This window comes from Pempheris klunzingeri, chromosome 24, assembly GCF_042242105.1.
Source record: "Pempheris klunzingeri isolate RE-2024b chromosome 24, fPemKlu1.hap1, whole genome shotgun sequence".
Lineage (NCBI taxonomy): Eukaryota > Metazoa > Chordata > Actinopteri > Acropomatiformes > Pempheridae > Pempheris > Pempheris klunzingeri.
Genome location: NC_092035.1, coordinates 7022641 through 7166819, shown reverse-complemented (window position 1 = coordinate 7166819; position 144179 = coordinate 7022641). Strand labels below are relative to the sequence as shown.

The 144179-nt window shown below is 41.5% G+C and overlaps 1 protein-coding gene and 4 long non-coding RNA genes across 6 annotated transcripts in view; 3 read left to right on the top strand and 2 right to left on the bottom strand.

Moving 5' to 3' along the window:
- Positions 1 to 2978, top strand: part of LOC139223826 (uncharacterized) — a 3359-nt gene extending 381 nt beyond the window's left edge. Inside the window, exons 2-6 of one of the 2 annotated variants that reach the window (XR_011586029.1) lie at positions 673 to 859; positions 1499 to 1542; positions 1671 to 1758; positions 1918 to 2065; positions 2852 to 2978. This is a non-coding gene — a long non-coding RNA (uncharacterized lncRNA). The remainder of the gene's footprint in view (positions 1 to 672; positions 860 to 1498; positions 1543 to 1670; positions 1759 to 1917; positions 2066 to 2851) is intronic. The other variant, XR_011586030.1, reaches the window with a different exon arrangement.
- Positions 2659 to 4046, bottom strand: LOC139223828 (uncharacterized). The gene is made up of 4 exons (XR_011586031.1): positions 3915 to 4046; positions 3273 to 3323; positions 2829 to 2898; positions 2659 to 2736 (listed from the first exon to the last, which is right to left on the bottom strand). It is a non-coding gene; the product is annotated as an uncharacterized lncRNA (long non-coding RNA).
- A 1896-nt stretch (positions 4047 to 5942) lies between these two features.
- On the top strand, positions 5943 to 6977 carry LOC139223896 (uncharacterized). The gene is made up of 4 exons (XR_011586050.1): positions 5943 to 6047; positions 6090 to 6188; positions 6464 to 6514; positions 6959 to 6977. It is a non-coding gene; the product is annotated as an uncharacterized lncRNA (long non-coding RNA).
- A 975-nt stretch (positions 6978 to 7952) lies between these two features.
- Positions 7953 to 8377, bottom strand: LOC139223433 (uncharacterized). The gene is made up of 2 exons (XR_011585992.1): positions 8343 to 8377; positions 7953 to 8197 (listed from the first exon to the last, which is right to left on the bottom strand). It is a non-coding gene; the product is annotated as an uncharacterized lncRNA (long non-coding RNA).
- Positions 8378 to 58232: 49855 nt separating this feature from the next.
- Positions 58233 to 125635, top strand: nlgn4xa (neuroligin 4 X-linked a). The gene is made up of 5 exons (XM_070855461.1): positions 58233 to 58683; positions 78676 to 78828; positions 112727 to 112912; positions 116612 to 117401; positions 124690 to 125635. Exons 1-5 carry the CDS (start codon positions 58233 to 58235, stop codon positions 125582 to 125584), a joined length of 2475 nt encoding a protein of 824 aa, XP_070711562.1. The 3' UTR covers positions 125585 to 125635.
- Positions 125636 to 144179: the final 18544 nt, after the last annotated feature.

The window sequence follows — 144179 nt, the reverse complement described above, 5'->3', positions numbered from 1 at the left end:
CTATTGATTAGCTTCGCTACAGTGACAGACAATCAACACCAGGAAAGAAAAGCCAGCAACAGACACTAAACACTAAACTCACTATGATTTCAAGTTTGTAACTCGGTGGATGATGTTCATTTAAATAACCAAGCTGCTTGCGGTTAAATAGCAGCAGTGTTTCTAGTTTTGGCTACAACTGTCCAGTCTGGCTGTTATAAGATAAGATATTCCTTTATTTATCCCACAATGGGGAAATTTCAAGTCAGCAGCAGTTCTGATTCACACATACAAGATACAGTTCACACATACAAAGAAAGGGAATAAAAAATATAAAATATATATGTTTACATGTACAGTATATACAAACAATAATGTATGGTGAAAGAATGATAGAATGAGGTGAGATAGAAAGGCTATTGCACATGGGGAAAATATAAAATATATATGAAATATTGCACTTGTTACTATTTTCTTGGTCTTTGGTTTACTGGGAGCAGATTTGGTTGTAAAGTCTGATGGCAGCAGGGAGGAAGGACCTGCGATGCCTTTCTTTGGAGCATCGTGGGTGACGAAGCCTGTCACTGATGGAGCTTTCCAGGGCTCTTACAGTCTCATGTAGGGGGTGGGAGACATTGTCCATGATTGATGACAGCTTCGCTACCATCCTCCTGTCACCCACCACCTCCACAGGATCGAGGCTGCAGCCCAGGACAGAGCTGGCTTTGTCCACCAGTTTGTTCAGTCTCTTCTTCTCTGCTGCCGTGATGCTGCTGCTCCAGCAGACCACACCGTAGAAGATGGCTGATGCCACCACAGAGTCATAGAAAGTCCTCAGGAGGCCCTCCGCCACTCCGAAAGACCTCAGTCTACGCAGCAGGTGGAGTCTGCTTTGGCCTTTCTTGAAGAGTGCCTGAGTATTAACAGTCCAGTCCAGCTTCTTGTTGAGGTGAACACCCAGGTACTTGTAAGAGTCCACAATCTCTATGTCCGTTCCCTGGATGTTCACCGGAGAGGGAGGGTCTTTGTGCCGACGAAAGTCCACTACCAGCTCTTTGGTTTTTCCGGCATTAATCCGGAGGCAGTTCTGCTGGCACCAGTCCACAAAGTTTTTGTTCAGCTCTCTGTACTCCCCCTCGTCTCTGTTGTTGATGAGACCGACGATGGCTGAGTCGTCAGAGAATTATTATTATTTCTGTAATTGTAGGCAGATTTCTGATGATGATCACCTTTAGGATCAGAAATAGATCACTCAGTGCTTCCTTAAGCACATTGCATTCAAATGTCAGTGATCACCATTAATGTCCAAGTATTTAGTTACTGAAGTTTAACAGCAAGTTTCAAAATGTATCTCAGCAATGTAAATGTAAAGAGAATGAAATGAGAGAAAAGTCATCAGTGCAAATATCCACTTTTTTATTTCCTACATCAGATGTGTGCAGCCTTGTTCAACATGAAGGTGATACAGCTGTAACTTCTGATCACTTATTGATTGATTCTTTTCCCTTTCATGCTTCAGGTGGGCTGGTGTTCACTGCTGAGGAGCTGAGGAAGAGTCTTCAGGTTCGTCCAAATCCTCCTCACTTTTTATTCATCGGCATCCTGCAGTTCTCCACTTTCCAGCGCTGCTGCTGACTGTAAACACCACTTGTATGAAGTGTAATTGTTGTACCATTTTCTCCCTCTTGCAGATGTGCGGACTGAAGCGACAGCACGTTTGAAGAAGAGGAGCGTTCTGCAGCCACTGAGGGAACATGTGCTCTGTGCCGAAGCTCTCAGGTAGGTTTATAATCTAGAAATTAGAAATATAAATTCTTGTTGGAGCTAGTTTGTGATTCCATGATGCGATTAGCATCTTTCACTTTTAAAATGTTGTGCTTTTTTTGAGATGGTTTTCCCAAACGAAGATGACAAAATCACCCCGTGATCTTCTTCTAGTGTGACAGGTGTCTGTGGTGCAGTGGGTTAAGTCGCAGTCAGAAGAGGCACTGAAGATCAGAGGTGCTGGGTTCAATCCCGGTGTGTGGCAAGAGTGCAAAAGAAGGTGTTTTGCGAGGGCTGATTTATTTCCCCAAGGTGAAGTCAGGTATGCAGCTCATTTTATTGAAAAAGCACGTTAAAAAAAAAGCAGCCATTTTGCTCATTATGCACTTTTTACATTTATAGGAAAAAAATACGTTCAGGCTCCAACCAGTTATTTTTCTACCTGCTTCCAAATTGGCATTTTATTTACCCTTAAACTCACCATTGCTGGGTTCAAAAATTAGCACTCTCACATTACATTCAATCCAGGACCAGTAAAATATTCTGGATTGATTCAGGATTCTGCTCCAAAATAAAATGGGGCCAGCTGTGGGTCATTCCTCAGGCAGGAGGTCATGGAAAGGTGCTATATAAATGCTGACCATAGGTGGATCCACAGCTTTGCCTTTTCAGTGTAGTTAAACCAAGGCAAAAATCACTCAATAGAAAACAAGATTTAGACAACTTTTTTTTTTATTTAAAATACAAGACACAGTGAAGGTGCTGCTTGGCTCACTGGACATCCAGCAGGAACATGGAGGCAGATCCTGTCAGAGGAAGACTGAAGAGGAGCTGCTGGTCTACTTTCACCTCAAACCAGTTTCTGACAATTAGCTAGTAACTCTTGCAGCAGCAAAAAAGTAAACACAACAACTTGCACTTCATTTTACATGTCTTTATTTAGAAATCAGTGCCGTTTGGATCCACGGTTGATTCAGGTTCTCCTGGTGCATCCTGGGAACACACAAAAAAAAAAAACAAGTTTTCTCTTTTGCTGATACATGAAGATGCTGCAGAGGAGTCATGTTGAATGCATTAATACTTACTACAGTCTGCTACTTTTCCACAGGACCTTCTGTTTGGATCCACGGCTGATTCAGGTTCTCCTGCTGCATCCTGGAAGACACAAAAACAGCATTACTTTGATCAAAGAGTGTCCAGACAGAAGGTTAAACGTGTTCTCTTCATTTTAAATAAAGTTTAACGTGACAACATCCTGTGTTCAGATTTACTGATTCCTCATCTCTTCCCACCAGACACCTGGAAACTTTTAGATTCTACCTTTACAAACTAGCACCAATAGAGAGAATTATCTACTGCAAGAATTTACAAATCTTCAATGTTTGTGCTCCAATTCCAACATTTAGTGCCATTAACATCAGTTTGATGTGGATGAAAGTTATTAGTTTGCTCTGAGGAGAAAATAAAAGCTCACATTTCCTGTCTAAACACATTTATGTGATGTTCTAGGTAAAGTTGAGCGTTTTTACCACAAGCTGTTCCTGTCACAGGTTCTTCAGCCCAGACTCAGGACACGCCACCTGCAACGGAAGAGGTTTTCACAATAAAACTACAGCTCTTTACCAAAGTAAAAAGGAAATAAATGACATTATGTGATGAAGCTGCACCTGATCTCAGCCACAATAAACCACCAATTTGATGCTTAGCTTTTGGTCTTTAAACTAATTTAATCTGTTCCAAACAGCCCACATGCTAATGCTACATGCTAACACTAGCCAGCATGTTAGCCACTGATTAGCCACAAGGTGAAACTGATCAGTGATTATTGACCCTGCAGTCCGGTCATTAGCAGCAAACCCACTGCAGATGCTCACCAATTAAACAGGACTATAATGAACGGGACACTGAGCCTGAGCTTTAACTCTCCTGCTGCTGCAGCTGCTGAGTTACAGAAAACAGCTGAGAGGCCTGATGAGGAACTTCTAGATGTTCTAGTGCAAACACAGAACATTAGAACCATCAGTGTTTATTACAACAGTAATCTGGTACTTTGGTTCTCAAACAGGTTCATCGGCCACAATGAAACCACCAATATAGAAAAATGTATCAGCTGTGCACCTTAGCATGGTTAGCTAATTAGCTAGCTACTGAACACCCATTTGTTTGCATACCAAAACCAACTCCGCGATGTTTTCTTCCTCTGGACCTCCGAAGGACTGCATGAAGCACAAAACGAGCCCAAGCAAAGCGTCCGGGTGTTTGCAGCAGAAGGAGAAGAGCCGACTGGCGCCGGGTGAGTCAAACCTTCAGACTTTTATAGTGATGGACACACCATGCGGCAAATCACGTGGGAGGACACATTAGGATCATACCATTATGTAGTAGGGGAGACGCTCTGAAGACAGGAAGTGAGGTGGTACAGTCCAGGTACAGAGGACATAGTGATGGCTGATCGAGGCTTTGTTGAAGTTCGACACTTAATTGAAAAATGGTTAATTACTCGAGGCTTCAATGACACCGCGCTCCAGTAGGACATCTAGTGGTCAATAAGATGAAGTGCACTGGTGACGTGTCATTTCTTGGTTCATGGACTGTTTGGGCTTTGATTCTCCATCCTCATTCCTGTTCACTACACTACATGGCTGTATGGTTTCAAGCTGACACAATGAAATAGAAAATAAGCATGAACTCATGTTGTTGTCTTGTTTGACACGTCTGGTTGCAGGAATGAATGAATGAATGTCTTGTCACTGCAACGGGTTTAATGAAATTGAAAAGTAGTGGGCTGTAGCTGTATACCTGACATCAAGTCTGAATAGCCCATAGCTGAAAAGATGTAGAATAGTGGGCGTTCAGTAGGCTAGCTGGCAAATGTGATCTCATTTCAAATGTTTAATTAGTTTCAGTAAAGTGGGGGTGCTTGTGTAACTGTTTCTGAGTTTTCCTGAAGAGAGAGTCCTCGTCTGCTGCCCCCTTTGTGCCAGTAAACTCCAACACCACAAATCTGCTCCCCCCTGCAGGAGAACTGCAGCACCCAGCTGTGCAGGGACAAGTGGCTCCGACCGCCGGGGTCAAAGTCACTCTGTTTCACCGGCAAATACAGCAAGAGGTGAAGAGAGTCGGAGGAGTTTCCCCTGAGCTGCTGACCACGCAAGATGGAGATGGTGACACGTATGTACAGGTAGGTGCATCTCAAAACATTCAATTCAAAAAGTGAAACTCATATACTATACAAGACCAAAGTCAACGCAGCCGTCTACCAGCACATTTTAGAGCACTTCATGCTTCCATCGGCTGACCAGCTCGACGGAGATGCCGAGTTTCTTTTGCAGCAGGACTTGGCACCTGCCCACACTGCCAAAACTACCAAAACCTGGTTTATTGAGCACGGCATTACTGTGATCGATTGGCCAGCAAACTCCCCCGACCTGAACCCCATAGAGAATCTATGGGGTGAGAGAATAGAGACCCCAGACCCAACAATGCAGACGAGCTGAAGGCCGCTCTCAAAGCAACCTGGGCTTCCATAACACCTCAGCAGTGCCACAGACTGATGGCCTCCATGCCACGCCGCATTGATGCAGTAATTCAAGCACCACACGCGAATGCAGTACAACAGGATGATGTTAGCAGGCTAAAGAGCACCGCGACGGGTGAGTTAAATGGGACAAGCTGTGTGGAGGTACAGACTATTTCAAGCTTCCCTCTCTGATGCTGATGCTGCTTCTTTTACGGTTTTCGCTCATTTCTTGAACTCAAAGTCAAGTGCTATGTATTTAAATCCGTCTCTCTGTGGCTCGGTACCTGGACTGTACCACCTCACTTCCTGTCTCCCTTCCTACTTTCACATAATGGTATGATCCTACTCTGTTCTCGCATGTGATTGGCCGCATGGTGGCCCATCACAATAAAAGTCTGAAGATGTGGCTCTCCCGACGCCATTCGGCTCTTCTCTTTCAGCTACAAAGAATCAGACACTTTGCTTCTGCTTCATAAAGTCTTTGGAGGACCAGAGGAGGAAACAGCATGGAGATGAGGAGTTGGCTTTTGTTAATGAGGTCAGTCTGAGGCTGAATGACCGAACAATCACAAACAAATCAGTAGTCAGTTGTTAGCTAATTAGCTAATGCTAGCTAGCATGTTACTACTACATTTTACTGCTGCTTGAGGAGGATATATGCTAATATATATATATATATGCTAATAAGGGCACAACAGTTTCTCTGTGATTTTTGGGTATGTTGGTGGTTTCATTGTGGCTGATGGTTCTGATGTTCTCTGTGTTTGCACTAGAACCTCCAGAAGTTCCTCATGGATCCTGCAGCTGCTTCAGAGGGAGAAAGAAGACCAGTGAACACAGACACTCTGCAGCAGCAGGAGAGTTAAAGCTCAGACTCAGTGTCACGTTAATTTAAAGTCCTGTTTAATTAGTAAGAGTGTCTGCGGTGAGTTTGCTGCTAATGAGTGGACTGCAGGGTCAATAATCACTGATCAGTTTCACCTTGTGGCTAATCAGTGGCTAACATGCTGGCTAGTGTTAGCATGTAGCATTAGCATGTAGCCTGTTTATATTAATAAATCAGTGGTTTATTGTGGCTGAGATCAGGGGAACCACAACCAGCAGCTTTGAAGTGAGAAATCACAAACTTTATTGTCACATTTAGTTCCTTTTTACTTGGGTAAAGAGCTGTAGTTTTATTGTAACTCTCTTCCGTTGCAGGTGGTGTGTCCTGAGTCTGGGCTGAAGAACCTGCGACAGGAACAGCTTGTGGTAAAAACTCAACTTTACCTAGAATATCAGATGAATGTGTTTAGACAGGAAATGTGAGCTTTTATTTTCTCATCACAAAGCAAACAATCATTTTCAAACTGATTTCTTCCTGAACTACTTATTCCACTTTTCTAATGATGATTTCCAGGTAGACAACAGTTCTATAATGTTAATGTTGGAATTGGAGCCAATAAACATTGAAGATTTGTGAATTCTTGCAGTAGATAATTCTCTCTCTTGGTGCTTGTTTGTAAAGGGAGAATCTAAAAGTATCCAGGTGTCTGCTGGGAAGAGATGAGGAGTCAGTAAATATGAACACAGGATGTTGTCACGTCAAACTTTATTTAAAATGAAGAGAACAATTTCCAAATGAACAGATCACAAGTTTAACCTTATGTCTGGTCACTCTTTAATAAAACTTGTGCTGTTTCTGTGTTTTCCCAGGATGCAGCAGGAGAACCTGAATCCAAACAGAACTGTGTTTGTATGAGAGCCTCAGTTTAGCACTGATTTCTACATAAAATGAAGTGCAAGTTGTGTTTTGTTACTTTTATGCTGCTGCTCTTTATGGAAAGAGTTCATAGACAAACTGATGTGAGGTAAAAGTAGAGCAGCAGCTCCTCTGACATGTTTGTATTGGTCTTAATCATTGTCTTCTTCTGTCTCACAGGATCTGCCTCCATGTTCCTGCTGGATGTCCAGTGAGCCAAGTAGCACCTTCACTTTTCTTAAATAAAAAGAGGTTTTGTCTTAATATTGTTTCCTATGTCTTTGATATTGTGAGTGATTTTGCATCAGCTTAACTGCTGTGAATCCACCTCTGGTCAGTATTTGTGTAGTGCCTTTTACATGACCTCCTCATTCACACTGACCCAATTTTGGAGCAGAATCCTGTGTTTTACTGGTCATGGATTCAGTTTAATGTGAAATTGATCATTTGTGAACCCTAAAAAAAAACCTCACTTTAGGACTGTAAGCAGGTAGAAATTTTTTTCAGTGATTTTTGTACTGGATTTAGAGGCAAAAAACACTTTGTAATTTTTTTATTCCCCCCTCTGCCACAATAGGAAATATTTAGCCAAAATATTTTTTCCCTGCATTTTTGTACTACTTTAGGGTCAAAAAACACTTGGTGTATATTTTTTCTTTCTCGCTATTACAATAGAAAATACTTGGTAAAATTTTTACTAAGTATTTACTTAGTAATATTTTCTCCTCTTCAAATTAACCCTCTTTTTCCCCCTCTAAATCAAGTGCACGATAGCTGCCACTTTGGAAGAAAATACTTAGCAAGTTTACTCTGGAGTTAGAGGCAAAAAACACTTAGTATATTTTTTTTTTTTTTAAATTTTTCCCCTCTTTAGATGAACTCCCTAAAAATGAGGGAAATCCCTGCCTAAAAATTTTTCTAAGTGTTTTTTGGGGTTTTCAAATAAAAAAGCTGCATAACCCTTTACTTGAGCCTTTGGAAACGCTGGGGAGATAGACCGCCCCCCCCAGTCTTGCCCTCGCAAGTCCCTTCTCGTACGCGACAGGCACTCATGCCGACAGCGGGGATCGAACCTGGCACCTCTGATTCTTCAGTGCCTTGTATGGCAGCGACTTATCCCACCGCACCACAAGCCCTGTCGCACTAGAAGAAGTGCTCAGGTTGTATTTGACATCTTCATTTGGGAAAACCAGCTGAAAAAAAAGAGGGCTCAACACTTTAGAGGTGAAAGATGTTAATCAGGTCATGGAATCACAAGTTAGCTCCAACAATACTTTATATTTTTAATTTATATATTATAAATATATCAACTCGTACAAAGACTGAAAAATAGCTCACCTGTACGCAGCACTTTGTTCTGCACATCACTACAGTCAAACTCTACTAATTAACTAGAGAAATTGCAATTCCTGAAGAAATTGCAGTGTAAATGCTGCTGCTGCTGGTCTGGTGGCTCAAACGTCACTAATGAGCTGCTGCTCATCTGCTGTCACTCTGCTCACATGCAGCTCTTTTCATGGAGATTTGTGCTGCGACACCTGCGAGGAAGAAGAAGAATAAATAAATAAATCAGATAACAGTTACTAATGGCGCTTTTCCACTAGTACCTACTCGACTCGACCTTTTGGGTTTTCCACTAGACAGTATCTGGTACCAGGTACTATTTTAGGACCTACTTGGTTCCAAGCGAGCTGAGTCGAGCCCAAAATGTGACGTCACCAGCCAGTGAGTGACGCCACTGGATGAGTCATGAGAGCGACTCGTTCACAAGAATCAAACCCGCCATTTTTAAACCGCTGGAAACAGACGGGGCGTTTTTATTATTTCTGGGAACGAGGTAAACGGCTACACGCAAACCAAATGCTCAATGTCCTTAGTTGTGTTTGTGCCGCATACAAATTACACCACCGGAGTTTCGGGCCGCCTTGCTATGACGACCCCGCCCACTTTGAGGTGGTACGCTACTGTAATGGAAAACAAACCAACCAAACCGAGTCGAGCTAAAACTGTTTAATAGAAAAGCGCCATAACAATTGTGCTTCTTTCCCAACACGTACTGGCGGGAAAGGAGGGACGATGTCCCAGCCGGGGTTCAGACCTCTCTCCTTAGGGTGCTGAGTCAGCACCTGATCTCACTGAGCTACAGGTGAAGTCATGTGACTGTGCTCCTGAGCTGTTCCTCACTTCTTGGTACTTGTTCTCACCGCTCAGTCCTGACAAGAAACGTGTGGAAAGAAACAGTCAGGATTTCATCTCTTCACCTCAGACTTCTCGCCATCAGTTGTGAAAACTCCTGGTCTTCATCCGGTTGTGGGTTCAATATTTCATCTGTTAGTGAATTGTTGAAAGCCGTCGCCTGTGGGATGGATTCTGTCTCCATCATCATTTGCTTTTGGTAGCGGATGATAAGAAGCAACATTTAAGACCTGAAACCCGCAGGTAGATCAAAGTATTAGAGTATTGTATTAGTATTGTACATTAGTATTGTGCATGTTCTAATGTGCCTCTTATCATCTGCTACCAGAAGCAAATCTGCTCTTCTTACTGATGATGGAGACAGAATCCATCCCACAGGCGACAGCTTTCAACAATCCACAACAGATGAGATATTGAACCCACAACTGGATGAAGAACAGGAGTTTTCACAAGAGCAGCTTTTCAATCATCAGCTGACTTTTAAAATGTCACGTAACCAGAGCAAACTACCTGAGGAGTTAGAGTGATCAGACTGTGCATGTTACCACCTCCCCTGGTAAAAGACTTAAGCTGGGACAGGCATGTAGTTCAGGCTAAAAGTCTGAGGTGAAGAGATTAAATCCTGACTGTTGACTGTTTCTTGTCAGGACTGAGCAGTGAGAACAAGAAACAGGGTTAAAAGAACAAGTACAAACTCCAGCCTGAGGAACAGCTCAGCAAGAAAACAGCTGATGAGGAGGATGGTTTGGAAACGCTTAAACGCTTAAATAACAAAGTAATTGATCTTAATCAGGTAATGGGATCACAAACTAGCTCCAACAATAACTAATTATATATATCAAGTCAGTATTAGTAGAAATAAACAATGAACAAGATGCTAAAATAGCTCCCTGTGGGCCCCACCTTGTTCTGCACGTCATCAGTTTCACATTGAAACTCCAGCTGGAGGACACGGTGCTCTCCTCATCCACTCTCATGGGAATGTGCTGGAGGTGTCGGGGTACTATGGACATCCAACCGGGGGCGGCGGCGGCGGCGGCGGCTGCTGCTGCTGCTGCTGCTGCTGCTGCTGCTGCTGCTGCTGCTGCTGCTGCTGCTGCTACTGCTGCTCTACAAGGCGTGAACCATGGCGCTGCTCCACTGACGGCTTTTCAGCTTTAAAACACAACACAGCTGATGGGGAGAGGGTCCAGGCAGCAACCGCACTCAGGAAATAAACTACACAACCATTTGAGCCATTAAGTCTTTTTCTTAAGCAAGAAATCAATACGTTGAAAATATCCTGCGTGTTTTCAATGTTCCATCTGCATTTAACAGAGCTGCTGGTAACACTGAGAACAAATCTCCTACCTGAGAGCTTCAGCAGAGCACATGTTCCCTCAGTGGGTGCAGAACGCTCCTCTTCTTCAAACGTGTTGTCGCTTCAGTCCGTGCATCTGCAAGAGGGAGAAAATCGTACAACAATTACATTTTATACAAGTTGTGTTTACAGTCAGCAGTCAGATGAATAAAAAGTGAGGAGGATTTGGACGAACCTGAAGACTCTTCCTCAGCTCCTCAGCAGTGAACACCAGCCAACCTGAAGCATGAAAGGAAAAAGAATCAATCAATAAGTGATCAGAAGTTACAGCTGTATCACCTTCATGTTGAACAAGGCTGCACACATCTGATGTATGAAATAAAAAAGTGGATATTTGCACTGATGACTTTTCTCTCATTTCATTCCCTTTACATTTACATTGTTGAGATTCATTCTTAAACTTCAGTAACTATTTGGACGACAAATAAAATATTTTGACATTTATGGTGATTACTGACATTTCAATGATCAGAGAACTTTGTCATACCGACACACGTTTACACATGGGGAGGTACGAAATTACGTTCTCAGGTCCCGTTTTAAGCCAAGATAAATATCAAATAAATAAAATATAGAAAATAGAGGTCCTATATAAAACAAAATAGAAGTACTTGGTGCAGGTAGGTGTGTGGGCATGGGGGAGTTCAGCAGTCTAACAGCTTCTGGAAAGAAGTTCCTCAGCCTGGTGGTCTGGAGGGTGTGCGGGGTGGGTGGAGTCTTTTCTTGCATCTGCTAGTGTAAATGTCTGTGGTGGTGAGAAGGCCGCTCCCCACAGTCCTCTGTGCAGCCTTCACCACCCTCTGCAGAGCCTCCCTGTCTGCAGCAGAGCAGCTGCCGTGCCACACAGGGATGCTGGTGCAGAGGATGCTCTCCACCTCACGTCGGTAGAAGCTCCTCAGGGCTGAGCTCCCCAGTCCGGTGCGCCGCAGCTTCCTGAGGAAGTAGAGATGCTGGTGGACCTTCCTGACCAGGCGGGAGGTGTTGCAGCTCCGGGTGAGGTCCTCGGTCAGATGTACCCCCAGGTACCTGAAGCTGGACACCACTTCCACAGCTGCTCCTCTGAAGTGCAGGGGAGGGAGGGGTCGTCTGTTGAATGATCTATTTCTGTTCCTGAAGGTGATCATCATCAGAAATCTGCCTACAATTACAGAAATAACAGCCAGACTGGAGTCAGATCCGACAGAAATCGATGCTCTGACACTAGCTGTAGCCTGTGAAATGTTTCATGAGTAAAGACAAATACACAACTATTTCTCCATCTACTCTGATTAATGGCTGATTGATTGACTTATTCCCCCACTGTGCCAGGCAGTGGGGGAAGTGGATGTGGATAAACTCTGGAATATTTGGACACTCAGACCTCTCCAATATGCACACAGATGGCCTAAATAATGACCAAACAGGTTCACCAGCCACAATGAAAGCACCTAATACCCAAAAATCACAGAGTAAAACTGATGTGCCGTTATTAGCATATTTCCACCTGCTAAAATCTCATCATTCAGCTCAACAAGAGAAACGTTACAGTATTAAAACAATCAAGTGAAACAGGACATTGATATTTAACACAGACACAAACAACATGCGCTAAGAGGCCAAATAAAACTGCACCAAAACTAGAAACACTGCTGCTATTTAACCGCAAGAAGCTTCGTTATTTAATCATACATCATACAACATCATCCACCGAGTTACAAACTTAATAGTAAGTTTCTTTCCTCATGTTGTTCACTAGCTTGTTTGTTTGTCACTGTAGCAAAGCTGATCCATAGGTGGCACTGATTTCCTCTGATAGTAACAGTGTGAAAACTATAACAGATGAAATATAAAGCATGCTCCTTCTCATAATAAGCTACATGAAACCTTCCTTTCTGACAAAGCATATATTTAAGGGCTGGCTCAGGCCTTAGACAAGCCCCTAGTTATGCTGCTATAGGCTTAGACTGCCGGGGGACTCCAATGGTGCACTGAGCTCCTCTATTCTCTCTCCTCCTCTTCCGCTCCATCGTTATGTCTCATGTCAGCCAAATGTCTGCTACTAACTTGCTATCTTCCCCGGAGCGTTTCTGTGCTTTCTCATCTCTCAGGTTCCTGTGGATCCTGGTCCTGGCCCTGCTGATGTGGTTCTCTGGTTCCTGTGGGTCCTGGTCCCGGTCCCGCTGATGTGGTTCTCTGGTTCCTGTGGATACTGGTCCTGGTTCTGCTGATGTGGTTCCCCGGTTCCTATGGATCCTGGTCCTGCTGATGTGGTTCTCCATCAGCCAATGGATGTGCGTCTGTCCAAGGCTACAGCCTGTCCGTCCTTGGGAGCTGGATCTCTCCTTCACTGTGGTGCTCCTGGAGGTTTCTCTTTTCCCACTGGGTTTTTTTTTAGTTTTTCCTTCCCGAAGAAGGAGGGTCATAAAGGGCAGGTGATGCCTCGGACTGATCCACCGGACTGATCCATTTGCCTCATCGACTGCTGGACTCTCTATTAGATTGTTTGTTCGCTTACACTTGTTTATTTCAGTGAAATTTGTAAAGCACTATGAGACACTCTGTTGTGATATTGGGCTATACAAATAAAATTGAAAAAATTGAAATTGAATTGAACTGAACATTTAGTCATCATTCTGGTGAATTTGACTTACCCGCCTCAAAAAGCAGTAAAATAACTTAACTTCCAGGTCGGCAGCCTGTTGCAGCAGCTTCCTTTCTACCTCTCCTTTTTTTTCTTTTTGTACCTCATGTTTATTTATTTCTATTTTTCTTTTGGTGTGATACTTTGTGTTTTGTAGCAACGTTTTAGTTGCTGTTGTTTTTCTCAGTTGTTTCAGATCGAAAATGCTCATTTACACCCGCAAAGAACTTCTGAGCACACCTGCCGTGGAAGAAGAGCCGGTGCAAAGATACGGGAGAGAGACCGGAGAGTTACACCGTTCCTGCCTTCACTCATTATGGGGAACGTGAGGTCGCTCGCCAACAAAGTGGATGAGTTAGTGGCTTTTGTCAACAACCAACAGGTCTACAGGGAGTGCAGTGTGCTTTGCTTCACTGAGACGTGGCTCCATGGGAATATTCCGGACAGTCTGCTTGAACTAGCCGGCTTCTCGCTAGAGCAGGCGGACAGAGGGAAACAGAGCCGTGAGAAAAGAGGAGGAGGCATAGCTGACTTTGTTAACTCGAAATGGTGTAATTCCGGACATGTTACGGTGGAGGAGCGTCTCTGCACCCCAGACATTGAACTCATGGCGGTGGATATGACACCCTACTATCTGCCACGGGAGTTCTCTCACGCCATCGCTGTTATTGTTTTCATCCCCCCATCTGCGGTGGCGAGGACAGCGAGTGACGTCATCCACTCGGTTGACGCGGGAAGCTGAGAGGCAAAACACAAATACAGGGAGAGGATTGAGGAAAAGATGGGACAGAACACCACCAAAGAGGTGTGGAATGGGATGAAGCAAATGACTGGCTGCAGTGTGACTCCATCTGGAGTACAGGGGGACCAGGAGTTAGCAACTGAGCTCAACCTGTTTTTCAATAGGTTCAACACAACCCCCACCCCCCAACACCCCTGCTACCATCCACACGTCTGCTGAAGACTGTGTTCCCCTCCCCATCGACACCCACTCAGCCTCACCTTCACCACCAGCCAGGTTCAGCAGGAGCTCTTCAGGATTAAGAGGAGCAAAGCTAGCGGACCTGACAACATCAACCCCAGGATGCTGAAAGTGAGCGCTGGGCAGCTGGCAGCTCCTCTTCAATCTCTCTCTGAGGCTGAGGACAGTGCCCGAACTGTGGAAGACCTCCTGCGTTGTCCCGCTGCCAAAGAATAGTCGTCCCAGTGGTCGACTGGTGATGCCAACGAGGTGAACGAGCTGGTGAGGAAGGCCAGCTCAGTGGTTGGACTGGAGCTGGACAGCCTGGAGACAGTGGCAGAGAGGAGGACAAAGGACAAGATCAAGGTCATCCTGAAAACCCCCCCTCACCCCCTCCATGATGAGCTGTGGCAGCTCATTCAGTCAGCGGCTCATCAATCAATCAATCAATCAATCTTTATTCATAGAGCGCCAATTCATAACAGCATTATCTCAATACGCTTTACATAAAGAGCAGGTCTAAAACCGAACTCTTTAATAAGAGAGAGACAAGACAAACAGCAACCAACATACTAACAGCGACTACAGCACTAACAATAGGAGTGTGACTAATGAATTAGCAGTATGTTAATATTGAAAAACATGACGAGTGGCCGATGATCCGCAGCAGAAATTCATGAAGCAGAGAACCACAGCAGGAGAATCAGGACCAGGATCCACAGGAACCAGAGAACCACAGCAGCAGGACCAGGATCCACAGGAACCAGAGAACCACAGCAGCAGGACCAGGATCCACAGGAACCTGAGAACCACAGCAGGAGAATCAGGACCAGGATCCACAGGAACCTGAGAACCACAGCAGCAGGACCAGGATCCACAGGAACCAGAGAACCACAGCAGCAGGACCAGGATCCACAGGAACCTGAGAACCACAGCAGCAGGACCAGGATCCACAGGAACCAGAGAACCACAGCAGCAGGACCAGGATCCAAAGGAACCTGAGAGATGAGAAAAGCACAGAAAAGCTCCGGGGAAGATAGCAAGTTAGTAGCAGACATTAAGCGGACATGAGACATAATGATGAAGAGGAAGAGGAGCCCAGTGCATCTAAACCTAAAGCAGCATAACTACTAAACTATAGGCCTTATCAAAAAGGAAGGTTTTTAGTCTACTCTTAAATGTAGAGAGGGTGTCTGCCCCCCCCGAACCCAAACTGGAAGGAGGTTCCACAGGAGAGGAGCCTGATAGCTGAAAGCTCTGGCTCCATCACTTTAGGAACCACCAGTAGGCCTGTGTTCTGGGAGCACAGTGCTCTAGTGGGGTAGTACGGTACGATGAGTTCTTAAAGATATGATGGATCAATCAATCAATCTTTATTCATAGAGCGCCAATTCATAACAGCATTATCTCAATACGCTTTACATAAAGAGCAGGTCTAGAACCGAACTCTTTAATAAGAGAGAGACAAGACAAACAGCAACCAACATACTAACAGCGACTACAGCACTAACAATAGGAGTGTGACTAATGAATTAGCAGTATGTTAATATTGAAAAACATGACGAGTGGCCGACGATCCGCAGCAGTAATTCATGAAGCAGAGAACCACAGCAGGAGAATCAGGACCAGGATCCACAGGAACCAGAGAACCACAGCAGCAGGACCAGGATCCACAGGAACCAGAGAACCACAGCAGCAGGACCAGGATCCACAGGAACCAGAGAACCACAGCAGGAGAATCAGGACCAGGATCCACAGGAACCTGAGAACCACAGCAGCAGGACCAGGATCCACAGGAACCAGAGAACCACAGCAGCAGGACCAGGATCCATCATAAAGATATGATGGAGCCTGAACATTAAGAACCTTGTAGGTGAGGAGAAGGATTTTAAACTCTATTGTAGATTTTACTGGAAGCCAATGAAGAGAAGCCAGTACAGGAGAAAGATGGTCTCTTCTCTTAGTTCTCGTCAGAACACGAGCAGCAGCGTTCTGGACCAGCTGGAGAATCTTTAAGTGACAAATGCATGGACTCATTTTACTGCATCATTCATAGACAAGATGGGCCGGATTTTAGCAATATTACATTGAGGTGTTATCAGGTAATGGTCCGATAGAATAGTTATGTGGAAAGACTGTTAACTGTTCAATTTCAACACCATCAGCCAGAACAAGGTCAAGAGTGTGGTTAAAACAGTGAGTGGATTCATTTACACTCTGGGAGAAGCCAACTGAGTCCAATAGTGAGACAATAGCAGTGCTGAGACCATCATTATCATCGTCCACATAAATATTAAAGTCACCTACTATAATCACTTTGTGGCTCATCCCACCCAGGACCAAGACCAAGTGCTCATTTGTGCCCACTGCCATCAGACTGTTTAACAGCAGTGGAGAACTCAGTCTGCTATGAAGCTGAGCCCCCCACCCCCCAACAAACAACACTCACTGATCCCCCACCTCTTGCACTGGACTGACTGAATATGCACATAACATTCTACCTATCAACCATACTATTATATCTTAACATTATCATCATTGTTGTAAACTTTATTATTATGTCATATTGAACTCTCATTAATATGGTTGTTACTGGAACATTATTATTGTCATATAGTATATTATTATTATTACTATACGAGTAGTTATGGTTGATGGTAGCACTGTACTTGCACATATTTATCCATTCCATATTATATTATTATACCATACAGCAACACATCATGCCTTCACAGCTGCACTATTCTCACACCTGCTGCTAATTAAATATGACATCACTGTCATAAATTGACACTTTCTTTTTAATGTACGTTTCTATTGCACTTTTTGTACTTTAATGTTATACATTGGGTTGTTGCAACACCTGAATTTCCCCCATGGGGATCAATAATGGATTATTATTATTAAAATGTCAAAGCTGTTCACGTTAGCATGGTTAGCTAGCATTAGCTAATTAGCTAACGCTAGCATGGTTAGCTAGCGTTAGCTAATTAGCTAGCTTCTCACCACCATGTGTTTGTTAGTGTTTGTGTTTGGCCATTCGGCCTCAGACTGACCTCATTAACCAAAGCTAACTCCGCGTCTTCATGATGTTTTCCTCCGGTAGTTTTCCAGTTTTCTTTTCCTCCTCCAAACATATTTTTGAAGCAGAAAAACGAGCTGCAAAAAAACGTGCCAACAATCCGCTCAGGCTCCGACGTCATCTGCTGCTGCGGAAGTGTTCTGACGTCATTTCCAGTGTTGCTAACTTGGCGACTTTCTCGTTAAATCTGGCGACTTTCCAAATCCTCTTGGCGATTTCTTCTGGTGTTATTGGAGACTTTTCTGGTGTTTTAGAGACTCTGAAGTGAAAGCAGGTATCACTGCAGTCACCTCAGCAGCAGGTGTTGTCGTAAGCCCCTCCCCCTCCCAAAGCTGTCAGGAGGAGAGCCACTCCACTCCGCATGCACGCTGCTCATGAATCGCGCACGCGCAGAGCCGCCGCTGATGTCACTAAAATAAATCATTGCATTTGAGCCACACAGCCTCAGTCACTAACTCACCTCGTCCACTGTGTGTGTGTCTCTCTGTGACATAAGCTAATCTAGCTAACTAGCTCATCATGTCTCAGTCTAAAGTGTTTATTGTACGTTTATTGGAGACCATACACGGACTTACTGCCTGGATTGTAAGGCTGATTTCTACACCAAACTTTGTGATATAAAAAAAACACGACAACTCTAAAACATACTGAAAAAACAAAACCTTACAACAGTTCCACCCAAAGCAAGCTGCCATTAATGAGGAAAAACACTGACTGAAGCCACCACAGCATTAGCTGTTGCAAACACTGATCCATGCTGCCATGTTGACCCACAGGAGCTGGGGATCAAACCCCCGATCTTCTGAGTGAGAGACAACTCACGCTACCACTGAGCCACAGTCACCCATGTGGTCACACTGGGGAAGCGTGAAGCTGCTTTCTCAGACTCCTCTGCTGATCCTCACTTCAAAATGCACAGGACAAAGTGCACGGAAATGATTGATGGTGTTCTACCACCAGACTCTCAAAAAGTTGGTCGCAGATGTGGGTGAGCAGCGTTTCAGCCTCCTCGATGAGTCAACAGATGGAAGTGTCTTCTAAGTACCTGGGGGTTGTGATGAGGTACTTTACCATCCCCCATAGTGTGGAGTACTTGGTAAAGGAGACTTAGAACTGGTTTTCAGTGTCTCCAATGTGCAGGGAGGCCTACAAAGCCTTATATGAGAGCATCAACTGTGGGGAGAAACCCTTACAAATAACCAAGGTGTGTGCCACACGTTGGCTCTCCATTGAACCAGCGATTTCATGCATTTTGGACCAGTGGAAGGTGCTTAAAGTCCAGTGAACACTGCTAAGTGACTGAAGTTTTATATTCCATGTTTATCCATCCATCCATTATCTATAGGCTACCGCTTATCCGTCAGGGTTACAGGGGAGCTGGAGCCAGTCCCAGCTGACTTTGGGCGAGAGGCGGGGTCACCCTGAACTGATCACCAGTCAATCACGGGGCCACATACAGAGACAGACAAACACTCACTCTCACACTCACACCTACAGGTAATTTAGAGTCACCAATTAACCCAGCTTGCATGTCTTTTGGATTGTGGGAGGAAGCCAGAGTACCTGGAGAGAACCCACACTAGCATGCAAAACTCCAGTTTAAAACTGGGATTTGAACCTGGAACCTTCTTACTGTGAGGCAACAGTGCTAACCACTGCACCACCATGCTGCCCATAGAGAAAGGAGAACCCTGAATTCAAAAGCAGGTTGAAGCTGTTTATTGGCGACCATACTCAGGCATACTGCCTGGATTGTAAGGCTGATTTCTACACCAAACTTTGTGATATAAAAAAACACATGACAACTCTAAAACATACTGAAAAGACAAAACCTTACAACAGTTCCACCCAAAGCAAGCTGCCATTAATGAGGAAAAACACTGACTGAAGCCACCACAGCATTAGCTGTTGCAAACACTGTTCCATGCTGCCATGTTGACCCAAAGGAGCTGGGGATCGAACCCCCAACCTTCAGATTGAGGGAAGACCCACTCTACCACTGAGCCACAGCCACCCATGTGTTCACAGAGGAAAATTAGCCAAGCGGAGATCGACAAGATTGTCCAGCAATGGCGTGGGCTTCTGGGGTGAGATTTGGAAGTTCAGGGATGCAGCTGATATCAAGTGTCAGGAACTTGCCGTGGCTGAAGTGGAGAGATTATTCAGCCAGATGAGTTTGGTAAAAAGCAAACTTCAGACCCTGAACTCCATCCTGTATGTCAGGTTTGGTCTGAAGTTGTCTGCTGAGGCTTGCTATGAGCACAAGCTGCCTGATAATGTTTTGCAGCTTTGTGGCACATCAGCTGCTTCCTCATTTAAGTCAGCTCCCTCAGTTGATGAACCTGCCGTAGAAAGCCTTGACCAAAGTGAAGATGACCTGCTCTTTCTGTGAGCCAGCACAGCGTGTGTGTGTGTGTGTGTGTGTGTGGGGGGGGGGTCTGAAACAACCAAACAGTGAACCTGAATTAGGGCCAGACTGGTTGCCATCATTTTCTCTCATTGCCATGGACAGTTTTTTCTATTGTCTCTTTTTGGTCGTTATCGGTTGTTAATGTTGTCAAGTTAAAACTGTCTATCCAAAAAAATGTTGATGTTTTACTGTGACTTGTTGTAGGCTCCTAAACGTGGCAGCGTAGTGACACAACCAGCCAGGAAAGTTTAGCAATAACTCTATAGATGTGTTCATCATAAACAAAATGTAATCAATTCTTTTTAGGGAGGTCATTCCACAGAGCAGGTAGAAGTTTGGGTTCAGGTGTTTTGCATTTTTGAGTAGACAGCGCCCCCCTGTGTCCTGTAGGAGTAACTATTTATCAATGTTCCTCCACTCGTTTTCTCTTTTTCACTCCTTTCTGTATGGGCAGCATGGTGGTGCAGTGGTTAGCACTGTTGCCTCACAGCAAGAAGGTTCCAGATGCAAATTTGTGGTTTGATCCTTGAACTTTTCTGTATGTAGTTCTTCCCGTGCTTGCATGGCTTTTCTTTGGTTTGTCCAGCTTCCTCCTGTCCAAAGACATCCAGGTTCAATTGGCCGTAGATGTGAGTGTGATTGATTGTCTGTCTCTCTGTGTTGGCCCTACGATTGACTGGTGAGCAGTCCAGGGTGTAGCCTGGACCCCCCCAGCCATTACTGCATTAAATTTGTGCTTTTGTTACCTTCATATATTTCACAATAAACTTAATTTATTTATCCATAGCACAGTCTATATTTCTTTTTAAAAAGCAATTTCCCCCTGGGGATTATTCAACAAATTCTGATTCTGATTCTGATTTTGTATGGTCAATATTTCATTTGAAGTTTCTCTCTTTCATAACTATTCCACTCTGCAAATACATTTCAATACTGGGCCCACTTTATTTACTTCATTTTATGTCTTTGAAGTGCTCTCTGAAACACATTTGTAGTTCTCAGTTTATGGTTACAAATTAGGTCATAAAAAGATACATCTACTGAATATATCACATCTATACACCCGAACATGCAATTACACTGCATCTAGATGATCTATGTTCAAAAAAATGAAATATCATGGTTTAGATGGATATTTTAGCTAGTATTTTAGAAAATAATGTTTTACAGTTCTTACAGTAACAGAATTAGTAAAAACCACGTCTAGATGATCTATGAATAAATGTAGTATGTAAGCGATATATTAGTATCATACTAATAGTAAAGGTTTTGCATAGCAGCAGCTGATGAGGTGCTGGATTACGACACCACTCCTGTTATGAAAAATGGGCAAAAATACTTGATTGTTTTTGGAATCAAGGAGGACATAATTCAAACGGATGGCCTTAATGGTAGTTCTATTTTTTATGTTGAAAAAATGTAACAGGAAGTGATGTCAGTGAGGAAAAGCAGAGTGTCTTCACTTCCATACAAACGATCCAGCCACTTCCACTGACAAAAAACATGATTTGACTTATAAAGGACACATTTTGGACCATGATGGCACGTCATTTTAACACTACGTGCCACCACCGCAGAATAAAGCGTTAATGGATATATCATGTATTTCTGTGATACATGACATATACATATAACTGTGACAGTTAATTCTATTAACTGTCAACCGTAAGCAGCTCCATTTACACTGAATCGTGTTAGCATAACGTTAGCTTTCTGGTTAACAGCCATGCCAAAGACATCCGCAGAGGCAACCGTCCGACTTCTCTGTCCATCACATGATGAACTTTGAATAACCAATTGTCATGGTCACAAATTGTCAATTTTCACTGGTTGCCAATTTTCAAGGCGAGCCTGATGACAGACGCCAGAAGAGAGTTGTAGGGCAAAAGCAGGCTGCAGATGAAGAACAACGTTAAGATAATGATGGAAAATGAATAACTCTCATACCAGAAGTATTTGTGTTGCTAGGCTGAAGAATTTGATCTTGTAAAATAGCATTGGACTGACGTAGCGTCTTCTCTCTCTCTTTAATGCTTAGATGCACAGGCACCTTCCTTCCCCTGACTCGTGTTTGATGGCCGCGATCATTTGTATCTGCCCCACAGATTGTTTATCGCCTGTCACATTGATGCCACTCTTAACCTCACAAACCGTCACCGTGTACTCTTAGCCCATTTGTAATAAAGAAAACAAAATTGTTGCAGGTAAAAAATGAGCTTTTCTGCTGGTATGAGTGTAGGAGATAGTGTTCCAGCCAGTGCTTAAGCTGTGAGGAGTATCACTGTATGAAGTGGGATTGAATTAGACAGGCTTCACTGTGGAGAGAACTGAATTTCAAGAGGCTTTACGCATGTAGAACAATGCCTCAATAGCCTCAAATGGAGCAAAGGCCTGAAAACATATTCAGATGAGGAGAATCTAGGCTGGCCTAATGAATCATAATTAAAAAAGTACCTCAGTTGAGCAATACTGTAATTGGATAGCACATATGAAGGCCAGAGTACAGCTCCACGGCTGTCTTCCAAGCTCAGCCAGCCGCTGGCTTTGTGTAAATCGCTGGGCTGAAAGGATTTTAGACCACAGCTGGTGGAGCACGGAGCTCTGGCCAAATGAATTCACTCTGAGAATGCAGACAGGCATGAGATCAATAGTAATTACATTCCTAATGTGTTTCACTATTCACAAGTTTGTTTACATGGCACAAGTGTGGTTGTAAACTTCCCAAGGTGAAAGTGTCCAGTGGAGAGGAGACATTAAAGCTTCGAAACTCATCTTCCACACACACCTACAGCACCGTCAGTAAGGACACAAGCATTCTGCTTCAATGTGTTTGATGAAGTCGTGTCATGTCTATCAGCATCTGCTCTAAGGCAGCAGCAGCTTAAGTCAGAGCTAAGTTTGTCTTCATTTGCATTTCACATTGCCCCCTGGAATTGTTTTGACTCACCGTCTCATTTGCTTTTATTCATTTTCATTACAGTCATGAGCTAATGGAAGATTTGCAAATGTACCGTGACACGCTGCGCGTGATTACCACTCCGCTAAGAGTTGCTTGACAAGTGCGCCGGCCCCTCGCCTCTGCTTGTCACGCACCAGATAAGTGAAATGAGAGCTGTCACTAAAAGGCATGCAAATTCAAGTAGTTCCAGGTAGAATCATCTTCTCACTAAAACTGACTTGCAACAAAAACAGTAGCAGTTATAATGGAAAAATGATTCACCTAGAAAGCACAGACCATGACAGCACTTGAAGTAGAGAGTATATCTTTACTCTGCCACAGATATTGTTTCTGGGTATTGAGATAATCAAGGGGTATGTAATCAGGGCTAATGTAGCTCATTTGATTCTCCTTTTAATTGCTATTTTATCAATGTACATGTGAAATGGATTTTGGATTTCCCATACTTAATTATTTACATCATGGTGCACATTGTTCCAGCTATGTCATTTCTCACATTTTTAGAAAATCTACAAAGTGGGTCTTCATTATGAATAACTCATTTATAGTAATGCAATAACAGGAACTAATTCGTTTCTTTGAGGGAACAAATATATATTAAGTATTCCTATTAGCTCATGTACCATCCATTTGTACTATAACCCAATAATCTAATCATAAAATCCATCAAAGCTTAAGAGAGGTTTCTGTGACTGAGGACGATCCTAGAAATGACTGCAGATGAACCAGTGCCTCTGACCCACGAGAGTAGAGACTTTAGAGTGTGGTTTAGCTTAGATTTGCACAAATAGGAAAGGCAGTAATTACAGTGCAGGAAAGGAAAGGAAGACTAAAAGGCTCATTAAGAGTCCTTTGTTAATTTGAACAAACAAAATGATTTTATTTCTCATCTAAGGTAAAACAACACAAAGAAACCGGCAAACGACACATTAAGGTTCAAGATGCAATAAAAATATAATAAAAATAAGAATAAAATATATTAAAGTCTGACAATAAGGTTATTGAAGTCATTTCTTCATCTAGTTGAATATGAGTGACTGTCTGATGATAAAATATAAAAACTATGAAAACTATCTGGAAGGTTTTACTTGCAATTCCTGAATTGAAACAACAACACAACCAAGCGTGTTTGAAAAACCTTTGCCTCCTTATCTGTTGACAGGACTGAATGTTTTCTACAAAGAGCTGCAGACGGATCTCGTCTCTCAGACTGTGAAGTCATTCTCAAAACCTCTTCTGAATTACAACTTATTTGATACGGTGTGATGGATATGGAGCAGCCCAGACAATATTGCAATATTGATATAAGGAAAAATGAGACAATAATAAAGAGTTAAATGAGAAGGATGAACCAAAGAACAAACTTCACAGATGCCAAGCATCTTCATGGCCCTCTCACAGGCATATTCAACACGCTTTTTCCAATTTAAACTTTCATCTACAATCATTTCTTAGAATGTTCCATGTCCAGCATCCTAATCAGCGTCACAGACGTTCAAAAGCTCATTTTTGCACATATATTCCACTGTGACTTCTCCGGTTCATGTTCATGTCACTGTTTGGTTATGTTTAGGCACCAAAACTACTGCACCAAAGATCCTGGTATATAAAAGAGATTAAACATGAAATATTTTCTTTCCAACATACACCTGGGTACACACTGCTGACACCTGGGTGCAAACAGCATCTGCCAAATCTCTTTTGTGTGATGCCCTGGAAACTCCTGCTTCACTTCTGTGCCACCTTGTTCTGTCTTTGTGTTAATATTTCTTCTTTCCTCCTAAAAAGTTGCAACTCAAGACTTTGGCTTTCTGTCATTCGAGCATCATAGCTATTATGATCTCCAGCGGTGGCCGGGGAAGAACACGCCACTACCCTGCTAAATCTGACCAGTGGATCACTCAGCCATCAGTTTGATGAACACATGTCAACAGAGTGTGAAAATCATTTGTTCACAGCGTTGTGCGACTCTAAAATGGGCTGTCATTATCCCCTCTGTGATGTGGGTGGAGGTCCCGTCGCTCCCAGCAGGAACTATCCTCATCATCCAAGTGCCACACAATTCAGGTCAATTTCCCCTCAGGGTCATCTTCACTTCTGGCAAAGTGTTAAATCAATTTCAGGGTCACATTTATCTTGGGGTAATCGTGCGCTGCTAATTGGTCCTGCAGCTGAATCCTGTCAGTCACTGAGGGGGCAGAGGACAGGGTGTGAGGGTGGGGGCTTGAGTATGGTGACAAGCAGGAAGAGATCACCAAGACCAGCCACTGCAGCGTGATGCCATTGGCTGCCTGTGGTGTGATGCCATCTTTATCTGAAAGATAGATAGATTGTGGCCCCCAGCAGGAAGTGCTGTTCTCTTGAACTATGTTCAGTGGTAGCAGCAGTAGAGTTCCACGCTCTGTATGGTGGGCCTGGCCGCTATGTGGATATGAGTCCAGGGTTGGGCTCATGAACAATGTTCTCCAAATCAATGCCAAAATCAATCACCACAGGCTGCGTGTGAAACACCTCTTTTTATTGGATTTTAGCTCTTCTGGTATTTTATTTTAATATTTTTTATCTGAAATTCATATTATTTAATGCAGTGACTTTAAATCAATAAAAATATAAATATAAATTCAATTTGAGTAATAAAATTTACATTTTTATTGATTCTGTCTGGAACTGGATTGTTTCTCAGCACGCTTTATTTTGAAAGTGTATCTGGATTTAGGCTTGTATTGGCCTCTTCCTCAAACACCATGTAGTTAGACTGTTCCCCTCACTGCAGCTCCAAGGAACAGTGCAATGCTATCTGCTACACGCTATTTTAGCAGCTAGTTCAAATATATTTAATTCACTAATGCGTCATCAACCAGTACTTTTCATATTAACGATCGATCAAATTAATTATTGTGACAGATATCACTACTGCCAAATAAACAGAGAATAATCTCCTTCATAATTTAGCTAATTCTTTCCGTTTTCTTGCTCACAAACTGAAAATGAAATATCAGATCTTGTCTGATGTAAACAAGAATTGGTAATCAAATACCGGATGACACAACCCACTGCAACTGTATAATATTCTCAGGGTTAGTATTGTTTGTACTGTATTGGTATTTTATCATCAATTAATTAATTAATCGCTTAGAAAAAATGGGCCATCATTTTATAGAACTACTTCAAATAATCTCTTCCTAACTGTGATGCTCACAAAAATAGACAGAAGAAGGATGTCTGCAGTGCGGGCTTCTGGGGCTTTGCATCACCAGGGTCTGTTCACTGGCACAAACATGTTTTGATGTCAGTGAGAATCTTGGAATTCCACAACAAATAATGTGAAAAATGAGGGCACCGAACATTACAAAATGTTGTCACTAAATGCAATCCGAGGCTCTGCCTGGAAATAGGACTAATATATACAATCCAATATGCATATATGGGTATGGAGACCAAACTCTGATTTCAACCACTGCACTGGGGCAAGTCTAGGACTCTGTGGGAGCAGTAAGCCCACATCAGATCTCTGTACTGGACGTCAATTCATATAGATGCATATTGATACTGCATTTTCCCGACTCTGAATAAAAGTGTGTGTCCACATGTGAGGCCCAGCTGCTCTCATGCATGATGGCTACTCAGCATGCTCTGCAGGCCGTGCATGAGCAACATCCCATAGCACAAATTCAACCAGTGTCAACCAGTCACCAGCTGAATGAGGACTTGTTGGAAGGCAGTTAAATAATTTCATCAGAAAAATGTTTTTGGACTGAAATTCCGGTTCATGCATGAGTGTGTCATTTTAATAATCACGGCTGAATGATCTTTAACAAAGTTAAATGATGCATGGAGCTTTAACTCTTGCCACTAACATGAGTGAGTGTGCTGAGCTCCCTTTAGCCAGCCTCACATCTGGTTTTACATTCACTTCATCTTGTCCCATAACCATATACTCATTATAGATTAAAGTCCAGCTCGTTTTGGTGTAATACAGCTTAACTCTATATCAATAGCCCGTTGCTGTTGAGGGATCAGCTCCAAACAGATGATATAGTCATTTATATCATCTTGTGTCAGGCTTGTCAGAGCGCTGTTAAACGATTGATGATATAAGCCTGAGGCTGGTTCGATACCTAATTTAACCTCCCTCTCCACTGTCTTAAATGATAGATCAATCAAACATGGCTGTTCGCTTGATTTACATTTCAAGAGCAACAGATGCAGCCACATTGCATAGACAACACTCTATGCAGAAACATCTCCATACTCAAATGTAGATATTTCCCATTCATTCAAATGTCTTTTGTGCTGTAATTTAAGCTATAATAGACAACATTATTTTATCATAATTTCAATTGAAATAACTCATTTTGATCATTTCATTGTCTGTGAAAAACGCCTTTCCCTTTTTTCCCATTTCTTTTTTTAAGAAAAAGTGGACGTGGTCTGAAGAAACAATTTTTATTTTATTTTAGCTCTGCTGCTAGTAGGGCACAATTATTGGATTATTTATGATTATCTTAGACAAATATTTAGTATTTCTAGGAAGAATATTGGACTTCTTCAACTGATTACAACCTGATAAGAGCATGGATTTTTTTTTAATGTAGAAATTGCATCTTATAGGAACAAATTACTTATATTTAGCTTTGAATTTGAATGTTCTTTTTGCAAGAATACTTTAGTTTCCATTCATTTTAGTGCTTTTTGAAAGGCTATATCTGGCAACAGTCTATATTGTCTTAATTCAACAAATCAACAAAGCCCATAAAAAGACCTAACCCAGTAATAAATGTATCTACTAACAGTCTCATGTGTGTGTCACAACCTGATATATGTTCTTCCTCTGAGTCCAAAAACTATTAAAACACCTCAGTTAGCCTCACTGTTGCACTGGCGGACATGTTCCTTCACCATCATAGTTTATTCTGACTCATTCACATATAAATATATAGTATTGCTGCCAGAAATACTAACAGGAGCACCACAAGTTAGTAAAGACTGCTATAGCGTATTGAAACTGGCGATGATGTAGAATTCAACATTTTTAGGTTGAAGAGGGGAGCTTCATGCTGTTGTTATTGATATTCTAATAAATAACATTATTGATACCTTTGCATGCTAGAGCTGAGAATGATGTGTGAATGAGGATGTGATGTTAATGTTTTGAGGGGTCAAAATGACTAGAAAGGCGCTGTACAAATACAGACCATGTCTTTACAATGCAGGAAACAGACGAACAGTAGATTGATAAGACGTTAGCGCAACATAACAAAACAACTGGCATAACAGCTCTTTGAGAGTGGGTGAGGTAAAAGTTTGGTGAGATACAAATCTAATGAAGAGAACAAGTCAAAGTAGAGCAGAGTGAATGTGAAAAGTTATTAAATCTGACCATATATCCTGGATTCATGTTAATATATGATAGAAAAGGAAACACCAGGAAGTTTATCCCATAATACTGCTTCATTTGTTGATGCTTTTAAGGTAATTTCTTGTGTAACAACAAAGTGTATATCAGATGAAACTTTTCTCAGAGGCTGTTTGTGGATTTAGACTCTCCATTTTCTCTCATCACTTGTAATATAAAGGAGGAGACCCAGTTCAGAAGGAATTTTCACTCTAATATCTGAACGCTGAGACACAAATCAATGGCAGGGGGCAAATAGCTTTTTGATTAAGATTTCCCGGCTGCCTAATGAAGAAAGCTCTCTCTATAAATCCCTCCTCCTCCTCCGTAGCCTTATTGGAGAGGAAGTTAGAATCCATTAAAATGGGGGGGGCGCAGATGTGGCATGGATTGTGGGAAACATGTAGACTGCTGGACATGAGAGATGAAGTGAGGGAGACATTACAGATGGATAGCAGGCAGTGGGCGTATTGATCGCACCCCAAAACTCATCAAGCCATTCCAAGAAAACGTCCAGTGTATCTGACAGCCAATGCACTTGGCCCTTGTGATTCCCTGGGTGGCTAATGACAAATCTACTGCTATATGTCATATAACCACAAGGCAGGCTGTGGCATTTGTCACCAACTCAGGTTACAAACAGTTTTTTCCTCTCACTAAGATACTGATACCGTTTATTTGTAGTGCATGTGGCTGTTACATGATCCTGCTGTAGCTGTGATGTCAACAGAGAGATGAAGGTCAGGAAAGCTGCCAACAAGCCCCTGCAGATGGGAAAATATACAGTGTGCTGCGCATTCAAAGGAGAAATGCCCTGCAGGCAAGTGATGCTAACTGCTGCAAAATTACAAATCTGTTCATGAGCAAGGGACATGATTAGTGTTCAAGAAACATGCTAGCACGAAATATCATATTATCACAGTTACCCACTCCAACTTCAATGTTTAAAAGAAAAAAAAGCCAGTTCACATCTGCTAAGAATGAATGTGTGCTGAGCAGCCTGAGCAGACTGCAGATTCCCAGCCTAGATTATCATCCCAATCCAGCCCTGGTTTCATGTCTGATGCATCTGGCTTTCCTACTTGAAATCCAAACTGATAAATCAGGATTGATTTTGTTCATATTTCATTTGGGCACTTGAGTTTACTGAAAAACTCACACCAGTAAATGTTATCTTGTGAAGCAGTACTTTGGAGTATACAAGTGTTTCATTATTTCATGAAGTGAAACAGCACTGAGTCACTGCTGGACTAACCTGCAATGCCCCAACTACAGATCTCAGATGGATGCATGCTGGCTGCTATAGAGCGCTGAATTGATACAAACCCTACCAGATTCAATTTGACAACCTTTACCTTTCTATCGCAGTTAATTACAGATGAGTGCATAATGTATATGTGAGCATGCATGACATTTTTTACCTCAGGAGTTTCTCTTACATTGAATTAAAGTAAAGAAATACATTTGTTATTTTGCTGAGGATGCCCTGAAGCCTCTTCAGCGGCCCCTGTGTGTCCCAGGACCCCACTTTGAGAACCACTGGTGTATCTATCATCCTCTCTGTGAGGCCAGTAGTGCTTCTCCTCTCTGCTTGCCCTCTCTGGTTTCATAAGAGGCTTTCTGTGTCAGTGAATTTTTTGCACCCATGCTTCCCATCCTCACAGTAACCCCAGGGGCGCAGCCTTGTTTTATGTATGTCCTCTTCCCGTCGCAAGGCCCATAAATGGTCTCTCAGTGGGGAGAAGTGGGCCAGGGCTGCTGCATGCCACTCACATGGGATGTGCAGGGCAGCTGAATGCTGCTGACTGTCTGCCCTGAGCCTTGCTGACTGTAGCTGATTAACCCTCCCATTGCCTCTCCACACTCACCCTGTCCCTCAGTATTCTCTCACACACTGCACTCTCTGACTCCAGGAAACTGGCTGTAAAACAGTGATTGTCATGTACTGAGCAACTGTTTGGTTTGGAAGGTAGCAAATGGCACCAATAAATCCATTATGACTCACTTGTATGTATGACAGGGGCCTGAAATCATTGGGGATCCATTTTCAGTTTAACATTCAAACAGATGGTCATGGGATAAAAGGAATATAATAAGTATATAAACTTAGTAAACATCTATAATAAAGTGGTCTAAGTAGACTAAGAGGTCAAGCTCCTCACTCTTTTCAGTTCTTTTATATAACCATGTTCACCTGTGTTCACTTATCAGGGAACGAGACCAAGGGTTTGGTTCAGTGAAATCATACAACCGATGGTTTTCCAATTTGGTTTCCTTGGGCTGATGTGAAAGTTACAAACTGAACTGAGGCCACCTAAGGGAGCAGACTGTGGTACTGAAAGCAAATGGACCAGCCACAGGATCTTCTATAGGTCATTATGAAGCAAAGTATTTTTGTCCATAAGCCTGAGACCTCTAAGTTAAGCACCATTTATGTGATCCATTTGAGTCCTGCGGTCCTGCTGAGAGGACACCCTGTTGAATCACACACATTGGGAGTGTGGCTATCGAACCTTGTCTTCTATCTTTTCAAAATGGCACATATTATGGCAGTAAGTGATCAAACTTTAACAAAGATTTTTAAAGATTCTCCTAAATGAAAACTAGAAATATATGTATAAAAAATTGTTCTTCATAAGTGTTGTTTTTTTTAGATGCTGAACTATCTTGTTTAAAGCACATCTTACCATCCATGCTCGCCTTACGTCATGTGTGTGAAATATGCATTGATTAACCTGAGATTTGAACTTTCTGAACTGTGTTGGAGGATTTAAATCAGGTGTCAGGAGCCACTTCTTGTTAAGAGGTGTGTGGCACACACTGTGTTTTTTAAATGAATCATTATAAGTCATTGACATTATACTAAGAGGTTAATTTCAGACAGAGGGAGTGGACCTTATGTGCCTGATAGCGTTGCACCCGGTTTCCTACAGTAGGGCGTCAGAAGGAAGTCTGGAGGAGGAAGGAACGATCCATGTCTTCATTCCTAATGCATTGTTTACCCGTTTTCTAGTGAATTAAGTCCAACCAGTCAAATAAAGTTAATATTATTATCATTAAAGCTATTATTATACAGTAAGGAATGTGTGCCTTTAACAGACTGTTAGAAGCGACATTTAGCTGCAGCCTTCCACAAACTCCTGTGCTCAGTTTTATCTCTGTTGCTTGGCTACTGCTGCTTACTGTAACTCAGTCAGCTTTTTAAAGTCTGTGAGTGAACAGAAAAAAAGTGACAGTGCATGAATTGTCAAGCATAATGTTCTTTAGAAATGTCCATTTTGTGCCAGTGTGGATTCACTCTAAACATATGTGGCTGTCTCAACGATGATTTTGTTCCCGTTATATTGCAACTCAACACAGGAAGTTTGGGACTAGAGCAAACCCATTGTTTACACTTTTCTTCACCATGAAGTTCAAACGTAGTGAAGCATATTCAGCATATATTCGCACATATGAGATAAAGACATTGTGGCAGCCTCTGATTGGTTGCTCTCTAGTGTTCAGCATAATGAAACAATTGAATGGTTTGTGAGTTAATGCAGCAGTGTAATGCTGGAAGTCCCTGGACGCTCTCTGAAATAGTCTTCGACAGACAAATTAACTGCAGATTGCTCTGTGCAAACAGAACGACTCTGTGAAGATTTCAGGCCTACTATAATGTACCTTTGTTTGTATGCATTAACATCACAGCGCTCCTGTATTACTATGCACTGGACTGGTTCAGCATCACAAGGAGGACAGATACACTGGGAGTTAGCAGACTGAAACTTTCTACATATGTAGATATGCACACGCAATTCATTTTCCCAGGGAATGTTACCGTGAAGCAGTTTGTTACAATACATCTAAAGCTTCTCAAGCGTCCTGGGGGCACAATATTCAGCTTGCTGTAGTGACAATGCTGATTAGGCATATATCCACCACCAGTGATATAAACCGCTACCTTAAATAATCAAAAAGCTTGTGTTAAGTATCCAGGCATCAAGCCCCTGGCTGTGCATCTTTCTCTGCCTGACCTGCGAACCTTTCTTTTGATTTATTATATCATGTCTCCCTATGTAAGATGTATATATGCAATGCTGCTGACACTGTAAACTGATCCTGTTTAGGACATTCATTTGTGCAAACCTCTTAACAGGTAAAATGTTTGTAGATAGAGAAGGAACCCTTTAAGTTGGGCCTCTATTGCTTTGACTCTCCAGTATTCTCAGTAGGTTTTCGACCACTCCCAGACCTGCCTGCTAAACTTGAGTGGACTACAAACCGTCCATGCAGCAGACCAGGAGGCAACCGGCTGCAGGAGCTTAAATTCCATCAAAAAAATTAATTCATGCCGGCCAAAACAAAGGTGCTAAAAAATACATGTCAGAAAGAAAAACATCTCTGCCGGCTTCAGTGAATACTGAACAGTCCATTTCCAGTCGCTGCATTCCTTTTGTATAGAAGCTGATGGGGTCAGTGCAGACTGCTTTGAACCATAAGCACAGTCTAGATTTAACAGTCAGGTAAATCCCACTGAGGCTCAGATCAAAGTGTCAGATGACAGCGCTCTGTTTAGGCTGTGCAGCAGTTTGGAGCAGCAGCCAAACGTTCGACTTGTTCCTGAGCTCACGTTTGTATCTGGGATTCTTTTTTTGCACTGTTGAGACACATGTGATTATTATCTGGCTTCTAATTCCTTTTGGTCCATTATCTGGAGATCACCCCTTCATTACCTCATTATACATAACATGGTGTTAAACATAAATGATGCTAGTACTTCAATATCTCAACAACTATTGGATGAATTGAGAAGTTGGACAGACAAGCAGAGGATCAGTTGTAATGACTTCAGCGTTCCTCTGACTTTTCATGTACCATCACCAGCTGCTTGACATTTATGGTTTTGAGTGAAATGTCTTAGCGTTGGTAACATCAGTTTATTAACCCGATGGGAAAATGTCCTCATGGTGGCATCCCAAGCCTGTGATATACACACAGCAGGGAGGCATTATGGGATATGTAGGATCTTCATATTAAACTGCTTTGTTTGTGTTTTCCGAAACAGCTATTCCAGCTAACACAAGCAACCACATTAACACACATGAACCATAAAGGCATTGCAAGAAGAACTACAGAACTGAGTTGCAACTTTCTGAAGAAGGACCCTTAAACTGATGAACGCGCCCAGAACAAGCTACTTGGTGAAATCAACCATGTGTTTATGATGTTTTGCAGAATTTCTATAGAAGCACTCTGCATGTGTCAAACTAGTGAAGCCTGTCTTTTTCAAATTTCCAAAAACTCCAGGCTGGACAGACCTCAGCTGCCACGACCAAAAGACCAGATCACATCACTCCTCCTTACACTGGCTCTTGTTATGTTTCACAATAGATTGTAAAGGTTTACTTTTAAGGCTCTTCATGGCCTCTCCCCCTGCCATATCACTGACCTCTTCATACCGTGCACGCCAATACGTACTTTAGAATATTTTCAGAAGCCTGGCTGAGGACTAAAGGGGACACGGTGCTCAGTCAGGCCCTGAGGCTCTGGAATGATCCGCCTGAGGAAACAGGTCGGCTGCGTCAGTAATCGCCTTTATGTCCCTTCTTAAACAGGCTTTTATTAGAGAGCCTTTCCTCATTTTCCATGTTAATAGGAGCACATCCAACACTGTGTATAGGCTGCACACTACAGCAGCAGCTATACACAGTTGCTCGATTTACAGAAATGTGATTTTTCCTCACCCAACATTAACATATTAAGCTGTGCAGCTGCTACCACAGCTTCAGTGTCGACCTCTGATTGTTTGAGGTGAAAATACAGACAAAAAAACTCCCTTCTCCTGAGTTACCTTAAAGGTTTCTGGAAGGGACTATGAAAGTTGATGCTAATTATAAGAAAAATTGGAATTGCCATGAAAGAAGTACTCCATTGAGACGTTCATCAATTTTTAATTTCATTTTCTTTATCATGTTAGTTTGTTCAACTGACAAAAACATCCCTATAATTCTAACCAAACTGCCTGGGTCTTTCAAGGAAACTTAGCAAATTATTAAGGAATGACAAACCTGTAAAACAAAGCATTACCTCTACTAATACAATAGAAAGAGACAAGTATAAAGAGGCAAAGATGCTCGGCAGGTAAATCCAGTCTTCACTATTTCGCTGAGCATCTCTGCTTCAGTGGTGGTGGCTCCATAGTGGAGGTCAGCGGGGCAACCCTGTAAACTCAGTATCATCCTCCTTCAGCAGACCCCTTCCTGCTTTTTTAAAAAACGCCTGAAAAGCTCTCCAAATAGTTCAGCAGGGGTGGAAAACAGCATTTGCATGAGAGGCAGCGAAAATGAATTCAAGGCCAACTGTAAAATCAGGAGGAGTTTCTATCACTCATGCTAATGAGAAGGCACTCAGAGTACAAACCTCCCTAAAAGCTGAGCTATTCCTGAACTGGAGTTCCACCCAGAAGCAATGATTTCCCTCTTTGAGATTTAACTTAATTTGCCTTCTTGACCCTGAAAACACTCCCTGAGGACCGGGCCTTATTGGGAGCATCATAATTAACACTAAAATATATTCTAAACATTTTGGGTGGAAATTCAGAAATACATTACAAACAAAATCTAATGCCATTTGTTCTTTAGTCCAAGGTTTGTCTTCTAGATTTCACAGAAATATAGTTCATTTATTCCTGAATTGTGACACTGACGGAGAAGAAATCTTGAGGAGCATTAGATAAGAAATGCCCAGCTGACGCTTTAATTCGCCTTAGAAATCTTTATTCTCGAAGACTGTCCTCCCAACAACAACTACACCATCAGACGTTTCAGCAAGTGCCTTAAGACAGTTTATGATGGCTGACTACCTTAACAAAGTAGCCCTCTTAAACCAAACCAGCTGTTATCAGTAATGGAGGTGTCAGCCTGGTGATGCTGAGGGGTGTTACATGAGAAGACAATTCTGTCTTGTTCTAGAGAGCAGTCACAAACAACACATTTCCACGTGTCATTTGGAGGATTTGTTGGATTATAGTTGTGATCTCAAAGATTTTCAGTGAAGTAAATGTCTGCTAAATTACTACCTGCGAGTTGCATATTTGATGCACTGGCAAAATTCACCTTTCTCATCAGCAGTCATAATTTACACTAGAGATCCATGACAAGCTAACGTAAATGAAAATCACACTGCATCACTCACTTGAAGAAATTTCTCTAGTGAGCACAGTCTCACTCTGCATTCATTCTCCATACATAATCAAAGCAGGTTGAAGGATGTCAGTCATATGGCTGATATCCTTTCAGCTACAGATGGTCTTCTTCAGGCAGAGTTAAAGAAGTGTACTTATGGTCAGTTGTGATGAAATGCCATGTCATCACCTCCGGACCAGATAATCTGCTACATATAGACAATATTTCCAGTCTGTATCTCTCAAGTGTGTCCACATGTGAATATCACATTAATTAAATATGCTGTATTAGATACTGTACTGTATTGTACCCTTTTAAATAAGCCACCAATAAGGAAAGACATTTTTAAGATTACATTTGTTGTCTCATATATCATGCTGTGATTGGGCAGATATATCAGCAATCAGAAATGCATGGACTATGTCTATTATGTAAGTAAATATGCAGAGACATTAGCGTCTTTAAACTTTAATCATCCCGGTGAAGATCCAAAATCCCAAGTCCCAGTTCCCATCACAGCCAGCCAAGGATCAGGTGTGAGCCCAACACATGCAGTTCCATCCAGGAACCTGAGACTACACAAGTTCAAATTTCATTGAAGCTGACTCACTCATATGGTAGACTCATTAGGAGGTAATGATGCAGCATCATCATCCAGGTATGATCGCTTCTTCACTTTGGCCTTGAGGGGAACCTATTAAAACTAAAACCTTTAAAAATAAAGGTAGTTTTTTGTGTTAAATGCATTATTTCTGTCATGTCTTCATCAGGCTGCATGAAGCTTGACAAGTCAAAGGGTTAATACAGTGCAATGTTTCATACATTTCAACAGACAGTAGCTTTGAAGCATGGTGTACTGTGTGTATGTGGGATTAAACACAACAGATACACTGCTCTCTGTGAGCAGGGCTCTCCCATGTACTGACCTCAGACCAGTATCTGTGGACCAGAGCTCGCTGCACTCTGAGCTGTGGTCTTTTAATATCAGCTGCTAGTGCTGTCTGAAAGCCACACTCCGACAGCGGAAAAAAACAAGACACGTGGCGTGACGTGACAGGTACACAAATACTATAGGAACTGTGGTATCTGATATGTTATGTGTATTTTATATGGTATATATGTGTGTCCTCTCTGTGGATGTTTAGGTAAGAGAACCAGATAGGAGGTATGTGTTGATATGCAATGATGAAGCCTAAAGAAATAGCAATAGCAAAGTGCGCAGCTCACAAAAAGGACATGTCAAGGGTCACACAGGGTGATAAAGCAGCTGATGAAGCTGCGAAAGCAGTTACAGGAGCAGACAGACCGGGTAAGGTTCTTCTGGTCACCCATGAGATGGACTTGGAAGATAAAATTACACTTAGAGATGTAGTTTCAATGCAGGAAGCTGCTTCTACAATGGATAAACAATTATGGTCAGACTGAGGTGCTACTCAAGACTCTACTGGTCTGTGGCGAAATCATGAAGGGCTGATGGTAGCACCACCAGACCTGCTAGGTTTGATGGTTCAAGAAGCACATGGGTTAGCTCATGTTGCAAGGAGGGAAGTCAGGAGGAAGATCACAAAAGAGTATGGGTTTTGGGTACCGTAATTACTAATTAGCAACAGAGAGATAAATAAAAATGATTTATAATTAGATTATTTAAAAAATCATGGCCTAACCTTTAAATGAAGTAATATATGTATGTAATGAAATAGGCTACCTTGAATGCTGTGCTCACTGCAGACTGCTATGAAGGACTTTTCTTGCAGTAAACCCTGATGTGACTGCACACAGCTCTCACAGATCATCATGTATATTTTTTTTCTGCAGCTGACAGGCTCTTCTCCTCGGTCTTAAAGTGGTGTTAATTTAATCAGTTCTGCTTGGGTAAAAAAAGCGTTTAAAAATAAAAGTTGGTGTCCTATAAATTTAATGTGCCTCTCATTGGGAATCTTTGCTCTCTACACATTTTTGTTGTGAGGCTGAACCTTATCTTTCACCTCTGTACATGCTGCCAGTTAAATTAGATCATTAACTCAATATTATCAGCTATTATCCCACTCTTAACTATCTTAACTAACTAAATCTCTCAGATTTACAGTCAACCACTCTCCCCCACCTAACAGCATACACACAGTCCCTCAGTCAGATAGACAGCTGCTCTCAGCTATCTTCGAAGTCCTTTAAAACTTTAAATTCACTCCTGTTGTGAAGCCAAGCCATGAATAGTTGATATACTTTTTAGAAGAGAGATGAGCTTTTTTTTTTTCTTTCTTCACTCAACACAACAAAATATGTAGAAATGTACTGTAGGCTACAGGTGACTGCCTGAATACATAATGCAGTGATGAGTGATGGTGCTTCCATGAATTATCTGCAAAGTCTAGTGCCACCAGAAAGAAAGAGAGAAATAGATATCAGGCATCAGTAGAGTCACTCTCATTCTGTGAAGGGGGAATAGCAGCCAGGTGTTGGACACGTCCTCGTGGCTGTCGCTGTGCTGCACTGCTCATGTGATTTCCCCACACACTTTGACTTTCAGGTTTAAACGACCTGGAAGCATCTAAAGTTAATTGACAAGTGAGGCAAAATAAATAGAAACAAAGGGGTGTTTGGATAAGAGGATTGTTGAAGGAGTGATACCTTTCTCATTACAACCACCAATCAAAACAGATGGAGCTTGTGGCCAATCAGCAATCACCCAGGATTACTTTTCTGCCAAAGAAATAATCCATCTTAATCCAACATGGCAGCTGTGCGACTGTGGCCTCCCACCCTGCCACTTACTGTCCAACAGATAGAGCTCTAATGTAGCTATAATGAACATTTGACATAGTTTGTCTCCTCACTCTGCTGACTCACACAGCCAGCAACATGTGTGATTACACGCACTAATGCCCACTGCTTATGATTTTATGTGATTAAACAAACTTTTTAAAATCAGGCAGTGAGAGCTGCAGAATCCACACCGCCCGCCAGCGACTAATGGGCTCTTGTTCACTGCAGCCAGCAAGCAGAGTGCTGCGAGGCACGGCCTGCCTTTTGCAGGTCAAGGTCATGGACTTGATTTTGGTCCCTGCTTTTTGTTCATTGTGGGTTTTGTTTCAGTTGTCTGTGGGGAGCGTTTGGAGAATTAACTTGGGTGCTTCTCCAACAACATTTTCCAAATCATGTGATAGTGATGTTTAATGTATAGATCTATGCTTGTCTGCTTTTCAAACACTTCACTATCATTTCCCACCACGTTCAGGAAAATACGAGCTTCCCAGTCATAATTCATGTTGAGGTGTTGATGCAATAGGTGGTCACATAATGCAAAGTATCATAGTTTCAGTAACACTATACGTTAAGGAACAGTATGTATTGATTCATTTATGAATAGGTCCTCTTCATTCTCCATCAATGGTAGAGAGCATCAACATGTATTCATAATAAATAATAGTACTCACTGGGCAGAGTGGCCCATTTCAGAATGATATATATCATGTTATTGGATTATAATTATTGATGCATTAATGTGTTCATCATCTTAATGTTTCAGCTGGTAAAGGTGGAATTACATTTGAATTACTTCTGGTTAGCATAACCTCTAAAAATATATCATAATTTATTAGTCATTAAAGTTCTCTAATGCATGTAGTGGAATAAAAAAGTAAAATATTTGCGTCTGAAATGTAATGAAGTAGAAATAGGACCTACCTACTGAATTCAGTCAAAGACTGATTTGATTTAGACTTTTCTTCTGTTCACTTTGCATTTTAGAAATTGATAAGAATAAACAATTACATTTCATATTTTAGAAAGCATTCTTACTTCACAGCATTCATCCACACCTGCCTAAAACTTTTGCACAGTACTTACTCGGGAAAGTGAAGTGTTACCACAACTTCATTTGAATGTGACAACAATGCATTGTAAGAAGCACGGACAGTGACCTTTTCCAAAGTAATTCCTGCCCACAAGCCCTTTGCTAGTGTCACTACTCATGGATTTGCCCTGAGCTGTTGAGGGCTATCTGCATTAAGGTGGGAGGCAGAAATAAACATGAACACTCCCCACGGTGAAGAAAAGGCTGTCATCCTTCCTCACTTAGCTGATGTAGAAATGATTTCCCACTCCAAAAAAGATTTTTGCATGGAAGAGATAAAAGGGACAAAGAAACCATTTTAGTCACAAGTGCATTCATTTCATTAAAACTGAGAAGCACAAGGGGAAAGGGAGGCAACATAATGCTAATGTAACAAGCTACTTTAATGTTTAGTTGGATTATCAGAGGTGTGTCTACTTGCAAAAAGAATCCATTTCAAATGCAACAATTAAGAATACTGAGGCAAAACAAGGGGGAGAAGAGATCAGCAGACAAATTAAAGAAGCAAATGTAACAACAGGAGCTTGCTATGAAATTATAATTTCAAAAACTAGTCAACTGAATTTAGCAGAAGTTAAATTTTATATAAAAGCTGACAAAACATAGAGGAAACAGTCGACCATAGGAAAAGTAAGAGCTCACCAAAGTCAGAAGAACTAAGAATGTCTGTAGAACATTTCATGACAAACTATCCAATAGTTGATGAGATATTTAAGTCTGGTGGACAGACTAACCTAACATTGCCATCCGAGCACAACTACAGACCAGACAGGCCAATACAAGAGCATAAAGCATCCAGTGATGAAAGGAGAGTGAGCATACACAGTTATGTGTTTATGTTGCCAACAGAATTAAATCCTAAAAACCATCATCATTATCATTGGGTCAAATTTTTATTTGTCCAGTACTTATTGGGCTCCATCCAAATACCTGCAAAACTAATGCAGGTAACTAACTTAAGTCGTTAAAGACTCTCCAGCTGGTCCAGAACGCTGCTGCTCGTGTTCTGACGAGAACTAAGAGAAGAGACCATCTTTCTCCTGTACTGGCTTCTCTTCATTGGCTTCCAGTAAAATCTAGAATAGTTTAAAATCCTTCTCCTCACCTACAAGGTTCTTAATGTTCAGGCTCCATCATATCTTTAAGAACTCATCGTACCGTACTACCCCACTAGAGCACTGTGCTCCCAGAACACAGGCCTACTGGTGGTTCCCAAAGTCCTCTAAAGTAGTGATGGAGCCAGAGCTCTCAGCTATCAGGCTCCTCTCCTGTGACTGATTGACTGATTGATAATGAAATTCAACAGCCTCATATGCTGTCTTTGTGTTTAGCTCTAATTAGCAAATGTTACCATGCTGACACACACCCTATCCCTTCTGCTTGTATTGTTTTGTAGTGTGATAGGTCAGATCTTTAGAAAATGGCTTTACTAGTGCTAGTCTAGTTTAGATGTGCCAGTTAGGAAGCACTGACAAATACACTGACCATCCAACAGACGGTGTAACATCATGTCAGTGTTTGACGGAAAAGTTCAGATACATTCAGCTTCAGCTAAACGTGTCAGTGTTGAAGATTGACAATTCTGAGAGAAAAGCAAAGATCCACTTTCTCCTCTCTGACAGAGGCCTCAGTGGACCATGATGAAATGCAGCCAAAAGAGGGATTACACTTCAAGTTAGCTGCACTACGAGTTACGGTCATGCAGACACACACCAGACAACAGAATAATCGTAGCTTCAGACGTTTTAAATGCCAATTCATATTTGACTTTTGAAAGCAACATGTTTAGGTCTGCTCAATGGATGCTGTCCAAAGGCATTCTGGGAAAAACTAAAAAGTAGAATTGCACAACAGCTTGAGGGAAACTATGATGCACCACTAGCACTGTGTACTGGACTTGCTCTGTAAGGCTGAAGTAAATAGGATGAACTGATGTTATAAAAAGACTTTTATGACATTTGTAGAACAGCAACTGTTTTTTGACTTCTTCCAGTCAATACACTTGTTCGTCTGTCCATCAAAGACGAAGAAGATTAAACCCAGTTGATTGTTATCGGACAAGCAGAGAGATAGTCAGGTGAATCTGATGCAATGGCACGAAAAAGAAATGAATCACAATGACGCTTACATGACAAGACAGAAAAGCCAGTAAGAAAAAGGATTGCTACAGGACAGCTGAGATACAGGCTGAATCATGACCAAATTCAGTTCTGTCCTACTCAAGCACACTAATTATATTCAGACTGATGACCTATTTTGATTAAAATGCACAACAAACACCAGCTGTATCCCTGATATATGTGCTTCACCTCAGACTTCACGATATCCCGTATATACTGTGATCCATGACACCCCATCTGTCTGCCTGCTCACTATGGCAGCTGCCATTTACGATTTGGATCAAAAGCCCTGTTGGTCAGCGGATCTCCTGGAAATTTCCGTGGTCTAAGGTTGGGGAGAAACTGTCGGCAACATCAATCGAAATTCATGAGGCTCATGGGTGACATGGGATGTCTGCGAGGTGCACTTCTCTGTCTGAGAAGCAGGGATCACTGACAGGTCAAGGACAGAGAAGGGTGGAAATATCAATGCAAAGCAGAGATGGTGGAAATACCTCCGGAAGAAAGGATGATGAATGTGAACACGTGCCAAAACACAAAAAGGGCTTACCGCAATCCCAAACAAGTGGCCAACTTGACTTTTTTTTTTACAGGTGTAGGAGCAAACATTTCACATTTCTGCTTTTAAGACAACTGGGTGCATTCCATGTATGAAATGCTATGAAAAAAGTGTATTAATTATTGATATTTTTTGTCAGTCCTGCTCATACGTCAGGAGGACAGGTGTAGTAGACAAAATCATGAGAGATTCACCTCCATTATTGTCTAATGAATAATAATCTCAGTTAAATTGTGCACATCATCTGACTCCATCAAAGTTATATAAGAAGGCTCCTATAATGAAGACTTTATAGAGGTAAATCAACACATTTAGATTAGCTAAGGGGACTATACAGCAAAATGAAAACAAATAATACTAATAATTCATATAATAATTTTTCTCCGATGCTTCTAAATGTAGAACTTGAAGTTGCTCAGGCTAATTAATGAAGATGATGTACTTGCATGATTCTTGCAGTGTATGGGTTGGATCTACATGGTTGAAAGCACTTATACTGTGAGTTGCTTTGAATAGAAGCATCACCTTAATAAATGTAACATAACATTTGCGTGAAAAAGTATGGCATGCCTCTGTGGTACTGCTGGAATTAGTAGGAATGCCCATGATGTCAATATATGAATTTCACATGACGACAGGTGGTTTAGTTTGCATTTACAGTAGATGGAAACAGGAGCATATCACATTTTATTAATCTATGGTCAGATATTCTAAGTCTGTTTGAAACATAAGACTAAAAAACAGAAAAGAGCCTTTTTTCTACGTGTTTGGTGCTTTTGTGCTGCTGTGTTCAATCTGCACAGAACTACTGCTGCAGCACTGGACCATCTCAAGACAAGGACAGCAGCTCTGTCTGAGAACAAAACACTGAGAACTCTCTGCATTCAAGCTACTACACCGGTAATTCATTTCATTATTCACTAATTAGGTTGACAATGTGATTCACTAAAAACAATTTAGAGCTCTCCAGTAATTCTTGTCTCTCTACAGGATACACTGTACCAAGGCTGCTACTGTCAGCATTGCCTAAACTGCCATGAGAAAAGCACCTTTAATGTGTATGTAATGTGTATGTTTTTTTCTGGTCTGGTCTGTCATTACCAGTTGTATTCTAGCCCAACTGGGAATGACAGCACAATATTTTACCCTAAAAGGGAGATCCAGTAATCCATATACTTGTAGACTATACATGCTGCTCAGCATGGTTCTCTTACAGCATTGGGTTCAACGTCTGGTTGGGCATGCCCTCTTGTGTAGTTGAGAGGGACACATTTGTTTCAGCCTGATATGCTGAGATTTGGTAAAGAGAACCTGAAAATTCACAGCTGAGGACTGACATGCTCTGTTAAGGTTTAATAAGCAAGCACCAGCAAAATCTCCTTTTCTAAATCTTCTGACGTGCATTAGAGGTCACATGATGATTGTCGTTGGTGGGAATAATTAGCAATTGAATCTAACTAAATTCTTTTGGATTTTCTTTGTTCACCTCCTGTATGTCAATAGTACATTTGAGTGTCAGAATAATCTAACAGAATCTAGCAAGACTCATTAGACCAAACACTGTCATCTGAATCTGGGCTCTATGATGGGGCACAGATGGTGATGACACCTGCTTAAGTTTCATTGGCTGAAGAAGGCCATGAGCAAACGTGAATAAGTGAACCTCCTAAGACCACACAAAGGCAGTTATGTGGAAGTTGTGTCCCACTGCTTTGGTCCACACCATGCAAGTACATTCTGAATTTTGGTTCGACTGCAACTTTATGGACGGATTTTTGACTCATTACAGGTTCATACTTTAATGATAACATGGATGGTCACTCAGTGTCCTCTAAAACTGCATAACAACATTTTCATTGGCATTTTCTGATCTGGCATTAAGTTCAAGGTAACTAAGGCGCTTGTGGATTCATGCGATATGAACTTAATTCCCAGGACATTATGCTCTTATTCCCAGCCAAGACCTCTAGAAGATGTTGCATCACTGTGAGATTAGCAGTCATTATTCACAGAACCACAACAGGCCACTTGTCAGGAAAACCTATAGGTCATCCTCAGTGACCGAGGTAAGGGCACGCTCGTATCTCCGGGTGGAATTTTCCTTTAAAGGAAAGGCTGGGGGAGATTACACACTTCTGTGTGGAAGCCCATTTCCACCAATGTGATGAAAAAAGAAAGAAAACTTTCTCATATAATAATGACATTTGCATGACATAGGCCTATGCACATTTCGAGAACATTTCTCATTATTTTGAGATACTAAGAGGAAGTTTTTGAGAAAGTTTGTCATTATTTTAAAACACTACATCATTATTTAGAGAATGTTTCTCATTACAATGACTTACAGGATTTCATTTTTCATTATATTGGTGGAAATGAGCTTCTATACTTGCTGAGGAGTAAAGTCTTATCTTTCCAGACTGTCAGGGAGTGTGGAGCAAATACACAGAGCCTGAAGTCTCAGCAGCACTAAGCAGCGGAGGAGTCACTGGCATTGATCACTGGCAGTGGATGGTTACTGTAAATGTTACTGATTGCTTCTTTAAAGATTATGGATAAGATGGGCAGGAAAAAGAAGCAATCTGCTCTGTCTCTATTGCATCAACACAGAGACTACTGTACGTCAGTGCTAAATGTTCAGTGAAGAGGCCTCGCCCTCATCTTCACGTGTCAACACCAGAGAGCTGGTGGCTCCTGAAGAATCCCATCGTCATGCCTCAGCGGCCCCTTTACTGCCTTTATGTATCTGTTTGCTACCCCGAGGCGACAGGAATTGTCTGTGCTTAAACACAGAGGAAGAGAGGAGTTCTCGCCGTCTCAGATCTCCCCCCTCTCCCCCATCTCTGTCTCTCTGCATGCGGTTACTGCCACTGTTTGTCTAAATCATCAGAGGCGAGCTTGTCCTCTGTGAAGTATTAAACGCCACACTTCTTGCCCTCATCTTGTGGTGCTGCTGTAAGTCTACAGGTCTGACAGTCTCTTCATTCCGCAAGAGAGAACACGGCCACACAATCCATCCATCCATACACACCCAATCCACAGCTGGGTTTACACTGGGCTTTACCTTGTTTCCGTGCTGCAGAGATCTGATGTAGCTGCACACACTGACTGTTAAACTGTAGAATGCATCAGGTCATGTTTAAGTAATCCTGATAATGTCATAGTGATGCCGTCTGGGTTATCTACACTATGGGTTTGAACCTGACACACAAAGTGGCGTGCTATGTATACACCATCCCATGAGCTGGCTGCAGACCTGTAGAGTGGAGTTTGAAGGATGTCAGCATTTTGACAACTTACATAAAGATGTTGGCTGCTAGACTGTTTTAAACTGAACTAGCACTGATTCAACTTCTTTGTGCTGATTCATTTGTTGTTCCAGTGTTAAATGAACAATGATGAGCTGTACTGTACCGTGCTGCAAACTGATTCAAACCAGGGTCAGAAATCTGCTGCTTATTTGCTCTGAAGTATGAAGGAACGGCTGGTTTGCTTAGTTTGAATGTGGGACAGAGGTGACTCCCTGTGACTGAGAAACATGTCACATATTTCTTTAAATTAGAACAAATGGCTTTCTGGAGGATTAGAAACCAAATGTAGTGCACCCTAGAAGTCTTCCAATAAGCTATCAACATTTCTAAATGCTGGAGTTTCAGCATTATATGAATAATAAGTCAAACTCATGTTAAAGTAACTTGAACTCATTAGTGCTGAAATGGCTCTGAAGAGGAAAAGTGGACATTAATAACCTGAGACTGACAAACGTAGCTAATCACACTGAACTGAAAAAACCATAGTTGTAATAAAATTGTACAGATACTTTTTTTGGGGCATATTTTCATAATTGTTCCATCATGCAGAATGCATGCTAATAAAGGGGGAGACATGGCATATGTGTGACACACAGAGGTCCACAAGTTGTAAGTGGACTCTGAACTGAACGTTTGATTTGGTGTCACCCTGGATGCAGTGATGTTCCCTCATCAGTCTCATGAAAGTCACCCAGTCGTTCTGAGTACAGCCGCCGACAGAAGCTGATATATACTTCAGAGGTGTGGTGGATACCCCCGACCGCTGAGGGTTATGATGTGGGGAGAGGGAATAAATGATGATGATATCAAAGGGAGGCCTGCCTTCTGTGCAGCCCTCAGCCTGCCTCGTCCTGCTGGCTCAGCCTCCAACCTTCAGTCCTGCTGTCCCTGTTGTCTCTCACATGAAGATGGCAAGCATGTTGATCTGAAATGAACTCAACCTTGCAGGGATTCCTTCTGAAAGCTTTACCATCTATTTCCAGCCTTTTATCATTTGTCTAAGCTTAAATGTAGACTGTTGAAAGGAAAGGATATCATCTCTGGATTATGAATATGCTTTGCTTTCCTGAGGTCAAATAAAAGCTGCATGTGAATTGACTTTAAAGGCCTGAAGCTAAAGCATTACATTTACACTAAGATAAGTTATTAAAGGAGTTTGTGAAGATATGATTTTAAAGATGTGGATAACATTCATTGTTGAGCAAAATAATGTTTCATGTCTGAGAGAAACACTGAGCACCCTAATGTACTCGGTCCCAAAATAGTGCTTTCAAGAAAAAATCTAAGTTGTATGATTATGAATGATGCACCTGTATGTTGCTCACCAGAAAAATAACAGCTGGCCGATGGTAGACCACACAAAGCATCTGACTGTGCCAGACCAACAAGTCCCTCAGTGTAGTTAAAGGAGTGATGTATAAGATCTAGCAATCATTTTAGTTTGAAACATTCCAAAATCAATTCTAAATCACCAATACATGTCCAAGATGTCCAAGTACCAGACTCACTAGAGATATCTAGTGAAGTCAGCATGTGCTGTCTCATTATACCACTCCTACCTGAGGGGTGATAGTGAGTCTCTGTAGCATCCATTCTGCCCTCAGTGCAACATGAGAGGAAGAAGGATTAGAGCTGCCCCAGCTAACAGTGAAAATGATGTCCCTCTGTTGGTTCAGAGCAGGGGGGGGTTGGCTTTACACTACTTTAAGGTTTGGTTAGACGAACACAAAGAAACACTTTTCTTCTGATTGGGGCTTTTTAGTTTGTCACCTTTATAAAATGTGCCAGTTAAATGTTTCCCTAAATGTGTGCTTACATAATTATGTAACATACAAAATACCTGAAGAAAACAAGTGGTTGATTTTAGGGTAACTGACAAATCAGTATTCAAATGCTGCCAAACACACACCACTCACAAGCACTGCCCCCCGCCCGCCTTCCCCAAAGCACCTGGACGTGCGCTGCCTGAAGGTGAAGCCACGGTAGTGATGAGCGGACCAGGTCTCTTGATCATTCTGCACACTCCCTGCCTTTCACATGTTAGGTGACAGGCACTAATGTAAGATTAGCTTTGTGCTGTTAGCCCACTGGACAGCAGGCTGTGGGTGTGGGCTTCATGCTGGGTAACACCCCACAGTCAGTGGGGTCTGCCCAGCCAGAGCTCTGGTTGTGGAGGTGCACAGGCTGGTCTTATTCAGGCTCATCACAGGTGTGTGCTCCTCACAGACACCAGTGTTGGGCCTCACCACATGGCCACACCAGATCTTCTTTTCTTTTATCAAACCTTTTGATTTATCTGAAATAACTCACATATTCTATCTTGAGGGAGGAGTCTCAAACCCCCCCTTTCCAACTCTTAGTCTGTTAGTCACTGCTATGCTTATACTATTATTATTATTATTATTATTTTATTATCATCATCATCATCATCACATTAACTGACTGACAGGACACCTTCTGTCCAGTTCACCTGCACCACCTTCTTTTAAAGAACCTTTCTTTAAATCCTAGTGGAATGAAGTATTCCTGCTATTTCTGTGGAATGGCTCCAAGGACCCTTGGGAGTCCTGGATCCCGGTTTTTGACAGCAGCCAGTGCCACGTTCCTCGCTCCATGCCAGAGCTGCCACAACACAGCGGCTGGTTAAGGGTGATGGAGAGAATGCGGCAATCCATTGGCTGCAGGCTTAGTAAATTTCAGTCAGTGTAGTCCAATGGCAAGCTAGAGGGAGAGGGAGAGAGAGAGGGGGGGAGAGAGAGAGAGAGGATGGAGAGAGAGAGACCTGGTTTCTCTATCACTAATCTTGTCCTCGCAATACACTCGTTCTATGAGAGCAATTAGATTCAGCACCGTTTCCAGTGCCTCTGCAATGACTCATTGAAACATCTTCTGTGCTGATAGAGCCGCATCTCTGTTCTCCCCCACCACACACACACACTCACACTCACACACACGCACACACACAAACTCACACACTCACACAGGACGTGTAGTTGGGACTGCGCTTCTTACTTTGGATTTGCAGCGCAGGAGGCTGGACGTGGACTTTAAGTGTTTTGGCTGCGTGGCGTGTGTTTGGCCTGAAGTCCATCCAGGAGTGAGGCGGTGGGGATCCGGGCTGAGGTAAGTGTGCTGCCGGCTGGATGTGATGCTCTGCCTTACGGCTTCTCCCCCAGCAGGAAAACAGACAGCGTTTATAGACAAGCGGCTGAATTTCTGTGCGTATTCAAGCGCTGACCCCCTCCTCCTCCTCCATCTCCACCCCCTCCTCTGACAGCCTGTCCGGACGCGCAAAGGACCATAATCCAGAGGGAATTCACTCCGAGACCTTTACTGTTAACCTCAACTGGATTATTGTTACCTTCAGAATCTCCTAGAAAAGGAGAATTAGGAAACAAAATGGAGCTTTTTCTGTAAAAGCCCGCAGCAGCAGCAGCAGCACAGGTTCGTTCTTGCGCACTTTCCTCCCGACTCCAGTTGAGCTTTTGTTCATTTGTAAATGTTGATGACAGAATGATAAAGCGGCTGCAGCCGGGGGTGGGGGGGATATGTGGTGCACACACGGCTAAATCTTCCATCCCGCCGTGTCTTATCTGTGGGAATCGGGTTTGGAGCGTCTCTCCTGTGCACACTGGCGCTGCTTTCACCAAAAGTCGGTGGCAAAGCAACAGCTCGGTTACCAGGAGAGACAGGCTGTGATCTCACGCCACAAAGAGCTTTTTCCTCAAGATGGCAAAGCGTTTAAACCCATTTCACACCTGCGTTTTTCAACAACTCTTTTGTGTCTGAACGATGCGCAGAGACGGACATCCGTCAGCGGCACTGCGCGCATCTCTATCCAAGCAGCCACAAGATGGTGGTGTGGATGTCTGGATGTGGATTTTGAGGGAAAAAGAAAGAAAGGAGGGGAGGAGGGTTGAGCGGGGTCTGTGCCTTGCATGAATTTTTACAGCTTCACCACTGCTAATGCTGTGATTTTCAGCTTGTATTCACACTGGGTGGCATTCAGACTGCCTGTGTAGGAGACTGTAGCTTCTCAGAGGCTGCTGCTTCAGTCTGGGATGACCTTGTGTGTGCTGCCATGCACATACCTGCTCCAAGATGAAGTGACGAACAGAAAATGGCCCATCAGGACACATAAACACAGGCATAGCCTAGAACTGGAAGATTCAAGACCTGTGTGTGTGCTCAACCTCGTTTGCATGTCAAACCTTGTCAGGTCTGCCCTGCTATTGTGCTAGGGGTGACAAGTGATAGAGGATGAATCTCCACGGGAACATATTCCTTAAAAAGTTGAATCTGATCCTCCAGCGCAGCTAAGCTTTGCCTCCTTCTGGTGTAAAGACGGCCTTCCTTCGCCATCTTTAGCAGAGAGGGGAACATTCACAGCATGATAACTGAGACAACATTCGAAGATTATGTCAAATCTGAGTTGTTGTTGTGACTGAGAGAAATGTCCAACTTCCAGGAAGCTGCATGTTACTGGAAGAAAAAGCATTTGTTCATGTTCTACAGTCCAATCAGTCACCCTCTGTTTTCAATCAGTTCCTCCTCTCAGCTCGTGATTGTCCTGCATGATTTTGTCCAATTTTAACAAACTGCACAGTTCATTCCAGATGAAAGTCATGTCATTCAAAATGAAAATCAAATACTTACAATGTACACACTCGACGTCGCTCCATAATCCACTCCTCCTGCATGTTCCAAATAATATCAAGGGTTCCTGGAAACATGTCAGGGGACAGATGCAGGAAATTGGTTTTATTCTTTTGTCTGAGAATTATCTGTGGTGAGCGTGGGTGCCACTGAGATGTGCACACAGTTTTGTCTTTTTAAACCCTTGGATGTTTAACACTGACCCCCGGTCGTCCCTGTTGCCTCTTTAGAAAGCACGGAGGGGAAGTTGTTGAGTGTAGAAATGGCAAACTGGAGATAAACGTGGCCAAAATGTTTTAATGCATCCCAAATTTTGCCTTCCACATGCTTCCATAATGTTTCACGACCATCATGAGGACACCCCCATCTTCATCTGTCTGCTCTTTCATGACATGTGGATGCTGAGCAGCTGTTTGCTGATCTGTCAATAACCATATTATGCACACACACACTGTGTAATATATTCTGTTTGCCATGCTGGACTATTGATACATTTCATTTTGTGTGTACTGAGCTACTGGAGTTCTGCAGGAAGGATTATTGCACAGCAAGATGTCCTGTAGTGTGTCAGTCCTAAACACTTATCACTCCAGCATTCCTCCGTCGTGTGTACGCTGTGTTTGCTGCAGTAAGCAGCAAAGACCAAGAAAGTCTGACTGTTCTGTAAATTATCTGCTAAATGGAATGATAAATGGACTGTATTTGTATTTGTAAAGCGCCTTCCTAGTCTTCTGACCACTCAAAGTGCGTTACAGTGCATGTCAACATTTGTGCATTCACACACACACACACACACTCATATATTCCACTGTTGGCAGTGGCTGCCATGCAAGGTGCCAACCTGCTCATCAGGAGGAGTTTCTAATCATTCACACACACTGATGCAGCCTAAGGGGAAATTTAGGGTTCAGTATCTTGTCCAAGTAACCAGTATCTCCCACATGAGTGGAGGAGCCGCGCATCTTCCTGCCACAGCTGTCCCATTACCATACATGTGGTGTTTGGAAGAGTGAGGAGTGTTAGATGCAGTCTTAGATGTACTTTTTCAGTGTTTTACAAAATCAGCTGCATATAAATGGGCTTTCACTCCACACCCCACCCCTACTGGGATAGTGACATAACCAAAGAGCCTAAAGCAAACGTAGCCAGTGTTTGTTGTATGGTCTTCCATTTCACGAAAGAATCACCTGGTTGTCCAGGTTGTTGCTCCTGCACATTTGACAACAGCTGCATAAGGATGAACCTTTGCCACTGGGTGACTAACATCACCAGCACCAGATGAATTGTGCTCTGTCAGAGAGGCAAAGCGCTCCGAATTGCTCCTAGCAACTGCTACAGTAGCTACAAATGACTTACAGAAACATAATAAGGTTAGAAGAGTATGAGTATAGCTGCTGAAAATGGATTCTCATTGGTGAAACTGAGAGGAGAAGATGTAACGATGTAAAGAGACATCAGCTTGTTAAAGGGCATTTCAAAAAGGAAAGCTACTGCAGCAGTTGCAAGGTGGCTCAGAGGTTGGCACCATCGAATCCAGAAATGGAGATCCATCCTGCGTCTGTTTGCGTTACACACTGTAGCTGGGTGATTCCAGATTGCCTATGGGGTGTGAGTATCCGTCACCCAGGGTGAGCTGGGATAGGATGTGGCCCCAGCAACCTTGTAAAGGATAAGTAGGTACAGATAATGGATAGATAGAGACATGTTTCTAAAGGCTGAGATATGCTTGAAATGAACTAGTTCATACAGAGTGTCACTTGACCATATCTGAAGGCAAAAGGATTCGTACTCGTTGCCATATTCAGAGGCCGGAGAGGAGTGAAAAGCCTGTCACTATGAGTAGAAGCACATTACGGTGAATCTTTCAAATGAGGATAATGACGCACATTTTCAGACAGTCACGGTGTTGCACTCTTGTCGTTCACATAGAAAGAAATTGTGTGAAGAATGAGAAAAGAGAGCTTGAGAGTGAAGTTCACCCATTTCACCCACTCATTTTTAACCCCCACTCACAGCTAATGTAAAGACAGTGTGATGACATGACGGGAGGAGGGGGTTCACGGGGAGTGATAATCCATCTTTGTTTGAACTACACGTTTTTACAGCAAAACAAGACAAAAGGCAATTTCCAGTGACCCTGAAAATGAAATATATTTCCTCAAATACCGCCCAGGGCTTTTATTTACCTCAGTTGCAGAGGGTTTCCAGGCCTTTATTTAATGGAGGCCTGCTGTAGAGGCAGGAGACTGGGAATCATGCCCAGTTTGAGACTGAAAGTGAAACTTTACTGATGTGACAAACGTTCTCATTTTATTGTAATTGTCATTTTAATCGTCTTTTCCTGATCCTTACTGTGTAGTGTTGGTGCTTGTTTCACAATGTTAACCACGTATTAGTTATTGTAACCATGACGACAAAACCGTGGTGATCAGGGGCTGGTGTGTCTCATACAGGTGCTCTGGGGGCATCGGTAATTGACGGCCTGGGAATGAGAACTCATCGGATGTTAACACACACAGACACCTGCAGTGACTGAAATCAGACAATAGCACTTTAGGTGGGCAATCCAGAACAGCAAGGCGTAGAAAATAGCATTATTATGTTGTTAAATTTATGAAATTACACAGATGAAAATGTATATTAACAGGCACCAGGAGTTTATCCACCATCTTTTTTATTCTTACCTCGGTCTGTATTTGGCAACAGCATGTGCTTGTTTGTGTTGGCCACACCCTGGACATAAACCGAGAGCCAGCTTTTATTTGACGGCTAGTTTTTATTTGAGGAAATATTGCACGAGCATTTTCAGTGCCCTTCACAGGATGGATGGGGATCAGCTACGAGCAAGCATATAACTGAAGTTACGGTACAAACATGACTTAAGGTAACTTACTTACAATTACATCACTGTGCTAGTGTACTTCCTCACTTCTAGCATTCATTTTCTCAAGAAGAGTCCACGACTCTATTTCTTTTGCATTGTGCTACTTTCCAGACATGCACAACATGCACTGTAACAGCCCAGCAGCAGGTCTAACTCCAACATGTAATACAGGATTCCATTCAAACTAGTTTAGTTCAGGCTTTGTTTTCTATGATAGTAGGAAACACTGCCTGTAGTTAGTCTGCAGTATTTTCTATACAGAGTTTTATGACAGTGATTCACTGTAGGTTTAGAAGAGCTGACCTCCATCAGAAGAGTTTCTACCCTCACAAGAGAACACATATGCATATGTATGATATATAGTATGATACATATGAATATGTAGCGAATAATCAGCTGCAGTGCTTCAGAGAGTCTGTGACATTTTATAGTTCGGAGGACAGGGGGCTTGTGACAGGATCATTTTATAATGATTGAAATGCAAATGACAGATAGCACCGTCATTGGTATTCATAAGACTGATCCTCCATAATCATTAAGAGCGAGAACAATGTTCGCAATCTGCTGCGTGCTTCTACCAAGGAGAGCCGTGAAGCACGCTCTGCATTCAGCCTGAGCTGTTTGAAGGACAGTTTATCATAAAACGCTACAGTATTACAAATACTGTACGCCGTGCCAATTTATCACCCAAACATTTACAGGCATATAACCTCAGTGAACAATGAACAACAATTTCATCCGTGCAAAGCATTGCTGCATTCACCCCTTTTATTGTTTGACGAGTTCTGTGCTGCCATGTGAGGCAGACTGCAAATATCGCTGCTGATGTTCTTCATATAGTAGTAAATGCCATCATTATGGGAGTGCTCTAGAAGGCAAACGGCCAATGATGAACATCCTGTGGTTGTACTGAAACACCACACAAAACATACCAATATGTTTCTGTTGCTAGGATATCTATATGCAGTGATATTAGAACAAATTGTTTTTTATACAGTCAAAGGAAAATAGGCTACAAATTGTCCAACCATAATTACCATGATAAACTGAACATAAATGGAGCTATTTAACAAATCAGTGAACTCTTACTGTATTCATGCTGTGTTTTTACACTTGTGGTATTAATATGCGCTCAAAGCGTTTAGGAGTTAAAGTAGTTTTGAGAAAATCAGTTTCCCTTTTTAATATGCAAATGTTCATAATGTAATCAGTGCATGGAGGAGGAGCTGTGGGGTAAATATGACGATTCATTATGTTCTATTCTTGGGTGCCTCTATTCAGGAACGGTAATAATAACACTGAACAGAGACATTGTTAATGCTACTTTAGTGTAATTTAACAATTCACTTCTTGGGGATTTTAGGAGTGTTACAAACCATCACGACCAACACCGTGTTAGTCCGTTTTATGTTTCTTTTCAGTTGCAGTTCCCTCCATTGTCTGGCTCTCAGCTCCAGGCCATAGGCACATTTCAGTATTTGTAAAATCAGTATATTTAAATCAAACTTTGTAAATTCATTCTGTTGGCCATTTTTGGGCCAATAGAATGAAGATATAAAGGATTCAGTATCTTCAGTATCTCCCATAATTATATTCCATTGGTGGTCAAAGTGGGCGACTGCCCCAGACCCACAGGGACCTTAAGGCCTTAGTTTGTGGTATTTAGATTAATTGCAAGTCTGTTAATGCTGTATACACCGCTAAAGTACACTATAAACTAAAATGATGGCGGTTTAAAGCAAAGGCCCTGTTTGTGCTCAGTCTGACTAATTACTAATTAGAAAAGGGCCTTTTGTGTGGCTGCAGGGGATCTCAGGGATTAATCCTTGGTTCTTTACTAATCTCCATCTATATGCTTACCTTTATTTCAAAAATCATCAGCATCCGTTCTTATGCTTTGTTCAATTGTGCTGCCTGCACTTTTGTAACATTTCAAAACTGTAATTTTCTTACTTACAAACTAAGAAACTATGATGCATGCTTTCATTATATACATATGTCTTTTACTGAATTGTTAAGGGAATAGATAAATGAAAAAAATTTAAGGGAGGGGGTTCAAAATCATAGCAATGGCCCTGATGAAGACTGTAGTGTGGTGTTTTGTCACCCAAAGACTGAATGAAATACCCTTCAAATAGTAGTAATAGTGCATGTGTGTCCATGGGACTCACAGTGTGATACTACTTCACAGTCAGCTTAATCAATACATGAAGAACTCTGTCCTAGAGACACTTTGTGGAGTTGCTCTCATTAACAATGTATAAAACGTTGATGTGGTGGACTCATGCCGTGTTTTCTTGAGTTTCTACAACCTACCAGCCTTTATTCACAACAACACTTGTCAATCAGGGCATGTGTATAATGTGAGAAAGGTCTTGTTGCTTCAGTTCAGTTCAAGTTCATGTTAACAACTTTGTTAGCTGTGTTCATAAACTCAAATCAAGTGCAAGTCCCAAAATGCAGCAAGTAGCTGAAGATTTGTAGCTATGAGGTCAGTGGGCCTGCATTTATTAAGCCTTTTAGACCCCATCCTAAGAACTGGACTGAAAGTTAGACTAGGACTAAAGCCTGTGTTGAAATAGGACTGAGAGCTTCCTACACTGACTTTCAGCAGAATTTGTCATTTGCATAAAATTGCTCAACTCATGTGTAGACTTTATGAGTATAGGCACATACTGTAATATATTTCTTAATCACATTTGCCACTATGCTATTTTCATGGTAGATGGCTAAAACTTCATGGCTGCAGCAACATAGCAGCTCTATGAGGCTCTATGAGGCTCTATGAGACCAGTTTCCTGGGTCTATCAGCTATTTTAGCATGACAGCACACTGAAAATCTGTAGCATCACAGTGAAAGTTGAGTTACAAATGATCCCAGCCAAATATCAAAAATGACATATTATTATGATTTTAATCATGGGCGGTAACCTAGATTTGCCTTGTGCAGTTTTTGCCTGAAAAAGCAGGTTGTTCAGCAGAGGAGTTCTGAAAGACCCATGTAAGGACATTTTTCCTGTGAAATTCAGAGATGTGAGTAATAGTTGCAGGAGTTTAGAAAACTCTGAAGGACGCAAGGTGCCACTGCGTAAAGCAGAGTACAGAGCACAACAATAGAATAAAGCACCCATGAGAGATGACAAAACGTAGGCCTGTGTGCTCTGCAGGGATGATGTGCGTTAAAGGGACCCTGTGAGGTACAGAATTTACATTTACATTCATTGAAAGTGCTTGTATTGTTGAGAAGCACTTCCAAAGTTTTTGATTACTATGAAACCTGCATTGTTTCCATCTGTATTTGCTAACTGGCACTCTTCGTCTTGTCTGCTTTCTGCTGGAACATTCTTACCTATTTTGTCCTGCATGGGACCATCAGCAGATTCACAGCTTACTCATACATGTTCATGTATATGCCTGTGCACAACATTGAACATTGGTCATAAAAACATTACTCCATAACTCCATAGAGGAAGTGTTCTGATGCTGCTGGGAAACTGTCGGGAGGCTTATAGTCGCTGCATCAACACTGTTTGTGACTATATCTTTCGGAAACCGCTGCATAATAGTGGCCAAATCCTTGTGCTCTGCGGGGCCTCGTGAGTCTGAGGTCTTTGCAATGTTGTATGTTTTTTGACAATGTGCCCAGCTTTTGTGATGACCCAGCAGTTATAGCAACAATTATTCACATGTGCTAACATATAGGAATAGCAAAATAGAAAACTATATCATAAAACATTCCAAAAGTCTGTGGTTTTACTGTTAACTGATCATAGGGATGTCATAATTTTCTGTTTAAATCCTTTGTCATCACACAGACACACACAGTAAAGCTTTTCCTGCTCTTTTGGGTGATGGTAAACTCAGCCAGGTCTTGCATGTTGTGACCCTTTATGTGACACTATGTTAGGACGAGGTGATTTTCCAAGAGCGTTTATAAAGCCGCTTTCTTGTCTGTGCTGATGTGCTCCCAGGCCGACGTGACAGAATCTTGCAGCTGTAGTCCGTAATAGCTTGAATCCCTTCAGTTCAGTTTCACTAATCCATGTTGGACAAGTGGTTAGTTTAAGAATCAGGCTAGCTAAGATTAGCAAGTACTTTGACTCAATTAGCAGAATTCCACTCATTTATTCATGTAGGCTTTTCATTTATATTTGATATGAGAAAAGAAAGGAGTCCGTGCTGGTCAGCACAAGCTGCAATAATTGATTTGGCCTGACTTTGAGAGGCACACCCTGTTATTTTGAGTGAATGTAATTAATCAGCAGCTTTGGATAGGAGCAGTCAGGCATGAGCTTTCCTTAAACCAAACAAGATTTTTACACACATATGTATATATATGTGCTAAAAATATCTCAAGACCCGTGGGCAGCAGGAGCAGACAAGAACTCCTTGGGAAAATTGAATGAATGGGTGACTATTGGGTCTATGGGTGCTATTAAATTTGTCCACAAGATTTCAAATTCAGAGGGCTTTCCAAAATTCCCTTGCAGGGGAGCCTGAGAATTGACTGTGGTCAGATTATTTCAACCAACCTGAAGACCTCAGCAGGCCCCACATGTTGCAGAAACCCACAAAATTCTAATGTTTGATAAGTCGGTCCTCTCAGGTTAATGTTGATGATTAAGATATAATTCACTTGCTTTTTATAGCTTGTGAGATGGCCTGCCAACATGACATAGTATTTAAAAAAAACTGCTGTGTTTAGTAACAACAGTGCTTGGAGCTAAATGTGGGTAACATAAATGTTGTAAGACTGCCTCTTAAAATAATGAGATGACACTTAATTTGCTCACATTAATTTGAATACTACCCACAATGACTAATTATTGAAAAATGTTGTAGAAATAACATCCAATAATCCAATTATTCATTATGACTCCACCACCCCATCCATTTTTGAAGGCCAGTGAACTGCCTTACAATTTCATCTAGGTCTCGAATCAAAAATGTTTATACAGATTACTTCTAGGATGGTTTCATGTCAAGATTATTTATTCAGCACGGCTCACCACCATTCTGCCTTCAAAAAGAAAACAACAAGAGCTCACTTTACCCTGGCTACAGGACTGCAATAGATCTGCGATCTGCTGAGCGTATATACTGACTTCATTCTTACCAGCGTGATTTGATTAAAGTTCAGCAGAGCTTGTAAGCAAACTCTTGAATTGAGATTATTCTGTCACTCTACTGATATTACAGATTAAATATAAGTAGTAACTGAAATTTTGAATAAAAGTTACTGCCCTGGATTGTATGTGCCTAGTGTATACAATTTAATCTGATTCAAACATGTTAGTCTGCTGGTGGCTCTGCTCGACAAGTCAAGGAATTACCACAGTCTGAAGATTTCACGCAAATCCTAAATTGTCCATCTTGTGGTAGTAATAGGAATAATGGAACCTGTTTTTCTTTTTCTTGCAGGATATCTCATCAAGGTGGAGCCCAGGTAACCGAAGAGCAGACTAGGCGATCTTCTGCTCTGGACAGGGGAGTTGTACAGCAACTGCTGATCTCCATGCAGGCTCTCGGAATGGGGAGCTCTGAAAAAGCTGTGTTGTTTGGCAGGGGCTCCTTCACTCAGCTCACGGCCTGAGGAGGAGCAGGAAGCATCTTGGCGGAGGGGTGGGGGGTTGCCAAGGACCCAAGGGTGGACCATAACCACGACCTGCCAGGCTCAGGCTCAGCACACCAGGAGCATGTCAGCATCTGGAGGCCCTTCATGGATTTGTCGCTCCACAGCCAAGGCCAACTTTCTGCTGTGGATGGGGCTGGCATCCATCTTTGTGGCCACTGTTCAGGCCCAGCAGCATCCCGTCGTCACCACCAATTATGGTAAACTGCGGGGAGTGAAGGTTACGTTACCCAATGAGATCCTTGGACCAGTGGAGCAGTACTTGGGGATCCCATATGCGCTGGCCCCAACGGGGGAGCGGAGGTTCCAGCCACCGGAGCCACCCATGTCCTGGCCAGGCATCAGGAATGCTACTCAGTTTGCTCCCGTTTGTCCTCAGTTCTTAGAAGACCGCTTTTTACTGAATGATATGCTCCCTGTGTGGTTCACCGCCAACTTGGATACAGTGGTGACTTATGTGCAGGAGCAGAGTGAGGACTGTCTTTACCTGAACATCTACGTTCCCACAGAGGACGGTAGGTCAACTGACTGTGCCCCTTGTCTACCCTCTGTCTTCTATCTCATCTTGTGTGTCTTTATGTTGTCCCCGATTGTATTACCCACTTGCTTGTTCAGGTTGACCATTGAACTTTGAAGCAGTATTTTATTGAGTCTCACAGTCATTTTCTACTCACAAGAAATGGTACATCACTTGTTACTTGTGATTCATTTTAAAATGAACATCATTGCTTGAGGGTTTTGGTTACAGCATCCACTAACGCTTACAAAATCATGATGCGCACCTTTAACATCATCATCATTTGAAGGTGAAGTAATTCTAACACAACTTGTCATATCTGCCCTTTTACACAAAATTGGACTGTACCAGGTTCATTTCTGAGCAGTTAGTGGAAATACGAAGACTGCTTTCTTTGGAATTCTTTAGAAATATCTCCGCTGACATTCAATAAGAACTGAGATGGTGGTCTTTTGGCATTTTTTTGCATTTACTAGACATACAAAATCAAACTGGGGCATTGCTGTTATATGGAATGCTTTTTTAAGCACGAGGCCATGGCTCTGTCAAAATCTCATTTTATAGCTTTATTATTTCAGTTGATATTTCGATTGTAAATAGAATAAATCCTCAAATAAAGGCGGGTAGTAATAGCTGGTGTGGCCGACATGAACAAATATAGGCTGGTGGCTAATAGAGGCAGATTAAACACATTGAAAGGTGGAATTACCAGCGCTCACATAGTGCTTTAGAAATGTACATGTACTAACTCCATCAGTGCACCTACAGCCATGCCATACTCGCCATTCTGCTCTTTTGACATAAGTACTGTTTTCATTCACTTATTATTTCCAGTCCTGCTATTTTCAAGAGTGTTTAAGTTACCATGAATGAATCTTAACTTTTCCTGTTAGGAGCAAGATGAATGATGCCCTTTTAGCTGGCTTTTATTTAGAAACATCACTACACAAAGTTCATTAATCATTAATTACATTTTAAATAAATGATCTAAACAGTAGCTTCAGTCTCAAATTAATGAGAAATAAGTAATGGGGAAATTAACAATAATAATTAACAAACTTACTAAATATGACAATTGTGAAAATAGCGAAAATGCTTAGAATGTACCAAAGAAAGAAAAGCTTGTCAAATCAACTGAGAATGTAATAGGAGTAGTCAGAATATCACATGAAATATTCACCAAGATCACATTTTCCAGTCAATCCTCAAGTTAATTAAAGTAATTAAAAGCATAGAGTCATAATCAGTAGCTTGGAATGGCTGAGCGTCACGTTAAAGAAAGAGGAAAACAATAGTCTGAAACCAGTCTTGGTCATACAGACTTTCCCTCCACAGCCAACAGATTAGTGACTTCTTATGCTCTTTTGGATCATTGTGCATGACCCTGAACACCCCCGGGCCCCTGCAGCCATACCTACACATTACTAAATTTAGACAAGTCGCTCAAACATCTTACTCCTCTTGCACAACTTTGTAAAAAAAAAAACAGTTTGATTATGGAGTTGATGATAGCTGTTGATGCTTGAAATGTTAATGTTAAAAATAATGTTTACCTGGTAACTGTCACATGTCTAAGGGAAATATTTTTAGTCTTCTGCCGGAAGTCCCGTTTAAATGATATTGTGTGTTTTTTTCCATCTGTTTCACACATACATGTGCTACATGATCAGCTGACAGCTCAGCTGTCAATCAGACACGTACTTCATCACACCTTAGAGGCTGAGAGAAAAGAGCTTTTGTTCTCCCTACCAGTGATGGCAAAACACTATGAACAATACCTCACAGTCTTCATCAGCAGATGTAGTTTTCCCACTTTCCAGCTACATTTCTGACATTTAACCAAAGAGCTTTTGTTCTTCCTGTGAACTATGAACAATACATTTAGAATGACATGATGCAGCTATGCAATTTCTGATTACTTGGATTTTGGAGTAGATTTTAGATGGATTTTATCGGAGAAAGCAGCGTTATCCTGAAATGCATAATCTTGTGTCACGGACAAAGGTTATGCATACTTCTAACATTGCATTTGTATTTTCTTTTACTCTTGTCAAAGTGCTTGGAGCTCGTTAGTCCATAATGTTCATACTGTAACTAATATGAATGCTGTTAACCAAGACTGGTGGAAGAATAAAAGAGAAAGAATAACAGAATGTAACGTTCTGTATTGCTCTCAGGTCGAAGGCTCATCCATAATGGCTTGTTTTCCACACTCCCCTGTTTGAGTGAGCACTTGCCACTTGGAGTGGGTGTGACACCACTACCAGCTGAGCACTTTACCCACCCAGGTCCTACAGCAGCAGCTGTGCTCTGTAGAAAGTGTGTTGAACACAACCTAGAGTGGTTGGAGGTCAGGGAGAGCATGCTGGCCGGGCTGTTTTAGGAAGCACAGGAACAGCGTGGACTGTCTCCGGAAGGATAGTGAAGCACATTAACGTGTGTGTCTGGCTGAGATCTTTGACAGCTCCATGCTAAATTTAGTCTTAGCTCTTGAGCACATGGAAGATTAAAAAGTGCAGGAGCAGGATAATCTCACAATCCTGTATCGGTGCACAGTAGTAAGCTTCGATGATTGAGTATCTCCAAAAAAAGTAATTGTATGCAGGTAGGGACAATACATCAGCAGACAGCAGTGCTGTACGTATAATACAATTTGCTTTGGTGGCTGCTTTATTTGCATTGTAGCAGCCAGTATTAAGGTTTTTCCATGGGCCTAGGTCTGTCCAATTTAGCCATGCCAAGGTGTTTCTGCAGAAGGATATAGCCATACCGAGCAGCTCGGTAGTGAGGCCAACCATGGACAACCTGTGAGGGTCTCCTGCCGTTCATGTGCAGACTAGAAAGAAAGCACTGTTTTGTAAAGTCTCTCTGTGTCCATCTCTCAGTACTGTTGAAGCTTCAAACTGAATCTTTTTGGTTTGAAGTTTAGTTTCCATCATATGTCCATGACTGTTCTGCCTTATTTTAGTGTTGACTGTTCAGTTAATGCTCTCATTGTATTGTGTGTTTGTGACAAGAGAGTGGAGTTGCATTAGCGGTGCTACTCTTCAGGTCTTGTTAACCAGATATGGAAATATTCTGTGCAATCTGGTCAGCGGATCAGTTTTAAATCATAAAGACAGGAACAGGACAAACAGAGACAGCCACAGTGGGCTGAAAAGGGCTTTAGGTGACTCATATGATAAATGTCTATTGAACTTTAAGATTACATTGAGCTTGAAATAAGTGTCTTGACTTAGAAATAGTAGTTTAAAAGAAAATATCAACTCAAAGTGCACTTTCAACTACATCTCATAGTCTTCATCAGCAGTTGTAGTTTTCTCACTTTCCAGCTACCACTTTAAACCCTTTACCACATTAAAGTCCTCTCAGCAGAGCGGTGATCATGACACGACTATTGTGTACAAATGGACCGTCCTGGTAAAGGAAATGTAAATCATGCTGATGTGAATAAGTAGTTGCACCCCCCTCAGTGTTTTCCTTCCCTGCCATTTGTTTCTACTGGCTATTATTTGAGACTGAGTTTTGAGTCATTAATTAAATCCCGGCTTTTATATGAGAACTTCTGGTACTTGCTGTTGCTGCCTTGCTGCTTGTTTGAGTGGCTGAGTCTCCTGTAATTGCTGGTGTGGTTAAGACGGTGAGCTTTTGTACTGAAAGTGTTGGTGCAGATCATCAGCAGAGAAAATTATACAGTACTAAACAGTCAAACAGTGTAATTAATATAAAGAAAGGCAACAAATGATCACATTTGAGAAGCTGGAACCATCAAAGTTTTCTTTTTGAAAAGGACTTAAACAATAATTTTATTAGCAGTTGTGGATACACAGTATTTTCAGCATTTATCGACTAATAGTGGCTAATTGGTTAATCATAGGCTATATCCATTACATTGTTTCAATTGCAGAGACCAAAGTTACTTAGATGTCTTGGTTCTGTGCATCTGTGAAGGATTTTTGTAATATCAATAAAATGTGATCATTAAAAGTCTGATTTATTTCTGTTGCCATGTGAAAACATCACAGTGTTCAAAATGCCAGGAACATCCACAATATACTGCTGTGCAGCACAGCCACTATGACTTTATCCATTTATCCAACAAGGTTTTCATCAGACCAGGCATTGCGAAACATGATGCACTACATTAGTCCAGGCAGCACTATGTCTCTAAGCTATTTTTAATGGATTTCTGAAAGCAATGAGAGCCGGTGTGTGTTGGAAGGTGAGGTGAACTGTAGGAAAACACACCACAGTGGCTTCAGACTGCACGTAAAACCTCCTAAAGTTGAGTCAGGATGTTTTCATCTAAACACAAAAGAAAATGTGAGACTTGCTCAACATCCTTGGTTTGGTAAATGGACCAAACAGTGCGATGGAATAATGTGCTGCTTTCAGTTTCTTCTATCACAATATTTCCCATTATTGCAAATAGAGAAACGAAAGTGTGATGAGTGAGGGAGAAAACAATCATAATAATGTGTCCTTTACAGTCTGAACTCAGCAGAGAGTGACATGTCTATCCCAGTTAGAGCTCCCCTTGCTGCCCATCATCTTTATATCCCCCGAGTTGGCCTTTTCAGAAATCCGGTGTAATGTCAAAATATCCTGCCAGCCGAGGATCAGAGAGGGATTTATAGTTTTACTGCACCTCAAGTGGGCTGACAGATTAAGGGACGTCTATTCTTTGTCATCTGATTTGAAGTTGAAAGAGGAAATCCACTACTGCCTGCACTAAGCATGCTCAAATGACGGTATTGTCATAGCCTTTTAGATTTCCTGCTGAATCTTTGGCCGAGCAGACAAGGTGCTGACTAGCTGAAATGCCCAATAGCTCTTTTCATTTGTGTGCATACAAAGAGAGAAAGAGGCTATGGGGATATGGATGCAGTGTGGACATAGAGAAAGAAAGGCTACTTTGGAGTGTGTATGTGTGAGCGTGTATGGTGTTACGGCAGTAAAGCTGGCTTTATTAGCCTCTGCAGTAGCTGCACACTGACTAGGGAGGTGGCATGCAGCTGTACAGCAAATTAATCAAAGTGAAGGTGTTTCCTCAGGGGGCTTTCTCAGGGGGGAGACAATACCACGGCCTCCTTGTCTCCACTTTTTAATTGTCGACATCTCCCGCATTAGTTCTGTTTTACTGCTCAACACTCCGCTCAAATGTAAAATCCAGCACAGTGTTAAAGCTGCCTGTTCCATTCACATGTCCTTCCACAGGCACGACCAACAGCTTAATGTTTCAGCAGCCACCATGATTCATTCCAGGCTCCCAACCCTAAGACATTTTTCAGCTTTTTGCTCAGCGATGGAGCAAGCTGCTCCTTAAATTAAGATATTCTTTGCAGCACTTTATAGGGCTACAAAAAAATGAGGCAAACCGAGGTAAACAGAAATAAAAAAATGGCTGTAAGACTTTTCAGAGCCTCTGCAGTTCACTTTTATTTACTTGCATCTCAATGCCAAACACATCAAGTGATAATGTCATTTTTGTAGGGTGTAAAGTCAGCACTTCAATCTTATATGGTGTAACTTACAGCATACATCTGTTCTGTACTCAGCCACAGCCTGCCTGCAGTATTAGAGGGAATAAAATCAGCATCAGTTTTGTGAATTTCAATTATTTTTGATAACAATAATAATAGTATTAATAATAATAATAAAATAACACTCACTAAATGAAATTCAAAATGCCAAAAGTAAACTAAATTAAATCATGAAATAAAATTGAATTACAATAAACATTTATTTATTGTATGTATATTTTGTCCTTGTTGTATGCATTTACTGTGTCATAATTAAATTGAAAACATCTGAAGCCTTCCATACTGGAGATTTAGCCGTGGTAATAATAATGTGTAGATAAGAGTTTAAAAAGGTCATTTGTAGTCATTTTCTGCAACTGATTAGCTTTTCCTCAATCAGTCAAACAGGCAGTACTAATAGTGACCACAGACAGGGCTGAACAATCAAGTGGGGCCCAGAATCTAGTGCCAGAAACCACCATGGCAGACCATAATTGTCCACCAACATAGAATGAGATAGAATAAGATAAATGAACCAGTAACACCATAATTTATACCCTCTACTCATGCAGTTGGGCGATTGTTTGAGCCAGGGCTCAGTGAAGGAACTTCAGCTTAGGGCATTTCAACTAGCTTCAATATTCTGCATTGTACTTTGTGACATTTGAAATTTGAACTGTCACAGAGTAAAATCTGTGAGAATGGAGCAATAGTTGGCTGTTAATTCAGCTGCTGGTGTGTCAGTGGCTGCAGGGGCTCCACAGAGCTGCACGTCACTCTGCTCTGGAACAGATGCATATTCTGCACACGTTATTAGAGCCAACCTGCATTGCCAAACCCGCAAAAATATGCTTTAATCAACCAACTGTACGAGACATGACATGAAAACCACCTACTTAATGTATTATAGTGGCCCAGTTGTCAGGCTTGAGGACTAAGGTCTAATTGAATCAAATCAAATCAAACAAAGCTCTAAATCACTCTCATCGCACCTAAAGTATCTCAGTCAATACATTAAGATCAGTCAGTTTTCACATTAGTCACAGCACAGGTGACTGTGAAGTCACCCAAAAAAAAAAAGAGCCATGCCACACAACATCAATGTTTATGACAATCACCTGCATTCGATGGTCTGACAGTATGTGGTTTATATACTAAAACCACTGTGAAATGCTCATTTCATGTGGCTGTGGTTGTGCGTGTTCATCTTGTCGAGTCCAGTCTGTGAACTGTGTTGCACTGATTTATTGAGGCTCCGATGCATGCTGTATGTGCATATCTGTGTGTTTGTGGATGACCAGCCCGAGCAGATGTGGGTGTTCATGCTCGGCCGGGTTACACTGACATGGCACTAGCCTGTGTTTGTGCAGCTTGCTCTCTCGGTGAGCAGCTATATTGTGCAAACACTCCACTGTCCCAGCTATGTTGCCACATTATGTGCCCGTTGAGACCTATCCTCTAACATTTACTGATCAGTGAATGCTACAGCAAACATCGTGGAGGTGGGAGCACTGTGTGATGAGCAGATGATACATTCTGAACATTGTAAGAGCTCAAGGTCTATTGGGCAGCATGAATAACGAGCCCCATTACATTTTTTTTTTGGCAAAAACTCTCATTCATATCATGTCTGTCGTCTTAGTCGCTTACTGAAAATTGTAGTTGGTTTAAAGTAACATTTTAATCTTTTTGCTTTGTTTTGTTTTTGGTCAAGATTTAGTCAGCGGAACTTTAGTCATCATTTTCTCAGACAGTTTTATGATACTGTGATGGATTTTGCTGAAGGATATTTCTCCTTGCTGTAAAAATTCCAACGAGAACAAAGCAGACTTCTCTCATATCATTTAAATGACTGAAGTTTGTTAGAAAAACTGCCACACAATCATATTTCATTTAAAGGTCATATTTATTTTCTACTTTATATCTACAACTCAACAAGCCTTCATGGCCTCAGCATGTTTGGTTGGTGAAAACATCCCACATTATTGATGTCACAGTGTCTACAGCAGTCACATGATTGGCCTGTGAAGGGCTCCTCTGCCACTGTGCTGTTTGATGAATTATAGGAAAGGTCACAGTCTGCCCGTGCTTCATTTGTACGATGAGACCTGTGTCCATATAGACGGTAGGCTGAAGCACTTGTGACAACATATCACCACTCTGACTGCCACTGTATGACAGACTGGCAATGCCCCTTTGTTTTTTATATTTATATCTATGTATCTGACATTATTATTTGACACTGAGCACCATGTGAAGGATGCTGTCCTCATACTTTATACAGATGGGCATTAGCGAGGTAGCTAACCAATGTTATACAGCTCACAACAGGCAAACAGCTGTTGTTAAAAGCACAAAGACACTCAGCGGCAACAATTAGTGCTGTCCGACCTGCTCCCATAGTGGGCTTTTCTGTTCTGTTTCTGTCCGACATGTCATAGAGCTATGGATAGACGGACACGTCCCGAAAAAGCCTCTACTCCATGTTACCAGGACAATGAGTCATGTGGCTACCTCCCCATTTAAAATGTGACTGGCTGCCTGACAAGGACCACCAACGACCATGAAAAATCCCTGAAAAATGCACAGACTTTCAATCAGAAGCGCTCAGAGCAGCGGCACAAAAACAATCTGAGGGCTCTGAGACGAGAAGATGAGAGCTGCACTTCAGCCACATGGCACCGTCCGCCCAAACAGAGCCAACTATTTCATCTCGTCTTTACTCATAACGGCAGAATGAACAGAGATTTCACCATCATTTTTGTTGCCAGTTGCCATATTACAATGTAGTTATGAAACAAAAGCCCATAGATGAATACTTACTATCAACATTTTCATTATCAAAATAATGTTGGTGTTTCACACAGTTCACATATTTGAGTTTCAAGACAACACTGAGCTTATTGTTACAATATTTTTTCCTTTTCAACATTTTGAGAGATGTGCCTTCTTTCTTCGAGTGAGATTAGAAGAGTCATACCAAACTCATGTCTCTGTTAGACCGAACGGAACTGGCTGAACCCACAATGCAGACAAGGACACAGGTAGGGTAGGTTGGGAGACAGGCAGGTTTATTAACAATAATGAACCAACACAGGGCTGGGGAAGAGACATGGAGAAGCAGGCTGGTGGAGCAGGGACCAGGGCCAGAGTGGAGACCAGGGGAAACAGGCTGGTGGAGACCAGGGGAAGCAAATACGAGCAAACGCGTCAAAAAGCCTAGTAACTGGAAGCCTGAAGTATACCATATGGAAATGGACAATCTGGCAACGAGTGAAGAACTAAGCTGGTCCCTTAAAGGCTGGGAAGGTGTGGGTGGCTTGATTGGTAATCAGGAACACGTGTGTGGAGACTGACCTCCTCCTTTTGATTCCGTCATCATTCCCACAGCCACTAGAGGTCTTGAGCACAGCAGCTGGTTTTCCAAGCTAAAGTGAACAGCAGAAAATAGTGTTAACAGTCATATTTAAAGTCACAACTCAACCTGGAAGGGTTTGGAACTATCAACAGCAGGTATTGTGAAGCCAAATAGTTATGTCATTCAATATGCTTACAGGTTGTAAGCTAACACTGCTGCCTATTCTGGTCAAACAGATAAGTTCTATCTGACAAGATGAATGAGCTGAGTGAACAGTGTCCTGCCAGTCAAAACGAGTTTTGTCTCAAATGTTGCTGATAGCTCAGCTTGTTTGCTGCTGTTCATTTTTATTAAGCAAGTCACCAGCTGGCTGTGCTCTCTCAGAGAATTCTTATAATTTATGGAAGTATTTTTATGATGAAAATTACAGGCCTCTCTCATCTTTTTTTAAGTGGGAGAACTTGCACAATTGGTGGCTGACTAAATACTTTTTTGCCCCACTGTATCTGCACTTGTCCACCAAAGTGAGATGAAAAAAGGATTCTTCCCCACTGATCCTTGACCAGAAATCTATTCATACAGACAACAGTTCATTCCCAGTTCATCTTTGACTGGGCCAAATGTTTGACAGTGGGTACTATCCCAGTACCCTGCAGTATGAACACTGTGACACTGTGATAAGAGATGCAGCTACAGGCTACTGGAAAAGTTTGGGTATTTGGGTTTGATTTGTCGAGATTTAAAAAAAATCTGTCCCTGAGCAACTCCATCTCCTACAAATTACGTTTGCATGTTGCTGAACTGGTTTCATAACTACTTTTCACTAACACATCTAATCGTTACTGGATTATGTTTACAGGCATGTCTTTGAGTGACTTAAACACCACATTTAAGTGCCAACAAAGTACACGACTGTCACACAACATTCCACGGTTCACACTCTGGTCTGTGGTCAGGTTTAGCTAAAGATTGAAATACATATGAAACTAGATACAGAAAACAAATCAAATATATTGTCAGTGAACATGAGTGAACTGAGCTCTGGGATGTCTCCCTCCACATTAATCCAATGGCTTGTATAAAGTACTACTTTTGTTTAAAGTAGTTCTATTGACAGCTGTTGCATAGCTAGACTTCAACACAGTATATACAGTATCAGTCAACTTTCTCATTCAATGATTTTTCTTTATTTTAATTGTTTTCTACATTGTAGATTAAAATTGAAGATATCAAAACTAGGAAGGAACACATGGAATCATGTTGTGAACAAAAAACTGCTAAACAAACCAGATGTTTTCTATTTTGTATTCATCAAAGTTCAGCTTCATGAGGTCGTCACCTGGAATGGTTTTCCATTATCACCTGTGCCTTGTCAAGAGTTAATTTGCTTTATGTATTTGATACCATCAGGTTGGGCAGTGAAGAGTCCTATTCGACCACTTTTCTAATCTATATTATGACAAGAATCACTCAACTAAGTAAATAGAAACGACAGTCCATCTTTACTTTGAGACATGACAGTCAGTCAATGTATCTTCAATTGCAGTTGCAAAACCATCAGCTGGCCCTCAAAAACCATCAAAAACCACGAGACAGGCTCTCATGAGGACTTCCCCAGGAAAGGAAGAGTTAGCTCTGCTGCAGGGGAAGTTCATTAGAGTTATCAGCCTCAGAAACCACAAATGAACAGCACCTCAGATTAGAGCCATAAAAATGCTTCACAGGGTTCAAGTAGTAGACACATCTCAGCATCAACCGGAGGAGGTGTGATGGTGTGGGGGTGCTTTGCTGGTACTTTATTTTGGCCCCTTAAACACCTCATGAAAAGTAGCATTAAACAGGGAAAGGGGAATGCTACGTGAATATAAGGATAGATCATGTTATAATAAAATGTTTCTTTTTCTGTGACGTATATGTACAATATAGGCTTCATGTGCAGATTTGGAAAGATGGTTAGTAATTAATTCAGCAACAAGCTAGCCAAGAGTGGAAGACGCAGTGTTCATCATGTCCAACTTGCACTATAAGAATGAATGAATGACAGCAGACGTGACTGATTTTGATGTTCTAACATACAGCCATTGTTACTTTATGTTTAAATGCAGTGCTTTTCAGTCCTGCTCCCACAGTTCCCTGCTCCAGCACACCTGATTCAAATGATCAGCTCGTCACCCAGCTCTGCCTCTCACAGGCCTGATAACGAGTCATTCATTTGAATCAGGTGTGCTGGGGGATTGGGGAGGATGACAAACACTGTTTTGATGTATTTCAACTCAAGAACCATTCTTGAAGTGATCATCACATTCCTGAGAAACACAAGCTCTTCATGTGTGAATGACACACCTGCTTTGCCGCTGCACACTGACTGTACAGTTAATGAGAGTGTGTATCACAGCAGTGTGCCAGATTAGTTTCAGCTGATGGAAGCGTTTGGTCATAAATGGCTGTTTTGACCCTGCCAGGCTGCTGTTGTTTTCCTTGTTAGTCAAAGACGCCTCATCACACCACAGCCTGTGCAGCTCACACAGCAACCAAATCTTTTTCACCCAAGCTGTTTTTTTCTTTTTTTTTTTTTGCTTTTCTGGCTGCAAGAAAACCCTTTTTTCTCTTTTTTCCTTTTAAATGTCTCCCCTTATTCTACCTCTCTCCTCAACACTAGGGGCCAACTCAAACAAGGCGCAAGGCGCAGATTTCAACAGTAATGATGGTGGCGGTGATGAAGGTATTTTTCTATCTTTTTTACCTTTTTTGACCAATAAAATAAAAGCCTGACACTTATGCATGACAGCAGACCTGCAGACCTCTTTTTTTAATCAGTTTCTTTTGACCCCTTTCCTCCTCCTCTTTTTTTACTCTACTTGAAGTGCATCTGAGTGCACTCGTCTCAGTTCTTCATTTTTGTATCACCCTCTTTCCTCTTTGGACTCATGTAAATCAGAGAATCTTGTCTGAGGTGAGAGGGCACCTCTAAATAGAAAGGAGGCCCCAGTAATCCTTTTCTCACCTGCTGTTGCCAACTGATCTATATTCAGCTCTGCATGTTATTTTGCCTCGACTGATGAATTAAAGTTTTAAAACGATCATGTTCCTCTCCCCCCTTTCTACATTTCCTTTTTTGTCCTCTCCCATTGCTCGGTGAAGCATGAGCACTAACCCATGTTATTTTGACAGTGGAAATTTGCTCATCAGTGGCTCCGAGAAGCTCTCCACCACCAGGTTTTTTTTTCTTCTATTAACACCTCCTTTTTCTGCATGACAATAACCAAGCGGTGCCGTATTTCGTCTCCAGTGTGCTGGGTAATATGTGGGGATTGGCAGATGACTGGAGGTGAAAAGCCATAGGAGACATTTCAGTTAAAGGGCACCATTTGTCTTCTGGGGGAGGAGACATGCAAGTGCTAGAAAAAGCAGTGACATTTCTGAATCACATGATTATGTGCAGTTGTTCAGTTTTTATGGATGTTGCTCTACAGAGTAATGTTTGACATAATCCTCACAGTGCATTCTTCTACATGACTTAGCATTAGCCAGGCATGTTGGCAGCCAGCCTGTAAAACTGAGGTTTATACAGCATTTATACAGATGATAGCATCAGTGTACTTGATAGACTTTTACTTCTTGATAATATGTACCTTGTTTGACTAATCATACAATAAACCTGCTGTGAACAAATCAAACTTAAATATATTAATTAATTAGTTAGAAACTATGTTTTCCTTCAGATGGATTTAAATCTGTGGGTCATTTCAGCCAAGATGTACGGAGACCCAACATGTTCAAAATTAAATAAATAAATCTATGAAAAAATACATCCAAAATATGTAATATTACAACGGAAATGGAAAATAATCCAATTAGAACTCAACTCATCCTGTTACTTTTCACAATGAGTCTATTGCAGGTATTCTTTTTATTTCAAAATGCCTTTTTCTCACTGTTCTTTATTCCTTTTTCAAGAAAAAGTTATCATATATTATTATTATATTATCTACATATAAGTATATTTCAGATACTGATGTTTATATTTTTATTTTGGACACTAGATCTCCAAAAAGTGAATGTTTTAGATGAAGTTCCATCATCAAGACAATTCTAAACAGCCTATAATGACTCAGCTGTTGAGGTTAATCTGATGTGCAAGTACTTCTTAGATTCAATGACACTCTGCTGCTAACCTGAATGAATAATGTGAATCAATACTTGGAAAATGTAGCAATTGCATGCCTCCTTAGATGTTACTTGAGGTCACCATATTTTTCTTACCTACAAGGGTTTCTTTTCATAGAAGGTTTGAACAGAAGAAAAATGAGCAACTTGGTGTTTCTGGCTGTCGACCATCTTGGTTTCACTCTATTTTTTTTCACTTGCAATGGCTTCCCACTGGGTAGCAGTGTATGAGATGATGCAGTAGCATCCACTGTAGTGGCTGATGTGTAACTATGTCATCAAAACTCATACATATACAAGAAAACAGCTTTTGAATAGCTGTACACTGTAGTGACCTCTATGCAGGAAATGGTTAAATGTGTTGCCAACCAATGCACAGGCGTTAGTGTGTTCTGACCACATGTAAAATGTCCAGCAGTGATGCTGCAGCAGACTGCTGCTGAGTGGGTTTGTCACATGGCTAGTAGACCTGCGAGTGATGAGCTTCTGTGATAAGAGATCTGGTCACAGCACTCAGAAGATATAGAACGGACAATAGTGTGTAAGCTTAGTGAACAGCTGTTGTGCTCCCTGTTGCTGGTTGACATGAACATCAACACAGACCAAATGAAGTTTCCACATTTCATTTATTAGGGGACACTACCCCTGGCGATTGCGAGCTTGAGGTAATGACGGAAGATATGATAAAGTGATAAATAACTACAGATAAAGTGATAGACGATAAGCTGGGTGTTAATTCGGTGAATTAACTATAAGGCTCATATAATTTGCAGGGGACACTTTGACATGAAACATTGCCTGTCTCTGAAGACCAAGTGCAAGTAACAATCGTGTATAAAACATTACTGTGATGGGGAAGAGAGACATTAATAAAAACACACCATGTAACAGCAACCAAAGAGGGATCAAGGAGAGTGGATTCAACTTTGTCTTGCATTTGGCTGAATTTACCTGAGCTTTCTACTGCTACTCCCCGTCCATCCTCCCATTTCCCTGGCACATTTAGCAACAGGACCGTGGAAATGGTGTATAACTCTTAATTTAGATCACCATTTGACTATAATCTCATTTGTTTACAGTAGTTGTCTGAGGGTCTCGTTCTTAGACTATTGATGATGGTCAGCTGGTAGAGCTGGTGGGCCTTTAGCACCACATGTGGGTCAAAGTCCAAGTGGACAGTGGATCAATTGCATCTTTTATTGAAAATCTGGTGGAGTGCCCCTTTAATTCTAGATCTTGTGGGCTTGTGGCCTGACTCCTCCTGTCCACATGTTGAAGCACCCTTAAAGAAAAACGATGCCAGTGTACGCTTCCAAATAAATGCAACAAAAAATATTCACCTCACATTTTACTTTCTGTAAGCTGAATGTTCCTCTTCACAGGAGAATGATCTTCAAATTGGTTTTATAAAGTGATACATTTTATTTACTTTCTAAACTGTAATTTACTTAGTCTTGCTCTGCCTGGATCTTCTAAAAGCTTGAGTTTTCTCTGGGGTTTCATCAAACCGTTAAACACCATCATATATTGGATTTGCACCTAACAGATGTAGGATAGTTTACCTCAAATTAGGAGGGCCAGATCTTTGGGAGATGGTACCGTGTTGTTAAAACAGATTAAAAAACACACCATCTGCCACAGCTGGTGTGGAAAAAAGACAATATCCATCTAGAGACTGCAAGAGAAAACCTAATGCCTTTGGTTATGTAGGCAGAAGTTTTCCTACTCAGATATAACTAACTCAGTTTTAGTGCAATAAGGATAAAAGTAAAATAACATTACCAGCCTTTGGTGGTCTTAGTTCCTGCTGTGCCACATTGACACAACAGGAAAAAGTCAGAACGCTTGCACACTTGGAAAAAAGGTTTCTATATGGTGAAAGGTCTGGATAAATAGTGTCTTCGGGCACTACCTTGACCTGCCTGTGTTTTCAGGAGAGCAGGCAGGATCGATGCACTCTGACTGTTTGAACATCTGCAGTGGCAGTGAATTACTCCAGTGGATCCCCTGTGGCTCCACCTATACCTCAGCGGCTGCTGCAGAGAAGCCTGGCAGCAGTGCAGACACCCTCTCTCAGACCTTATGTGCTGTAGTCTCCCACATCACCTCTTCTGGAAGTTTGCTCTTTACCATCAAATGACCTTTTGTCAAAAGCGCTTGCTTTGAGAGCACTATTTGAATCAAATGTACCCTCAATCATAATTATCCAATTATGTCCCTAGAACAAGAAGTGTTCAGCTATTGCTTTTTGAGATTTTACTGTAATTACTTTCCTCCTTTGAAAAAAGACACAGTGGAAAGAAAAGGAGCACAGGGTTGCATATATTACAGCACAGTATAATACAGTATTCAGTACACATGCATTCCCATACAAAAATTAGATAAATATTGGTCACCAATATTCAAAGTAGCATAACACCATGTGCATATGATATATACCACACTTAGAATATAGCTGAATTGGCTGGTTTAGTTTTCTAAATGTATATGATATCTAAAATCTAGATATACACCACCATGTTCACAACAGTTCTCAAGAGAGAGTGAATGAGGGGGTAGAGGAAAAGCAGCATATTGAAAGAAAGGCATGTTTGGAAATAACGTTGCAGCCTGCAGGTGTGAGGGACAGCCTCAGGCAAGAGAGGAAGAACCGTGACCAACCCTGAGCACAAAGGAAGAAATATAGAGAGATGGCCGGTAAGAAGGAGAGAGGGGAAGACAAACTGTGATAGAGAAAAAGACTGTGTTGCTATCCTATATCATGTAGAAGAATACAATGCTACTATCCTCCTCTCTCTTTGTGTATGTTGTGTATGTTCATGATTTCAGAGCAGTCAGTATGTTGTCTCCATCCCTCTCCCAGCCGAGCCAAGGGAAACATCCCCCCTCCTGTTTAGGTAGATGTTGCCAATGCTAGCAGGAACACCTTCGAGGTACAGGAACTATATTTCATTCACACTGAAGCTGCTTCAGGAGCGAGTTGGGGTTCAGAGTCTTGCCCAAGGACACTTCGACACACTGACTCATAGGAGCCGGGGGATCGAACCAGTGACCTCCCGATTGATGGACGACCCACTCTGAGACACAGCCGCCCAATGTGTGATTACATATGGTATTTTGTGGAATGTGAAATGTAAAATTTGCCAGGTATTATCCCATACATCATTCATATGTGCATACCTACATAAGGTAATGCAGCCCTGTGTGTTTATAATACTAACTCATGTCATATATAGGGACACAGTATATGGCCTGGTATATTAAATCACATATATAGTGTTAAAATATTTATGCCTACAAAACTAATATTCCTGCTAAAGATTAGTACATAGCCTGCCATTTTTAATGTGTAAAAGCTGATTTTGTTTTTCCACATACTGTTCCTGACAGGTTTGTGTTTGACTTGGGGGCAAATAATGACTTTCTGTGACTCTGGAGAGAGGACACTGGCTGTTTTTGGCATGTCTGTAGAACTGTATTGAACAGGAAGTAGGTTGCTGTCTGTGTAGTGCATGCTGGGACAGACAGCAATGATGGCTGGGATAGTAGTGGAGGCAGTGACAGCGAGGAGGGGTGCACTTCTCATCGCCTCCATTATAACTAACGCTAACAGTAGAAAATGCTGAAAGCAATGGAAAATTCAGAGAGACCCCCTCGAACAAACTCAAACACCATCCTTGTCTCTCCCACCCCCTCACCCATATAAAGATGAGTAATGTGTGCAACACTGCGTAGCCAGTGGAGGAATATATTATCCCCTCGGCTGGGGTGGCAGTGATGAATGTCTGGGACAAACTCGCTGCACAGTCACCCAGGAAGCTCCACAGGCCCGAGAGAGCACAGAGAGCGAGACGCACACAGATAGTAAGAGAGAGAGAGAAAAACGAACGCTTGAAGCAGTTTGATTTCTGTAGTTTTAGGTGCACTCCACACTGACAGGAACGGGACATGGTGCCCCGAGACCACCCGCTCCTTACCCCGCCATAAAACATGGCTCTAAGATCTCTCTGTTGGAACAAAGCGCCGGGAGTAAACCCCCCCCTCCCCCCCTCCTGACTTCTGACTCCGCTGCTGCACTACACCAAGGTAGATGGGTAGTAACAGTTAATTTGCCTGTTTGTTTGATGGAGAGCCAGCTGAATACTTTTGTCTGAGCCCACAGAGGCCGGCGGCGACCATCAGATGCGTATCAGTTAGAGACTATGACAACTTAATGGCAGCGCTCTTGTTTTATGTGCATCTGCCTCTTCAAGGTTGTTTCCGCCGCCCACACTGTTCCACCGGGCCTCTCATAATGTGGAACTGAATGACAAACAGGAACTCATTGACATCCTGCCATCCTACCTCTGTAATTAGCAGGCCTGTATTTAACCAGAGTGAATCTGCCCGGGTCAGTCTGAGACGCTGACCCATGCTCCTCCTTAGACTGGCTGTTTGGAGCCTGTGACATCCAAACCCCCTGTTTGGTTGCAGTTGAAAAGTTGTGAAAGAGATGCAGGCTCATAAGCAAAGCAAAGGCACCCACTCCAGGCACAGCTGAGATTAATAACCTGTCACTGTGGGCTGCATTCTCCTCCTTCGCCTCACTGTTTCCTTTTGCGGAGGAGGAGAATGATACACTCCTCCTGTCCTGTGCCTGCCTCCCTGCCTGCCTGGCTATGTTGCTCTCTGCCAAACCTACTGAGGTGCAAAATATACAGTTCAGCCAGCTTGCCACTTGCATACCATTGTGCATCTCACTGTAGCCTATGGCCACTGGAAGAGAAGCCAAGAATTAGTGTGGCAGTGGACATCCTCTTTAAACCAACTACACAGCACAGACTGGATTTTATTTCTAAGAGTTTCCCAACCAGGCTCCACCAGAATTAGTGTCAGGCTCTGTTTAAAATGGAAGGGGTGATTTCAGATAAAATTCTGAAATCGCCCCTTCTGAGGGTACACTAAATCTAAATCTAATAAAATCCTGCAATAGCTCACATGGTAAATTATCCTCTCTCTCTCTCTCTCTCTCTCTCTCTCTCTCTCTCTCTCTCTCTCTCTCTTTTCTTACCTGATTCTAAAATTAATGTTAAGTTTGCATTAACAGCAACCTAAACCATGAGCAGATCAGAAACAACCAACATTATTAAAGACAGGAAAATAGCAGTAAACTCCTTTACTCTTATAAAAGTCAGATTCTCTGCAGTGGAGGTAAATAGAGGGCAGTATTTGAGAAGGTACGCTAAGCACAGTATCATGGCTTTAAATCTTTCATACTAGCAGCACAGAAGCTGGCCAACTTCCATCTCAACTCGATCTTTTTCCTCAGCAGATGCTCTCATTTCAAATGACATTTTAGAGACTTCCAAGCAGCCTGGTCGGCAGTGCCGGGGATAATGGGTTCGTTCAGCTGTTGGTTCCAGGCAACTGAAGCTTACAGGAGATCTGAGAGATGCTGGGCTGTGTGAGGACAATGATGATAGGTCTTTTCTGGAGGTTTTTCTTAGATTAACAGGAGTGAAGTGAAAAACACTGTGTCTGTGTCAGACTGCCTGTCCTTAAGTGTCAGTAGAGTGATGTGGATGTTAAAATCAGCTGAGGGTTCCTGATGGTGAAGATGCAGCTGGCTGATTTATTGTGAACCCTTTTTGTTGGAAGGATTAATATCATATCCCTCCATCTTCTTTCATGCAATGACCCACTCTTAATTTTTAATCACCACCTACACATGTAGTAATCAACCAGCGTAATCACAACAGGAGAGGACTTACAAACAAGGTATTCATCCGGCCTCATTTCTGCATTCCCTGCACATTATGCAGAGAACAAATGCAGCAGGCAGGACAGGAGACAGATGTAGAGATCGCAGGGTTAAAGCCTTGGAAATTCTTATCAGAGTCTGCTGGAGGACGTTAAAGCGTATCTCGACCATCATACATCCATTCTATGTGCCGTAGTGAAATGAGCGTTAAATTAAAAATGATCTTCCCTGTTGTGCAGACACTAATACTGTTGAGTGTTTGCTTGTTAATTAAATCAAGAATAATGCCGTCCGTGTTTCCTGACTGACCATGATTTGCTCCAAGCTGTTACTGTTTCCTGGCGACGTTAGCCTCTGACAGTGCTCGGAGACATATTTGATCTTTTATTGAAAGCCACCACAGAATTGTACCTCAAATTGTTATGATGGCTTTTTTTCTCGTTGTAGAAAAATGAGATAATCTGGATTAAAATGTTTCCCATGCGCTGCTTTCATCCCAGGGTTCCCTCGGTGGTTCTGTCCATTAGCTCTTTTGATTTAATGGATTTTACCCTTAAATGCATGTTTGTTTTACTAGCATTCCTCCAATGAGGTCATTTAGAAACAGACTCTTCATTACACAGTTTGTCCACCAGAGAGTAGATTGATAAGTGGATTGTTACACTGTAAAATGTGCCGCTCAGTACTTCAAAGTTCAAAAAATATTTAGGGATCTTAAATCCTTATTTGTACATCATCAGTATATCATCATATTATATTTCATTTTCATACACATGTTGTTCTGTGTTATGGTGCCATCATACAGTCATGTCAGTGAGCTAACATAAACTTCTTCTTCATCTTTATATCTGTTTATTCAGCGTATCGGTGACACAATAAAGCCACCAGTAAGCCAAACAGGAAAACACAGCACTACCAGCCATTACCTGCCCACCATTCAACAATAAAACACAGCATCACCAAAAAAAAAAGCTACTTTCCATCACTGATGTGTTGAAAATGACTCAGCTCTTCCTGAAGTCAATTTTTAAACCTGCCCAACAAACAGTTCAGCAATGAATAATGAATCTAGTGTAAATATAACAGCAAAAGAATCCAGAGTTGCCAACCACATTCAGCCAGAGGTTTTCCATCAAATGGCTGCTGAATGGAAGTAAGAAGTAACATTTTTACATCTGTTTATTTTCATTTTCTTCTTCGCAGACATCCACGATGAGAATGGCTTAAAGCCAGTCATGGTTTACATCCACGGCGGCTCCTACATGGAGGGAACCGGTAACATGATTGACGGCAGCATCCTGGCCAGCTATGGGAACGTCATCGTCATCACAATCAACTACCGCCTCGGAGTTCTGGGTGAGTCCACCAATCTGGGGCTTTAATTAGTTTGGAGAAGGCTGACTGGGTCTGAAAGTGAGCTATTGATTTAGTGACTGATTTAATGACTAATTGGGTCCCATTATTTCACCATCTGGCTGATCTTTATGTGAGAGGAAGCTACCGTGGACAACATTTATGTTGTTGTTTGGGTGCACGTGCAGGAGGTGGACGGTGGAAACCTTCTTAAGCTCTTTTTGATTACATTTATCAGCCTTTGATGCCTTTAATTAAAGTGGAATCACCTACGGTCGCTATGTTATGATGGATCTCTTGAATCATTTCTATATTATTATTCTAGAGTCAAAATCAAAGCAGGTGAACTCTCACATACACACCGTCCTTGCTCTTGATTGCATGCACGTTTTGTGGGGTTTTCTGCCTCCAACTATCATTAGCTTGTTTTCCAAGTGCCAATAGCTGCTAATGGCAGTGTAGGTGGTAGTTTGCATTGTTTGTCTCTTTATTTCAAATGGTTGTATTCAAATGCAGCCTTGAATGACCCCCACAGCACAAAATAAGCACATTCAGATTACCCCTCTGAAAATGGACCTGAACTGGCTGCAGCACGCCATTGTTTGCTTAATCATGTTTAAATAGATCTAAATTAAAACCCACTTAATAGGTAGTGCATGCATTCTTTTCGCGGTTGAAAGCTTCTGTGTCGCATGTCGATGACATCCTTATGTGAAATGAAAAACAGGATGAGAATGTGCAGTGATGCAGTGAAGAGGTGCCAGACGAACACAAGGATTGAGTTAGTTGAGAAATATTTGTTATTTTGCATTCCTACATTCAGAATTGTTTTGGATGAATATGTTTTGTGTGTTTATTTATCCGAATGTGATATAAAATTGTTTGTATTGTCTTAATTTATGGCACCGTTTCCATAATCGTATCAGTCATTATGGTTTATTAACTTAGCCTATTGGCTGAGGTTGGACAGATTTTGGTAATATGCAGCATTTGAAGATGCTCCAAGAAATGACATCGCAATAAGCAAACATTTCAATGTAGGCACAGACAGGCCATATTTACTGCAGAGTTCAAAGGATTAAATGAGGACTCAAATATCTGTTGTCCTTTCATTTAGTTTAATCATTGTCCAGCATCAAACCTGCAGCAGCTGCAAATATTCGATGCTAGTTGGTTCTGATTCAGCTGATGTCCCTGCCACAGTGCCATGCATTTGATTTTGCTCTCATCTGTAAGATGGGAAAGTTCTGTGGCTCACACAGGGATTCTATATATCTTGTCTTTGACATAAAGGTTTGGGTTCTGAATGTCTGTTGCCCAAAAACATGTATGACTTTAAGAGAAGGCTGATGGCACCAAACGTTTTGAGGAGGAAAGAGTTTTGAAATTTCAGCCACTCTGAAATCCTACAGGAGGGAGCCGAGCTGCGGCCATTTTCTGTCAGGGCCTCATTGCTCTTGTGTTCAAGTGGAAGTGGAGTTTGCTGCGGAAATGGAGGGCTGTTTCTCAGAATGTATATTTTGCCTAATTCCGTGAGCCTGTCTCACCTGTGTAAAACCTAATTGGTGACTGTAAGTAAAGCCCATCTCTCAGGGGCAGATTTACTATGCGTGAGTCAGAGCTGAATCATTTTACATCAATATACTGAGATATTTATGAACACTGATGTAAATGAGCAAAGAAAACATTAAACATGCTTCCGAACTTCACCACACTCTTGCGTCTGCAAGATGGAAGGCTATATGGTTGTCAATGCTGTCAGCTCAACAAAAAGCTGTGCAGTTGAATCGTAAAATCACCACTGGTGTTTGGCATGAGCTGGGTGCTTGAGGAATCTTCTCATGTTCTCCTTTGGTAACATAAATAGTGATGTGTGATGTAGAAACAGGCCTCGTCTTTCTCAGATATCCTCCACTGGGCCAACAGTGCTTCCTAGCAATGAAAACAGACTCCCCGACTCGGCACACACAGCACAGATTTTACACCGGATCTTTTCGGACATTTAGTCACAGATACAGTTGTACCCAATGGTATATGGAAACACGAAACTTTTACAAATCCTTCAAATGAGACAACAGAATCTGTTTCTCCATGCTCTCTACAGTGACACAAACACTTTCCTTTTCTGACCTGATGCCACTTTTGACAGGATGACAACATTTGTCTGTTCCTGTGACCAGGTCAGGTTTAGGTAAAGAAAGATTTACTTAATTCTGTTATTATCATTCTGTGGGTTTTATTCTCTATCTTACATTATGCATTCTGTGTGTTTAGTTATATTTTACATCTTGTGCCACAAATGTTTTTCTTTTATATCTGTTATATGTGAAGCACTTGGTGCATGTGATTTCTTTGTTGTTAAGAACTTGACAGGTGCTATACAAATATAATATATTATTTATTATAACACTGGGATATAAATGTAATGCAGTATATATCTCCCACATGTAGTAATGATGATGATGCTGACACTTGTGAAGACACCAATGGTGGTGATGGTGATTCATACCATATTTTACCACGAGTATCCTACAGTGTGCTGTTTAATTTATGTCATAGCTTTTGGCAGAGTTACAGGAGACACTAATTAAGTATGACAAAAAGGGGCAGTAGCATGTGGGAGGTAACATATGTAGGCCAAGCTTCATTGTCTGTGAAGCCACAGTACATTCTAATGTTCATGCCACCACCGCTGCTGCTCTCTACTGAGCTCTGCTCTGCTCTGCTTACCATTTGTTATAAGGCCGAGCTGTCTGCACCAGTCACTATATTTAGTTGCCTGAGAGCCGGGGGGAAAAGGTGTTCTGGAAAAGTGTGCACTGCAGAGAGGAAAAAAGAGATGAAGAGAGAGACAGAGAGAGAGAATGTAGATGAGGATACAGATAGAGACAACAGAGGAAGGCGAGTAGAAGAGAGAGAGAGAGAATCAGCAAGAAGACCTGAGTGACAATGTAGAAATGGTGATCTTGTTAGGCTGTAGATTTTTATGTAAACAGCAGCCGTCACCAAATCACAGTGGATGTGGCTCCGACAAACAAGAGTGTTCCTTCTCCACTAATTGACACACAGTAGATTCAGCCTGTGTGCTCACATTAAATCCTCGTGTCACTGCAGTCATTGGAGGGAAGTTGTCTGTGCACAGAAAAGTGACCGTAAGCGAAAACAGCGCCAAGCGGTGCCGGTTCAAATAGAACAGGACTCATTGGTGTGTGGTGTCTTTCTGCTCCCTTTGGTGTCATTAAGCATAACAGAGCGGTGTTCTACCAAAACCAGCTCCACCCTCAAGTGGCTGTCCCTTGATGGTGTTTGTTCATTTAGTCAATAAAGCTTATTATGCTTGTTAATAATTTTGTAAGCATGAGCAGTTAGTTATAACCTAACCATTTGTTCCATCATGGTTTGATCATGGTTTTCCATCGTGTCTCAGACCACAGTCGTCTGCAGACAGACTCAGGGGCTCATTTGCATAAGGGTCCTGTATCAAAACCTAGCTTTGGGGCCTTTAGTATTTCAGCTTGCAGCTTATTGCAACTGTGGCTACTTGACCCATGGAAAAACAGTTCAAATGCTAGGCTGTGGGAACACGGTTTGCTACAATAAAGTCTGATGAGGCAAGAAACGTGAACGGTGACAATCAGACCTGGAAATGAAAGCACCTGAAATGCCACAAGCAACACTTGACTGTGTGCGCTCAACTACGGCACGCATGGCAGGAAGCTCATGTTGATGCAGGAAGTGGATGATTACAATTGACAGTTAGGGTAATAATTTTACCATTTATATTTGTGTTCTCTTCCAAATAAGTTAACCCAGAGGTGTGTTTGCCACTCTTCCACTTCTTTTTGGCGTTGTTAACTCGTAATTCAAACACATACCTCCAGCTGCTGTGGGGAAGGTGCTAATGTGCGACGCTGCCCGGTGCAGTGAGTGTGTGAATAGTGTGAGGCCGGGCTGAAGCAGACAGCTCGTGTGAAGGAATGACGAGCTCTGCAGGCTGAGCGGACTTCAATACTGTCTGTGCCGGTGGGCTGATGGAGGAGGAATGTGAGAAGTCATCAGACACTCATCATCCTTCACCACTTCAACCTCACACACCCTGATGGACAGTCACCAGCTGTATCGCTTACACTGTTTGCCCCAGCTCGCTTTCCTTGGCTCGATTCAACGGTACTACCGTATTATTGTGTCCAGTAGGGAAGGATACAGTGAGGGTGAAGCTAAAGTTAGTATCCCCTCCTCTTTATTTGCAGAATAGTGTGGACCTACCACCTCTCTGAGGCTACGGAGAACATAGAGACAAAAACCTAACATGAATGTTCCTGTGCATCAGTTGTTTTTTTATACTATAACTGACTAACTACTAAATACAGTGTTGTAAAGCATTGTAGCTGTTTTGTTCAAAGCCGAAAATTCAGAAAATCAAGGCAACAAAATGTGATTGCTCACAAAAGGAGATTGGCTCGTCCTGTTTGGATTGCTGCATGACTCAGCAGACTGTAAAGAATCCGTTTGGCACCAGAAGGGGTTGTTATTTATTCCACCAACTGCAAGATGGATGTTGGAGTTGCTGGCATCAGGATGGCCTGGTTACATTAGAACTAAAATTATAACGATGGCCTCCTGATGGTGGGGATTATTAAGTGATAATAATTTATCATCTATCTTTATTTACGCTTTTTCACTCGCATGTTTCATTTTACTGATGTATTATTGACTGCTAAGGAAACAAATAACCTTCGACAAATTTGAACATCTCTGAACAGGGACCATTAAAATTCCAAGAACTTCCATCCATTGTCTATACCGCTTATCCCAAAGGGCCGCGGGGGGGCTGGAGCCAATCCCAGCTGACACTGGGTGAGAGGCAGGGTACACCCTGGTCTGGTCGCCAGGACACAGGGAAATTCCATGATCTTATTCCTTTAAAAACTATGCTAATGGTGAATGTTACGTTAATGACATCTAATGTTTTTTATGCATTCAATGCAAAGGCCAAATATCGTAATACTCAAAGTGTGCAGTTCCTGCAGGCGCTGTCACTGTGTTATTTTTTATGAATTGTTTGGGTTTTTTTAAGGTTGAGACTGTTTTCAAGTCTCCACTTAAAGCCAAGTCATATAAACTCAGTTCTTTATTTTCTTTATTGATTCAGATCCCCATTAACTTCCACTACCATGATTGCTAACCTTCCTGGGGTGCACATAAAATCTCCAATAAATCAAGCCAGTTTTTGTGATGTCGTTAGTCTTGGCTGCAGACTACTCAGACAGCTGTCAGAGGATTGTCTATGTTTGCTTCTGGAACATCTGGAGTACTTATTGGTGAAAAACACAGCAGAGACACATGACAGTTCAGGTTGGGGGCTGGGGTCACGCTTCGATTCTGTCTCTTTTATGCTGACTCTGCTGCACCCTACTGGTGCTTCTTAAATCTGGACAGAGGAGTCTGCTGCAGGCCAAGGTGCTCTTTGAACAAGTGGAAAGCAAAGAATATTGGCACACAGATCCATGGTGCATCACCAGAAAGATGGCCCACAGGTTGCAGCCTGCATCATAGCTGCAGTGGGTCATCAGTGAGTACAGATTTCAGCTCCAGCAGTGGGGTGCTGGAGGTGCCAGGATGAGCTCTCGTGGATAACACTGAGCGCCATCTGGCCTCAGGAAGCTGTCAAACGAGCCAGAGTGACGGTGAGCTTCATTACACTGCATTGGGATCTGTCAGAGGCACATGGCACTCTCCATTTTCTCTCCTTCTAACCCCCCACTGCACATTGTGGCCAGACATGAGACAACTAGTGATGGCTGCCTGATGGAGATGTGTTAATGCTTTGCTCTCTATTTGCTGCAAACCAGTGGGAGAGAAAGAAACAACCTGTAACCTCAACTTACCATTCTGCTCTCTTCCTTGGTGAACTACAATATATCACAGGCGCTTTTAGTCATCATTAAACCTGATTTAATGTGACATACCATGAATTACACAGTTAGCCTAGATAGTTGTGCACATTCAGCTGTTTGTGGAGCTCGTACAAATAGCGCTCTGTATTTTCATTGTGAAGCTGCTGAAAAGCTGAAAAGTACTTTTAAAAAATATTCACCATCATCTTTTTATTTCTATTTTCATACCTGAAAATTTCAAAACTTTAGTGTCTCATACACAGCTTTATTTAAGTCAGGGAAGATAAATATATGAAACAGCACTATTAATCACTGAAACTGATTACTAAAAGCCCAAATGAATAATGTGTCTTTGTTTCTTTTCTGCTTTCTTGTTTCCTTTCTTATCTGCTAGCTTTTAAATGCTTTTTTTAAGCTACTAATATCACAAAGTTGTAATGGTTTGTGTGTTAGCAAACAGCTGGTGGAAACGAGGTAGATGATCATCATTAATGTCTATCAATGTCACCTGTGCTTCCCCGTAGTGGTGATAAGTCAATATGTCTGATATATCTGATTGATTGAGAGCAGACAGGATTGCTCCACTTCTAGCAAGACTATTCAGGTTAGCAAATTTACTCAGACTGCAAAACAAGATGGGAAGTACAACATGGTGACATTTCAGCCTCCAAATGTAGGCATAACAAAAAAAAAAAGGTAAAGTTCTGTGTGAATAAGGCAGATGCAGTGGGCACTATTACACTATTTAGCATCAATTTTATGTGTTTCCAATAAGGCAACACAAAATACCTGAAGTTAGCTTCAACTAAACTTTAAAATGATAGCGACTGTGACTATTGTCTCTTATAGTGGATCTACATTAAAGGGATCGATTCATGGCCAATGTGGAGAGGAGGAATGATAACAGCAACTGAGAGTACTTTGGATTCACATGGGATTTATGTCTTGTATTAAAATACAATAAGAAATGAAAAATCTGAACCTTGTTATCTTTAGTGATCTGAAATGTATGTTCTGTCTGGTATCAGTCCCAAGACTCATGGTATAGTTTGTAAAATAGGATTTTGTGAAAAGAAGAAAGTGAATCACACTGTTGAACATCTTTTGATCCAAACATCCCAAGCAGCATGGTTTTTACATCACATTCAGCCTCCCAAGGCCCATCAGAGATGGGATGGAAAATATGATACGCTGCTCTGACATTGAATAAAAGGAACTTTCCTGTGTTATTACTTTATGGCATAGTAAACTGCTTGCTTAGTTTGAGCCAGTGACCCTGAGAGGGAAATCTCTCTCAAAGAAGACAGATGTGATGAGTCTCTGAGAGAGATGCCGTCAAACTGCTGCTCACCAGTCAGCTGGAATAACCTGCACCCTCCCTATCCTCAGGGGTTATTAAAGAAAAGAACACATCTTCGAGAACACAAGTACGTCTGATTAACAACTTCAGAGCAGTTAATGAAACAGTTTTTCTGTATAAGGAACGGGCAGCAGGTTTAAATCTGCTGGCCAGCTGGTTTGTACTTTGAACATGGGGTCTCTCTCTGTGTAGAGTTTGCATGTTCTCCCTGTGTGTGGGTTTTCTCCGGCTTCCTCCCACAGTCCAAAGGCAGGTGTGAGTGTGAGTGGTTGTCTGTCTGTATGTGTTTGCCTGGGGATTGACTGGTGACCAGTCCAGGGTGTATCCCGCCTCTCACCCAATGTCATCTGGGATTGGCTACAGCCCCTGTGACCCTTAAGCGGTACAGAAGATGGATGGAGGTACAAGGAGGCATGAGGGCTTAAAGACAGGAATGTTGTGGACAGGAAACTTATGTCAAATCAAATGAAAAAACTAAATGAAAATGAGGGAGCTTATAAAGGAGCGCAGTTGGTTAGGTTTAGGAAGAAATCGTGGTATGAGTTCAAATAAATGTTAGCTACAGAATGGACATAAACTGACCCACGCACGTTTGGTGTCACACAGGACACTAGCAGTGGCCTCCATCCCTCCCTACACAGCCTTTGTTGCCCTTTATACGACGTCACCTGACTTCCTGCGTTGCTATCATAATAACGATGGCCACTAGAGGTCACCCATCGAAACATTGGTCATTTAAAACCCCTTGAAAAAATTACCACTGTTGTCGTTTTTGTATGAGGATGGAACATATTCATCCTGCCCTCCATTATTCATACTATTCTTTTCCTTTCTAGTTTTCCTTTATTTTATTCTGCATCATTCTGTTCTATTCTAGTCTGTTCGTGGCCTCTGCAGTAGCCAGAGGGCAGGTACTCAGCCTCCTCCTCCTCCTCCTTTATGACTCCTTCGTCTCTGCAAGGACAGCCGTGTCTGGGAGGAGGTCATTACCACTCCAAAATTCCACCCCCCTGGCGGTGGAGTGACAACAGCACGTGAGGAGCGAGAGGGAAATGTGCCATCGCTGTCTCATGACAATCGTCAGCGGTGGATATACACTCCAATAGTGAGTCAGAGTATGAGATGATGCCTTCTGACATAATACAGAAAAGCAGAGGGCTGCAGCTGCAGCTCAGACCCTGCCGAAAGAAAAAAAAAAAGGAAAAAGCACTGCAAACATGCTTTTCGTTTTGGCTGACACACATGGGGAGGGCGGGGAGAGGAGAGCAGAGCGAGCGTGTCATCTGTTGCTTTGGCAAAACAGTCATTAACATGACAAATGGTGCTCTGTGTGTGCTGTTGACAATGTGTGCCACTGCCATGGTCCTGACTAATCAGCAGTGTCCACTAGCTTCTGTTCCATCAGCCCCTCTCATCCGCCTTCATGTGGCAGCATTTTTCACATTGATTGTGGTTATCTGGTCTAGCTTAGCATAAAGACTTTAAGCAGGGGAAACAGCTATCCTGACTCTTTACAAGGTCAAAAAATATACCTATAGATACCAAATAGCTCCATCATAACTTCAGGATCGATTACATTGGATGTGAGGCCTGTTTTTCTTTTTCTTTGAGTCTGAAATGGGGTAAAGTAATATTACACACACAGTTTCCACGTAACTCTTACTTCTAATGGCCGTTATTGTGTTTGCCCCAGGAGAGCAGAAAAGAAGATCGGTCCCTCCTCATTCATTCTGTCCAGAGACGCACCTCAGGATCATTAAAGGTTTAGGCAAACCCTAAAATGATCTCGCTACATTACACAGAACAATCTTCAGATAATAAGCTTTGATAATTAGCTATGATTATGCCAAATAATCACCTAAATAGGAAAAACTTAATTGAAACAGTTACTAGTCATTGAATTTTGAATTGATTTAGGTTTAAGTTCATTTAAATACAGATAATTATTTTTGAGGTAAAAAAAAAACGGTTAAACAGTGGCCACAATTATAGTATCATAAGACATCAAAAAACACTTCACCATTCCAGTTAATTAAAATTTAGCTCAGTGTTAATGCAGTGTCAGCAGTTTGCTGGAGTCATGTTGTCGCAGTGAGGCTGCCAGGTTTGGCTATACATAGACCAAAAGCCAGCATTTGTATCCAGCACTTGGAGGCACTAAAGAGAAGTACTGGGCGGATTGAATGATTTTTCTCTGTGTGTACAGATTAGCTGTTGCTGTAATGTGTTGAACACTTGAACACAGCAGGCGAGTGAGGCTTTTCTAACTGTGGAACTATCTGTTACTTCACTCCATGAGCTTTCATAACTTAGTGGAAAGTTTTTTTTCCTTACATAACCTTAGCCTTTGTATTTTCTCACTAATCCTGTCTTTTAAAGGTCAGTGTTGTCATAGCCTTTGCTCAGCCTTCACTGTGATTCCAAACAAAAACCAAAGTATATTGATATTCATGTTGAAGTTGTGTGTTCTCGCCGTAGTCTGTTGTCTGGAATAAAAATGTTAGTTTGCAACAAAACGTTGCTTGGAGGAGTCACTGTTGGCTGAGGAAACGTTACAATATCAAGCATTCATTAGCTGCTCTCCATCCAGACTGTCATCTACAGAATGCAACAGATGCACTGGAGGGATTTGAGGGGCTTGAAAAGTGCCCAGATGGATTTTCCCTGAGAGGAGATGAACGTCCCTTCCGGCCTCAACCTGCACATGGACACGGCTGTGCTGCAGATAATAACGCTTCATAAAATGGCTGAAAGTAGGATGGTGTTTAAAATGGGTTTTTTTGGTCAGCAGCTGAGTAAATCTCCATGATCCGAGGCTGTGTTTTTTTTTTTTTTCAATTTGCCTGGCCGGCCTTTCAATGACAGATGATGGCTGCAGCAACAACAGCTCCCCCACCCCCTCCTCCATCCTGTTTTCTCAGAGAATGTGTTAGATGAGTGTGATATAGTTTCCTTTGATTAAATGCTGTTATAAGCAAAGGACAGTCAAAATAATTGCACACTTCAAATGAATTTTCAGCAATTACAGTTGGTGAGATGGCGGGCTCATTTTGCCTTAACTGAAAAGCAGCACAGCAGGTCTGGTGGAAAATGAAAGGGAACAGCAAACAGCTCATTCGAAAGGACATTTTGACAAAACAAAACACAGAAAATATCCCCAAAACATTTAAGTCAGAGATGGCTAAGTGGAGCAGAATGACAGCAAAGATAGGCGCATTAGCTTTTAATCTCTGATAGCAGTGTGTCAGGGGCTTGATTTGTTATTCTGGAGCTGGTGTCTTCATTGGTTTAGCAGTTACTGCATGGTCCATTTCCCCCACTGTGTCCTGGGAGTCTATGAGTCACTTCCTGCCAACCCCACCATATTTCACCCCAATCATTGCCTTTAAATAGAAAATGTCATACAGATTCCCATATGTAATTTCGAAAAAATAGCATACACGTTTGTTAACATAATGGACTGCCTATTTTGTAGGCTATGTTCAGTAGGCAGCACACTGTGGCTAAGTGCCTGCCATTGCTGTAAGATTAGCAGCGTGGTTGTAGCGTGATTGGCACCTGTAAGAAACACCTCTGCTGTGACATTGTTACTGCACGTTAACTACTGATTTGCATGATACGTCACAATTTCAACCTGTAATAGATGTGTCAAATCCAAACAACTAAAGAATTCAAATGAAGTCAAAATACATATAATATAGATGGTTAGTTAAGGCAACTAAAACTCCTGCAGAAGGATTGTGGTCATGATTTAAACAAGACTAGGAGTCCACAATGATTTAAACTAGACTAGGATTTGTGTGGACCACATTTTGTGCCAATTATCTAGTAGTTGGTATTTTAACTCTACTATACACAACATGTTTTTTCATTAAAACTAATATTTTTTGGAAGATTTAGGCACGCAGATAATGTATCAGTGACCAACATTGTCACTCGAAACCACTCATGTCGTGGAATCTGATGGTCACAGTCACATCAAATAATAAAGGGACAGAGATGTAGCCTTCTTGTGTAAATGAGGAGATGTTTATTGCTGACAATGAGGACCTGAATACCCCTAAAGTCCATCCATCAAGATCTCCGTTCCAGCCAGGTCATGTTGCCCCCGTGTCTGAGCCAAAAAGCAATTAAGCAAACACACTTTTCCCTTGTGAACCATTATGGTTGAAAACAGGAAATTGTATGATAGCCAAGTCTATGTTCCCCTTATATGAGCCAAGCATGACTACAGAACAAGTATTCATATCACTTCACACACACATTTCATTCATGTGTGAGACAGCAATAACAATGATATGAAATAATAAAATAGACATTATGGCATATAGAGTAGATGTACATTCACGGCACTCACAGAGGAATGTTTGCATTGCCTCAGGGTAACACTGTGCTATAAAGCCAGTGAAACACAAAGGGAAACCTGATTACATTTAAACACATTAGAAAGAAGAACGCTTTTCATTTGTTTTGTCTAATATTTGTTCAGAACGTGCATGTTGTGCAGCGAGCACACTTTAGTCACTGTGCTGTAACAGCTGTTGTTGTTCTCCACTGTGGTAGCTGTGGTTCACTTTAAACCTGAGGTTGATCTTCAGATTATACATCAGCTCCTTCAAAAAGAAAAATGTTAGCATTACAATGCACTCATGCTCTTATTTTCTTCTGCTCCTTGATTCCACTCAACACTTCAAATGGATTTATACTGTTCAGTGTAGATTATAATACAGATTAGAGTTAATTATTGATTATTATTCCAGGAGGCTTGGCCTTAAGATATATTGCGTAAATTCATACAATTCATACAAGATCCAAGAATGCTCATCAGTAGCTCGTAGCACAGTCACGTAGATGTGATGCTGTGTTACTTAGCTGTGCTTTGATTTCATCGAAATAGCAGGAGAGTGTTGCTTTTTCCCTGTGGTCAACCTTTATCTTCAGTGTTAGGTTTTTTTCTGTCATCATTTAGCCATCATCCAGACATAACAGCCGATTTGTCACATTAGCATTTTATTTTCAAAGCCCATTCATCGACACTATTTAAGATGTCAGTCGGCCCAGGCCCTGGAATCTGAATGGCAGCTGAGGTAAAGCAATAATATGAAACAGTATTGAAGTATTGAAGCATTGAAGAGATGACTAACTCGACAGCTTTGTTCCAGATGACTCAAAGGTGTCTGTGAATACACAACTGTCACTGTGTGGTTTAAAAGCACACTTGATGGCTGTAGAGTACAATGTCTGCTCAAAGGCTCAGTATACGTTCATTTAACTCCTGCAGACAGTTCGTACATAAAACACTGAGCTTACTTTCACTTTCAGAAAGGCAAAAAGCTCCCAACAGAGGATATGACTGAAGTTCTCTTATCTGCAGGCTGTCAAATCCTCCATTAAGGTGGAAGACATATGGAAATGAGAGAGATAGAAGGAAAAGAGATGAGGAACATGTGCAGCCAGTGAACTGCTTGAATGTTCAATGGCACAGTGGACACAAAGGACCCAAAAACAGCAGCAGCAACATGCATTTTTCTCTGGCCAATTATATAGATATTATATAATTATATAATGTGATGTCAAAGTGCGGCAGCTCTGCTCTACCCTGTTATACAAGTTGATAGCTTAATATGTTATTAACAATAAATGTCCTGTTCAGGTGTCAGAATCAAAGAAGCTCTTTTTAAAGCTGTCTGTCCTCACTGACATTCACACAGGGACGAATCCATTATAGGGGAAGCCACACCAACAATTTCAAGACCAGAACACACTGTGTTCAAAGTGGGTGGGGGGGTGCGTTTCTCTCTGAACTCAAACAGCTATCATCATGGGAAACAGCAGAGAGAGACAGATGTAGTACCACAGATGATACCACTAGATGCTGGCTCAAAAAACCTCAGATATCAGGTGTTTCAGCGTGGGCTGATCAGACATGAGCCTTAGCAGCACAGATCTCTCCTTCTGACCACCAACCTGAGGAGCATCTGAGTCCACTTACGGGTGTATGTCAGCGTCTCACTCTTGCTCCCGGTTTGTTGGGCCGCAGAAACGTTTTTCAAGCTCTGTTCCGTCTACATGAACATTGGATATTGTGGCAGCGTTGCTGCTCACAAATGTTTGCGCTTACATATTGCTGGTAATTTTGTAAGTCCTGCAGAGTTCTCACATGCTCATTCATTGGCCGCAAGTATGAAGTTTGCTTTTGTTGAGCCACAGGGAATGATGTGCAGAGAAAGTTTCTCCAGTTTCCCTTTTGGTCGTGCCTGACATAAATGAATGCACAGGGCACAGTAGCACCAGTATGTTTTGGACTTATGATGGTGAACAAATGATTGGTTAAAAAGAATTGGACACTGATATTACCTTGAATATTGAATAATGCCAGTAGATAATGTTCAAATAAAATAATATATATGTATACATTATTGATCTTCATTTGCAAACGTATTTATTTTTCTGTTGATGTATACATTTTGGTTAGTGAAAGGCATAAGTGGAAATGATCTCATGCAAATCACAGCTAGTATGTGAAACAGGTATTTTCTGTGACCTCTGAATGCCCCTTGGTGCAAAATATACTTGTGTGTGTGGCTTAAAGAAAGGTGGGACAAGAACAGGAAGTAATGTGAGCACGGTTATGAGCATCAACTGCAGGAGCTGGAGGAACAACAGCTAAAAGTTGTGGGATAAAAACGATCAATACATCCTAAATGACTATTCACTCCCATCTATTCTCTCTAATTGGCTGGACTCTGGAAAGCCTGGGTGATTTGCAGGTCAAAGTTCAATGAGATTCAACTCTGTGTTAAAGGAATGAGACAGGATCAATTCAGGACAATAAACAAACCCATCTAGTCCTCATTGAAATCATTTTTCATTGAAGTGAATGAGGAGCAAATTTCTCCTCTGTGCTGTTAGAGATAAATATAATTTGGGGCATGTTGCTTGATTGACAGGACTCCCAGCCATATCAACTGTGGGGGTTGCAATTTGCCTGTGTCACCTCAGTTAGACCCTGGCTTTCTCCTCTTCATACAGCCCAGTGTCATGGAAGTTGGTGAAATATGTCCCTCAGCACGACTTTCAAACTATATATTTCAGTTGGATTTTTTGTAACTGCATCATCTGTCTTTTTTTCTGTTTGGCTTTTTTTTTTTTTTTTAAAGATTTCAGGGGTTAAAGAAGAAACACAGTTAAAGAAATATTTCACCGATGTAAACATGGACTTTTTATATCCTCATCCTCACCGCCGGGCCTCTTCCTCCTCCATAGATTGTAATTCCTCTGTACTGTATTCTGTCTCATGTAAGTAGCCCAGAATGTCTGATTCCAGCAGTATTAACACTGTTTTCTAGTCTGGTGGTATTATGGTTAGAGAAGCTATTCATCTTTTATGTACACCCTCAGCTCCAGTATCCCAGGGTTGATGTCCATATTGGACAGTTCTGCACCTCACAGTTTATTTAGTTGTCAATATACAAGTCTACATCTATGATCTTTCCCTAACCTTAACATAAGTATTGTAGTTACAAGATCCTAGCCATACTTTAACCACAGGTTATTTACCATAACAGAACCTTAAAAGAATTGAAATACTGCCATTGAACATTTGGGTTTTGCAGAATTGTCCAACATAAATATTCATCTTTTCTCACAAGTCATTGTTGAGTTTCAAAAACAGCAGCAGAGGAGGGGTTTGGTTTGGCTTAATGGATTTTTCAAACTAATGTATGGAACAACATTGTGAAAACTCACAGAGCATTATCAGATGAATCACCGCCTTTCTTTGTAAAACATGTATTATTTTCTTTAATCCATCATGGTCCATATTTTAAAGAGGTTACTGTACAGCAGAGCAGTTCATCAGCAGATGTTACACACCCCCAGTGTTCAGCTGGGAGGCACTCTTACAGGCCACAGACACCAGCCACCAAGACTTTATTGAAAAAGCTGTGGTGAATGTAGCCAGAAGTAACACATTCAGTGACCCGGGGGCACACCCACAGATATCTCATGAGCCAAAAGAAAAGATCACTTTCCAGCTCCATCCATCTGGAAGCCCACACAAACAAATGGATTCTTGCCAGAACTGAATTGAGGGTTAAGAGGTAAACTTTTTGTCCCTGTGAGACCGCTCTGCTGGAAAAGCAGTGCTGCCTTGGCTCAGGCCTGCACAAATCCAATCTTACATAATGATGGAGTATTCCAGCGTTGGGCACGGAGCAGCAGACCACCAGAATGCATCAGGCCTCATCAGGCGCTGCTCCACCAAAGAGGAGTGGGTTCATTTGCATGATGTCTGTGGGACAGAGCGTTCCCCAGATGCAAAGCTGATTAAAGAGTAATGTCACTCAACAACTTGGGGGCAGAGACTGAGAAGAGTGAGATGGCCGACCACCAAGCGGGCCAATGCTGCTTTGATGTTCTGAAGACACAAGCATGGAGGCAGCGGCGGCTGCTGCTTCTCTCCCTAATTAACCCGTCTGAATCTTAATGAATGTGTATGAGCTCCTCCACTCATATAACCAAGGTTCTCAAGTATGTAATACCCACATATCTTTCTCCATGCAGTCTACATGCACCAGCACACGGTCCAATCTGTTCTACAGATATTTGCATTAGGATTTCTGACTTTTGTTACCATGTAGCAGTGAGATACAAGATCCTTCTATTTAACGGCAACCCAACAACTGTCGACTGCACATTCTTGATCAAACAAGTTACAAATGTTCTTGCTTCTATGACTTTGAATGACTGCAGTCAGGAAGAATGAAATAGAAATCTCTACACTGTTGACAGCTGTTTTCTATTTTTATATGTCTCAAAAGGGGGCCAAGGCCCAGATCAGAGTGAGCTTGACATTTTCCCAATTTTTTGGGAAGTCCAGAGGGCAGAATCACTTGATTTCCTCTGTACAGTGAATGCTAAAGTCTGGGACCAGAACTTATCAATAGAGTAATGAAGTCACTGTTAATTACTGACTCAAAAAATGTAATTTACCCTTAAAAGGAATTACTAATGCAGCATCAGCCATTAGCCAAAAACGTGATCAGTTTATAATATGATGGTTAGTTTTACATTGTTATCAGTACGTTTGTCATTATGACCTGCATGATCATGACAGAATATATCTTCTTATCTTCTGCCTCTATGGTTAAGGTTTGGCTAGTGTTACAAAAATCGGTGGGTCAGCTGTCTAAAAGAAATACCTGTCACCTGTCTGGTTTACAGCCGCCCTCACACTGGTGGCCAGAGGCTTATAAATGTTAAGCCCCTCCCCCTAGACCAACCAACCGCTCATCAATCAATTATCTTCCCTTTAAACAATCAACTTCACTGCCAGTTCTTACATGAATCAAAAATATCACACAAGTATCACTACTTATAGGCATCACCACTTAAATAAACCCAACGCTTTGACACAACTTCATCAGTTAGGTAACATCACCTATAACCCGGTTAGACATGATACCTTCCGCCATCAGCACACCTGCACGGGACCTCTGGAGCCTCTATATAAGCCAGCACTATGCATCGGCTCTGTTTCAGACCCTGAAACATGTGCCGTCCACAATCAGTGACAGAGTCTTCGTCACAGTTAGCTTAAGGAAACTAAAACTAAATGGTACCAGTTAGCTAAAGGTGATGGTCCTAGGTAAAAGAAACAGTAACACCATACTACTTTGATGTTTTTACTGACTCACAGAGGGTATATTTTACTATCTTACATCCTCTCCTTTATAGCTGTACAGATTGAGAGGACGGACTTATTGGTGGTTCATCGTAAAATGTGTTTCTGATTAAGGTTTGGCTCCTCAGACCTCCTTTGACCTCCTTTGGTTCAGTGTTTGGTTTGGTCTTTTGGACTATTTTTTGATTAATAAAGTAAACTGTCTATGGACACAATTCAATATTTCCATTCAATCTTTACTTCATAGTGTATGTTGTATATGCAATTTGGAGAAATATGTATAGTCTGTTGTAGATTTATTGTGAAATTTGAATGTAAGCATCTAGCTGAGTATCTTCATTTTAGCATTTTCTACTGCTCCACTTCTCTATTGCTCTATTGGACTTTTTGTCTACATTACATTTGTGTTGGTAGTCCTGTGAAATTTAAAAGACATAACATTAGCAGCCAATTTTGTCCAATGTGTTATTTCCCCATACATATACATGGGAAGCAATTTGGGCTTCAGTGTCTTGCTCAAGGACACAGCAGTTGTACGGGTTAGCCAGGAAACGAAGCACAACCACTAGAATTAGCAGGCAACCTACGCTACCAGCTGAGCTGTAGCCAGGATTTAAAACAAAAAGATGACATTGGAGTTATGAGTGTGGAGCTTTCGCTTCCTTGAGTTTCACTTAGGAGGAAATTTTGGTATCTTAAAATAGCCTGTAACCTGATATCCCATAATACCTGAATCCTCTGCCTGACATGAGTGACGTAATGCACTCCACTGCATTCATGTGTGATAATTACAGAAGCAGCCAGTAAAACATGGTGAACATTCTTTTATCTACAAAGCCCAAGATGTGATGTTAAAGAAAAGCAGTATATCCTTTCTCATAACTTTAACTTTGACTATCACAGTGGAAATAGTGGATTTCACACCTTCTTTTTCGGGGTGGGGAGTTGGGAGTGAGGATGTATGAAGCCGGTTCCATCCCTGTCAGCTTCCTTGTGGGAGCTGCTGTCTGGAAGAGGATTAGCAGCTGCTTTGACATGTTTGTATGTTTGCTAAGTATTGATTTCTTATATAATTTTTCTCTGCTTTGTGACCCACTTCTGTCAACTTGGCATGATGATTGAGGTGATGCAATGCAGCCTGCAGTGCTCTGTCTTCAGTGGCCTCAGGAGTCATCTGATGTGTTATCACAGGTATTGATTGTTTATTATACAGAATTTCTCCTCTCACCCTCCACATAAACCTGCCGGAGCTTGAACACTACATGGTTTCAATTTGATTTGGGTGCTGCAGAACAGTGCAGGCAACGTAAGAACAGCTCTGTGGCTCGACATAGCCAATAAATACAGGCTAATGCTTGGCTGAGCAGAATGTCTGCTGGCACTCTGTTCCCCCTTGTTTTGTGATGAAGGTCAGGTTTCTCATCTACCTTGATTGATTTTCTGAAGTTAGAATGAACATCAGAACAACTGAAGGGTTTTATGGTTGCTATGACAGTAGTTAAGGGCTGGGAAAACTTCAGCTGTGCTGAGGTTTTTTGTGAAGATTCAGCGGACATGACTGTTCTCTGGTTTCTCCTGATCTCTGTTGATCTTCCTCTGCCCACTAGACATTGTTTATTTTCTTATTCTACAGAAAGCATTCCTTCCTCCCCCGTCTCCCCCGTCTCTGTCTCTCTGACTGTTCTGGAGACCCATTTGTTTTCCTTTTTATGGTCACTTCGATCAGTCAGCCAATCAGTCTGCCTGACAGTATTACTACAGCCGTCTCACCAAGAACGGTAAGGTCACAATATGGAAGCATCTATGGAAGATCATTGTGGACAGAAAAATAAATAAATACTGAAGGCTTTTAAGCATATTATTAAGGACAAAATTCAAGGTGTGGATGAAGCGGAATAGTGCTCAGTACTATCTCGTACTAAATACTGCAATATAAACAAGTACTTTAAGAAGAAATGCCTTTTATTTTTCTTCCTTTTCTTCTTCTTATAATCTTTATCGCACACATAAATTCCTTTTCACATTTTTTTTCTGTTCCATCAGCGCTCTGCTCCGAGCACATTGTCTTCAGCTCAGTGTTGTCCATCGTTCAGCACAAAAAATGCCACGTGTGATGAACCATTAAGATGCAGAGCTTTGATGAAAACATTCAGGACTTCAGCTCCAAGGTTTTTACAGGGAACATTTTCTTGTAATGATGGCTTGGTATCCCCGAATTATTATAATCCTTATTGATAATTAGAAGTGTATAGTTTGCCTCATGAGATTCATATATCATAAATATTAATTATATTGCACAATACACATAGCCCCCCCATGGCCTAACCTTACAACACAGGGGATGCATCAGGATGCAAACACGAGTCTTGTGTGTCTTTGTGAGAATTCATGAGATACTAAATCATAATTATGAATCTCATTCATAGTTATCACTTTGAAATACATAATCATTAATGTGCTACGAGGTGCTACACAGCTGGATATTTAAATGATTCTTTACTTTCCCATCTGTTTATTCACAAGCTTTAAAGCTGTATATCTCTACATCAGATAACCCCCGGTGATAAGAGCACATTCATTGATTATGCATCTAAAAAAAAAAAGGAGCAGTCTAGCTCTTCTAATACAAATAATCACGATTAAGACATTCTTTTGGATTCATGATTTATACACATTTCAAGTAGAAACTGATACAGAGCACAGAAGCAGTGTGCTGTGTGGCATTGGCAGCTGGCTCGTTCACATGCGCCTGGCAGCTCTGTGGAGGTTGACCTGTTAGACCCTGATGGATTTGATAGTCCAGCTTTTGGAGGACAGATGGTATGTGGTGAGGTGAGCGTAGTAGGTTGCAGTAGTGTATATGTGTGTGTGTGTGTGTAAGGGAAGCAGATGAACAAGGGGATTTAATGCCTTGTGACCCAGATCTAGCCTGAGCAGTGATGTGTGTCCAGTGTTGAGTGCTGCGGTAGGGCTTCACTGTAAATGTGCATGTGTGTGTAGGTCCACGTGTATAGTGTAGTAGTACAGTATGTATACACACTGTATTATCTGCTTTACCTGCACACGTCTGAAAACACTCCTGGGTTTTTAGAAGTATAGAAAGTCTGCAAGACAGCAAAGAACAGCAGTGATTAAATGGACGTGATGACAGTGTGTGTTGATGCTAACCCCCCTCCATCACTGTCACCCATCTGTCCCCCACATGGACGAGCTGTCACTTGGATGGAGATCGCCCTCACACCCCCCTCTTCTCCAGCCCCCCATTACTTCCTTTCATCCCGCCTGTCCTCCCCACACTCCTCGCCACAGTGTGTTGATTTGCCGCACACAGGCTTGATACCTGTGACAGCTCTGTCACACATCATACACCCCTGCAATGTGTATACCATCGCTGGCAGAGGAGTACAAGGGGGGGGGGGGCAAGCACACCTGAGGTCAGAGCAGAAAGCTTGTTAAGCCTCACTGCCAGGTCGACTGTTGCTGCTGCAGCCTCAAATCTCCAATTTCCAACTTTGCTGTCTGACGTTTCTCCAAATGACAAGTGCAAAGTGTTGAGACAGCAGCAAGTGTCTCCATATGAAGAGGACAGTAATGCAAGAAATATTCTGATCCACTATGGAAAAACACTGTTACAGGGGAAAGCCTTGCAGTCTAATCTTAACTTGGGAATGAAAAGTTAAAATGGAGGAGATATGAAGACGAGTGTTGAAGTACGGTTTACTGTGGGGTAAAATGAAACTTTTGGAGATACAAACAATTTTGTATGTATTCAAATACATTGGTATATCCAATGTTCTTCCAATTATATGAAGGAAGGAAGGGAAGAAAAGAAAAGAAAGAAGGAAGTATGTGTACACTGCTCAAAAAAAGGAAGGAAACATTTCATCATGACAGTATAACACCAAGTTAATTAAACTTCAGGGATATCAGTCTGTCCAGTTAGGAAGCATAAGTGATTGTGAATCAACTTCACCTGTTTTGGTGCTAATGAAAGTGACAACAGGTGCACTGGAGAGGCAACAGCAGCAAGACAACCCCCCCCCAAAGGGAATGGTTTTACAGGTGGTGGCCTCAGACAGTCGCTCTCTCCTCATCCTTCCTGACTGATTTGTGTTTTGCTAGTGTCCTTGTCACTACTGGTAGCATGAGGCGGTACCTGCAGCCCATTCAGGTTGCACAGGTAGCCCAGCTCGTCCAGGAAGGCACATCCGTACGTTTGCTGTGTCTCCCAGCACAGTCTCAAGAGCATGGAGGAGACGTCCTCTATTGGACCTGTGCTCACAGCCCAGCACCACGCCCCGTTCTCTTCACAGAGCAGGTTCACACTGAGCACATGTGACAGAGGTGAAAGAGTCTGGAGATGCTGTGGTGAATGTTATGCTGCCTGCAACATCGTCCATCCTGACCGGTTTGGCGGTGGGTTAGGTACCAGGATGAAATCCTCAGAGCTACTGTCAGACCTTATGCTGGTGCAGTGGGCCCTGGGTTCCTCCTGGTGCAGGATGAAGCCTGGCCTCACGTGGCCAGAGTGTGTAGGCAGTTCCTGGATGATGAAGGCATTGATGGACCCCAGGACACCATCCTTCGTCTCATCCGGAGCCCAGATGTTGTCTGGAGTGCATACAGGCACGTGGGGGCCATACACACTACTGAGTCACATTATGAATTGCCTGTGATTTAAATTTTTTACTTTGATTGTCGGTATGATTTTGAATCCAGCCCTCAGTCGGTTGGTGATTTTGGTTTCCACTGACCGTTGTTACGTCATTTTGTTCTCAACACAATGTACAGTAAAGATATATATATATATATATATATATATATATATATATGAATATAGGAAGGATGGGTAGGAGGGTAATAAATCACAAAAGGAAGATGGAAGGAAAGACTGAAAGTACAAAAAATGAAAAGTGAGGATGAATAGATGAAAGGAAGGAGGAAAGCAGAACAGAAGGAGGGGAGAAAAGGGGAAAGAGAAGAAGAAAAGAAGTAGGAAGATAGAAGATGAACAAAGGAAAGGCGAAAGGAAGAAATCAAGGGAAAAAATGTTACCCCATGTAGAATGTAAAGTGTGCTTAGTGACTATGGGAAGATATTTCTCACTTTTCTTCTTGCTTCATGTGCATCCTCATCAAAGAGGCTCCTCCACACACAGTAATGCCCACCTACAGTACATCGCTGCAGTAATAATCAAATCAGTAGAAATTGCTTCCTCGTCCTTGCATGAGTATCCTTAAGGTCGGCTTTTATCCGCCGGTATGACTAAGTGACTCCTTCACCGTTTAAAAAGCCTGTTTCCCGGGGGCCATCGCGTTTAGAAACATCTACATGTTTCATTTTGGAAACTTATTCCTCTCCGTGTGCCCTCATTCCGTCCTCTGCCGAATGCAGATCTGCCATGGCTGGCTAGGTTTCGGGAGCAATTTGGAAAACTAAGAGGGGGGCTGACATCCCCGCTCAGCTCAGCCACATGACGGGAGGAGGGTGGGAGTGGGTGAGTGTTATGGGAGGCAAAGGAAGAGAAAAGACAGAATATTTTTGAGGGGGAACACACCCTGTAGGCCTGTTGTTTTTTTTTTCTGCACCAGGCAGACACATGGGAGCCCATTTGATTCATCCTTGCTGGATCTGTAGCAGCAGCTTCGTCAGAGATTCCACATCAGGCCTGTCAGTCTCCCAACAGCTGTGTGTGAGTGTGCACTGTCACGTGGATGGCCGCTGATGATGAAGCTTTAATGATGTAGGTGTCAGAGCTGCAGCCCTGTCTCAGGCCCCGCCGTCAAGGATAGAAGAGGAGGAAAAAGGAAGTAGCCCTGACTCGGACTGACACATGGTCAGACTTTGACAATTTGGCTGACATTTATGAAGTGACAAATACTCAGGGAGTCACATGCCTCGGGATCTTACCATCACACTCCACACTCAATGAGGCAATGAAGGAAGTTTGCAGTGTGTTTTTCAAGTTGGTTTGCCTGGCTTTGTGCTTGTTCACACTGATACTGAGCTGCTGGATTTGAACTGTGCTCATTGACGCGTATTTATCAAACACAATGTGACACCGTGTCGCATAAAAAGCCGAAACAACCTGGGTTGAGATCTGATTGATGGTGTTCCACCCTCTGTGGCAGTGCTCAGTCTTTACCAGGGTGTCGCCAACTATTTCCACCATGACACATTCATGTAATAATCCGCTTCATGTAAAGAGCTTTAAAATGAGACACACACTGAGAATCCACAATGTTCTACATGTACTAGAAGTGGAAGAATGGTATAGTGCTCTTTGGAGTCCAGTCATTAAATATCTCGCCTGACTACCGTGCTGTTCAGCATTTTACATTTGTGAGTAGAAAATTGTGGAGTGCACTGAATTCATGAAAGACATAGGGAAGGTTTCTTGCACTTCTGTGTTTAATCATAACTAATCTATATGTGCCGTTCTATAGTTACCTGATCATTTGACTGGTACAATGTCTGTTTTTTAAATATTTACATATTTATCATCATTTTAATGGATTTTATGGATAAGTCACTGTGACATTGCTGTTATTGTGAGATACAGACCACCGAACGCTGCATTATGATAAAAGTGTTATGTCATAATATGAAAAAATATCTACTATATATTGTTCTTGCAATTGACAGATTCAGATCTTGTCGTAATGATAATTATAACTTGTGTATCTATAAAATACAGAATAATATGAAATACAGAGATGCCAAGTTTTAAAAAGGCATAACATCTCAAATTATCTCTAAAGCATGAGAATCATTATACTGATCATTAATGCTACATTCAACTCTACTGTCTCTAATTTCAAAATAAGAATCAGCTGGGGGATTCGGGGTGCTATTAGCAGTTTCTAGATCGTCAAAGCAGCAGGCAAAAGTGGGCATCCTCCCACTGGGCCCCTAACCCCTGGTGTCAGCTGCTTTCTGGTAATTGAATTAATTGCAAATTTGTTTTGGAATATGCACCACTAAACTTAAGGCCCTCCAGGCTAGGCCAGCATTACTACGGGTCTTGTCTACCTGTGTCGGATGTAGTTAGTGTGTACTTATTAACAGATTTGTGATTAATAAAACTAAAATTAATTGGGAGCCCACAGCAAATATCTGCCCTGGACCCTTTTTGTAGATCACTGTAATTGAATATTTCCATTTGGATTAAAAAAAAAATCACTAATTGGCAACTCTTTGGATCATTTTCTCCTTTTTTTTGCCACTTTTCACACCTGATTTAGCCTTTCTACAGAAAAAAAATCAGGGATGAATATCAGAGTAAACAAGCCTTGAAAAGTCATGGATTTCACATTCTGATGGTCCTGTGGTGAGCAGGTGAGTCAGCAGTGAGATAAAACAAATGAATACTCATAGATATTAGCTGTCAGGCCTGTTTATATTGTTAACTGAGAAGTAATAGCCTAAAGTGCTTTCATTACATGCTCAGCTATGGCTGATGAGACATTTCACATGCTTTATTTACTTACTGTACAATACCTTGTGTGCTGTAACGGCATCTTTTCCCATTTAAAATGCCTGCAGTGTGCATGGCTGCTTGTGCTTGTGAATTGTTTGTGTAGTTCTGCAAGCTGTGCAAATGTCTCCCCACGGATGTCAAATAGATTCTAATTAGCTCTGCAGAATTTAATGAACATACGCTGGTGGATCACTGGGGTAGTGCCCCGGCTCAATGGATGTGTAACCAATCACACTTTTCCACAGTTGAGAGGGGCTTGCTGCAGTGGAATATCTCTCTGGCACATTCCCCTCTGCTTCTCCCTCATATGTTGATGACTTTTACTCTCTGCATATGTTTCCCAGGGAGCATTTTGCTGAGGGCGATAAGGAGTGAGCAGAAAGTTTGTTTTTTTTCATGTGTGTGTAAATGTTTGGTTTCTGTTCTATTTCTCTTGATTTTCACTTAGATTTACCTCAATTTAGACTCTTTTCAACTCTTGAAGTTAATCAAATGTCAGAGTGCAGTGGAAACAGAAACCAATTCACCACATGCATTACCTTGCATCCTTGGTGACCAGATTGTAATCACATAAAAATGCATCAAATTCCCGTCTCCATGCTCCTGAATCAAGGTTAAGATCTTAGCGGAGGTGCTCAGAGATTTGGTCACATCAAAAACAATAGGGCTCACTGTCCCGCTCCATTGAACTGGATTATATTTACACCTGCTGTCAAAATACAGCTGTGGTGCACAATGAGAAATCTGATTTCACTGCAGCTGAACATGCCTGTTTGCCATCTTACTCAGAGTCAGATGAGGAGATTGATATCAACTTCATCTCTGTGACTCCAGTGCATAGATCAACATCCAGGGTTTATTTAGCTTAGCTTAGCACAGCATGGAGACGGGAACTGGGGGAGACAGATGTAGCATCTTCGGTACTGACAAAATATTCTTTCCAACGATATTGATTGTTGATTGTGACGCTTATTTACATCCAGTACTTATTCTACCATTGGATGAGCCTGGTCACCAGCTACCTCTCATCTGGGAATTAGACAGCAGTTATTGCCTTCATACCCCCAGACTGTGAGTGTGTTACCCACCCAATGTACTGACATGGAATATGTGCGTAGATTAGTGTATGTGCGCTCAGAACTGACTCGTCCTAGATCAGTAAATGAACTGACTGTCGTTTCCTTTGATGCTGGAAAACAGACATCTCTCACTGTCAGGCGAGAGGAAAAGTTGTGCCTTCTTATCAGGAGAGAAGTCACATCACATCAAAGACTTTCTCGCTAAAAATGAGAAGAACCCAGACAACAGATTTATACTGTTTACCTGCTTCAGAAACATCCCCAAATAATTAAGCTGGGCAACATCTGCGTGCGGCTGGCATTAAGCAAGAAGAATGTGGAGGATAGAGAGCAGAGTCGATGACTCAGTTCAAGCTGCCGTCAAAGCTTCTTTTTGGACTGAGCCTTTACTTTCTGTCTGTAGTTAGCAGCCTGTTTTATTACATTCCTAAAACATTACCTGAGGTGACCTTGAAGAGTGACTTTACTTTTTGTCCGTCATCATAAAAACCTGTGAAAAGTCTTAACCCATCAATGTATTTGTGACAGTCAGCCACAAATACACCAGTAGTCTACTAGTACTGCTTTACTGCACAATTGGCAAATGTCAACAGCTTTCATTGTCAAAATGTAATTAACACACCTTGCAGAGACATGTTTTTTCACTATGATGGAAAGCCGAAGCAGGGCTATAGCTCCTATTTAAAACACAGAGGCCACGTATAGGTCCTCTGTATTGTTCTCAGTGCACAGTTTGCATTTACAATTAGTCATGATGCATTTAATAGACTGATAGGCTTATGGTCCTGTGCTGAATTGAAACGTCTGGATTCTTTTCCAAAAGTCAAAATGTGGCATTTGTAATATCACAGAAAACTGGACAATGAAACAGTCAGTGTAGCAGATTTTAGTTTAGCTAAAAGCCCTTAGATCATAGCAGGCATGTCCTCTATAGAAGGACTCCAGCAGGACCATCAGCTGGAGGCAGACGGCACATATTTACAGATTTACACACATTTATAAAAGATAAATGTGTTTATTATACTGACGCTATTGTGTTGAAACTGTGGGGGTACCAAAGAGGACACAGGGGTGTCCGGAAAAAAAGTTAACAAGGCAACAGGCAACATATTCAGAGAGTCCACGATTGGCCAATCAAATACCTGCGAGAGCAAGTGGATTCCTTTGTATGAAGGTTACAAACAGTTACAAACGGTTGCAATGATGCTGCTCTGCTGTCAAAACTTGGTAAGGCAACTGTAGTTCTTTGAATGCTAAAAAACAGGGTTGTTTAACTTTGTTCATGCTAAGTGCTACAGTAGAGACTCATGTATCATAGATCATCATCATTTTTAGATGGACTGATGCTCAACCAGAGGAGGAACATCTTTCTGCAGTACGTCAAAGATGTGCGTCGTATTCTTTTCCCAAGGTGGCTTCATAAGGCTGCAGCCACTGCAGTGCTACAGATTCCACATATTTAAATTCTGCCTACAATGTTTCCACCTTCCACCTTCAACTTTGTTTGGCCTCCTAACTACTTTCAAGAATCAGTGCTCAGTAATGGAAAAAGTAAAAATAATCCAATTACACTAGTAATTAGCTGCGTAATAAAGTCACAACAAGAAAAAACTGCAGAGCATGTATTGTTGAACATGATTGATGACATTAGTAAAAGTAACACTGAGCTCTGTGCCCTCTTTTTAATGGGTTTTGGGGACTTTTAGGAGGTAAGGAGAACCTACTATAGTAGTGTCTGATTGGCAAATACATGTCAGTTTCTTTCAGAGGCATTAATGAGAAGAGGAAAAAATTGAATCTGGTGTCATCCTCTACAAAACGTCTGTGGAGACAGGATGCAGCCAAACTAACCACAGCTAATGTGCAGCTTTAGTGAAAGAAAGGAGTTGTGGAGGAATGTCCACATATGCCTTTTTCAGTCATTATCATGATGTCATTATTTGTGCACTCATTGCTCCGCTGTCACATGATGTGACCCTCAAATGCACCGGCATGGGCTGACGCGCTCTGACAGCTGTGGTGTGTTTGTTTCACTGCTGTACTGTCAGTCAGGGGAGGTTATGTTTAACACCAGGCGTACCCCATGTGGGCTTTAATGTTTCAGCCTAATTACAGAGCGCAGCCGTGAGAACACGCCTGGCTTCAGTTGTCTTCTCTTCACCTTCCCTCATTCACTGTGCTCGAAGCTGGTCCGACCGGCCGAGTGGCTGATTTGGGAAACGTGGCAACAGCGGAGCTGAGCTTATCCTAAACCATTCCCTTCCCATCATTCCCTTTGATAATTAACATTTCATCTTGGAGCTGCTGGAGAGATTATCTTCTGGACAGAGAGCACAATTAAGTACTATTACTATCATGTTGTCAGTGTGCCCTGTCTCTATCCATAGGATATGATGATAATGGACTACTCTACTTTTATCTTTCCTGCTGTATAAGAATTATAGATGACATGAAAATGTGCAGATTATTTTCTGGTTTTACTTTATTTTTGTGATTACCACCATGAGACACTGTAAAAAGCTTTTGGCTGCATTAGCATGGCCAAATTGCCCCTGGCTTTGAGTGTGGACTCACAGGATGTTTGTTTGAGCTTTATTTCCCAGATAATTATTTCTCATATCAGTGCAGAGTGCTGCGAAAGTGAAAAGTGGGTCCATAATCCTATAAAATCACCCAAATCATCCATCAAATTCCAGTATTGTTTTACTATTGTTAGGAAGAGTCAGTGATTTGTCTCTTGAGTTGATGATGAAGCCTGTCATGATGACAAAAGTATCAAATGGAGTTGTTCTTGCAGCTAATTCAGGAAGTCAGACAGCCCGTTCATGTGTCTGGGACAGCTCAGACTGCTTTGCAATATCAATATCAATATGCAATAAGCAGAAATGCAACCAAGAAGTGTTTAAGATGGACTGAAACAAGCCTTGAAAGGCTGCCTGTTGCATTCAAGCCAAATGTTAAAGTATAATTTGACATTTTTAAACTGGGGCCTCATTTTTACATATTTTGGGTTCGAAATGGCTGGTAGGTACAAAACGCTCTCGCCTTGGTCCAGCTAGTTGATTTTTCCTCACAGAACATGGAACTTTGTGTGACTTTGTGTGACTCAGCTGCATCAAGACCGGAAGCGGTTTGAGGCAAATTCGCAATAATAGTCAACAAGGGGTTAAAAGAGGTAATAAAACCCAACATTTCACCATTTCCAGTGGGAATGATATGTGGAATTAAACACATGCATTGACTCATATGGCTTTCTGGCCTGTGAACATTTTGTACTAAAAGCTCAAACACTTGGCATTCTGCCGGGTCACCGTCTGTTCAGAGCTGCACTGCCATTTCACTCTGAGTCGTTTGTGTCACTCATGCTGCTCTGCTGTCATCTGATGCTGCTACTTTTCAATATTGAACTGTGTAAAATAACATGCTGTGGCATTTAGATAAGACTCTGATGGTATTTGCAGGGCTTGGTAAAAATTCATTTTAAATTTCAACTCAGATGTTTAGTGCAGATTAAGTCAGTTCTGCTGCGACAAATGCAGCTGAGTGAATGTGCTGTATTTGGCTCTGCAAACACATTTCTGTTGTCAGGTGAAAATCTCTTTTGTCTCCAAAATGCCAGCATTTCATCAGCTTGTTCGCTTTGACCACATGGATTTTGGATTTGCTGGTTGGATGAATGGAGCTCTGCCCATATACTGAGGCTTAAAGTGTTTTATTTTGGTATTAAAGATTTAATTGACTTTTTATCATTTTGTGCTGAACCAATTGGAGTTTGACAGTCAAATTGAAATGATCCAGCTGTGAGTAGTTCCTTCATTTATGCTGTGTGGTACATTGTGGGAAAACAAAAAACATTATTGTCTTACATAATAGAGGTATATCATACAAATAGTACAACAATGGAATATGCATGACAAGAAAGTTGAAGATAATCTAATTTCAGTAAAATTCAGTATAATTACTGCCACAGCAAATGTTTCTTCATGTTCTACATCTACTGTATGTACCCCACTGACGGTGTAGGGAAGTAGGGGGGTCAGGACGGATGGTGAGGATACAGAGTGGAAGACTCAGGAACCAGAGTCTTCACCCTGAGCTCTGTGTGTGGTTAGGTTTAGGCTACTAAAGCACACAAGTTAGAAATTGTATTTGTTTTATTATTTATCTCATATAGATATATATATATATATATGTGTGTGTATTTTTTTTAAACACAATATATGTAATACTGTGTTTATATTGTTTCTTGAAGACAGGCTTGTTTTGTTACTAGTTTCACCTATATTGTTACCAGTTAAAAATGAAAAATGTGAAACAATTGACTCATCCATGTTGTTGTGCTTTAATTAATTCATTTTTTTGACCTCCAGTGCCATAAAAAGTTTCAAAACCAATGCCATAATAAACCCATAAGGTGTCAAGCAGAAATCAGCAAACTTCACAAAATAAAGACAATATATTGTGTTTTCAGTCACTGTGCCATTTAAAATAGCTAAAAAATCAATCAGTGTGGCCACTCAGGAGAGTGTGGCAGTGGTCACTCTGTGCTTTGTCATGACTGACCTACATTGAGCTCCCAAGCCCCCATCAGGGCAGCATTAATATAAATAGGAGAGGGGAGGCATTAATTCATCTCCCCCAGACCAGTGGGAGTGCTGCTGATGATAAAGGGCTTCCTCTGTGTCCAGTGAGAGATCACAGCATCACTGAAAGCACAGCAAAAACCTTATTTGGAAAAAACAAATGATCAGATGTGGGCCAAAAACATAAGAGCTAGTGTAACGGAGTTAAAAATGTACTTTATTAATTATTATTTTCAATTCATGTTTGTGAATTTTATATATCATTTAATCATTATTTTGAGTAATTGTGAATTTTATCTCAATTAGTTATTTTTAATTACCGTTATCTTATAAACTTTCCTGCACTCTGCCTTTTCCTACCTCCCGGGCTTCCGTAGCTCCCGGGCTTCCGTAGCTCCTCCCTTCTAACTTTCAAAATGGCGTTTTTCCTTGCTGTGGTTCACTCATGTGAGAGAATGCTGCTGTAATTGTATTATTTTCTTTGAAAATGTAGCCGTTTAAGTTATAATTTTTGGTGCATATTATTTATTGTTGCATACTTTTATGTTACCAAGCTGTTTTGTGTTGTTTTTACCGTTAATATAAGTTTTATAGATGCTTTTTAGTTTTGTTATTTTTGCGCGAACAGCAGTTGGCCCAGTGTTAGCTAGCTAACACTGCATGTTTACATGTTTAGGAGCACAGGTGCAGGAAAGAAAAAGACCAGAAGATGATTAACATGGTTTAATCTCTTCTGCAGGTATGCATTTTATTTTAAGTTATAAATTTTGTCTCTGTTAAGTCACTCCATCCCCACGCACTTGTTACTGGAGCCACTAGGTGTCACTGTTTTTCTGTTGTATGTGTTTTTATTCATTTGTTTTGAGGAGATTTGTTAAAATTAACTGTATGAAAAATGTTTTCCAGTGAAGTATGAAAGCACAATGCTGTTTTGCCTTGCTGAGGGAGCAGAGGTGCAGGAAAGAAAAGAAAAAAAGACCAGAGGATGATTAACATGGTTTCATCTCTTCTGCAGATGGAATAAACACCGGAGGACGGTCCGTTGAGTTATCTTTTACCGTACCCATCTATACACCCGTTACACTAGTACATCTTATATCCTATGTTCTCTATCTATCTATTTATCTGTCTGTCTGTCTACATACATTCTGTGGAGATGATGTAGTTGTAATCAATTTAATTGAGCGTGAGCATTGAGCACTTGATTTCAGGAAGAATTTCCTCAAGTGTAAGTTTGCCTGCAAAACTTTGACTTACTTCTGTTTTGGAAGTTCAGCAGCATTTTCAAAAGAGAATCCAAGTATTATTATCACTACATTACATTAACCAAGCACTTATCTGCACTGGTCAAGTGAAACTGTGAAAATTGCTCCTATTTGAATTTAGCAATCCAGTTGAAAGGATAGGCAGCATTTTCTTCATATAACTCACCCTGCAGAGTATTTTTAAATGTGTACCATTAGAGTGTTTTTCCATTTCAATATTGACAGCTCTCCTCTGGCTCTAATTTCAATAGTGACTTTCTGATAGACACAGCGGGTGTGAAATGTTCAGTGGCTTTTCAGGCAGCCTAACTTTAAGTGATATTTCATTATTTTCCCTCCTTAAATTTGAAATACTGCCAGTCTTTTTAAATTATGATCTTGTCAGTGGAACAAATGGCCATCAGAGTGTCAGCATGAGCCATGCTGCACCAACCATTTCTCTCTTTCTCAGGATGTAAACTTTCAGCAGTATTCATGGCTATTTTTCAAGAGTAACCAGCCTCTTATCAGAGACTATTTACTGTATTATTAAGGATGTGTTTGTGTCATAATTGACAACTATGAGCACAGAATGATGGATTCTATAATACATTTTAAACTTTCATTTGCTACAGTGTGTTTAAAGGGTGTTGTCAAAGTGATTATCCTCCAGGCCTACCTGTCCAGGTCTATTTTATCAAAGAAAGCTCTATTTAAAGTATTTGGCGTTGTCCATAATGCATCTGTGGGCAGAAGGCTTAGTTATGCATACAGTCTATTTTCGGGACATTGTGCTTTGAAACGAAGCTTTGACTAATCTCCACTGGTCCTGGGGAGTGCCTGGTAGGCATGCTTCTCTCATCAGCTCCTTTGTGGTAAGGGATGGCAGGGGGGAGGAAAAAGGGGCAACAGAGTGAAAATAAGAAGCACTGAAGGGGGAGGAGGGGGGAGGGGAGAGGTGGAGTGGAGAGCAGTGGCAGGGTCTGTGGTCATCCTACAGGGTGTTTGAAGCTGCCACAGGCCTTGTAATCCTCCCCCACCCTGCCCTCCTTGCCTCTCTATCATCCCCTCCACCTCACCATGACAAACCGGATCTGCTCTCTATCAAAGAGCCACAGGCTACCTCTCCTCTTTTCTTCCTTTCTTACCCAGTGGTCCTCATCCCATTTGTCATTTACACTGCCTCGGTCTTGGTCAGCGCGCTGCAATGGGCTGTCGCTGCCAGGCTTGGCCGCCGAGCTCATAGGCCTGGCAAGAAGGAGCCACCAGTTCCCCCAGTGGCAGCATTTAGAAAGCCACTTAATGGGTTTAGGCGCATTCGCTAATTTGTCAACAAGTTTCGGATGAGAAGCATGCTGCCAGGTTGGTTGGTCTGGCACTTGACTGGAAGGGATGTCCATTGGCTGACTGTTTCTGGAGCCATGGGTGAAATCAAATTCAAAGGCTTTTGCATACTTGACTATTTATGTTTTGGCACTTGAGGCAATAGAATTCAATGCTGAATGGCTTACAAACGGCTGATGTGTTAACTAATCACAGTTCTGTTACAGATGTGGTTCCTTTTGAGACCCCAGCAAAGCAACGTTTAGATACCCTCTTGAGGACAGTGATAAATTAATTGACTATTAACTTTTGTCTCCCTTGATTCACTATTTTATTTGCAGGATTTTCCAGGAGATGGTTCACTCTGGTGTCTTGGTTCTCTGTATTGAAAATACTCCTCTTTCATAAAAAACATTGTGAGCTTGCTTAAGATGAATGGCAGCTGGAAAAAAAGCTAGCTACAGACTTGAAGTCAGTGAAACAATACGGTTTTTCTGATTGTCCAGAGGGTTCGAGCATTTCTCAAGACTTTGGGGCTTTCTGTCTGAGGCTCTCAGCTCCAGTGGCTCCTACTGAGCATATGAACACTCGGTAATTTCCCAAAACAGGTGGTCACTGTAGTTTATATCCAAAAATAGTAATAATTTGCTGGGGTCCATTTTCAGTGGCAGATGAATTCACATGTGGGACAACAGTAGTGTATGTAGGATTGAGTCAGAATTAACTACAGCATGTGTGTTCATGGTGAAGGAACATGTCAGCCAGTGCAACTGATGTGTTTTTAATCATTTTTGGACAACAGTGGAGCTCTGTGTCTCATACTAACTGTGATATACACACACACACAGTGCTTGTTAACGTAGCACGCTGCTTTTCAAGCAGGCTTTAGCTACTTTCTAGCCTTTTATAGGTCAAACCTGACTCTAACAGCTCAGTAAAAACACAGCTGTCAAAAGAAGATGAACACAAGTCTAATGCAACAATGAAGGTATTACATACCATAGCACAACCACAGCCCATTTCCATAAAATACTGAGGGGATGAGTTCAGATGAGAGGTATGATCCCTTCTTAATGTCTCCAGTTCAACTCACTTAAACAGCAAAGGACACAAGTTAGTGAAATTTCAGACCTTAATGGAAACAAAAAACCTGCTATTTTAAACTCTCAGCTGTGATTAAATCAATGACAAAAAGTTTTCAGATGTGAAATTGAGAGTTGTTTTTCTCTTGTTTATTTTTATCAATCCAGGGTTTCTAAGCACAGGAGACCAGGCAGCCAAGGGCAACTACGGCCTGCTGGATCAAATTCAGGCTCTCAGGTGGATCAAAGAAAACATCCAGGCCTTCAAAGGAGATCCAAAGAGAGTGACCATTTTTGGCTCTGGCGCCGGAGCATCATGCGTCAGCCTGCTCACCCTCTCACATTACTCAGAAGGTATGTGTGCTTTCTCACCGGCATGCTTAACCACACAGAGGTATGCTCACACACAAAGAGCCATTTTGTCATTACTGCTATATATGTGCATCTGCTCATCATGCTTTGATATGTTATAGGCTTCACATCAATGTTCACAGTAAGCTCTGGGTTTGTTGCTGGAAAAGTTAATTTGTCATAGATAATCTCCACACTTTAATCCATGACCAGATTTGCATGGCATTTGTTGTGGATAGTTATGGTCTGTAGTGGATAAACTGTGTTTTCCACACTACTGTGTTCCAAGACATTTTTACTATTGCCATTAAAATTGCTGGCAAAAATGGCAAAAAATGCTTTTAATTTAAATGACCCCATGATGGTTCCTCTGGCCCCGTCCCTAGGAGTTTTTGGTTCTTACATGAAGTATATTTCATTTGCTGTTCATGTTGTTTAACGTAAAATGGCAATTTCAGGGTTATTATCTCATTTAGTTGTAGTACTTTTGATAAGGCAAGTGTATGTTGAGGTGCCTTAGCTAGTTCTTTGATGGCTGATGTAGTCAAAATCCTGTTGGCACAGCCGACACATGTCAATAAGCACAGCTTTCTTTCTCTTTTTATGCCTAACTTCCTAGTTCGATGTTTGTATAAGTTGGATAATGAAACAGCTTACAGGTGAGCTAGACTGCAGTGCATGTCTTTATTCAGTACGACAATAACACAGTCAAAGAGCTATTATAGCATTATACCATTAGCTATCAAAGAATGAGCTCACACGCCTCAACATACATTTGCATCAGCACAATAACAACAAATAAGTACGTTTCATTTCATTCAGTTTCCAGTTTCATTCAGTGTGAACTTGAGATGTTTTTTTCTATTATTTCAGTGTTATCACAATTCAAGGTAAACTTGAATGATTTGTTATTTTCATTGTAATGAATATTTTATGAGAAAAAAGATACTCTCATATCTTATTAATCATCTTGCACACTTTTGACGTGCAGTGTCCAGCACAGGACATGAAAACTCCTGATGTTGTATTAAACAGACCAAAACCACCTGCAAACACTGAACATAAGCACAAAAAACTTGTTCACTGAACCACTTCAGTAGCATCAGTTATTCGAATAACATGTTTCGTAACTCTTCATCAGATTACTCATGCCATCACATTTTGATCACCACATGCAGAGACAACTACCAAAGTATGTGTTCATTCACGTGTATATTCTGACTGAAGGCATTAGAGGAGAGTGGAATGGGAACAGATTCTGGATTATCGTATTTACATATTTATTTATATGTATTATTAATAGAAATTTTAGATAGAAGAGCCAAAATGTCAATAATTTTCTTCTTCATGTGGGACTAAAACTGGCTTTCCACAAAATCAACCCTTTTATCTTGCTGGTAGTCCAGTGAGTTTACCCTATTTACCCATTTTTACCCATTGGTTAATGACTGAGTGAGAATTTTGCTCTCCTGGTCTTGTATTGCAGTTGTCAGGTCATTTTTCTTCATGCTGTACTTTTGGGAATAGGAAAGGATTACTTTACATTCAAATAAACTCCTCATGTTTTGATGGGCAGCAGTCATGGCTGAGAGAGTCCACAAACACTCTGTGCCCTGCCAAACACTCTTGGTGATGTATAATACATCATCAAAAAAGGTAATGTTACTTTTTGCATTTGCTGCAGTAAATAGTTGTAAAGCTGCTCTGAAGACAGCACCATCAGCTTGTGCATCAGCAAATAACCATGGTCATAAAAAACTCCCAGACACTCTGTGTGTATAGTTTTGAAGTTAACATCTATCTTGAGGTTTAACTGATACTCCACATCTGACTAACAGTAGCAGCAGTACAAGCTCGTATACTGCTAACCAGGCCTTATGGGAAATGTCTGCCGTGTGCTCAAAACATACTTTTCAAATCGGCCTGGTTGAGTCACCACCGCTGTGTGTTTGCATGAGTATAAATAGCACTCTCTGAAACAAAAAAAAATACACATAACTCCAGCTTCCATTGTGTATTGTGACCTACTTGCTGATTGGCAGTCCATGAAGCCGTGCTACCAATGTTCCAGGATGTGGAAACGGCCTTAGGTGTTGTTGCTATACAAACAGCAAGTTTCTCTAATGTTTTTGGTTTGTTCATTGGGAACAAAATGATGCAGCGTCAATATTCTGAATCATTATTCTCACCATTACGTTTAGGTTGAACTGTTCATTCAGGGTATAAATAGTGATAATTGCAATCTGTTGGAACAGTAGTAGTCATGATCCTGCCTCCATTAAGTGGATTGGGAAGATACCAAATGTGACCTGATCCACAATGATCCTGTGTTCTGGTCTGCTGAATCATTCACTGCAATGAGCTGATGTTCCATAAAGCTACTACTGATAAAAAAACCTACCATAAAAACCAACTGGGTGTCACTGAACTACCAACTACAGGGAGAGTGAGTATTTTCTGAGCAATAGGATTGGACTATTGGGGTTTCAGGATAATGGACCATCGGAACAATTGGCACCCTCAACACAGGTTAACTTTAGAACATAGAACTTTAGCAAATGGAGCTCAACAAGACCACAACACAGGAGAGGTAGTTTTTGGTATGTGAGATAAAGGAGCCACACAAGATTGAAGAGGTGAAGGATGTTGAGTTAGGACTGTTGAGTTAGGACTGTTGAGTTAGGACTGTTGAGTTAGGACTGTTGAGTTAGGACTGTTGAGTTAGGACTGTTGAGTTAGGACTGTTGAGTTGGGACTGTTGAGTTAGGTAGAACCGATCTCTTGTTTCAACCTCACGTTACCTTACACATAGAAAAATATCTCAAATAGTTTGACATTGAAATGTGTACAGGTTTTGAAGTTCAACTGAAAATAAATGAGAAACTCATTTCTCCAAAGGGAGAAATGTATTCTTTGATTTGATGATTGCATCCTCTGAGTTTTCATTAACTGATTGCCATTAAATTGATTCATATTAAACTGTATTTGCATAAAGCCAACCAGACAGGTACTGAGACACAGCACAAGAGACTCAGACATCCAGGGAAAAGGGCACGACTGACATTAGCTAATTAGCTCGTAGGTCATTTTTGTCCGTTTAGATGCTGGTGTGGTCCTTTTCCCTCAAAAACACTGCTAACAAGACACTGCCTGCCCAAAGCTTGTAAGCCCCAGCACAAGTCTCTTTACACTGGTTCCCTGTCAGAGCTCCTCCTGTCAGGGCTTAACTGTGTATTTAACCCCCCCCTGAGAAGTTAAGAGATAAAAGAATATTCTAAAGGAACATTTCTATGTTCTTTTAACAATCAAAAAACTATTGCCAGTACATTTAAATCGATTGGTTATTTTTGTCTGCAAAATGGGTTAGCTTGTGAATGGTTGACTTGTTGAATTTTGATTTTGTTTGGACTTTCTGTTTGGAAATTACTGGTATCAGGTAGAGACAAAAGCAGATACCCTGAGTGTCGGTAGAAGGATCTCTTTCAGGAAGAAAATATGAATTGGTGCACCCCAATAACTCCTCTGCTCCTCTGCCATTAGAACACAGAATAGAATGTAACTGTTTCCACACAGCAGAAATGTCTATTTCCATGGTTTTTACTAAAGCCAGTGTTTGCTGCATTTCACCTTACAAAATGATGGATGAACTCTTTGCTGTCAGCATTTGTGTGTGTGCTTCACTAATACCAGCTTCACTCTCAGATCTGTTCCAGAAAGCCATCATCCAGAGTGGCACAGCACTGTCCAGCTGGGCGGTCAACTACCAGCCTGCCAAGTACACGCGAGCCCTGGCTGAGAAGGTGGGTTGCAACATGCTAGACACTATTGACCTGGTGGAGTGCCTGCAGAACAAGAACTATAAGGAGCTGATCGAGCAGTACATCACACCTGCAAAATACCATATCGCCTTCGGGCCTGTGATTGATGGCGATGTCATCCCGGATGACCCCCAGATCCTCATGGAGCAAGGGGAGTTCCTCAACTATGACATAATGCTTGGGGTCAATCAGGGTGAAGGGTTTAAATTTGTCGACGGCATCGTGGACAGTGAGGATGGGGTGTCTGCCAATGATTTTGATTTTGCTGTGTCAGACTTTGTGGACCATCTCTATGGCTACCCAGAGGGCAAGGACACCTTGCGCGAGACCATTAAATTCATGTACACGGACTGGGCAGATAAAGAGAACCCAGAGACCCGGCGTAAGACACTGGTGGCTTTGTTCACAGACCACCAGTGGGTGGCACCAGCAGTGGCAACAGCTGACCTCCATGCCCAGTATGGCTCACCCACCTACTTCTACGCTTTCTACCACCACTGTCAGAGTGACATGAAGCCCAGCTGGGCGGACTCGGCCCACGGAGATGAAGTACCATACGTGTTTGGAATCCCCATGATCGGCCCAACGGATCTGTTCAACTGCAACTTCTCCAAGAATGATGTGATGCTGAGTGCTGTCGTCATGACCTACTGGACTAACTTTGCTAAGACAGGGTGAGTGCTCTCTCCCTTTGTCCTGTCCTTTCTTTATGTTTTATTGTATTTTTATTCATGTTAACCGGTGTTCATATGAGGATTAGTTCTGGCAGTATATACTTTACTCTTGAGTGAGGCCATGACAGTAACGTTTTCAACTAAAACATATACACATATTTCAGGATGTGGTGCACCCCAGGGAATAATCACCTTGGATCTAAAATAAAATAGTTTTCCAGTCACTCAACTTGCCCTTGATGAGTGTAAGCTGAGCCTTGGTTAGGTTGAGCCACATGGAAGTAAATCTAAATTTTCCCTGGCTGGTTGATTTGCTTTAATTGACTTGCTGAGATATTGTTAATTTGCTCATCGACCTGTGATTTTCATTCCTCTAACATGAACAGGCTGCATTTCTTATTTTGTGTAGTTTAAATGTGTTTTGTATCAACTGAGTTCTATGTATGTGCAACTTGGCTGTGCTGAAGCCAAGAGACGATGGGTGAAAGTGAAAGTGATTTTCAACATCCGGTACGGTACAGGTGGCTGTGGCTCAGTGGTAGAGTGGGTCGTCCCTCAATCAGAAGGTCGGGGGTTCAATGGGTTCAATCCCCAGCTCCTATAGGTCAACATGTCGAAGTGTCCTGGGACAAGACACTGAACCCCAACTTGCACCTGAAGCAGCTTCAGTGTGTGAATGTGTGTGAAAGAACAGTCTCCTCCAAATTACATTCCTCATGTGTGAATGTGTGAATGAGGATGTCATGTAAAGCTCTTTGAGTAGTTGAAATAACTAGAAAGGTGCTATACAAATACAGACCATTTACCATTTACATCCAAGACGAACCTCTTGTCATCCATGGTGTTACAAAACCCTCAGACCAGTTACCGTCTGGCCTGGTGCCACCAATTTAAAATAATGTGATTGAAATCTTGCAAAACGGTTTGCCTGACTCCCTGCATGCCTCATCTGCTTTGTGCCACACGGCGCGGTCAGTTTAGAATAGACCCAGCGTGTATCTTTAGTGTAGTGGGACGCCAAACCTCCTCTAGGAGGCGCCGCAGTGCTTCTGGTGGGTTTTGATGCATTGACATGCATTGATCACATTATTAGAGAATAAACATACTTAGTCTGCCTAATGTACACCAATGTGCAATATATTTAGAACAACCTCACTTTATTCATCTCCTCTTCTTTTTATATTATCTATTTTTATACTTCCTCTGTCTAGTACACATTTTTTATATCTCCTCCTCTGCTGTAACCTTTGGAATTTTCTTTAGTATTAAAAGTCATCCAATGGTTGGTTCATACATGCCAGGTTCAAAGTTCAGTTCATTCATCCGTAAAAATGACAGTGTGCCCATCCTAATCATTCAATGTTAACTACAGAACATGAGAAATGAATGCCCATAAAATAAAAACGACACAACATTATGTTCCACTATAAAAACTTGAATAATCATTTAAAAAATGCAAAACCAAAAATAAAATATAAGTGAAATCTGGCTTTATATGTCTTCCTTGCACATTTCTGGCTGTGCTTGGTGCCTGATGGATAAAAGAGAGGAAGAATACCATTTAGTGTCATACGTGGTCCATCTTTACATTTATATTTATCATTTGTAAAAACACTGCAACAACATATTCATCGCCAAGGGAAAAAACAAAACAACAACAGCAATAAAATACATTCATATTATCTTTTTCCTTGTTTTTTGACATTACTTTCAAATGTAGTACCACTGACATGCCAATTGAAAGCATTTGAGAAGTGTAACTTAATCTGAAAGTTACAGTCAAGTATGCAGTGGCAATGCCATAAGCCTGAAAATAAAGAGAATGAGAAGTGAGGGAGAAGTGCCTGGGGTGCCTTGTTAGTCTGTTTCTTACAATTAGAATGACCTTCAAAAGCCTACAAAGAATAACTTGATACTCCAAAGATAGATCTGGGAGAGGGTATCAACAAAACATAGGTTATGATTAGTGTACTAATGATTAACTCATGAGCCAAAGGGATCAAGTGGAGGTTAATAGAACAAGTCAAATCCTCCCCTGGTGATGTGGCAGTGCTGGATTTGCTCACTGTTTATATTTGGATCACGTTTTTCTTGAGATTAGGTATCAGGGTGTTTGCAGCCCACTCATACTAAAAATTCACTTAAAGGTGAATACATAAAGTCTTGATCAGCTTCATAGGCTGTAGCATTCGCTGCCCTTCTCTCTGTTTGGCTCCCATCCAATCGATGCCTGATCAGCAGGGGATTAGCTGCTTTGCAGACTTTTTTGGGAAGGCGCTTTTCTCTTCTTTCTTTTTTTCAGTGGGCTTCCAATAAAGCAATGACTGAAAGCAAATTAATTCCTGGGAGTGTGGCCATTTTTCAAGAAGTCTTCCACACTGTGATGTGAATCACAACAGAGTGATGTTTTGAAACTTTTCCTGATGTCGGGACAAAAGAAATTGGCAGTTAGGATGTACACACAATATGATCGAGTGTGACTGTGGCTATGATTGGGCTGGAAGTGGGTGTGTTGCTGTCTCTCAAGCATTCGGTGGCTGCTGGTTGAAGACCGAGGTGAAAAATATTTCTAATACTGATAGTAGATTGATGATGCACCCCCACTTTTAGACCTGGGGTAGCAGACATGTTTGTCGTGAATTAGAAACACATGCTGCTTATCGTGTGAATGCACACGATGTTGAATCAGACCACAAACACAATAAAAGCTTAGTTTTGAGTTGAAAGTCCCAATGAGTAGAGCAGCTTTGCAGTTGGTCATGTCAAGCTATGAAAAACACGCATTGTGTCACTCACAGGCAACATTTAGTCAGTCACTCACTGCGACAATGAAGAGAATGAAAAACTAATATTTTCTGGTGCAGAAGAAACTGAGCTTTGGACTGAAAGAGCAGCATTATTGGTCATGCTTGAAGCCTCTATATTGTAGGAAATGGTATTTTCAGGTGTTAAATGAAAATGTTCCTGCTATACCTCCCCTTCCCTGTCACTTATCAGCACCCCCACTTTTAACTATAACTAGAAGCAGCAGTAGACCAGCAGCTCCCATGTGAAATTATTTTATATATATATAATATATTTATATTAAGTTGCAGACTACAAAAAGCTGCTAATAGTCCACTGGCAGCAGAAGACTATCTGCAGGCTAACAGGCCAACAATCACTGAGTCTACTGTCTGACTCTGGGGCATGAATCGGTAGTCTTCAGCCTACATGCTGCAGTCTGACACGCACAGGAAGGTGTCTGCACAAAAGCTGATATCAGCAGCGGTCAAGTCAAGTCTGGTGGAGGGAAGTATGCGGGTTAGTTGTATTGAACGGACTCAACAGCAAGAGCATAAAGCTATGGTAAGCCCCGAGGGACAAACACGTCTGTCAGTTATCACCTGCATTGCTTAAGGCAGCTGAAACTTAAAGATTGGTAACATTGAAGCTGAGTAGGCTGAGTAGTGATGCACTCAGAGCGTGAGGCAGTACGTACCTGTTCTACTGCAGACTATCACAAACAAACAAACACAGACAGGGATTCAGGCAGAGATTCTACCTGGTTTTAATCGACTGTATTTACAAGTAATGCTGCGCTGCTGTCAGGTCAGGTAAAGACAAAGACAGCATATTTTCAATTGACTGAAATCTATCTCTGAACAAGTTATTTGAGTCCACTGAGCATTTATTCCAAAGTGTACCTGAAGCTGGATATTCAGCTGCCAGGAGTCTTATTTTCTCCTTTGCTGTATCTGCCTTCTTCATTAATCTTTTTGTTACTCCTTCATCGTGGCGAGATTTTCTTGCCACATATGCTCCTTCACCCCTTCTCACTTTGGTTGAGGATTTCATCCTTAACGGATACTCCTTGGTTAGAGTCATCATGGCTGACTTGAATCCGGTGATCCTCTGGTCTTTTTTTTTTCTCTAATCACCAGTTCTAGTTTGTGCTGTCATAACTGTGCCTCACACTTATGTTTCATTTCCTCGTGCTTAGTGGCTACGCTCTCCTCCCCACTGCTCCATCAGGTCTCACACTCTGCCTTCAGCTCTTGCCAGCTTTTCTCAAAAGTAGTCCTTATCTTTTCATTCTCCTCTTTAAAAGCAGCTTCCATCTTCTCATTTTGTTCCTGCAACCAATCTCACTCAGTCTCCTCCATCTGGATACAGAGACTTTCTCAAAGGCAGTTAATTTATTCCTCATTAATAATCTTTGGCAGTCAACCTTCCCCTGTTTGGTTTCAGAGCTCTCTCGAACCCGTTGATTTTCCAGAATCGTCTGAACCTTCTGTTCTCATGAACGACTTTTCTTTTTAATTTTGCTGTTGAGTTTCTCAACCTGCTGCTTCAGGCTTGTATTTTCAGGTTCTGCTCTCCAGCCGAGAGGAGCTTGTCTCGGTGCATGAATGTCGGCTCTGGGTGTCACTTGGGCAGCCGGCCAGGCTTCAGAGCAGACCTCAGGTTTTGGAAGAGTGATTCTCTCCTCGGAATGCAGATTTTATTTCAGTCACACTTCCCTTGCCCCCTCCCCTCAAGCCCTCACCTCAGGGCCAAATTTAGTTTTCAATGCCAGAATTTAAAATCACTGCCCTGACTCCATTACACTATTACAATTACTCTAAAGAAGTGAGAATTACAGCCAAGAGAAAGTAATGCCCTTTCACTTAACTGTATCACTATCTAGAAAATCAGAACAGTTAACTGTACCTCAGTGCAGAAGTGGTGATCACTACATTACTGGGATACCAAAAATGACTTTTTCTTTGTACTAATCATGTATGGCAAGCTGAATACTGGCCGGTCGGAACAACAGCTTGTGCCAATTATGCATAAAAGGCTGAAACGCTAGCCTGTATTTATATGATTGGAAAAGTTATACAGCACTCGATACAAGCTGCTTTTTTCACAGAAAATTTAAAGCTGCTGTGATGTCAGACAGTACGAGGAAACACCGAATACATTACAACTCATCTAAGCACATGAAAGCATCTGTGCCACTACCCTGGCGACACACCTGTCAGACTTAGAGTTCAAATTTAGCGTCTCAACCTGTGGCAAGAGTCTCTGTTGTCATCAGCAGATCAGATGCTTCATGGAAACATATGCAAGCAAAGCGTGGAGTTTGCAATTCAATGAGCAGAGACCCTGAATCTCATTTAGTGTTGTTTTTTTCTTTTTTCTTTTGGCAAATTCAGTGGCAGAGGAGCGGCATATTGTTCCGGCATATGTTAGCGCTGAGATGACAGGTCCGCCACATGCTAGCAGTGCCTTATGTATGGTACCATATGTAGCCACCAGTTGGCGGGCAGACCTTGCATTATGTTGAGTGCAGCCATTTTAATGACATTATGCAAAGGCACAGGTGGAGCTGTGTACATTTTGGAACTATGCGTTTACCCTTACCCTGTTGCGCTTGGCAACAGCTACTCTCCGTGGGGTCCATATTGACAAAATAAGCTGTTACACTGCTATGGAATAAATATTCAATCTGTATAGTCAGTCATGGATGTCAGTAATATTCCTGTTTTGTTTGTGCAACATATTCATCTGATACCCAAATGAGTGTTTGGTTTTTCATTGAAGTTTAGGAGACGACATGAGTGATGATAAAGTGTACGGTTTGGGTTTGTGGTTGCAGATTTATTTCCCTGCTGCCTTCCAGTATTCTACAAATTCCAAAAACTGTGATTACTTTGTTTCTGAACTTCTCCCAAAAGACCTTTACTGATTGGAGAAACTCCTGATCCTTTCAAACCAACAGCACCAACCAAACAGGCTCCATAGGGTTCAGATGTAATGAGTCTGCAGGAGGTTTAACTCAGCTGGTTCCTCTGTATGAATCTGCTGCTTGTGGCACTGATCTCCTGCCATGAAATCCTCCAACATCAAACTTTACATTTACCTCCTACAAAGAGTAGTCACTGCAAGATTTAGCTACAGTTGGATGTTCATAGTACGAAGGACTGAAAGTAATAATGCATTTCACATAACTTAGTCTACTGGAAACCTTGCCTTATCTTTTGAGATAATTGTAGTAGTTACCAAACTGAAAGTAATAATAATACATTTATTGTATTATTGTATTGTATGGGAGTATGGGAGAGCATTGCAATCAGCAAAGATAGAAAATGGAGACATTAACGAATTAGGACTCACTACAAAATGTCTCATAAATACAAAGGAGTACTGAGAGCTATTTTTCAGTGCTGAGTGCAGTAAAATAAACAGTTTAAAAGACACATTTCTGACTCTGAATGGTGTCTTTTATCAGAGTTAGCTTACACACAACAGCCACTAAGATCAAATGCTTCGTCAGCATTAAGGGATCAGTCAAGTCACTGATGGTCTAGTTTGTAAAATAAATGGTCAAGAAAGGTAATTTAACAAGTTCTTTATCAACAGCAGTGCTCTATGTTTTCATCTTAATTCTTCATTATTCATATATACACATATTCATACATTCACACACAGGCACACGTGTATACACACATCTATCTATAACCAAACATTTTCAGCAAACACACCCTCACTGATTGTTTGTCTCTCATACAAAGGCATGAGTTCATCCCCAAAAATGCAATGTGTGACTCAATATGAGTTCTTCCTATTGAGTATTCAGATAAACACCACCCCAACAATACACACACACACACACACACACACACAGATACACAAAAACTCCAGTGTGTCGGCTCCAAGGTTGTCTAGCCTTCACTCCCCCTCACCACTCCAAACTTAATGAAATAGCCTCCACAATGTCACTAGAGAGGCAGCTCTATTCCAAACTACAAAAAAATAACACTTCAGGTGAGATTGAATATTAAGAAAATGTGACAACAATCCTGGAAATGTTTCAAAGGTGTATAAAGGACACAGAACATTTTGTCAGCTTGTGCATTCAAATTCTGAGTCACCTAGAAATGCATTAGCTTTGAGCAGAGGGAGCGGAAAATAGAAAAAGAGTTTTTTGAGTTATGACTCATCTGTAAGTATCACAAATTAGTTCAAAGTGAAATGAATGGACGGTTACATTGTTGAATTGTGTTATCGCCCCTTCTTTAAAATGATTTAAAGGAAAAGCCAATTCACGAGTCATAAAATCCTGCGTTTGAAATGGTGACAAAGGTGAAAGCAGTAGTTTGCAATTTTCATGATATTTTATGTGCTAATAATACATATTTACTGTGCCATATTTACAAAATACCATAAATGCACTGTCCAGCTCTGCACATGTGCTGAAAACAGTTTGGTACTTTTATTACGGGCCTTCTTCTCAGTTTTCTCGTCTATTTTTCTCTTCCAGGGATCCAAACCAACCGGTTCCACAGGATACGAAGTTCATCCACACAAAACCCAACCGGTTTGAGGAGGTAGCCTGGACCAAGTACAACCCCAAAGACCAGCTCTACCTTCACATTGGCCTCAAACCTCGAGTCCGAGACCACTATCGTGCTACTAAGGTTGCTTTCTGGTTAGAGCTAGTTCCACATCTCCACAACATAAATGAATTTTTTCAATATGTCTCTACCACCACTAAGATACCCCCGCAGGACACCACTCCCTACCCTTACACCAAACGCTTTCCTGGCAAAAACAACTGGCCATCCACCACCCGCCACCCAGGGGTCCCACACGCCAACACCAAACAGACCACCGACCAGCGCAAGAGTGGTGACCTGACCGATGAGTCGACTGTGGTGATTGAGACCAAGAGGGACTATTCCACCGAGCTCAGTGTCACCATTGCAGTTGGAGCATCTCTCCTCTTTCTGAACATCCTGGCCTTTGCTGCACTCTACTACAAGAAAGACAAGCGGCGGCATGAGTCCAACCGGCGGGCCCCCACTCCACAGCGCAACTCTGCTCCAACCAACACGCCCTCCACTGCTAACGATGTAGCCCACCTGCAGAGTGAGGAGCTGATGTCTCTACAGATGAAGCAGCAGCAGTTGGAGCACGAGCACCACCACGAGTGTGAGTCCATGCAGACCCACGATACACTGCGCCTCACCTGTCCGCCTGACTACACTCTCACCCTGCGCCGATCACCTGACGACATACCCCTGATGACGCCCAGCACCATCACCATGATCCCCAACTCCCTGGCTGGCATGCAGCCTCTGCACAACTTCAATACTTTTGGTGGTAGCCAGAACAGTACCAACTTACCCCACGGCCACTCCACCACGCGGGTATAGCTTTGCTGGGAGGGGACGGTGCCGAATATCCTCTGGATCAGCCACTAACCTCGCAAGGCAAATATGACAAGATAAAACTGCGTGAGGCACAGACTCAGCAGATGTTATTTTGCTACCATGCCTTCTTGAAAAGTATATACCGAATAAATTGATCATGAACTCTTGAAAATTTTCAAAATGAATGTTACTATAGTAATAACTCTATTTGGAGCCAAGCTTTATGGAAGGTTTTCGATGAATTTTACCAAAATTTAAGGCAACCGGGGGATGACTGTTAATATTATTACGACACAAAACGAACAGTTTCGGTGTGATAAAGACGCCTTTGCCATAAATACACAAAAGGAAGACAGTGGCAGCATCATCTTGTCATGATCCTTCGTGCATCAGACACACCTGACTTGGGCACAGAATTCTACTCCCCAGCCTGAAATGTATTTATGAAAACTTTGTAAAAAAGAGAAAAAAAAGAAAAAAACAAAAATGGTATATAGTTGTGCGTGGCAATTTAAAAATTCAAAAAAGAAAAAATATATTAAAAGAGCTCCTTCTATTATTGTTTTTATTTTGGCTGAGATCTTTTTGGGTTTAGCTTGTGCTTTCTGTTAAGGTGCGTGTAAATATATCCAAACATTCTTCATTCTTTTTCTGATTACAACCTGTATCATTACTTTTTCACAGAACGACCAAAATGCGAACACAATCCCATCTTTGGAGAGTTGCACACTGTACGTCTGCAGGTCATCACATACAGTACTGTCTTGTGTGTTGCTTTGTCTCCACACTGCATGTCCAGGAGGAGCTTTCTGCTCTATTTTCAGACACATCTCCTGTCTGAGAATGAGGACTGACTTGATCCCATCACCTGCTCTCATCCTGTTATGCTTCCATTTGTTTTCTTTGTGGGCTTTTTCTGTCTTGCAATCTCAGCACTGCCTGAGCTTACAATGTGACCAGCAATGTATTATCTAGAAATAAAAACAGGCAGTGATTTTTTGTATCAATATTAGTTGAATATGTTTGTAAAGAAATATATGTTAGATATTTCAAATTGTCATATGCTAGCAATATGTAAAGTATTGTGCCAGGCTTGTGATATTTTGGGTTACAAAAGCAAGTGAATGAGTGTAAATATTAATGATATTAATTATTATAAAATTACAAAAGTAACCATTAACTCTTTTTTCCGTTTTGCATCCTATTAGAAAAAAATGGAAGTACATCCAGAAAATTTTGAGCTACATTTGTAAATTCTATAAAAGATATATTCTTGCCATTTGGTCTCTAAACCAGTCAAGATAACAAGGGTTTTAATGTAGAGTTTTAAAATCCTTGGTTTGTCTTATATTTGTTTGCGGTTTTGCCTTAAGTGATAATAGAGATATTTCTGGCTGGACACCTGTATAAACTTTTTCTGCAACATTTTTAATAAAATATCACAGTATTTTCTAAAAAAAAGAGAAAAAAGAAACATGCAAGGATGATTTGGACTTGATTGGATGCTTGTGTGTTGTGTGCGCAAATGTGGTTGAATGTCTGTGCATGTCAGTTTAACAATACTGTAAATTCTCAATTTAATTCAAAGTGAAAGTGAATCAGAACTTTATTTGAAATTGGTATATAGAAGAGATGAGAGAGACTATGTGTTATCTAGAAGTCTATTTTATTTTATGAGATGTCTCTCTGTTTCCTGATGTCACACTTACCCATCTGCTGCTCTCAGTTTCAACAGAAATACTGTTGAGATTCACAATTTATTTCCAGTTGCTTCTAATTTTACATTATTTTGACTGCTGTTCAGTCGCTGTCAATGACATTAACACTTGCACATTTTTACATTAAAAGCCAGTAGCTTAAGGGGCATAATCTTTCTTTCCTGGTGGGATTTTGATGTGAATCCACAAAAAAACAATGAAAAAACAGTGAAAGGGCTTCCCAAACTGGTCAGTAATAGTGCAAAGAAAAGGAGGTGGGGGGGCTATTGAACCCAGAAACTGAGAAAACTTAATATGGTCATTGTGCAAAAGTAGGCTTACAAGTACTTAATGACACACATTAAGGAGTAACCTAAGATCAGCTGAGCTAAATTAAAGGTCAGCATTCAAAAATAATTGCAAAGCCAGGTTGTGTCCTCACCTTTTGTGAAGTCGTGACGTTGTGTTTACAGCGAAGAACACAAAAACTGTTATAAAAAGAAAAATGTTCTTGATGTAAATGTGCGGTATGTGTGCAGCTCAAAGTTCCCACAATGTGTGTGACACTGAATGCACCCATTCACACACAAGTAAAGTGTAAGTTAAAAGTACAAATGTTGGCCGTGCATTCACAGTCAAAGTTAATTTAAAAACAACTACACATGTCTGTAAGTCTTTAGAAAACAGAAGATAGTGAAGCAACATGATAATTCCACTGTAATCAAAAAGCTGTAAATTCAAAACAGGTATTTAGGTTACTTTCCTTATTTTAAGTATTAAACCCAACACCAAATCATCTCCTACTACTGCTGGAAGGACAGACTTATTAAAGCACGTATCAATAAGCAGGGAGCTTACTGAAGTATCAATGAGTGTGAGTGGTTGACTGTCTCTTTGTGTCACACCTGGGATTGGCTCCAGCCCTCTGAGGATGAGCGGCATACATAATGAATGAATGGATCAGTGAAACGGCAGTGAAGTGAGATGCTATCAGCTCTAACCATGTACACATCAAATGTATGCTGTCATGTCATGTGTCAAACATGGTGTGTTACTGCTCCTTTCTCAATTTATCAAGAACCCTTTCTCTGTTTTACACGATTCTTTTCATGTAAAACAAGATGTTTGATGCTATATTTTCTCATAATTCCTTCATACCAAATGATTCAGCTTTTACAAGAAACAGCAAGAAACCACCTCATTATAAACATGCAAGGTTGGAATATTGTTATCACAAGAGACTGTTAAAAGAAGAAGATGAGACTTAGTAAAAATGTCAATGACTTGATACACATTGATTTGGTGCTTGGGACAGGAGCTGTGACAGGGTGACAGGGTGGGTGCACTCTGGACAGGTCAGCAGTCCATCACAGGTTGAGCAGTAACACAGTAAAATAACATGTTACTTAATATGATTTCAGTAACAGTATTGCTGCCATGGAGGGAATGTAACCTGCAAGGCACGAGGGGATCCTCCCACACTGAGCGGCCATTCAACCCCATTGAATGCATCTAACGTGTGTCATATCGACTGTTCACAGAGTGGCTGTGCCTGGGAATGTAACTTTCTACCAGCTACACCTGCAGTGACCACATGGCATGGGGCTGTGTGAGTGGAACAGGGATTGTTTCATCATGTTCCTGTCAGTGAGTCTCTATTTCCATCTCTTGTCAGATTTTATCAAAGGACAAGGAAATAAGGACAGGAGACAATAAATAGTAGCAGAAACTCTCAGAACCAAACTGCCGGTCCTTTCATGCACATCAGTAGTTTAACTCAAAATGAAGTTTAATTTATTTGTGTGTAAAGTGCATGTTTAAAAAGATGGAAGAAACTGAACACTGGCAAATTTTAGTCTCTGTAGAAGTCTGTCTGGAGTTTCACACCTACGTTTGACTGCGTTCCCAAATAAGAAGAAAAGACTCCGGTTCAACGAGCCCTCTCATCCACGGGCCCCATCAGAAGCCACCGGGTAGGTGAGCTTCCATACTCCACATTTCTCACATGTGCTCATTGGATGAGGATTCAGTGCCTGTACGTTGAAAGTATTTTGTTGAGTAACTTGTCACTTTCAAATGAAAAGCAGCTCATCATGCTATAATGTGAATGTTAAACGGTAGACTGATTAATATGTAGTCACTTATATGGTAAATTCTGTACAATGTTCATTTCTACAGCACTAATTCCTTCAGTCTAACAATAGATGTACCAGACACATACTTTTGTGTTGTCATACTCGTCACCCAGAGTGTTAATTCCAAATGCTTCGACTTTGTCATTCCTTTAATTGTAGTCAAGTTGCTGCTGACATCCAGCAACTTCCTGCACAAATGTGTCACATTAAAAGCCCCTCTGGCAGACTCAGCACCTTCTCCATCTGCAGAAGTGCTGATATTCAGAGCTCACCAGTCAGAACAGAAGTGATTCAAAATAATTTGGCAAAAATATTAATTCATCTGTACCACTTATCTTGAGGGGGCAGCGTGGATTCTGGAGCCAACCCCAGCTGACCTTGCACAAGAGGCGGGTGCACCCTCGAATGGGTGCCAGTCAATAATAGAGCAGACACACTGACGGACAACTGTTCACTCACTGATTCACACCTACAGGCAATTTAGAGTGACCTTACCTGCATGACTCTGGACTCTGGGAGGAAGCGGGGGTACCCAGACAGAACCCATACAAAATCATGGAATACGTGCAAACTCCACGCAGAGAGGCCCCAGCCAGCAGGTGGAACCTTCCTGCTGGGAGGCAACAGTGATCCTCTGCACCCCACTCCTATGATCCCATTATCAAGAAGTTAGATTGAGTCTAGTTGCAGTGATGCGGCTGTATGGTTCTTATTGAGTTCGACTCAATCAATACCAGCAATCTAGCACTTGGAACTTTTGAAACATTGAATTGCATCTGCAAACAGTTTGGGCTCTGCAGGCTAAGCTAAATTCTCTGACTGTTTCACTCCTTGTGAATTGCTGTTGTGCTCTGTAAGGGAAAACAAGACGAGCTTCTGAGCTGAATAGCAAAGAGTGCTGGTGCCTTGGTTACAAGGCCTCCCCTGACACTCGCATCCAGACTCTCAGCATCCTGTATCCAGTAAAACTGCCTTGAAATCACCCTCCCCATCAGCACCACCTTAGCTCCCTTCTCACTATTCAATCTATTGATCCCCTTTGCAACAAGCCAAGCAAATTAGCTTTTGACTTAAAACTGAAGTGACAGGGGGAAAATTGAAATCTTTAATAGTAATCTGCAGCTACTGAAGCGCACTGGATGTCTCCATACAATCTCTTGTGACATTTACAAACCTCCCTAGTAAGTACAGGCTGATGTGTAAAAGTCTTTATAAGACACAGGAAAAACTTTCTTTCGATAACAAAATTGTTTGATCCATAATATATGACTGAGCAAACAAGCCTTATACATACCGAGATGAATATTTATTTTGAGACTTGTGTGCAAACAAAGCAGTGCAAATGTGCAGGCACCCATTTAATTGGCATATTGTTTATGCTTAGGGTAATGGGATGGAGGTTGGGGTGGAGGGGGTGATGCAGGGAGAAGAGTGACGGTCGGGGTAGCGGTGGGGATGCTGCTGAATGTGAATACTGGAGACTCGACTGGAAGTTAATTAAGCTGGCAACAGTGCTCCATCACTCAACCACGGTCCCAGAACTGTCATTCAAGTGCACCACTCTCCAGGCAGCCATTACCGAGGCGTATCGATCGCCACGGTGACAAGGTAGTGCTCCAAATAAGAGTGGGCAGAGATGAAGGCTCTGTGTGTAAGTGTGTGTGTGTGTTTGAGGTTTGGGGCATAAGGAAGAGGGGTGAGCTGTTTCTAGGTGCTGTGAGCAGCTGCAGTGAGAACCTCCGCTGTGTTCCCTAAACATGAATTTAGATGCAGGTAAATACCTCAGCAGCAAAGCCACTTGATTACATTCTCCTCCCTGGGTAGCTGAAGCCTTAATAGACGAATATGAAATCTTCAGAGTCAATATATATGCAGTTAAGTGGTGTCGAACCGAGGCAGCAGTAATGGCTTCCAGAAATCCCTCCATCTTTTACTTTGGAAAATATTGTCCTCCAGTCACAATTAGCCTCCTCAATAGTTCTCTCATCAGTTGTACCTGACCCGAGGAGGAATTTTCTACATCACTTGTTGTTCATGTAAATGTGTGACTCAGAGGCAATGGCAGCAAAAGATCATGAGACTCATGCCAGCTGAATTTCTAAATACCCTGTCACGACACGCACCTCCACAAAATGTCTTAAAATGGCAGCCTGGTATTAATGAATCTGCACGTGTGTGTGTGCGTGTGTGATACAGCCACTAGAATTTCTTCTGCTATGACGCCGCATGCCAGCAGGTTATTTATCATACACTGAGATATGGCCATACCCAATGATACCTTATTATTTATCCAGGCCAGGATTAACTTGTAGATGTCCCTTGGAAGGAAAGAGCAGTCTGATGTTTTGGTCACTGACCCTCCTCACTCTTTGTGGCTCTACAAAAATGTCACAGTATTTTCTCCTTTGCTCATGATGGCCAGTGGTCACAGTTCTTACAGCTGCTAAAGGTCTTTGACAATTAAATGTAAGTATATGTCATTTGCTGAAAAGACACCACTTCTACAAATGACTGTAGACAGATGATTGTGCTGTTATATGTGGTTGTACAAATAACTTTGTTTTAAGCTGAACCATCATGAGTGACACTTTCTGGAGGAGAAAAATATTAAGCACAATCCAGACATCGCATGCGTTTCCTCAAAACTGTATTCTCATAAGCAAAATAGCAGCATGCAAACAGGTAACATATGAGACACTGTTGTTGGGAGATTGTGATTTAAAGATGGATTTGTCTTGGAGACAGATGTAAGAATAAGATTCATGGACTGGTTTTGCTAAAGATGCATGCTGTCTTCAGTTGGACAAATAAAGTTGCACTAAAAAATGATTCAACCCCGATGGCAAATTAGGTGTATTGGCAAAATTAACAAACTTTCAGTTGTGTTCAGTGAAACTAATATTAGAGGTGGTTTGTCCAAATTCAACACAATATGCCACTTTTAATGACTTTTAATTATTCAACCCCCTGAATAGAATCCCCCATAAGAGCATGTATTTGCAAATCAGGAGTTGTAGAAATATGGGTAAGTCAAGAAAATTGCTCAGTGATGCCCTGGGGCATCGCTCATTCACTCAAGTATCAGGAAATCCAGGAGAAAACGTCATGCTGTCTGTGAGGAAGCTGAAGCTTGGACAGTAGACCTTCCAACAGGACAATGCTGGAATGAGATTGATCCCTTGTTATATGAAAGAAGTGCAGCGCAGAGGGAACCAGGGATTCCAAACTGCAAGAAAATTCCACAAAAATAAAAGACATCTGGGATCGTGGCAGAGTGCAAAGACTACACGGGCCTTGGCCTGTCCCACCCTGATAATGTATCTAGCCAAAATATGCTAGCACATTTTATTTCACCTCAACGTGTTAAAGTGTTTTGCTAGTTTTGTCAGTGGGTCTGTTGTATTTTCCTTTCCAGGATGAAACATGTTGCATGATAATAATGGAATGGAAACAGTTTGATATAACAAACAGTGGCAGAAGCTGTGGGATCGCTCCATGTTGAGGATGATGTACTTAGCTGTAATAGGAAAATAAACATCAAGGAAAACACATTACTCTTGGTAAAGATCCAAACAATGGCCATTAAGGCCTTCCTTTAATCTTTGGTGACTTGCAAGACAACATGATATCTGTCATGTCTCGTCGTGTGTGTTAAGTTGTCTGTGTTCACTTGTGCCTAGTCTTGTCTCTCACTTCCTGTTTTATTTTGAAACCCTAAACTCTCCTCTCGTTTCAGGCTGTTTGACTTCCTGCCCTTGTGTGTTTTCCCGCCAGTGTGATTGTCTGCCCCGCCCTGATTGTCTCCACCTGTTCCCCATTACCTTGTGTATAAGTAGTCTGCGTCTCCCTTTGTCTTGTGCCAGATTGTCTTGTCCTGTTCGAGCGGCAAAGGTCTCTTGTGTTAGTAAACCAAGCCATAGTTTTTCCATGCCATGTATATAGTAAATATCTTGTCTCAGTAAGTATCTTGTTCAATTAAAAGTTTGTTAATCTGTCTCTGAGTGTCTTGCTTCGTGCATTTGGGTCCTCCCTGTCTCTGAGCCCTGTGCTTAATAATATCCTATCCTTATCCTAACTTGCTAAAGCTAGTGGACTGGTGTAGTGTGGAATAGTGGTGATGGTGAGAGATAACCCAAACCAGAAAATGTGTGAATTCATTAAATGCACTTAAGCTATGAACAACGTTTTCATGCAAGAAGTTATTTCCAAGGCTAATGGTGTAAGTATGAGAGAGGAAAGCACCAGTAAAGGCACAAGCACAGTTTGCATGGAGTTGTTGAACTTGAACTCGAGGGGAAAATGTGTTGTTTTATAGAGAAGGAAAGATCTGCAGTTTATGTTTAGAAAATGAAAGTGGAATCAGAGTGGTTATATTACCTGTGTTTTGGTCAGACTGTAAGGGAAAATGCATTTATTGTTTTTCATGGATGTAGTGAAGACGCACGAGAATAGAGAAGAAGAGAATAAATATATCCTCGGTTATATACATTTTGTTTTTGAGTGAATGCAATTGATAGGACCGAGTAGCCTAAATGAGTTATGTTTTGTAAAGTAAATGAATATGTGCAGAAACCATTACTGTTCTCGCTCAGCGCTCATAAATGGCCATGTTATGCAAAATGGAGTTAAGACCATTAGTTTACAATAGACATGTCTGAAACTTGAAGTATAATTTGTAATATGGGAAGAATAAATCCACCTGCCATGAAGTAAACAACAACACAACGTGCCTTTTCTATTCCTTACCACAGCTGTCGGTGGCTGTGCAGCAGGTTTGCCGCTGGCCCAGGTAGCCCTAGGACTGGGGCCAGTAACATGATACAGTTAATACTGTGTTACTTACTCAATGTGTGTGTGTGTGTGTGAATTGTATGTGTGACATACTGCAGAGTGTGTATGAGACAGCACTGGTCAAGGTAACAAACGACCTCCTGATGGCATCAGACCGAGGACTTCTCTCTGTACTGGTCTTTTTAGATCTGAGTGCTGCGTACCATCAACCATCACATCTTATTACAGACTGGAACAGTTCATTGGCATAAAATGTTCTTATTTTCTTATCACACAGATGAAAGTTTGTAAATTTTGCCAAAACACCTGATTTGCAAATGAATAATTTTGAGTTCAACTGTATGTTGTTTGCAATTTTCTGCACCAGAATTGGACTTCGATCCAGTCCATTGTATGGGGTTCATTTATGTGTACTGGACTGGCCTGCAGGGCCCTGGTGATCCCGGACGGACTAATGATGTAAGCTGGGGCCATCTGGGGGAAGCAGCTGGCCTCCTCTAATGTCCTTGTTTCTCTTTGCTTTCCCATTGTGCTGTCACCATCAAACTGATGCTATTCAGTTAAAATGTTTACTGTGGACTGGAAAGAGAGCAAAGAGGGAAGGAATGAATGAGAAAGTCTGCTTGTGTTTGGAGGATGCTGCAGTGTGATTACGCTGGTCAGTGTGGCTGCGTGACTGCTGAACAGATGCACTGCCATGTGTGTGTGTGCTAATCTGTTGTACTGCTTCACGACCTTTTTTATTTGCTATTATTGCTCAGCATTTTTGGGCTGTCAAAGCAATAGTAGCCGGATCTATGTTTGTCCGAACGTGTTCAAACAGGTTTCACTTGTTTCTGAGGAAGGGGAGAAGATGAAATTCTTGTTTAAGATGATACTAGCGAAACAAAAAAAGCTCCAGTGTGATACATGATTTTCAGCCAGTGAAAGCATCTGGAGCGCAATTTTAAAATTCAGTTTGGGCTTTGAGTTTATCCACGAGCTCAGTATTAACACTTACGTGCTTGTCAATCATCTCAGGATGATTTAAATGAAGCAATAAGAGTGTCCATGTTTCATTACAGTGGGTTAAATATGCCACATGCACTAAAACTCCTGCAAAATGATTCAAGTAAGTCTCCACCTATAAGGGAGCTGGATCTGTGTTTTCACTGTAATCTGTTGAAGTACAGATGAATAATTACTCTGCTACATTTGTGTGACAGTTACACTGACTTTCCAGATTAATGTTTTCTATTCAGAACATGAGGTTAGGTCATACATGTTGATGAATAGTTCACCATTACTGCGTAACACATTCACACATCAAGAATTCAACTGTCTAAAGGGGAAGTCATATTATGATAATCAATTACATGCAGATGCAGCTCATGTGCATTGGCTCACATGTTCAAAGCAGCCTCACCTGGTCTACATTACATGTCATCCTAAACATAACGGGGCGTTTGACTTCCCCTCATCATTCCCACTAAACTATGATTAACATACGTTACATAAGTTATTCAGCTAAAGACAAAAGGTGTAATGCGAGGGAAACAATCCTGTTATGGTACAATGTGGTGAAAGTAAACACAACCTCAAGACAAGTATATTTATAGAGCAGAATCCCAAAAAGAAATGTTAAAGAGGGCTTAACTACAGTGGCCCTGAGAGCTCAAACAATGCAGCAACTGAAAACACAAATGGAAAAACCCACAAAACTGCTGGATAGTGACCATTGTCTATTGACCTTTTTTTTTTTCCTTTTTGTTCCTCCTGAGTGATTTCAGAGGTTCATGTTCTGGAATTTTTAATTAGCTATTTTCTGTTTTGTATCAGAGCAGTCTGCTGGCGACAATAAACCTAATCCCAGCTAAATTTAGTGCACATCATTCACATAACCAAATTCTAAGTGTTTGGCAGATTGAAAACCCATATTACTGAGGAACATATCCATGAAAGATAGAACGACAATGAAATTCACAGTAAAGCTGAAGAGGCCGAAATATCTCTCTGCTTTGATTGGAAATTACAGAGTGCTGTAACATCAGGTTGTGAACATTATGTTTAGGCTGATGCTCATCTTTACTGCCTGTACATAGCTGTTCATCAAATGCCAGCTGGGAACCAGTAAAGATGATTACACCTACTGTTATATACAGCTTCAGGTCTATATATAGCATGCTGTTAGCCTGTGTGGGAAAACAGAGGGGGGAGTGCGTCTACCTCTGATGGAAACCATAGCATGTAGGACATGGAGGTTGGTGCCGGATGATATTTTGCCCTGCCACTCCGTCGCCAGATGAAACAGCACAGATGATTTATGGTGGCTGGCTGGATGGCAGCAGCGCAGGGAGCAGTGTTTTCATGGCCCCAGCAGACACAGCCAAAATTGGGTTACTCACAAAATGCAAAGGGTCTGTCTCAGACTAACAAATTTAATCATGGCCTTCCTTCCCTGCAGGTTGTTTTAATACTGCTGAATTACAGAGGTCTCTCATCTTTCCCTGCCTCTTTACAGCAGACTAAAATGTAGTTGTGTCTATGTGGCTGCAGCACAAACACACAGGATTCTCCGAGGAAAGCTTGAGTTGTTTTGTTGGCCAGCTTGGAACATACAGAGGGGCAAAAAAGTATTTAGTCAGCCACCAATTGTGCAAGTTCTCCCACTTAAAAAGATGAGAGAGTCCTGTAACTTTCATCATAGGTACACTTCAACTATGAGAGACAAAATGAGAAAAAAAAAAAAATCCAGAAAATCACATTGACTGATTTTTAAAGAATTTATTTGCAAATTATGGTGGAAAATAAGTATTTGGTCAATAACAAGTTTACTTTGTTATATACCCTGTTTGAGGTTGTGGACAGGTGTCTTTTATACTGATAACGAGTTCAAACAGGTGCCATTAATACAGGTAACGAGTGGAGGACAGAGGAGCCTCTTAAAGAAGAAGTTCCAGGTCTGTGAGAGCCAGAAATCTTGCTTGTTTGTAGGTGACCAAATACTTATTTTACCGAGGAATTTACCAATTAATTCATTAAAAATCCTACAATATGATTTCCTGGATTCTTTCCACCCATTCTGTCTCTCATAGTTGAAGTGTACCTATGATGAAAATGACAGGCCTCTCTCATCTTTTTAAGTGGGAGAACTTGCACAATTGGTGGCTGACTAAATACTTTTTTGCCCCACTGTAAATCGCAAGGCACAACCCATGAGTTAAATGTAAGAAAAAGGGTCGTCCCACTACTGAACTTCCTCGTAATAACTCAAAATCAACTTATCTGTAACAAGAAGCCCTCTGTAATGGGTGTAAAAAGATAATTTAGTTAATAGGGTTATTAATAGTTAGAGTTATTAACACATTTTATAGATTAGTAATAATACAATTCATCAAGTCTGCAGGTTTATCTATTTAACAAGTTGATGATAAATTGATTTTTAACCACTGATCCAACACTCCATTAGTGGCTTCCTCCTGAAAAATTAAAGGGCTCAAAAGACAAAGCATGCGTTATGCAGGAGGGGAATTTTCCACGACCTGGTAACCCAAAAGTTCTTCTTATTAATAGGTTTGGGTACGATGATGCAGAAAATCCTGCTCCCCTGGAAAGGTTTCCCAAGAGATTCTGGAACTCGGTTTCAGGGATTTGCAGCCATGTTCATCTGAATCTGCAGCCACCTTTAGCTTTAGGGAGCTTCGAGTCAGGAAGACAATTTGGTTCACTTTCACTTTTCTCAAGTTAATGATGAGCTGGTGAACATCGTGCTGCTAAACAGCCAGCAGTTTTTGTTTGGTGGGGATCCAAATCAGAGAGTGAATATTGGACTTTCATAAGCTTGGCAGACACAAACACTGCTCCACAGAATTGATAATGTTACATAATATGTCCATTGTTGATAATATGTTGAAAAAGTATGGACTAGAGATTTAAACAATACATTGCAACAAGAAACCATTCAGTAAAGTTTCTTTGAACTGGCAGCAGGTGAAGCACAAAGTACACCTCTGCTGCATTTTAAACAGTTCTTGAATCCTTATCAGACACAGACATTTTAATACACGATGACATGCTTTCAGTCAGTTAATGCATTATCTATTGTGCAACAACGTGAATAAAATAATCACAGTCAAATTTCATGTGGTGCATGTGGCACCTCTTGTACACTTTATTATTTTTGTTACTGTCCTCTGTGTCCCCTGTGTGACACATGAAGAGCGTATTACAACTTGGACCCAGAAGGACTCAAATGCATGACCCCAGATACTTTCAGACAGTTTAACAAACTCTTTTAATTCCCCAACGGCTAACTTGAATACAATGGCAACTTGGACAAGACAAGACGATCTGGCACAGGACACAGGGAGACTGTTTAAACATGAGGTAATAGGAAACAGGTGGAAACAATCAGACAATCACAACGGTGGGAAACACACAAGGGCAGGAAGTCAAACATGCCGGAAACGAGAGGAGAGTTAGATTTCACAATAAGACAGGAAGTGGGAGACAAGACTAGGCACGAGTGAACTAGCCAGACTTAACAGATATGACGAGACATGACAGAGCGTCCACAGAGGCAGCATGGTCTCCATTGATTGGTCCATAGAAAACGTGTCTTTTATCTGTGCATTGGTTGTGGCCCTCTGTTGCTCTTCTTCTCTTCTTTAGTGCACTGTAGCTTCATGGGAACTGTAAAATGTGCTTAATTCATGCCTCTGTGGTGTGGTTGTACACTTTTTTTTTACTGCAAATCAGCATCAGCAGTAGGAAACAAAATGAAATAAAGTAACTTGTCTAGATTAATGATGGTGCAGTGGAGAGAACACTCTTATTATCTTTGTGTCACAATGGTTCATTTGTCAAATCTGATTTAAATAGAACTGATTGGCTTTTTAGCATAAATGATTAAGCCCAGTCAGGGCTTTAAGCCTGTATCACTCAATCAATACATAAGGGTTCCGTGTGACTTCTGTAGATTAGAAATATCTGAAAGTCTCATGGCTGATTCTGCTATCAAGTTTTTAGTAGTAACACATTATTACATTTTACATTGACTAGCACAATTTAGAAAATCATAATGAACGAAAAGGAAACAAAAACCATAAGCATTAACATAACATTAGGCTAGTTGACTTTCAGGGTGGTTGGTTATTTAACAGCTGTGCCTGTAGGTGGTGAATTAAAAAGCCCACTGCACTACTCTAATCAATAATTATGATTGATAAAACGTTTAGTGAGAGATTGTGACAAACCCACAGAATTATCACCAACTTTGCAGGTCTTCTGAACTCCCACAGCATTTTTTCCCCTTTCAGCTCTTGTTTCTGGTTTTATGACATACATACAAGCTCACACTGAAAATGAAAACACACAAATAAAATGCACATATGACTACAAATTTGGATGATAGCATACATTTCTGAGAAAAAAACTCTCTTAATTTCACTGCTGTCAATAAATCAAGCTGGATGAGCATGTATAGGAGTGTTATTCATGAAGCCCACTGAGCTTTAATTGGTGGCTCACATGGCAACTAATAATTAAATGATGATGCAGCCAACATACAAAACTCAGAAATAATGAATTCCAAAACATGATGCTAGGCACTGTCTGTGTGGTGACTTCCATAATAATAATAATAATTATGATGATAACAGTCACATCATATTTATTATCATTGTAACATTAGCAATGTGTCTGTTTCTTCCTCTGCTGCTTCACATGCTGACCTGCTGAACACGGAAGAGGAGACACGCCGGCTCACCAATGCATAGCTTGTAATAACAAGCTACAAATATAAGATGAAGGAAGGCAGTGCATGGCTGCTCCTGCTCATCCCACAATTAAGTAAGCATGGTTTTTAGGATTGTATTGGTTAGTGTCAGGCATCTTATGTGTGGTAAAAAAAAAATGTCATGATGTTATTTACAATGTATAATGAGGGGTGTTCTGGAGTACCCTCCATAGCTGTGACCTGGCCACGGATGGGCAGAAGAAAATGGATGGATGGATGGATGGATGGGTTGTTTAAACCTGCCTAGTTAAAATTCAGAGTGGCTGGTAACTTAAACATCTAGCTATCATTTTAATGAATAATATCAAAACTTATTCTCAAGGCCTGTAAGTGGTAAATATTTAGGCCTAATATGTTTTGGGTGGGTTTTAATGAAGCTATGTCTGTGATAAATGCTTCAACACAACAAAATACAGCCATCTCCACTTTTAAAGAATCATTTTTCACCTGTTCGATGTAAACTGGATCATATCAACAAGCAGGTGCTGACGCTACAGGAAGCGTCTGGATCTAATCAGTGCTACATAAAGAGCAGGACGGAGTGTCGGTCATCTGTCAGGCAGGAAGAAGATGCTCTGCAGTGACACCTGGAAGAGATTGCATTGATTCCCAGCTCGGCACCACCACAGCACAGTTAATTTACACAGAGCAGTGTGTATCACACATTTTAGATGGAGACGGCAGCAGCATATGGCCGGGCACATACGCCCCTCATGGCCATATCTACCATTCAAGAGTGCTTTGGGGATGGTGAAAATTAATTGTGTAATATTTTCATTACACCCCCTCCTTCTAGCCCTTAAAATCTGTTAATAACACTTGTAGTATGTAATGGGCCATGCCATTGGCTTTTCACCATCAGTCCAGTAAAACCTGTGCCTTCACAATTGACATTACTGACAACCCATTTCTAGAGACTTGAAACTTTCTTAAATGTGTTAAAATGAAACAAATGTGCACTGTTTTTCATGAAAGTTTTAATAGCACTAAAATCATGAAGTGGTCTGTGCATCCTTCCTGGTGGTGTATTCATGTGCTGAAGTGAAAGTCTGAGAACAGTTCACCATTCAGCTGCCACATACCACTGAATTCATAAACTCAACAGGGAATACAGAGAGTTATCAGACAAGGTCCTAAAATCTTGTACTGAATGGTCTATAAAAATGACTTTGCTGACTTCAGAGTGGAAGTCATTTTTGTAACATGACATGCATCATTCCTCCATGTCTACTTGGACGATCGGAACAAAATCCATTTTCAAAGCAGTATCTCATAAGTTGCTTTTACAAGAAAAAATATCAGCAAACATGATGGTGAGTAGATCCAACAGGAAGATTACACTTTCCATGTAACGACCGTTGCAGTGCATCTGTTTGAGACGGGTTATACTGACGAGGAAATGGTGATGAGGTGAGCAGAGTGAGGTACAAGAGGAGAAGACACTGTCTCTGCATCATCAGTTAAAAAATAATTTGCAAGTTTCCTTCGGCTAATGTTAATCCTTTCTATTTGGCAATAGTGTAGTACAAATGTTGTCATCCAATAATTCTCATAGGTTCATCGCGCTCTAATAACTCATCAAGTCAGCAGTCATCTTAAGAAGTCACTAATAAGGAATTTTAATCCATTACAGCCATTTTGTGGATTTTTGTCCAAGTGAGAGATCAGATCAGTTGTACACAGTATAGTAATTCTATTGCCAAATATGAGGCTGCAATGCAGGTGCATGGGAAACAGATCTTCAACAAAGACACAGACAAAAGTTGTAAATTATCTCATCTGTTGATGGACCAAAGCACCTGCTCATATATTGAAGTATATGGTGACTTTACCCGCTCAGGATGCTTTCACAGGGCTCTGTATTTTGCCAAGAGAAAATAAGTTAAGTTGTGTCTGAAAAATTGAACACAATTAAATATTAAAAACATCCAAACATTGCCAATCGGCTTATCCAGAAGTGTTGGAATTCAAACACTGTCTGAGTCCCTGTGTTGTGTCTAGCTTTGCTTTGGAACAAGACGAGACCCTCAGAGTTGTGGATATAGTTACCTGTGAAATAGAAATCTCCTTTCAATTCTTTCTCATTTGACGGATTTTGGAAACAAATGTAAAACAAATTTAAAATCCTGCTCCGTGGCATGATTCTCTTCATCCTTCTCTACTGACAACTCAATATCTCAGTCATTTTTGGCAAAATCGTCAACCAGCACTGTTTGCTGAAGTCAGGAAAATTCTTTAGACTGAGAAGATGCAAGTCCCACTGTCTCCCGTAACGTACAAGAGGTAAGTCTTTCAGAATACATAGTAAATACAAGTAAATGATCTCAAAAATGAAAATGTGCTCTATTGGACAGAAACCCATGCATGATACATCAGTAGAAAGCCCAGGGTGTCCTCTTGGCAGGTTAGTAGGTTTCAAATAGAAATGCATGACTGCTGGATCTCAGGAGGACACTGTATTTCATTCATTTTGAAAAGTTACATGCAATCCTCACCTAAACCTCAATCTCATCTAAACCTAACTGCCTAACATCTTAGTTTAGAATAGAGAGATAACGGCAGAGCACTAGGAAAAAATGATTTCAATGACTACCTAAATGTTTTATGCTTCATTAATGGCTCTACAGCACACAGAGCTTTTATGTTCCTCTCAGCTCTCTCACAGTTCTAAATAATGTGACAGAAAAAGCCTTATCAGACACAGAACCGTGCTGCTTGCATTTTGCTGTTTGCTCTGAAATTCACTAAGTTGTTGATCCTATAAGTCGACTTGGTTTCTGCCATTGTTACAGTAGCTCTAGTTATTGTCAAGCAAATACCATGATAATCCAATTTCTAGCAAAGACCAGCAGTGACTTAAATGCCGCAAAAACAAGGAGCAAGTAGCTTAAGAATACTGACATGAAAACACCTATCCAGGATTTCATCAGGGTAAGCTGCATGGAAAAGCCGATACACGGTTTACCTTTTTACAAGTAGGAGCAGTTTCTGTATCGCCCAAATCAGGACAGGACCACGTCTGGGTCATGATGCGGCTGTGCCTAAGCCTGTCCAAACCATGTACTGCTGCAATACCTTATAATGAGCAGGATATGTTGATTACAAGAAAATAGGGGAAAGAAACAACTAAAACTGAGCCTCAAAACAAGCTGCCACCTATATGTACTTTCCTTCTACTGATCAGTGAATTTTACCCACCATCTGCTTAGGTAGCCACAGGGTGACCCAGACCAATACAACGCTCTCTGTGGGGACACATGCATAGCCTAAGAGTACCAGCTTTAACAGAATGTTATGTACTGCTGACAATTTTCTCCTTCTTTACACAACTTGACAGTTCATCACTGCTTCAGGTCAAGTGCTTCCTGTTCCCATACATGTTCTGTGAGTGGTGGCAAATCTTTTGGTAGGAGCATGATGGGATAGCAGGCAGTGCAGAGCAAATAACTGAAGTGTGAACTGGCAGAGGTGTATAAAATACTGGCACCAGGTACTGTGCAGTACATTTATTTCATTCAAATCAACTGAGAGGAAGGCAGAGCTCCGGTAAGACTGAGTGTGCTACAGTGAATACAGTTCTAGCAGCTGAATATCTCTACATTAAACGGTTCAAATGTTCTAGGTGGTTTTCGTAGAGATGTGTCCACACTAATCCACCTAAACAACATGAAAACAGTCAAAACTTTTCTTCACCATCTTTTAGAACCAAACCACTGAACTGCATCACAGCCAACATCTGGTAAGGAGTGGGACAAACAGCCACCTGTCATATCACTGTGTCATGTTCAGGACGTTGTCTGACAAACATCATAAATACAGCTGTATCCATGTTTAAACTCTGCACTCACAGCTCGTTCATTACCACACTGCATCAGCCGCATCATTGTTTTATAGTAGTGACGTCATCTCACAAAATCCAACACCAATCCAGGTTAATGACAGCAGCTCTGCTGTGTATATTTGGCCAGATGGGCATTTAAAATGGTGTTTTCCTAACTTAAGTGGCATACAGCCTCATGTTTACATGATCTTTGTTGGTGGCCAGGAACACAGGGAAGGGACCAAGACGCAGACAGAGGCAGATGATGATCTTCAGTGATTTGATAAGAAAACACCTGACAAGCAAAACACAGGCAAGCAGAAACAGGTGCAGATCTGGATATAGGTTTCAGACACTGGTGATGAACAGTCAGGAGTAA

Bases quoted from the DNA above. Each gene is read 5' to 3' on its own strand.
- nlgn4xa (XM_070855461.1), top strand. From the start codon at position 58,233: ATGTCAGCATCTGGAGGCCCTTCATGGATTTGTCGCTCCACAGCCAAG. The intron at 58,684-78,675 runs GTAGGTCAACTG...TCTTCTTCGCAG, and splicing joins CTACGTTCCCACAGAGGACG to ACATCCACGATGAGAATGGC. The intron at 112,913-116,611 runs GTATGTGTGCTT...CTTCACTCTCAG, and splicing joins CCTCTCACATTACTCAGAAG to ATCTGTTCCAGAAAGCCATC.